This window comes from Triticum urartu, chromosome 5A (assembly GCF_056163025.1).
Source record: "Triticum urartu cultivar PI428250 chromosome 5A, HENAU_Tu73, whole genome shotgun sequence".
Lineage (NCBI taxonomy): Eukaryota > Viridiplantae > Streptophyta > Magnoliopsida > Poales > Poaceae > Triticum > Triticum urartu.
Window position 1 is genome coordinate 259,137,095 of NC_141877.1, and position 144,179 is coordinate 259,281,273.

Here is a 144,179-nt window from a genome sequence, read left to right on the forward strand (position 1 = left end):
ATGGCCCGACTACGGTGCCAAAATAGAAAAGAACCCAACATGCGACAAGGCCTTGAATCAAACCCCAACTAGGCACCACTACTGATCATCAGGAAAAGACACGTAGTAACGCTGAGAGTTCTCGTCGAACTCCCACTTGAGCTCGTACTCGTCACCTGGAGCGGAATCACCTGGACCTGCATCTGGAGTGGTAGTATTTGTGAGCCACAGGGACTCAGCAATCTCGCACCCTCGCGATCAAAACTATTTAAGCGTATAGGAATGGATGAGGCAAATATATGTGGAGCTGCAGCAAGCGACTAGCATATATGGTGGCTATCTTATACGCAAAAGAGAGCGAGAAGAGGAGGCAAAGCGCGAGCGAAAATCTAGAAGGACAACCTGCGCAGGCATAACTCCAACACCGTGTCCACATCCCGGACTCCGCCGAGAAGAGGCCATCACGATAACACACTCAGTTGATTCATTTTAAATAATTAAGGTTTTAAGTTATCTACAACCGGACATTAACAAATTCCCATCTTCCCATAACCGCGGGCACGGCTTTCGAAAGTTCAATCCCTGCAGGGGAGTCCCAACTTAGCCCATGACAAGCTCTCAAGGTCAACAAAGGAATAGACCTCCACCCGAGTCACACCGATCAGACTCGGTAACCCGGTACAACAAGACAATTCGACAGGTTAAAACAAGACCAGCAACATCGCCCGAATGTGCCGACAAATCCCGATAGGAGATGCACATATCTCTTTCTCAGGGCACACTCAGATGAGCCAGACGTCGGGTAAGCCAACCCAGAGTTGCCCCTGGTAGCCTCGGACATCGCTCAGTGGGACCAACACTCAGAGGAGCACTGGCCCGGGGGGGTTAAAATAAGATGACCCTTGAGTCTGCAGAACCCAAGGGAAAGAAAAGGCTAGGTGGAAAATGGTAAGACCAAGGTTGGGCATTGCTGGAAAATCTTTAATCAAGGCGAACTATCAAGGGGTCCCATTATAACCCAACCGCGTAAGGAACGCAAAATGCGGGAACATAACACCGATATGACGGAAACTAGGGCGGCAAGAGTGGAACAAAACACTAAGCGAGAGGCCGAGCCTTCCAACCTTTACCAAGTATATAGATGCATTGAGATAGCATAGCAATATAATTATATCCCAACAAGTAAATAAATGATGTTCCAACAAGGAACGGCCTCCAATCTTCACCTGCAACTAGCAACGCTATAAGAGGGGCTGAGGAAAGCGGTAACATAGCCAATCAACGATTTGCTAGGACAAGGTGGGTGAGAGGTTGACATGGAAATTAGGAGGCTGACAAGAAAAAGGTAGGCATCGTAGCATTGGCATAGCAAGAGCGAGCAAACTAGCATAGCAAAGATAGTAGTGATTTCGAGGGTATGATCATCTTGCCTGCACAGTTGTCAGAGTTGACTGGATCCTCACAAGGAAACTCAACGGGCTCCTCGGTAGCGAACTCGTCTCCCGGCCCTACCCAACAAGACAAACAAGCAACAAGGATACAATCAACCACGTGTAAGACCAAGCAATAAGATGAAATGATGATATGCTATGCGGGATGCGATGCGGGATGCAAAATGCAAGATATGACAGGAAATGCATGAACCTGGCCTCAACATGGAATTCCAAGGGTGCCACTGGATAGAGCGGATGAAATCACTTGAAAACGATATAAAGATCATTGGAATTGGAGTTACGGTTTGGAAATGGCAAGCGTTTTAAGATATGACACCGGTCTGCGATTTACAGCAAGTAGGCAAAAACGCAAATGCAAAACAGATTCCAGACTTGGTGAAATTAACACTAGTCTGAAATTTCAGATCACGAAGCCCTCTTCGGAGCAGCAAAACAACATGATAAATGACCTGAACATGACAAGTAAGAACATGGAATGGAGCTACTCAACAAGCTTAACAAAAGACCCAAAGTGACCTGGGGCCAAAAGGGTTCACAAAATATATTAACGGGCACACGAACATAGCTAAAACACAATCAGTTTTCAGACTTAGTGAAAACTGAGACATGCTGAAATATAACTCACGAAGGCATGTAAATGATCTCGATGCACTCACCATGGTGCAAGTCACAGCAAGGCAAGCATACAACCGTTAAGAAGGCACAAAATACAAGCTAGACATGGCAAGAACAATGGCATAGCATGCACGGATCAACTACAATAACGCCGGCAAAATCGCAAACAAGTTGACGATCTGCCCAGATTCACCATGAAGCAAAAGTAGAGCTCGATTGACACAAGCTATGTTGCTCCATAATTGCAAATAAAGACATGGATGGATAGAGCATAACACTATTAACAAAACTCCTTTAATGATCATCCTCAAAAGAGGCACGGATCACTAGGAAACAAGCTGAACATATGGCATCATGAACTAAAATATCCCAGACTTAGTGAAAACAACAAAGTCCCTGAAAACAGATTTACCGGGTGCCTCCATTTGCAAGCTCGCACAAGTCACCACACACATCCTAAAAATGCATGGGTTGCACTTCTGGAAAGAAGAAAAAATACTTAACAAAACATATGAAGGACTCACAGGCATAGCATGCACACAATAATCATGGAAAAAATGACAAAAGTCTAAGATGAACTAGCAGATCTGACAATTAACTCATGAAGCCTCCTTCTAACAGAATTTTGGGCATCAAGATGAACTCAAATGAAAATGATGCAATGGAATGAAATGATGCACTCGTCGAGGCGAACATTTTGATATATCATATGCCCAAATCGGAGCTACGGATGCAAAGTTACGGGGCCTCAAACAGGAGCATATGAGGTGAAAAATTCCTGGGACTTAGACGAAATTTCAACCTCTCTCTCAGATCTAGGGCTTGCACGGATATCGAGGCGCGGCCGGGCACTGTTCACCGAAGCTTCTCTGGTGAGGAAGCAGGGCTCCGGCGAGGAGGGAGTCGGCGCCGGCGAGGACTGCCGGACGGCGGGGTCGGCGGCGGCCGGAGCAGGGCCCCGCGGCGGTCGGAGCAGGAGCGAGGCGGCGGCTCCCGCGGCGGCTCGAGCAGCGGGCTCCTGCAGCGGCTAGCCGGAGCAAGCGGCGCGCGGCGGCTCAGGCAGCTCGGGCGGCCGGCCGCGAGGAGGAGGGCGGCGGCTGGCGGTAGGCGGCGGCGGGGCGATGCGGGCCGGGGAGGGCCCGCGCCGGGCTTCTCGGGCTGGCGGCGCGGCGGGGAAGTGGGCACGGGCGGCGGCCACTAGGCGGAGGACACGTGGCGGCGGACGGGGAGGCCGGACATGTCCGTCGGTGCAAAAATTTGTCCGGCGGGCGCGGTGCGAGTGGATCTAGGGTTTCGGGGAGAGGGAGAGATCCGAAAACGGAGGGGTGTATATATAGGCATAAGTGGAGCTAGGAGAGTCCAAATGAGGTGCGGTTTTCGGCCACGCGATCATGATCGAACGCTCTAGGACACAGAGCAGAGTTTGGTGGGTTTTGGGCCAAATTGGAGGGGTGTTGGGCCGCAACACACACGAGGCCTTTTCGGTCCCTCGGTTAACCGTTGGAGTATCAAACGAAGTCCAAATGGTACGAAACTTGACAGGCGGTCTACCGGTAGTAAACCAAGGCCGCATGACAAGTCTCGGTCCAATCCGGAAATGTTTAATCCCCACACACGAAAGAAAGCTAGAAATGACCACCGGAGGAGAACGAAGCGCCGGAATGCAAAACGGACAACGGGGAAAATGCTCGGATGCATGAGACGAACACGTATGCAAATGCAATGCACATGATGACATGATATGAGATGCATGAAATCGAAAACAACAAACGGCGACAAAACCCGAACCCGAGGAAATAAATATAACTTAACGCCGGAAACAGCAAGAGTTGGATACAAATTTGGAAAGTCGTATCTGGGGCGTTACAATGGGGGTGCGGGATGGAGCACCGTTGGCGCCGGGAGGTCGAGCTAAGGAGAAGGTGCGATGCGATGAGTGTACAACCTCTTTGGTGGTGCCGAGTAGGCCTCGGCTTCGTCCGAGGAGTCGGTGAGGATGCTGCGGTTCCGGTGGAGCGGGTTAAGGCGGTGCTGTGGGGATGGAGCAGCCGCGATAGACGAGGCGATCATCGGAGCAGCTCCTTGGAGGTGGAGGACGGGGCGGCTGAACCGGCAGGACGACGAGATGGAAGACGGATCCTCATTCGGGGAGGTGGACGAGGGGCGTCGGGCTGTTGCGGTGGACAACGTCGTCGGGGACGAGGCTCCGGCTGGGCAGCGGTGAGGTGGCGGATGGAGGAGGGTGGGGTTTCGCGGCTGGAGCGGAGAGGTTATGGCAGCCTGGGATTTCGAATGGAAAAAAGGAGGCGATCGGAGGGGGTGAACCATGACATAGGGATGCGCTTGTCCAAAATGTAGGGTGTGTTACAAAAGTACCCCCATCGATTTGAACTAGCGGCCCTTTCGGCTCAGGGTTAGAAGGGGGATTTTGCGTGTCAGGATTTGGCAGCTGGAGGGAGTTTTCGGGCATGTTGTAATTTCGGGATAGCAATGCATGGGTTGTGAAGGCGCCAGCTTTGGGAGCACGATATCTGAATTTTCAGGATATAACAAGGCGCGGGTTGAATTTTAGGGACAAGCCTAACATGTAATATTGTACTTGTACGTACCAAATCAATTCACACTTCCCTCAACCAAAAAGAAAATGAAAAAAATAAAAATATTCACACCACACAAAGAGAGAGTCTTGCCCCGTTTTACTATAAAAATGCTATTCAAAGCTACTCCCCCTTCCATCTATATAGGGCCTAATGCGTTTTTTGATGCTAACTTAGACCAAATATTAGAGCAATAATATATGACATGCAACTTACACAAAGCACACCATTAAATTCGTCTGTGAAAGGTTCTTTCAATGATATAATTTTCACATTGTTCTTGTCAAGTACTATTAATCGTGTCAATAGTCAAAGGCGGTCTTAAAAAACGCATTACGCCCTATATAGATGGAAGGAGGGAGTATGAATCCATGTTATGTCCAATTAAATTTTTTTGCTTGCTATATAATGCATGTAACCTACTCATACCAACATTTTAGTGCATTCCAAATGTCTATACTACAGCTGCAATTCAAATTGAATTTGAATTCGTTTCTCTATTTCAATAAGAATCTACAATCATGATTGTTGCCAACTTCAACCATCATTCGTGTATTACCTTAATAACACACCACATGATTACTATAGAGATAGATATGAACTATGTGTACTACATGAACTCGAATTCTATTTTTTGAATACACTTGATGTTGATTCCAAATAATAGTACATCTGATGTACTAACTATATATTCATAATCTAAACCATGTTCCATACGTGTACACCATGTTTATCACACGTAGTATAGTGCCCCGCCCCTACATTATGACAAATATTTAGACCTGAGCTGCAAAAGCCAAACATTTAGCCCAAATTATGATCAATGTTTTATATATTATACGTAGTACTATCAAGATGCCCATGCGTTCCACAGAACATCAACATGATCAAGGGGAGGCCTAATTTGCAAATATGGAGAGGGGTGTGGGTATCTTTCTTCAAAATTGCATAGTTTCCTTCCTATCCGTCAGATATAAATCGGACAGCCTATATTGCAGGATGGCGGGCACACCATCATCAACAACTCCATTTTTTTATAAGAGTAGAGATAAAATATATTATATGCAGTATAACATGTTCATAACCACACCATGTGTATCACCGTTATATATATATTCACACATGCGTCGGTTTAAAACACTATGATAAATTCTTCAAATTTCCGAATTCGCTTTTTATAATGAAGTATGATCTCTATTCGTCTTTTACACCCACACAATCCACTTATCTTTGTAACTAGCTAGCACTAACTTTCTCTCGTGCATGCGCATGCCCGCATCCCTCTCACCCTCCCTCAACATTCTCTAGCTCCATCACGCAAATTCGTCTTTTCACTTTAGGTCGTTCACCCATGGTGTGTGTAGGCCCCCCAGCTCCTTCTTTACGGCACACATCGATCGAAATGCCTCTCTAGCCAGGTGTGCCTAGCACAAAACAGAAGCTTCCCCTCTTTTCTTATCACCGTCTATGCCTTACTCCCACCACTCTTTTCATCGATCTTGTACTCGCACACTCCTCCCCCCTCGATATAGTATGACTCTCGCACCACCTCCTAGATGCCTCATTTGCTTCTAACACACACATGTATGTATACCGATCGATCTCCCAACATATACCTAGGTTGACTTTAACTCTTCCCCTCCAACGATCGACATACCTCACAAGTTATGTCTCTCCTTTCTCTGACAAAGGACGATTGATCTTCCTATGTAGTTATCTCTGCTTACCACAGCCATATCGCCCCCCCCCTCATCATTTGTGCATGCCTCCTGACCCGTCTCTGACATGCACGTGCACAGATAGGCAGTCATCCCCTCTCTTATTGATATTGCAGGCGTGCTCTCCGGTTGTCTAGTAAGCCCGTCCCACCATTTGTTAGAAGCAACTCCACTACCACCCCCTCCAACACTCTAGCTCTGTCTCTCTCCCAACCTTATTCCTCTCCTACACATATGCATGGATGCCCATCGATCTCCCTTAATACATGAGGTAGATAGATCTCCCTTAATACATGAGGTAGGCCTCTCTCCTCCTCCACACATATACCAGCCATTGTACCTCTATAGTTAATTAGGCCTCCCTCCCCCCACCACACACCAATAGTCGAGCACTGTAGGTAGGTATCCATGCCACAGAGACAAACTGCACCTGTCCCCTCTCATGTTCCAGTAGGCCAGCCACTCTATATCTTTGACGTGGGCACACACAAATTCGATGGCACTCTTTATCAATTGCGTGCGCACACACACACATCATCCCTCTCTTCGATTCTATGGACACCTCAAGCCGATGATACCTCCACTCTCTTCTCGTGGATCGCCTCCTCTATATATATGATATATCCAGGACTCTATTTCACACGCATTGCATATGTTACATTTTCTGATTGACCCCACGCCCCCCCCCCAAAAAAAACAACTCTCGCGAACCAACACACTATACTATCTCTCTATGTTTGTATCTCTCTCACACAACACCACGTAGGTGGTGTACATATACAAGAAGAGAATAGGTGCACCGTGCATGTACTCACGCTTCGTGCCTAGCCACACCCGCGCGGATACACGGTGGAGCTCATTTCTGTACGAAATGGAAGCCCACGTGCTAATTTGAACGCGTGTAGCGGTTGTTTACCTACGGAGGTCATGTACCACGCATGCACGAAACAAAGTTTGACTTGATGCGTTGGCGCGTTATTTTTAAATAAAGTTATATCGCTCAATGGCACGTACATAGAATATAAAACGATTTTTATGGAGAAAAAGGTAGTCCGCTCCACTATATATAATGGAGCCTGCCTGCCTGGTTTGTCTCTCTTCAGAGTATCTCACACAAGGCTGCGGTGGCCTCTGTCTCTCTCTCACCGTTGGTCACTGATCCGGCCGCATCTCGTCCACCAACGAAAAGGGAGGATGTGCATCGTTTCTCTATTCGACGGCACCGAGGCAGCACGTCCCGATCTGCGGTACACGTCATTCTCTCTGACCAAGCTCCAGCGTGGTAGGGCCTACGCCACCTGCTCGCTGCCACAGTATGGGAAGATTCCACCCACCGCCACTCACCTAGTTACATCCCGACGACCTCCAGGTATCCCCTCCGGCCTTTCTTCACTGCCCGTCTTCCCACGTCGCTGCATGTGGATCTTCCATAGTTCTTTGCCCAAAACGTAGCTCGTCCGGCGTACTTTCCATATTGCAATCTCATCCTCACACCATTTTAGACAAACACAACCGTGTTGTTATCTTCCCTTAGGACAAGGAATATGCTTCTTTTTTGTCGTCGCATGTGTCATCTACTATTATTGGCCAGTAATTGTTTCCTTTCTACCTCTTTTTTGCAAACAGGGCTATCCATTTCACCTCGTTGCTATTGCGACCTTTTGGTGAACTACACAAAACACTTTTTTCTTAAGAGTGTTTTGTGCAGTTCTACCAAAATGTCACACGGGCAACGTCTCTACATTTCAGTGCGACTGCGCAAAGGGAGATTGGTTTTTCTCTATCATCCTCATCCAACTCCAAGCCTAATCTAATCCAACTAGTTAGTCTTAAGAGAGACTGCAAAGGTGACCGGCTTCTATTTGTGTGTTTATTGTTTCATCACCAGTCTTCTATTATCGTAATCACACTTAATATCTTTGGAACAGGGACGCTCAGCTCTATTTTAGTGGAACTGCACAAAATGATCGAAATTTTGCATGCTCCAGACAGCTACTTTTTTCCCCAACATGCCTTGTTGATTTAGACAGAGCTGGGGACGCTGCTGCCAATCAAAGCATGGATCAATTTTAATTTAACACCTTCTCACAACTTTGTCTTCAGTTGTGATGTAAATATTAGCTCTGATTAGCAAGGAAGTTAGTTTTTTATTGTTTCTGGAAGAGCATCGATGGCAAGACACACGAAACAAAAGCTGAAAGCTCACACCATTGTACAATTTCATGTCGCTGGAAGATTATTTGTATAGTACGTCAATTATGTAAACAAATGCTGGAAGCTAGATAGCATTGCCAGAAGCCTCTTCGGCATCCGGGTCCATGTGCCATGCACAAAATTATACTCCTTCGTTCCTAAATATTTGTCTTTTTACAAATTTCGAATGGGTATATTTTAGAGTGTAGATTCACTCATTTTGCTTCATATGTGTACTCCCTCCATTCCTAAATATTTGTCTTTCTAGAGATTTCAACAGGTGACTACATACGGAGCAAAATGAGTGAATCTACACTCTAAAATATGTCTATATACATCTGTATGTAGTAGTCCATTTGAATCTCTAAAAAGACAAATATTTGAGTAGTCACTCACTGAAATCTCTAGAAAGACAAATACTCCGGAGTATATTTAAGAACCAAGGGGGTAGTGCACGGTCGCATGGGAGACTCAGACCGGTCATTGCGTCGCATTAATAGTGAGTAATGAGCAGTTAAATCATAAGCCCCACCTTTCCCATTGTAAGTTGCTCGGAAGAAGCAACCATCAATACACTCTTCGTTGAATCCGCTCATACTACTCCATCTGTCACTGTTTATAGAGCGTGCATCCGAAAAAGAGAAAATCTCTGGGACCAAGGCGACTAGCGATCGGCCTAAAAAATAGCATTGGTAGTTATAGCACGACGTCTATTACTAGAGGAAATAATGCGTACACACATGCATGCAGTGCTTCCACCCCGGGTACACACATGCATGCACTTACTCCACTCCGAGAAAATTGCGGTTACAACGCCCTAATTAATTGAGCATTAAACCAAACGCGTCTGAAGTCTCTCTGGTGGTGGAAATGCATTGAGAGAAATGCCTTGTAAACTTTGATGGAGGGAGGAGTAGTATGAAGGTGCAAAACCAAGTACGCATTTGGCCAGTCGGTCAATGCACCTCCTCTTGGCATAACACTGACATGTGGGACCGGAGTGTGAGCAAACTGATCTCAATTGACGGCAAAATGGCCAACCCGCCGTTCCTTGAGAGACGAGGAGCGAGAACACATAGACGGGCTCACACGGAGGCCAAGATATGTTCAAGCATGGTTGATCGATATCATCATTACATGTTGGGCTGCCGTTTCCGCCCTTCTCCTGAATAAATGTGTACTTTATCAGAGATTAAAAAAATAAGAGTACATAGGCTCCACCATGCAGTTCTAGTAGTAGTACTACTCGTACTACTAAACCTTGCGCTTGGCTCTTCACCTCTTCGTGAAGTCGAACAGTGATGGTACTCCACATGTTCAGTACTACAGTGTATGCCTCTGGCAATCTGACAACGAATGAACTGATGCATGTCCACCACCTGGGCGAGGGTGCGTTGCGTTAGTCAAAAGGCATAAGCGAGCTTCACCTTGTCCTGCAAGCTTCTCCTCGTTCCACGAGTTGATGGGACACACCAACAAGTAGTGCTAGTCCATACTCCCTCATTTCTGGTTAATATGTCTTAATCTTTTTTGCAGGTAAGTGAGAGAGATTTATTTATATATAAGCATTCTTAGGACGATCAGCCAAGACACTGGTCACTAGGAAGCGAGGTACCCCTCAAAAAAAGAAGTAGGAAACGAGGTGTTTCATCAATCCAGCTCTCGGCCACATTCAAAGTGCAGCAAGCACGATTCGCACAAAGATGCACCGCAAGGTTTGCTGACCTGTTTACATGCTCAATAACAAAAAAGAGGAAATATTACCGAGTGCTCCTATTTGTAGCAGGATATGAGCCAAAATTAAGCGAGAATTGTGGCGAGTGTTCCATGCAATCAACTTCCATTATCACATGCGAGAACCCTCGAAGAGAACCAAATGTGTTGAAGATTGCTTTATCACATTTTAAAAATATAATAAGAGTGCAGACGCTCCTCCATATGGTTCCTAGTACTAGTATAGTACATACATCTATAGACTATAGTAGTAGTACTAGTACAAGTAAACTTTGTGCTTGGTTGTTCGCCTCTTCGGGAGGTGCAACAATAATAGTACTAGTACAGTGTATGCTTCTGGAAATCTGGCACCGAATTAACTGTTACACGTCCACCGCCTAAGCGAAGGAGAGCTTGCATTAGTCAAAAGTTTCTCCTTGTCCTGCGAGCCACCGCGTGCAAGCTTCTACTCGTTCGGCAAGTTGACGGGACACAGCAAAATAATGCTAGTCCATACTACCTCCTCTCCGGTTAATATGGCTTAATTTCAAACGAGATAAATACACTGTCTGTCACTGTATATTTGTAAAAATACGGTTAGTGGACTTCATAATATGCTCATTGCGCTCAATATATACATTTTCCGGTGTTTATACAGTCACTAGCTCACCCTGGCTGAGTATGTGTGTGCATGCATGTTCCGTCGTGTGCTCGGACATGCATGCATTAGGGCGTCGCATGCGTTTTTGCGTCCATGTGTACGTGTAACTTTTGCATACACGTAGGGTGAGTACGTGTAGGGGCCACTAAAGGAGCAGTCAAATCACACAGTAAGTTAGTCGGAAGGCGCAACCATCATTTCACTCTTCAATGACACGTATGCAATATAAAATGGTTGATATGGAGCGAAAAAGAAAAGCACTATATATACACTACCAGGAGCCTAAGCTACAAGCCTGCTTGCTTGGGTTGCTCTCTTCACAAGCATAGAACGACGGTGGCCACACTGCTGGTCACATATCCGGCCTGATCCCGCGACTGGGGGAAGGGAACAATGTTCTGCGTAGACGCGGTCGACATCGGCGAGGGAGAAAATCCAAAGTTGGTGCGTCCCAATCGGGGGTCACCACGGTATGGGCCGATGCCGTGTCCCAACCGCCTTTCTAGCTACAGCCCGACGTCTCGGGTAGTCCATCTTCCTTTTGGAGCCGGCTTGCTCCACTGCCGCAACTCCCCACGTAGCTCCATCTCCATGTCGATCTTTCTCTACTTCTACCAGCTTCTACTTGTTATGAGTTTATGTCTCATGAACTAGTGCCAATACTATTATTCTAATCACACTTCTTCAATATTTTTGCCATCAGGGATGCTCAGCTCGATTTTAGTGGAACTGCACAAAAGCATCATATGATCCGAGGGTGCCAGCCATTTTACCTTCGACAGGTTCTACCTCTCCAGGAAATTAAATCCTGTTTAGGGTTTAGGGTTTAAGTCGTAGTGACCCCATCAGTAGTTTTTCTTTCATACACGCTCTCACAACTTTGGTCTTTAGTTGTGAAGTAAATATTGGCTATGATCTGTGAATCATTGAGATGCATGAGCATGCGTGCTAGTTTTCCTTTGTATTTGATGGAATGTTGTAATGGGGCAACCTTGGAGTACGAATGAAAATGGAGTGGAAAGTTTCCGTTTTTCCAGAGAAAAAATGGAAACGGAGAGAAACCAATGTTTCTTTTCGTTGGATCGCGCCATCGAGCAAAACCAACATTTAAATCATGTCTGTCACGTTCGTGTCTCACCCTCCTCCATGGCTTGACCCCACACGGTCGCTTGGTATGCCACTCACTGCAAACCGAGTATACGATAACTTTCCCGCCACCTTGTCGATGGATCGCGCCATGGAGTACTAGTACTATTGGAAGATATTGACGAGTTGGGGGAGGACAACTAGCTGTAGCATGGAGTCCCAAGAACTTTGTACATGCATGTTGTGGCCGGCTATTGCGACCTTTGAACGCGGAGCAGTCACATGCACCAGGAAGCGGCGCGGGCGACGCTCTTTCGGCCGAGGCGCCGCTTCAATGCCTGCTCCAGTGAGAGGTCAGGTCCGCTCTGGCCGGGCATGAATGCAGCACTGACCGTTTCGGGTGGGAAGCACGCGTGGGTGATGAAGAGGGTTCGGGTTGGTCAGGAGAGGCCGTGGCAGTGGTCCAAACGCCCGCAAACAAGAGATCTTGTATGTTAATATTGCCATGTATATACTTAACAACGTAAATAATGTGCCAGTTGGACAAATATGATTGCAGATGGAGATGGAAATGGAATTTTACGTAAACACGAATATGCATGTCTATGTCTATGTGTGTGTGCGCAACGACTCTCGCGACCTAGAAGTGGGGGCGTGTTTTTGATCGAGTTTTATTTCTTGGTACATTAAAAAATTGTCCGCCAGTTTTTGTTTCTTTTTTCCGGGAACACGCATATTCTATTTTAAAACCACTGCTATGGAGAGATTGTTTTACTCCATTATAGCGTCTTGTTTGATAGAGTTTCTCGCGTCTTGCTCTCTCACCCTCTCCATATCAAAACAAGATGACAGTGTCCACACTATCTCTCTCCTCACCGATGGTCACAGATCCGGCCGAATCCCAACCGCTGTGGGAGGTGAGGAGGTGCAGCGTTAACGTTGTCGCCGTCGGCGATGGAGGAAGCCGATGCGCACCATCCTCTCGGAGCCGGCGCTGGTGCGGACGAAGGTCCTCCGCGCCCTTGTTCACTACCATCGTGTGGGCAGATCTCGCCCGCCCGCCTAAGCGACATCTCGCCCACCCAAGGTATCACTTCTTGTACTGGTCTAGCTCCCCAGATCGCTGCATGCGGGTTTTCTTCTATGTGACTACTCCCCCGCTCCCCATGTATAGTAGCTAGGGTTAGTCGGCTGGTCCAACATCACCTACTATTATAGAGGAAATGCCACTCAAAAAGTTGTCCTGATTTATGCCTCGGTGGAGGTATACATGTTGTTCCGACAAAAAGTACATGGTGGTTGTGCGGTCATTGTCCATATGCTCCTATTGCTGCTGCTAATATAATAATATCACTGGTTAAATGAAGAAATGCTTTTCTTCTCGGGTATCCTGGTTTAGTTCCCATCAAGATAATCATGATGCTTCTGTTTGTTGGTGTACTTTTCATAGTTCTTATTGACAATTGAGATGTCGTTGTTAATCTTGTAAAGCAAAATAACAACACTATATCCCTTTTTATATTTTTGGAAACAGCGATGCGTATCTCCATACCCGGGCATGTCTTCCTCAATTTTAGTGGAACTGCACAAAATTGGATGGCCATTGTTGTTCCGCCTCACTGTCCTCTGCCACGTGGTTCTTCCTTCCTCAAGCTTGACTACTGAGAAGAAACAAACCACAGTGAGGATTTGCCGAACTTCATAGGTGCCTCACCCAAACTTGATGCCAAATGGATGATGCATCACCACGATGACCTATCGATGCTCATGGTTGCACGTCATGGTTGCGTCGGCTGGTGAAGCTGATCGATTTTCAATGAAAAACAAGCTGTCTTCCATTAGTGCTCTTTGCTTGTTACCCACAAAGATGATATCCTTTGTCAGTTCACCTTGGTTGCGTTGGAGACACAGTCGTCTTTCACGTTGGTGCAATTTTATCACATAATTGGCTATGAACCAAATGTTTCCTCGAAGAAGGATCGACGTAGGTACTAAGAGCATAAGTTTTGTATTGATTTCTAAGCCTTCTCACAACTTTGTCTCCAGCTCCCCTGTAATTTTATTTGTCCAGCTATTAACTTTGATTAAAAAAATGGTGTGGACTAAAAACCCGGATTGACGTAGTAGCCCTCCATTTTTATTTACTCCGCATATTAGATTTGGCTGAAGTCAAACTTTGTAAAGTTTGACCAAGTTTAGGCCGAACACAACAAACCATAATTATTAGAGAGGGCAAACTGTACATACTCTCAAACCTTTCCGATAATTGAAATTAAAATTCTTTATTTGTACACACTCTCACATGTTTCCGATAATTTGGCGCATGTGTGGTTGTTCACTTAGAGGGAGGGTAGTGTACCGCATGTGAACGACAAGAAGTGCGACCAGGACGCGTGGACAATAGTTTTCTTCACTCGTACGTTAAATAAAGAGTTTCATTTCGTACTTACACAATTTAAAACGATAGTTATGGAGAGAATAAGAAAACCACTCCACTATATATTAGTCGTATACACGAGTACTATATGGACGCAGCTTCATTGACTTTAGTGCACCTGCCTTTGGGTTTATGACAGGTGGGCCCAAAATGTGGCTGGCCCACCTGTCATACAGCCAAAAGCAGGTGCAATTAAGGCACCGGAGCTCAGTCCGTACTATAGTATATATATAAGCTGGAGCCTCATCACTTGTTCGCTAGGATTTGCACTCTCCACACTCCCGCCACACTATATATATATATATATACACACATGCTGGAGGCTCGGCGTTCCTTTGATAGGGTTTTCTATATTCATTGTCTCTCAGCTTCTTCACCAGATCTAAACAAGATTGCGTTGTGGCCTCTGTCTCTCTCACCCCCCTCAAAGCTGGCGAAGGAGGCGTCTGGATCCCGTCGCACCGGGAAGGGGAGGAGGTGCAGCGTTCACTCTATCGCCTTCGGCAAGGGAGGCAATCCAATGCAGGTTGCGCTTTTCTCTTTCACCCAGCGCCTGTGCGGGAGGGCCACCGACCCCTTCTTCCTCGCTGCCGTACGTAGTGTGGGCAGATCCGACCTCCCACCGCACACCTTTCCACATCCCGACGACCCTAAGATATAAGTTTCTTTGAGACCGTCATTGGTCTAGCTGCATGTTGATCTTTTTTGATTCTGTAGTCAAATCTAGGTCTTGGTTCAAAGAGGAAAGAAGGGTGCGGTGGGGTGGAGCATGAATCTAGGACGTGGTTCAATGAGGAAAGGATGGAGGGAAAGTAGTATAGACTAGCTATACAGCCACTTTGTTGGTCGAAAAGGGAAAAAGGGGGTAACCCAGTACACACATCTGTAAGTAACCAAACTCTTTGTTGAAAAGGGAAAGAAACTGGGGGTCGGGTAGTTTGTGGAGGACCAGATTTCCTGCCCTCACATCGGAAAAAGTTTCAAAGAGAACAAATATGGGACCAACGCAGATATGATGCTTGGCTACATACTCTGCATCACCCATTTATACGTGTGGACGCACATGGTGCTGGCATGTCCCATGTCCCATCCACATGATCGTGCAGTGTGTTTTGAGATGTTGTGCTACTTGTATTGGTACTGTTTTAAATAAATGTTGAATTGAAGCTATTGTATTTTAAGCAATGCCGCTCATAGAATTAACTACTAAATTATTTTAAGAGAATTTCTCTATTAATATGAATCAATGCAACCATTTTAGAAATGCTACTGTCCTATACTTTCTTTTCCATCAAGATAAGGTAGATGCTTCTTTTTGTGGCTGCATGCTTCATCCTCCTTTATTAGCAGTAGTTGTTTCCTTTTTTGCCTCTGTTAAATCCGGGATATCTATTCAAGTTATTGCTATAGCAAACTTAAATGTCACACCGGTGACTTTACTTGATTTCAGAGTAACTACACAAAACGAGATTGGAGTTCCTATTCATGTTGGCAGATTCGCATGTGATCTTGTGTGCGTCATGACAGGTTGGTACTTGCCTTCATCCACATGATCGTATAGTGTGTTTTGAGATGCTGTGCTACTTGTATTGGTATTTTTTTAAATAAATGTTGAATTGAAGCAATTGTATTGCTGTCTTTTCCCATTAAGTAGTGAACAAAAATGGGACCAACCCAGACATTATGCTTGTTGCTTTGTTACAACAAACTCTACATCACCCCCTTTATAAGTAGATGGAAGCACATGTTGTTGTTGCGCCCACTCTCCCCTGGAATTGTTTATGCTTTTTGTTAATTTAATGTCGTTGGTAAAATTAAGCAATGCCACTCTCAGAATTAACTACTGAATCTTATTTCAAAACTACAACACTTGTTAGGGATTGGCGGGATTACCATTTTTGTGGCCGCATATTTCATCCTCCTTTATTGGCCAGTAATTGATTCCTTTTTTGCCATTGTTAAAACAGGGATATATATTCAACTTGTTGCTATTGCGACATTTTGCTTCGCTTAATTTTGGTGGAACTGCACAAAATGAGACCGGGTTTCCATATATGTGTTGAGATCTCTCTCAGGTCTTCCTCACGAGTTGTTTCAAATCTTGGTCTTGAAAGGTCAGTACCAACTTTCCTCATAATTAACTACTGAATCTTAGTTCAAAACCGCAACACTTGTTAGGGATCGGCGAGAGTACCATTTCTGTTAGGGATCGGCCGGAGTACATGTTTAAGAAATGTATTGTTCAGGTAATGTCTCTGTTATTATATACCAGTTACAATGTTTTACAAATGGTACTATCATGCTTTGTAGTTCTTTCTACATGTTTAACCAAGGTATTGTTAAGATAATGTCTCTGTTAAAAAGAATCAGTCGCATTGTTTTAGGAATTATACTTTTCTGCTTTGTAGTTTTTTATACATGTTGAAACAAAGGCATTGTTAAGATAGTGTCTCAGTTAATATGAATGAATCACACTGATTGAGAATTGCTACTCTCATGCTTTGTTTCCCATTAAGATAAGGTAGATCAGTAGGTGTTTTTCTTCTGGGAGTACAAGTCATCAACCTTTATTTCTCAGTAATTGTTTCCCTTATACCTTTTGTTGCTTACAGGGATATCAAAATTAAAGCTCAATTTTATTCCGACTTTGATTTTAGTCGAACTGCACAAAAGGAGCCAATGTGTCTAAGGAAAACTGCTGCATTAGTGGGTCCAGTTGGTCTTACCACTTTGTAGAAAGAAGCAGTCACTGTTTGCGCTACATTACACAAGGAATGGTCGAGATGCTTTACATAGTATTAGTAGACGCTGGTGACATGACTAGTCCACAGAGAGCATAGGAAACTCTACAACACGTGGAGTGCACTGGGAAAAAAGTGCCCAAACAAGTACAGGAAGCCAAGACAGGACTCCAAATCTGTCAATGTCATTCTAAGCAACAATGATGGGGCATCTGGGTATGGTAATCTGTTTACCGTACTTTTAGTTTGTTAGTCACCGGTTGGTGGGTTGACACCGGGGACAATATTCATGTGTGCGCTATTGTGTCTTTGTTTTCTTGTAGCATATAAATATGATATCCACGGGGATGCTCAGCTTGATTTTAGTGGAACTGCACAAAATGTCCAGATGGTTTTTGTACTCCATAATACTTCATCATGCACAATACATCGAATGGTTCTCTAATCATTCGTCGTCACCTTGCGCCGCTGGACTATATGTTTGAATGGTGCTGCCAGCGTCGGCCATTAAGAAGGGTAAGAAGAAAGACAAAAAGAGAGATGGCTATTTTACTTGTGGTTCAGAGGAACACTAGGCGAACAAGTGCCCAAACAAGTACCAAGAAACCAGGAAAGGACTCGAAGTCTCTTAGTGTCACTCTAAGCAACAATGATGGGGCATCTGGGTATGGTAATCTGTTTACCGTACTTTCAGTTTGTTAGTCCACTGATTGGTGGGTTGACACTGGGGCCAATATTCATGTGTGTGCTGATGTGTCTTTGTTTTCTGGCAGCACATAAATACGAAATCCACAGGGATGCTCAGCTTGATTTTAGTGGAACTGCACAAAATATTCAGATGGTTCGTGTCCTCCATAATACTTCACATCATGCACAATACATCGAATGGTTCTCTAATCATTCGTCGTCACCTTGAGCCACCAGACTATCAGATGACAAACTGATGACAAACCCTGCCCGTTCCACAATCATAGGCATTACATATTTTGAATGGGAAAAGCTTGTCAAAGTTGACATTAGTTTAATATATTGGAATTGGAAAACCTTGTCAATTTTTGCTCACTGATGTTAGCCAGAAGACATGCATTTGATATTTTTGAGTGGGATGCCCTTTGCTGTGAGCAACGTTGATTGTTTTTTCCTATTCATGTCCTCAGTTCAGAACTAAATATTTACTCTGCTGAGATGCATAGTCACATGAATGTTGACTTATGTAAGATATTTTAAGAGTCTGTTCTGAATATTGTCTATGTAGTGCCAGGCCTTGTGTTTGATTGCAAAGTTGAGCTTGGAATGTTGTAGCATGCGGCATCACGAGTTGTTCACCGTGCCTCCTAAGAATAATGCTTCGTATTGTTTTGCATGTTCATCTAATGCCAGTGATTTGCTTGTTAGGAAGATCATCCTCTTCTATTGTTTCCGTGCTTAAGAAGTTCATCGTCTTATGTTTCATTCATAGCCTATACGACAAGTCGGGTAGGTTAGACATGAAATCATATGATCTTCCAACCAACTCATCATCTTAGGCCGTGATTAGATCATCGTTTTCCATCCAAAACCGCTTGTAAAAGTGACGCTTGTAAATAAAAGCAGATGGTCTCGGGCGAAGCGCTTGGTTGGCCGATTTCTACTAGTAAAATATACACTGGTCTCTCAAATTACACGCGTAACCCGCCCGTTTTACTTACAGACCTCGGGCCCTCGGTTTCATTACGCCTGTATTTTACGCTTTGTTTCCGGTGACGAGTAAATTACACTTGTATCTTAATACAGGTGTGAAATAAACCAGAGCTCCCAAGTGCGGCCTTACCGTTTCATGCCGTCTTAGTCTCTCAAAAGTGCTCATTGGTGTCCGATGATCCTGGCTTCCTGAATGAGCAGCGGGCGATGTATTAGACCATCCATAGGGCCCGCAGGCCCTCTCCGTCGTCCTTCGAGTTGTTGTGCTCGCCGTCACACCGAGCATTGTTAACATGGTCAAAGAACATGAGGATTCTGGAGATGACTTTATTTTGACTAGATGATAGTTGGGACCCACTAGGGCCATAGCTGTACATACGGAAGTGCCTCCTTATTATGTACAACTATTTTTTTGCTTCCTCCTGGTTTCCTGACATCACGGTCCCACACCATTGTCAACCTATGTAGTCAATATAAACGAGAGAATTGCACAAGGTGCGGCCGATAGCTGGGACCAAGCAGCTCGAGCAGTATTTTGTTTTTGAGGCATGAGCTCTACAGAGCTTTTCTTAGCGATGTTTTCGTTGTTGTTCAGAGGAGAGCAGGGTATTAACTAGCCGGGCTCTGGCCCATCTAGCCCAGGACAGATATCCAGCCCAGATATTAATTTTTTTCAAGATGAAAATGGCTAGCCCAGCTATATGTTTTTTTTTGAGGAATACCCAGGCAAGGTCAACTTGTTATTCTCCGCCCCGCTGGGCTGCAAATCTTTCCTAGGAGGGATGCATTAGGCATAACAGGAAAATGTGCTTTAAAAAATAATAAATGGGATGTAATTATAAAAACTGGGCAGTAACTATAAAAAATGCACCAAGCACGAAATTAGTTTATAAAATATTATTTATGGATTTTGAAAATCTTAATTTTTAATTGTTGCGCGCGCAATGTTTCGTTAGATTTTTGTGTAATACAAATTTATATTTAATCTGACTAGAAATTTTGGGATAAAAATATTTCGGATCCCATCAAAATGTGGGAAATTTTATTGAATTCTCTATTGAACGGTTGGTTGAAATTATTAATCGTTTTCCTAGTTAGAAAATGGGCTGTACTTTTAACAAACTGTAAATGGGCTGTAGTAAATTCCATTAGAATTCAAAAATGGGTTGTACATTCTTACAAATCGCAAATGGGCTATAAGTTCTCTGCCACACACTTGTGGGCCTACTAAGTTGACACGTCCCCTAAAAAAATAAGTTGACGAGTATGCAAGGCTTTGTCAATTTATTATAGTCAACACACAGTTCTAGCAGCAGTGGCCGTTGGATGTCCATCCAACGGATGCTATGCCTCTTCTTCAATCTCAGATATTCTAGCTTCACCCGCCCAAAAAATGATTCATCCCCCTGACATCTGGGGCACACCGTTTCGGAAGCTGACCTGTGGGCCTACTAAGTTGACGCGTACCAAGGGCTTTGTCAACTTAGTCAATATGAACGATTCTAGCTACAGTGACTGTACGATGTCCATCCAACGGCTGTAGTGCTTCTTCAACCTCTGGTCTTCTTGCTCCAGCCGCCCAAAGTACCGCCGGTCGTGCCGCCTGCTCCTGCCTCCAGTAGCCAGCTGTGCTGCCGCGGAGGCCTCACCGCCCCCTACTACTCCCACCGCTGGCCAGGCCATCCCTCCACTCACCCACATCCCCTATTATTCTGCGGCAACGGCAGCCTCACACCACAGCCGAACCAGTGAACCCTCGTACTCCTCTCCGCACGGGCTTCCACTGTCGCGTCTTCCCTGGCTCCGTGTCGTCCCTTTCCTAGGCCTCACCATTCGCTGTCGTCCACCACCCTGGTGCTCTTGGCGCGGCGTTGTCAACGTAGTCAAGGAACAACTTCCATCGGAAGAGTACCGTACGTGGAGAGGCTGACAGCTGAGTCCATGACAGCCGCAAGGAAGTGCCTCCTTATTACGCGGAAAATAATTATTCCTCCACCTAACAGCAGGGACCCACCAGGCAGGCCACCGTATTTGGTAAAAAAATGTTTCCCCCCTGACTGTTGGGACCCACCGGACGGGCCACCGTATTTCACGAAAAAAACGTTCCCCCCGCTGTCAGCCCGGACCCACATGTCGTGGGTTTGTCACGGCAGATGTCCTAGCATAAGGACTTAGTCGTGGAGCCATCGCAACATAGTAGCTTAGAGGTATTAAAGCTGAACAAGGGACGCAAGCAATTATACTGGTTCGGCCCCTTACGGTAAAGGTAAAAGCATACTCCAGTTGTGATGGAATTGCTAGGGTTTCGATGACCAGGGAGCGAATTTGCTTTGCCTGGCTCTCGAGTTGTTGTTTGTTGTCCCTAAACCGCCGCCGGGTCATCCCTTTATATACACAGGTTGATGCCCAGCTGTTTACAGAACCCTGAGGCGGGCTCATAAACGTTCCCGGCTCGGTTTCTACCTTTCCTTGTCTTACAACATAAGTTACATATCATATGGCGGTTTATGTCTACGGGCCCTAATCCGCTTTTGGGCCCTGGGCCTTCATGTTAGATCTCCTCCATAAAGTGCCATACTCCTTGTCTTCATGGTCTTCAAACACGACTAACTCATTGTGGGCATAATCCGGCCCCTCATGGCTGGTTTATACTTAGTAGTAATATCCCCAACATTAGACCCCAGATTGATTTGAACCTGTTCATGTCAATCTTCAACACTTAGAAAATTCCTCCTTCAGCACCTTCACATAAATCTTGTAAACCGCCATGATGTCATCTTCCAGGCTCATAATAAACCACGATGACGTCACATGTTATTAAAAATTGTATATATCTCACCTTCATTAATGAGCCTCCGACAATCGAAGCGACAGCTCTGTCACATATCCAACTTTTGGGCTCCTCGATTTTCGCACCTATCACTTATCCCTTCACCTTATAAATAAGACCGGGGGGTCCTTTTCATTCCCCTCCCCCGTGCCTCCTCGCTTCTTCTTCCTTGCGCCGACCTGACCCTTACACGCAGCCGCCGTCGTCAACATCCACCCTCAACTTCATCTCCATCTGTTGCATCAACCTGAACTTACCAGAGAAACGCGGCGCGCCTTCGCTGTTCCGTCAGCAAGAGTAAGTTTCCCTTTTCCTTGCTCTATATACGCCATTAGGGTTTCGGTGTTCATCAATGCTCGGAGTTGTTCTTCTCTGTTCATCTCCGTAGTGTAATTGGCGATCTCAGATCTGACATTTTCTTGCACATTCGTAGTTATAATTACTTTTTGCATCCTTAGAACATATTCTTCGTATATAAAAACTCATTTGGACCTGATGAACTACTTAAACACCTATATTTTGAGTCTGAATATATTTTGATTTACTAATCCGTTGCAGATCTGAAATTACCATATCGATCTGTGAAACTTGTTTTTCCCTTACTTAGACATTTTACATATGTACCTTCCATACCAATGTAGGCGGTTTAGTAATCCAGCAGGTAGAAAATGATAATCCAGTAGGTACCATTAGTCCCCTCTTAAACCACCGATTCATTTATCTTTGTAACCCCTCCAATGTCAGGCTCTGGTTTAACAATGTTCATCCGCCTCTGTCTTCTCCTTCTGATCTTGCGTCGCTTTATGCTTGTCTGTCATAAACCTTAAACTGGCATTTGATCTTTTTCCAGCTTTTCATTTGAAATGGCCAAACAATTTTATGCTTGTAACTGGGTCTCTTCCCGGGTTACTGAAGAGCAACTAACCGGATGTGTGGCAACCGGCGTTTTAGCAAAGAAAGAAGTCATCCACTAGAGGGCCCCTGGTCCGGAAAATCCTCCTGAGCCCAAGGATGGAGAAGTAGTCGTGTTCGTTGGCCACCTGGGTGGAAGGTTTAGCCCTCCCGGATCAAAAAATTTCCGAGATGTGCTTGCTAGCTTCCAACTCCATCCTCAGGACATCAGACCAAACTCTGTGTCCAATGTTTGCAATTTCCAAGTATTTTGCGAGGCTTATCTTCAAGAAGAGCCCACAGTTGAACTGTTTAGGGATTTCTTCTACTTGAACCGTCATACAGAGTTTACAGACGGACCCAATACTGAACTTGGTGGAATGGCTATTCAAAAGAGGAAGGGTGTTAGTTTCCCTCACGCCAAGCTTCATAGTGACCCCAAGGATTGGAATCAGACTTGGTTTTATTGCCGAGATACGTCTCCCACTTATGAGAATCCTCTGTCGAGTTATCGTCCACACCGTCTTAGCAACACACATCCATTTCCTCAGGGGCTGACTGCAAAGGAACAATCCAACTACGCAGCACAACTCTCAAAGCTCAGAGCCTTTATGGCAAATAGTTTAACAGGAGTTGACTTTGTTCGCTGCTGGATATCCTGGAGCATTCTACCTTTAAGCCGGCGCCCCGGTTTAATGTGTGAGTACACAGGGGACATGAAAGATCCTCAACGCCATATTAACATTCAGCTAAGAGAGTCTGTCAAGAAAATATTGAATGAACCGGAGGCTGTTTGCAGCAAGACAGGGCTAAGTCATTTCTGCACTTCGAATAAACCGCCAACTGTAAGAATCATATAACTTTTGTTTTAGCTTGATCCTTTTAAATATTCTCTCAAAATTTTGTCCATCTATGACAGGGCGATGATCCGTTCTAGAAGAAGAAACCACAGGACAAACCGGCCAAGATGCCTCGCCCCAAGACCAAGGTTACTAAAAGATTTGCCAAGAAAAAAACGCTGAGCCCTCTGAACCGAACGTTGATGTTGACCCGGATAATCCGGACTCAGAGGTAAAACTTGACTGTCTTGGTTCGTTTTTCATACACCTCATTGACAATGACTATTATCGGGATGACGCTGAAGGCAGCCAGCCGATGTCGCAGAGGTAATTATTCTTTCCTCCGGTTTAGATCCTCTGCCAACACAGAAAATCCTTCAAGCAAACCTGAAAGTAAGATTTTCTCACCAGTAATTATTCTCACTTGGACCCAAACTTTCTTTTGAAGAAGCAGCAACACGAAGCTGGCCATACAACCCGGCATAGCGGCCACGCACTTCAGCCGGTTTACCGAACACTCCGGTTCGGAAACGTCAATCTGAGGTCTCACATACTTCTGATACTTCTTATCCCAAGGAAGGCTATTTCCGACAACCTCTTAATCCATCTGATTCAAATTCTCAGGGAATGCCTCATTCATATCTGGCAAATCAACGACCACACAACTCCCTCCTCTTAAGACTGTTCCTGGATAAACACTTTGAACATAATCTTTTGGCGCTTTATACTTGTGTGTTATACTAACCTTTATATCTTTTCCTTTCAGAGCCAAGGCCAGGCCCAACAAAAAGGCAAAATTTAATAAACCATTGGATGATAACCCGACTGATGATAACCCGGCTGATGATAACCCGGCTGAAGATAACCCGGAACAGTTTGAGACGAACACTGATGACATACATGATGATCCACCACCAGAATACCTTGATAGCTTTGCTGAACCGATGGAAGAGGATCCCACCGGCCGTGCTACTGACTCGCCAAGCCCAGCCAAAGCCGCAGATAAACCGCCAGGCCCTGCCAAAGTCACTGAGGAACAATCAGATGACGTCATTGTCACTGGCATCAGCCACACCACCCTGGCAATCCTATCGCTTTATCAAAGCATAGTGCCAAGGAAGAGTTTTCTACTATGGACAAGGGCAAGTGGAAAATGGATTTCTCCAGCTATGCCCACCTAAAAGCTCAAGAGATTCATTCTGGTTTCTTGAACCATCTGTATACCAACCGGGACTATGAAGCCGGTTTAGTAGGCCTGATGAAGGAGTGATACGAGGTAAACACTGTTAACCCTTCAGAACTGTTTCTCTTGTTCCATTTCTACTATCAACTCTAGGAGCCCCCCAAGGGCCGGTTTATGATATCAACATGAACCGGGACTTCATAATACTTCAAGTTTTTTTGCCCGCGTAGCCCCCAAGGGCCGGTTTATTGTTTTATGATGAACCGGGACTTTTAGAGTATGAATCCTGCAATTTTGCTTGTGTAGCCCCTAGGGATCAGTTTATACCTTTAGGATGAATCGGTACCTTCCTGTCATGAAGCTTCCAAAACTCTTGATAACCATCTTTGTAAACCGGTTGATGAAAAAATTCCATAATTCTGTCTTGAGCAAATATACATTAGCCCCCAAGTGCCAAGAATATAACTTGTTATGTGCTTGGGACTTAAAATGTTAGTTGAGAAAAGCCACATGCATTAGCCCCCAAGTGCCAAGTGTATAACTTGTTATGTGCTTGAGACTTCCAACATGCACTACTGATTTATAAAATGTCGCTTGCAAGCTGACCTTAGCCAAAAAGAATCTCAAATCGCGGACCTCCAGGAAAATATTAAGTCTCAGCAAGCTGAAACCTCCAAGGCTAAAGAGGAGCTGACTGGAGCTTTAACTACTATGGAACAACTGAAGGAAAGCTTCGAAAGCGAATGGGCAGGATGGGATACTGAAAAAGCAGCTCTGCTAAAACGGGCGGAGGGCGCTAAAACAGTGCTTAAACCGGTAGCAGAAGAATTGACTGGCTTGAAGCGGCAGATCAATGCCATGACCACTGCTATATTTGGTAAGTACCTTTATGATAAGCTTCAATATGTATTATCTCATAAACTGCCGGTTTATCAATATGTGCAATTATGTAGGATCCCGCATTACCCACCTGGGCTCTGATATGCAGAAGAAGCTGAAGGCTACCTATACTCTGATAGAGCAATTATATTCCGGCGCCCAACGGGCCATTTGCATCGCTGCTCATAACAAACTGCCCCCAACCTTGATCAAGGAAACACTTGAGAAGCTGTCAATGTTGCCTGCTCGGTTGGTCGAGTTAAAAAGATCTGCTGCAAGGTCAGGTGCTCTGACTGCACTAATCCGGGCTATGGCTTGGATACCAGATCTGGACTCAGCAGATATAGGAAGCGGCTATCCGAGCCTAAAGGAAGATAGTTCAAAATTTAACAATGATGATCTTCGAAGGTTGACCAAGGAAATGCGCCCCCTAGCGAGCAAATTTTCTGAACAAACATATCTTTCTCATTATCAACCGGTTTATGATACTGACAACACACGACATCCTGCGCCAACTCATGATGTGGAAGATCTTATCCTGCCAATCCGTAAGCATACCTATGCCCCTGATGTTGACCCCTCCACCCTTATAAGCGACGAAGCTATATTCAAGGCCCTAACTGGAATCGACTGGACAACCATTGACTTCCAGCTGCTGGGTAGAGAGGAGGAGGATGAACTTGCACAGGATGACCCGTAGCCATCAAGTCATCCCGAAGAATCATGATCCGGAGGCCGGTTTAGCCCTCTGCACACTGCAATCCTTTGCTTGAAAAAACAGTTATCCTTTTGGGCATTAAAGCGCCTTATAATAGGCTAGTTTAAACACTTGGTCTCTATGCCATCGTGCATATTCGTTTTTGCCTGATACTATTAATCCACCATAATTTATGTTATGCCTGCTTATGATCAGTAATAGCTTTGTTGAATCTGTTACTGCATATGACAAGTATAAAATATCCTCGCGGTTTATCGCCAGGCGGGTCATAATGCCCAACATATAGCCCAGGTTTATAACCAGGCTGTAAATAATAATAATCAAATATGAAATATATCATACCTGTGACATTGAATCACATTGTTGGCCTACCAACATTTTGTCGGAAGGGTGATAACTCAAATCTTGAATATTGATAACTCCTCCTTACTTTGCTGGCTTATAATAAAACCATGTCAGGTTGTAATAAACACCGGCTTATTCCTATATCATATTGGCGACTTGTAGTCAAAGCCAAACCGGGTAAATCAACACCGGATTATAACTGATCATGTACTGACAACTTATAGTTGAAAGCCAAGTCGGGTCAATAAACGCCGGTTTATCATAAGATATTATAAACCTCATCAAAGGAGAAAGAACTTGGCAAATAAAAACATAAAAAGAACATGCGAGGTTTTTCATGGGCTGCCAGGCCCAAATCGAGGCTTTTCATGGGCTGCCAGGCCACTGAGTTAAACCATTATACAAAGCCTTTTAAGATGGACCTCACATTAACCAATCGTCGTTCTAACATCGACAAGTTTATGGTCTATGAGATTGACTTGTCAAACGTTCGGCGGGTCATACCAGGATTACTTGGACGGAGTGGGTTACTTAAAAAGGTAGGATAACCCGGGGTTTTAGGTAAATACACCTGGCTTCCAAGCCTGGCTTGATAGCCTATTGCAAGGGTGTAGACCCTTTGTTCTTTGAGAAGCAAAGAGCCCCCAAGCAACATTTGAGCTGTGCTCAGTGCGTGCCTATGTTTGAGATGTGCTTTTGCAACACTCTCTTTGGCCCCCACGTCATTTCCTTTTGGCCTTGAGCATCAAATTGACTTAATTCCCGGTGCTTCGCTACCCAACCGTGCACCATACCGTACTAATCCAGAGGAGACGAAGGAGAGTATGCGTCAAGTACAGGAGCTGCTCGACAAAGGTTATATACACGAATCTCTTAGTCCTTGTGTTGTTCCTATTATACTAGTGCCTAAAAAGGATGGTACGTTGCGTATGTGTGTTGATTGTAGAGGCATTAATAATATTACTATTCGTTATCGTCATCCTATTCCTAGGCTTGATGATATGCTTGATGAATTGAGTGGCTCTACAATATTCTCCAAAGTTGATTTGCGTAGTGGATACCATCAAATTCGTATGAAATTGGGAGATGAATGGAAAACAGCATTTGAAACTAAGTTTGGTTTATATGAGTGGTTAGTCATGCCTTTTGGGTTAACTAATGCGCCTACTACTTTTATGAGACTAATGAACGAAGTTTTACATGCTTTCATTGGACGATTTGTGGTAGTCTATTTTGATGATATACTGATTTATAGCAAATCTTTGGAAGAACATTTGGAACATTTATGTGCTGTTTTTATCGCTCTACGTGACGCACGTTTGTTTGGTAACCTTGGGAAGTGCACCTTTTGCACCGACCGAGTATCTTTTCTTGGCTATGTTGTTACTCCACAGGGAATTGAAGTTGATAAAGCCACGATTGAAGCTATTGAGAGTTGGCCGCAGCCCAAAACAGTCACACAAGTGAGGAGTTTCCTTGGCCTCGCTGGTTTCTATAGGCGTTTTGTGAGAGATTTCAGCACCATTGCTGCTCCTCTCAACGAGCTTACAAAGAAGGATGTGCCTTTTGTTTGGGGTACCGCACAGGAAGAAGCCTTCACGGTATTGAAAGATAAGTTGACACATGCTCCTTTACTCCAACTTCCTGATTTTAATAAGACATTTGAGATTGAATGTGATGCTAGTGGAATTGGATTAGGAGGTGTGTTATTACAAGATGGCAAACCTGTTGCACACTTTTCTGAAAAATTGAGTGGGCCTAGTCTGAACTATTCTACTTATGATAAAGAATTATATGCTCTTGTTCGGACTTTAGAAACATGGCAACATTATTTATGGCCCAAAGAATTTGTTATACATTCTGATCATGAATCTTTGAAACACATTAAAAGTCAAGCAAAACTGAACCGTAGACATGCTAAATGGGTTGAATTCATTGAGACTTTCCCTTATGTCATTAAACACAAGAAGGGTAAAGAAAATGTTATTGCTGATGCATTGTCTCGTCGTTATACTATGCTTTCACAACTTGACTTTAAAATATTTGGTTTGGAGACCATCAAAGATCAATATGTGCATGATGCTCAATTTCAAGATGTATTGCAGAATTGTAAAGAAGGCAGAACATGGAACGAGTTCGTTGTTAATAATGGATTTGTGTTTCGTTCTAACAAGCTATGCATTCCAGCTAGCTCCGTTCGTCTTTTGTTGTTGTAGGAGGCGCATGGAGGAGGACTAATGGGACACTTTGGCGTGAAGAAGACGGAGGACGTACTTGCTACACATTTCTTTTGGCCAAAGATGAGACGGGATGTTGAGCGTTTTGTTGCTCGCTGCACTCCATGTCAAAAAGCTATGTCACGACTCAATCCTCATGGTTTATATATGCCTTTGCCTGTACCTAGTGTTCCTTGGGAGGATATATCTATGGACTTTGTTTTAGGTTTACCTCGAACAAAGAAGGGGAGGGATAGCATATTTGTTGTCGTGGATAGATTCTCGAAAATGGCACACTTTATACCATGTCGTAAAAGCGATGATGCTATTAATGTTGCTGATTTGTTCTTTCATGAAATTATTCGCTTGCATGGTGTGCCAAATACTATTGTTTCAGATCATGATACTAAATTTCTTAGCCACTTTTGGAGATGCTTATGGGCTAAGTTGGGGACTAAATTGCTTTTTAGTACTACTTGTCACCCCCAAATTGATGGACAAACTGAAGTAGTCAATAGAACATTGTCTACTCTGCTTACGGCTGTTTTGAAGAATAATAAGAAAATGTGGGAAGAATGCTTGCCTCATATTGAATTTGCTTATAATCGTTCATTGCATTCTACTACTAAGATGTGCCCTTTTGAAATTGTGTATGGTTTCCTACCTTGTGCACCTATTGATTTGTTGCCTCTTCCATCTTCGGAGAAGGTTAATTTTGATGCTAAAGAACGTTTTGAATTGATTTTAAAAATGCATGAGTTAACTAAAGAAAACATTGAGCGTATGAACGCTAAATATAAACTTGCTGGAGGTAAGGGTAGAAAACATGTTGTGTTTGCACCTGGATATCTTGTTTGGTTACATTTGCATAAAGATAGATTTCCTATTTTGCGCAAATCAAAGCTAATGCCACGTGCTGATGGTCCTTTTAAGGTGTTAGAGAAAATAAATGATAATGCATATAAACTTGAGCTACCTGCAGATTTTGGGGTTAGTCCCACTTTTAACATTGCAGATTTGAAGCCTTATTTGGGTGAGGAAGATGAGCTTCCATCGAGGACGACTTCATTTCAAGAAGGGGAGGATGATGAGGACATCAATACCATTGTTACATCCACATCCCCTACTGTTACATATACTGGACCAATTACTAGAGCTCGCGCACGCCAATTAAATTACCAGGTACTTTCGTTTCTTGGTAATGATTCTAATGTTCATGAGAATATGATGCTGCCTAAATTGGATACATTTGTTTTGCTTACAAATGAAGGGCCTAGCTTGGAGAAGGATGAACATTGGAGCAAGAACACGCATGGAGTTGATGGCATGCGCAAGGCGATCAAGAACGGAGTTACAAGTGATGATTTCAGGACTTTGAAGCCACCATAAGGAGTGCATGAAGCCTTGGACGAAATATACAAGATGCCACTTCATAATATTCGTCCATAGGCTATTCTAGGTGCTGCGTCAACTTATTATTGGGCCAGGCCCATGTAATTTTGAAATACTTAAGTATAGGCTATTTTTAGAGTCCGTATGTGTGGGGAAACAAGAGTTAGGGTTGGTTTCGGACCCCACCCTCAAGGGCCACGAAATCCCCCCCCCCCTCTTCCTCCATATATACAGCCCTTAGGGCGTCGTTTAGACTTTGGGTTTTGTTTAGATTAAAAGTTCGCCATAGCTGCAACTTCTCGTACTTCATTTGTGTCCAACGACCAGACCAAGACGTCACAGAACCCCACCTTGATCAATAAAGCTTTCATCCTATATTCGCAATATCCAGATTGCAATCTCAGTTTCTTGCTTGTTCTTTGTTTGCTTGCAGGAAACAGACCCTTGTGGTCAGGTTGATCGTGCTCCGGCGTGGTCAATAACCCCTCGGAAGTTGGTTTAGCGATTGCTAAGGCGCGACGTCTCGCACGTTCGTAGTCATATCCAAGGTCGACTCCCACAGAAACGATACCCACCATCTCATCGAAACATCGGGACACCTTTGCCTCTATCAGCAGTCGGCGGAGGTCGGCGGCGGAGCAGTGTGCCGCGCGGGGTGGAGGTCGGCGGCGAGCTTGGACGGCGGAGGGGCGAAGACGGCGTCCGGCGTGGAGGTGTGGGCGTTCGACGGCGGGGTGCAGCGAGTGAGGCGGCGGGGCGCGCGGGCGGAGCCGGGCGGTGGCTCGGGCCTCGGGGGCCGGCCACGGGCCTGGCAGGCCTACGACGTGCGCGGTGGCCCGAGTGCCACGTGGTGTGTCCCGGTTGGCTGAGGGGGGCGGCGGACGCGTCCGGCCGGCGGCGGACGTGTCCGGCGGCGCGGAGAGGGTGGATCTAGGGTTTGGGGATCTAAATTTTTGGAGGAGTGCACATTTATAGGTAGGAGGAGGTAGGAGTGTCCAAATGGAGTGTAGTTTTCGCCCACATGATCGTGATCCGACGACGGAGGACATGGGAGTGGTTTGGATGGGTTATTGGGCCATTTTGGAGGGGTGTTGGGCTGCAACACACACGAGGCCTTTGCAGTTCCCCGGTTAACCGTTGGATTATCAAATAGACACCAAATGGCACGAAATTTAACAGGCAGTCTACCGGTGGTGTACCAATGCCACTTGGAAAATCTCAGTCCATTTATAAGAACGTTTAACACCCGCTCACGAAAAGAGACAAAGGGGGATGTCGGTGCATGTAGGAGTGTCGGATTGCAAAATGGACAACGGGGAAAAAGCTCGGATGCATGAGACGAACACGTATGCAAATGAGATGCACATGATGACATGATAAGAAACGCATGACATGAACAAAATGCAAAACGAAGACAAACCCAAATAACTTAAAGCCGGAAATGGCACGGTCGGAGTTACAAATATGGAAAGTTACATCCGGGGTGTTACACCATTATCGCCGATTACCCCGGCCTCCTTCCAGCTTCACACGTAAGTAATCCAAAGACTCGTTATCCAAAAAGAGATCTCTCCTTCCTTCTTACCCACCGCACTATCCTGTGCTCAAAAGGGGAAGGGTTCGGCGCGCCGTACCGCTCCAGGGGTATCTCCGAAGAGAGTGTCCCTCACGCCAGGCGAGCCTTCCAAGAGGAAATCAAACGAAGACACGACCGGGCCTTCATCAAAGAGGTATGAATTTGCCAATGTGCTCCTGGGCAGTCACGTCCGACCGTGACCCTCCCATTTTCCATGTGTCAGGAAAGAGGTGTGCCGGACTATATCCAGAGGTTCGAGCGGCCGTACTTCATGCAGCCAGGATTCAAATCCTACCATGAAGACGGGGGCTGATGCGGAGGCGACGACGGACTGTCCTCCAGCCGAGGATTCGGATGATGTATCCGTCACCAACTCGGAAGTGGAGAGTGCCATGAATCATCGGCACTGTCGGGCCATTTTACAAGACCCTGGCTTTTCAGAAGAGTCGTTTAACGCCTTCAGCTCGGCCGATGCATACATCCGAGCTGCTCAAGATGTGCTTAACAGGGCCACAAGGCAGCATTTGAAAGATGTGCAGGTAAATTTGTTTTGTCTGACTATGATAACCACATGCCAGTAGCCCCCGAGACTTAAAGGAGTTGAAACAACTGATTTAAGGATCAATGTACAACCAGGTGCTTACGGAGAAGAACACCCTGCTAGCTCAGGAACTAGAAAAGTGTCAGCGCCAACTGCTTGCTTCCAATGTCGAACTAGAGAAATACAAGGCATCCCCTGGTAATATTTCCCTCTATCGAGAATTCATAATGATACACTGATTGTGTGAATCTGGGTGCTTATCTTTGTGTTGGGTTGTTAGACCAATTACGAGAGCAGCTGGACGCTGCTCGAAGCGAAGAACACGGAGCCAAAAAGCTACTAGCAGCGAGAGAGCGTGTATTGACAAAAGTCGTTCAAGAGAAAAAGAAACTACAGGATTCGAACACCAAACTGGGCGAAGAACTGAAAGATGTGCGAGCTCAGCTAGCAGACTCTGTGAAGGAGAACAAGAAGCTGCGAGGCAGCATATTCAGTACGTGGCCGCTTTTATCTTATAACCGTTTGGAGGTAACAGTAGCTGAGATAGTTGTAATTGCAGGTGTATTGACGAACCTCCCCAAAGAGGAGGTGTCTGGATCATCAAGTGATCTTCTGCAAGGGCTGTCGCAGTTGCACGTGCAAGCTCGGCAGGCGATGCGGAGTGTAGCCAAGGCCTTATGGTCGTCCGACTCCCCTCCAGGAAGTATGGAGAAGCTGGTAGAGCTGTTCAAGGGAGCGCGGCATTGTATCCGACTGTGGAAGATATCAGCCTGCCGAGAGGGTCGCGAGAGGCCTGGGCCATGGTGAAGACATGATATACCAAGCTAGATCCTAATCACATGGCCTGTGTCGGACCGCTAGGGCCAAATGGGGAAGAAATTCCCGTTAGTTTAGTATATGACCAAGTAGAGGTGGCCGCCAAATATTCCCAACAGGATTGTAAATTAGACCGCCTTTTGGACGGTATAGAGGAGGAAGTGTTTGAGTCGTGAGTGACTATGTACTTTCCTTCTAGCTGGATAATAAAGACAATTGTCATCGCTGACCTTTTTGCTTCAACCTCTGGACCCGAAGGTGCGGAGTGTTTCCGAATACCCTAGCGGTAAAATATACCGGGGTATGCGTGGAAACCAGGCATGGTGGTCATAGTTGCTCAAACAGACAATGTGTATCCGGCTAGTTATGTTATATTACATTATGTAAGAAACATCTTCGAGAGAGAATAGTTCCGTTAAGGGTTCCTTTCCCTGGGTGTGCATGCGTTTAATGTGCATGTTCGGACTGTGATTGAAAAAATCATAGGGTAAGTAACATCTGGGGTTCACAATGGAGTGAATGCGGAAACACCTTTAATTCGCTGACCGAATATTCCCTTAAGAACGCTAGCTTTCGGCTTCACCCAGTCCGAGGTACACATTCGGATGACCCGGCAGTAACAATCGCAGAGGTCCTCCCTTTATGCCCTAGCCGAACTAACGACAACGTAGGGCATAAGCACAGGAGCCAGGCAACCCAGCTTGGCCAAAACTTAAGTCATATCGATGCATATAATGGCGAAGAAAAGGTACATATGGAAATAAAAAATGCATATGTGCTGAGCTTGATGCTCGAAGTATAGTCGCAACCTTCTGTAAGAGAAGCCCCCAGGTATAATGAACGTACATATTTAGAGATGTACGCATCAGGTAGGGATAATCTAGCCGTACTAAAGCCGTAGGGCTAAAAAGAAAATGAAAAAAGGTAAAAAAAGTGAAAATAGAGGACAAACAAATGACAGCAATAACAGGAAGGAGGAAACGAACACAGAGTTCGGCGTTAGGCGTAAAATCATCGTAGTCTGGCCGCATTCTAGGGGTTTGGCTCCAGGTGATTATCCGACGCATCACGTAGGCGGTACGCTCCTCCGGTGAGAACTTCGTCAATGATGAAGGGACCCTCCCACTTGGGCTTGAGCTTGTCCTTTTTCTTCTCTGGCAAGCGTAGAACAAGTTCACCGACGTTATACGTCTTGGCCCGCACTTCTCTGCTTTGATACCTGCGAGCCTGCTGTTGATAAAATGCGGAACGGGCTCTTGCGATGTCACGCTCCTCCTCCAAGGCATCTAAGATGTCCTGCCGATCAAGCTCGGCTTCTCTCTCTTCGTACATACGCACTCGAGGTGAATCATTAATAATATCGTAGGGTAACACTGCTTCCGCACCATACACCATGAAGAAGGGTGTATATCCGGTGGTGCGGTTGGGCGTGGTCCGCAGCCCCCAGAGTACGGAGTCAAGTTCCTCCACCTAGTGCTTGTCCGATTCCTTCAAATACCGCACTAGTCTAGGTTTGATGCCGCACATAATAAGACCATTAGCCTGTTCGACTTGACCGTTTGTCTGCGGGTGATAGAAAGAGGCGTAATCAAGCTTAATGCCTAGATTAGCGCACCAGGTTTTCACCTCATCGGCTGTAAAATTGGAGCCATTATCGGTGATTATACTGTGCGGGATGCCGTAACGGTGTACCACGCCGGATATGAAATCTATTACTGGCCCCGCTTCGGCCGTTTTGACTGGTTTGGCCTCTATCCACTTGGTGAATTTATCCACCATGACCAGCAGATACTTTCTCTTATGACTTCCTCCTTTAAGGGGTCCGACCATATCGAGCCCCCAGACCGCAAAAGGCCAAGTGATGGGGATTGTTTGTAAGGCAGTGGGGGCATATGACTTTGGTTGGCAAGGAGTTGGCATCTGACGCAACGTTGGACATGGTCCTGTGCATCTGCCCGGGCCATCGGCCAATAAAACCCTGTACGGAAGGCATTGCTAACAAGGGCCCGAGCTGCGGCATGGTGACCGCCGAGTCCGGTATGAATTTCAGCCAAGAGCTGGCGCCCCTATTCCTCGTATATACATCGTTGACGGACTCCGGTAGCGCTTTTCTTATAGAGCTCTCCATCATGAACCTTGTAGGCCTTTGAACACCGGACAATGCAGCGGGCCTCATTCTGGTCCTCAGGAAGCTCCTTTCTATTAAGGTAGGCCAGGAAGGGTTCGGTCCATGGGGCAATGACTTCCATGATGAGATGCGCCGACGTGTTATTTTGGTAGGCCACCATGATCGAACACTCCTGAAAGTAGTGACGGAGCTTTCGAGATGCCATGAAGTCCACGTATGCTATATTTTGATAATGAGGGTACCGGGATTTGCATGGTGTAAGGACAGTAGATACGTAGTATACTGGCTTCTGAAGCGGGAATTTATGCCCGTCCTGTTCTCATTCAACGACGAGTACGGCACTCAGCACCTGATGTGTCGCCGATATGTATAATAACATCGGCTCGCCAGCGTTTGGTGCGGCAAGGATTGGATAGCTCGCAAGAAGGGCTTTTATTTCCTCTAGTCCGGCTGTTGACGCGTCCGTCCACTCGAAGTGGTCGGTTCACTGTAGAAGGCGATAGAGTGGAAGTGCCTTTTCTCCCAATCGGGAGATAAAGCGGCTTAGAGCTGCTATGCAACCCGTGAGCTTTTGAACTTGTTTAAGGTCTGTTGGCTTAGCCAATTGTGACAAAGCTTGGATTTTGGCTGGGTTTGCCTCAATTCCTGTATTGGAAACGATGAAGCCCGGCAGTTTTCCAGCAGGAACACCGAAAACGCAAATTTCCGGATTGAGCTTAATGTCATACACGCGGAGGTTGTCGAATGTGAGATGTAAATCATCTATTAGTGTTTTGACGTGCCTAGTTTTGATGACGACGTCATCCACATAAGCTTCAACTATTTTGCCGATCTATTTCTCCAAGCATGTTTGAATCATGCGCTGGTATGTGGTGCCAGCGTTCTTGAGCCCGAAGGGCATGGTGTTGAAGCAGAATGGCCCATATGGGGTGATGAATGTTGTTGCAGCTTGATAGGATTACTTCATTTTGATTTGATGGTATCTGGAATATGCATCAAGAAAACATAGTGAGTCGTGTCCTGCAGTGGCGTCAATGATTTGGTCGACGCGGGGGGGGGGGGGGGAAGGGATCCTTGGGGCATGCCTTGTCAAGGTCATTGAAATCGACGCACAGGCGCCAGGATTTCTCCTTCTTTGGTACCATCACCAAGTTTGCTAGCCAGTCCGGATGTTTTATTTCTCTAATGAATCCGGCCTCGATTAACTTGGCTAGCTCTTCCCCCATGGCTTGGCGTTTGGGTTCAGAAAAGCGCCGCAGTGTTTGCTTGACCGGCTTGTGTCCCTTCAATATATTGAGGCTCTGTTCGACCAACTCGCGTGGGATTCCTGGCATATCGGAAGGGTGCCAGGCGAATATATCCCAATTCTCGCGCAGGAACTCTCATAGAGCGGCGTCAACCGTCGGGTCTAGTTGTGCTCCGATGGATGCTGTCTTCTTGGGGTCCGTTGGATGGACCTGGAATTTGACTATTTCTTCTGCCGGTTTGAATGAGGTGGATTTGGGTCGTTTGTCTAGGACCACATCATCTCTGTCTACCATGGAGCGCTGCGCGGTTAACTCTTCGGCCACGAGGGCTTCAGATAATGCCTCAAGGGCCAGGGACGCGGTTTTATTCTCGGCGCGGAGTGCTGTGTCCGGATCACTAACTAGAGTGATTATACCGTTGGGCCCGGGCATCTTAAGCTTCATGTACCCGTAATGGGGTATAGCTTGAAAGTGCGTAAATGCATCTCACCCTAAGAGGGCGTGATATCCGCTGTTGAAGGGGGCCACCTGGAAGGTTATCTGTTCGGACCGATAGTTCTCCGGCGTGCCGCATACCACGTCGTGTGTGATTTTTCCCGCACATCGTGCCTCCCGACTGGGAATAATTCCTTGGAAGGTCGTGCTGCTTTGCTCGATGCGGCTCCTGTCTATTTCCATTTTTCGTATTGTATCCTCATAGATGAGGTTCAGTCCGCTGCCGCCATCCATGAGAACCTTGGTGAGCTGAAAGCCATCCACAATTGGGCTGAGGACCAAGGCGGTTGGTGTTCGGACTATCCTATGTTTTGGTTCGTCGCCAGTGTTAAAGGTTATCGTTGTGTCATTCCAAGGGTTTATTGTTGCGATCTGGCAGACTTCGGCGAGTTTGAGGAGTGCCCTTTTTAGCCTATTGTTTGAAGTGAATGTCTCAAAGACTGTCAGGATTCTGGGTTTGTCATCTTCTAGAGGGTGTTGCTCTAGGGTGTCCTTGGTGAGGATGTCCTCGCCGTTTTTGGCTACCTGCCGAAGTATCTAACATGCTCTAAGGCTATGGGTTGGTATGGTGTTCGGTGTGGTGTGTATTTTGCATGGGCCATCTAGCCATCCCTACAGAATGGTTCCGCGCCGCGTAATGGCTTTGCATTTTTTGGCTATTGGTCAGGGCGTGTTACAGGGGTGTACCCTTTTTGCCTGGATCAGTGGTTGAGTTGGGACCGATAGCTCCCAGACTGTCCGATCTCTCCAGGCGCTCTTCATTACGCTATACTTCTGTACAATAGTTGCCAAGTCGGCGAAGTGTAGTATGCGGCGGCGATTAATGGCGTTGAGGAGTCCTTCGTTCGTGCAATTGTTGCGGAATGCTGATATTGCGTCCTTGTCGCAACAATCTTTGACCTTGTCCTTGACAAGGAGGAATGTGGCCCAAAAGTGGTGGACCATTTCCTGGGGCTGCTGTTGTATGCTCCTGAGAGCGCTTATGTCTGTGTGGGTGGGTGGCATTGGATCTGAACCCTAACCCTATTGATGATCCGGAGTCTGAGGTTTTTTCGGACTAAACAGTCCCGGCTCCGGAGTATCTTCTGATTTTTGAAGCCCGCGGTCCGACTCTAAGTTCAGAGGACGAGGCATGTCTTTCTGTCGGTAGGTGTCCGGTTTCTCGAGGTCGAAGATCCGAACATAATTCGTCCTTAGTATAGAGGAAGGGTTATCTTGCTCCGCGACTACCGCTATCTGGTGGGTTATCGGTGGAGAATTAATCTCTCTCTGGTCGGGTTTAAGCCCAATCTGATCATAGTCCGTGGCGACTCTTAAGGCGGCGATGCGATCTAGGAGTTCGTTCAAAGACGATAACTAGGTTGGATCCATCGGTTTGGCGTATTCAAAATCAACGCAGATACGTTTTTCGATGACTCAGGAGGTCATCCTCGTCGGCTCAGAGGCCGAGCGGGCGATCATGGTAAAGCCGCCCAGCCGGAGGGTTTGGCCCGAGGACAGAGCTCCTCCTGAGGTGATATCTTCCTTGATGATAAGTCGAACCATCAACCTCCGCGACAACGACATAGTGGAACTCTTAATGAAAGCAACAATGTCGGTGTCAAAACCGGCGGATCTTGGGTAGGGGGTCCCAAACTGTGCGTCTAAGGTTGATGGTAACAAGAGACAGGGGACACGATGTTTACCCATGTTCGGGCCCTCTCTATGGAGGTAATACTCTACTTCCTACTTGATTGATCTTGATGAATATGAGTATTACAAGAGTTGATCTACCAGGAGATCGTAATGGCTAAACCCTAGAAGTCTTCGGTCCTCGTATCTTCACAGCCCACCAGTCTGGCCCATAGATAACAGGCCGGATGCCCGAGGACCCCTTAGCCCAAGACTGCCTCAACAGTGTCGAGACGTGCTGAAGCCATGGCTGGTGAAGTGGCATCGTCTTCTTCTCTTACGACTCTCGCAACAACAGTTGCAGCCGAAGATGAGTACTCCGAATCTTCAATTGGTGGAGTCCGACGCCAGCTTGCATTGCGAGGAGGAGTGGAGTCAAATTTGAAACCCCTTAGTGAAGTCATCTTCGCGAAGATCATTTTCAGAGAAGAGAAGTGTGAGACTCTTCCAGGACCTCCCACAGTCTTAATGAGCAACAAATGAGTTCTTGGTGGCCAAGTTTGTGATGTGATTTATGTCCACCAAGATGCTCTGCATCTGACGCTTTAGCCAGTCGTAGTGCCTATCTTGTTTCTGATGCAAGGCCACGAGAAGCTCTCGGTCATTGAGCACACGAAATCGCTTCTGAGGCCTTTGAGCAATGGCGCTTTCAGTGGCTTCAGTAGCTACATGATGAGGTGCACGTGTATTGCCAGCCAGAGGATAGACACGAGTAGTAGCAAGAACTCCTTTAATTGGTTGTGTGAATCTTTGGCGATCAACGTTATGAAGATAAAGGGGATCCTTGGCAGGCTCAGGGTAGATGGCTTCGACAGACATCTCAACCTCAGGCAAGAAGATAAGATGGTTGTGCGCAGAGGGCTGGTAGTTGACAGAAGAGTGAAGCTTGATTAAGCGCATCACCCATGGAGCATAAAACTTCAGTCCAAAGAGATCAATTCCTGATGCAGCAAGTTGTCTGATGAAGAAATCTTGAGCATTGAAGTTGATGCCATTTAGAATATAGAACACCAATGTCTTCATCGCGCCTTCAAGCTTGGCTGCAGGGGAATGTCCTTTAACGGGCCATAGAGTTCGCCTAACAATGTGATAAATGGTCCGTGGCAGATACTCAAGGTCGTCAACAAAGAATTCCTTAGGATATTCAGCATCTTGTGGCAATGGCTTCATCATGCTGAGCATCTGACTCTTGTTTGGCTCAGGCTTCTGAAAGATGCTCTCCAATGCATTCCTATGTAGTTGACAACCAGGTTCATAGTATTCACCTGGAGTGGGAAGGGGAGTAAGCTCAATGATATGTTGAGCTTTGGCTTCATAGTGCACATCACCTATCTTCCACTCAAGGACCCAAGTCTTCGGATCCCTGTTTGTAGCCACGAATGTGAAGATTAGCATAGAACTGCAGCAGAAGCTCTTCGTTCCAATGCTCTTTATCAGTGACAAACTGCAGAAGGCCAACATCTCTGAAACAGTCTAAGGCTTCTTCCAAATAGGGCAGTCTAGCAATGGGTTCACAATCCAAACGCATGTGAGGAAAGATCCGCTCTTGATTGTATAACACTTAGGAGTAATAACTGCGCTGCGGAAAGCTCCAAAAGCGATCAGATGAGATCTTTCGCTTCGAGTATGGGTTCTTGGCACTGTCGAAGAATGTGTTGTGTGCCCTGAAGCTGTTAACACCGAACGAGCCTGGTGATGATGGAGCACCGGGAAACCTTGGCAGTCTGGGCTTTGGCTTCTGGACCGGAGGCCTATGCTCCACATGGTATTCATATTGTGGTCCGGGAGCAGTGGGAGGAACCATGATCGGCCATTTCACAGTGACCAGCTGTCCATGATCAAAGGCATGTTCAATTGTGTGAGGCCTAGGAGATGGAACAGTGGCTTCAGCATCCACATGGGCTTCAGGTTGCACACTAGCTTCGGGTGCAACATCAGCTTCAGGCGCCACATTGTCGTTAGCCACGACAACATCATTGGCTTCAGCAGTGTTGATTGTGGCCTCCTTAATGTTTTCAACCTCCTCTTCAGTAGCAGGAGGGTCGGGCACTGACACGTTCTCCTCGAGAATAGCTTCTTGAGTGACATGGTGTGTGGCAACTCTCTCTTCTTCTTGTCTTGGTTCTTTATTATCTTCGGCTGATGTAGCCGGAATGTCTTCCGCAACTTTGGCTTCAGACTCAGAGACATTCACAGTAGGACTGGCTTCAGGAAACACTTCACATGCGACTGAGCTTTGTTGCACTTCTCCTTCTGGAATGCTCGACATGGTGATCGGAGGCCTAGGGCCTTTGCGAAGCTTGCAGAATGCGGGCGGCGCCTGTGGTGATGGAGTGGTCTGCACCATGTAGTCGTCGTCAAGTACCAGAGGGGTGACTTGAGGGGTTGGAGTTCTATGGGGTTTCATCTTGAATGGGGTGTCTTGTTGGGGGTGATCAGCCCACGATGCATCCTGAGCAATTGGTGTCAAAGGACGACCTATGCTGATGAGTTTGCTATTCATGAGAACAGGCGATGATACCGGTTGGTGCTCGATCTGAGGAAGGACTTCATCATCTTCTACATTGTCTTCGCGAGCAATGTCTTCAGCTATGATGGGGTCAACAGCTGGTACTTCTTCGTCTTCAGGAGCCTCTGCGGTAGCAGGCTTGTGAACTACAAGTTGATGCTCTCGGTTGCAGGAGGTAGGACGTGCAACTGAGATGGGCTCAACAACAAGTGGCTCTGTGGCAGCAGCACGCTCTTTCCACGAATACTTTGTCTTCGGCTACTTGGTTGATGGAGCACCATCAGAGGCATCTTTGTGCTTTCGCTTCCTGACATCAGCTTCAGCTGCCCTGGTTTTCTTCAGCTTTGAAGCTGCTGAGGGGACCTTAGGCTTCGATCCTATCATGCCGGCAGGGAAGACAATGCTACGTGCATCCTGCCTTGGTGCTTCAGTGTGTGTTGCAATAGACTTCTTGTGTATGTCAGCCATCCTTGGATCGATGCCAGGATGCCCCAGTGCATTGCGCTTCTCAGCCTCATTGTGCGCTTGAACACATTTCTCTGTGAAGTATTTCATCCGCTCTCTTGAGCCTTTGGCTTCCTCGTGTTTCTGGTGAAACTGCTCCTTGAGGTTATGTAGCATCTGCTTGAAGTTTTGAACATCAACTACGATGAGCTTTGCCATGTGCTTCTTGAACTAAGGCTTCTCAAAATCAATTTTGTTCTTCAACTCAATGATCTTCTGAGCCAAGGCCAGCTCATTTGCAATGGCTCCATGGAAGGTGACGCTGATGTCCACTGGCAGCTGAAGATCATCGATGCTAATGCTCTGGTCGTTGAACCACTCATCAATGAAGCTATTCAGAATTTCCCACAACAAAAAGGGGTAGATCATTGAAGATCTCTGCCTCTTGCTTGCTCTTGATTAAAAGCTCAAGAGCATCATCACCAAAGTTTTCGTCGCTTCACAGATCAATGGTTTCATCTTCGTTTCTTAGAACGGCAGCTGGAGTCAGTTCATGCCCAGAAATCTTCATGGGCTTCTTCTTGGCTTTCTCCTTCTTCTTGGAGACGCGAGAAAGATCTTCCGACTACACAGTGCGTTCAGGAGGTGCAGTGGCCAATGGCTTCGTATGAAAAACTTTCGGTGCGGCAGAGGGCTTTGAAGCCTTTGATTTCTTCTGCTTCTGCTTCGGTGGGGCTGGTGCATCTTCAGAATCCGCATCGCCAGCTGAGTGGTCCACCGTAGCCCCTTGGACAGCAATATGAGTGATGAGACCTTCGAGGTTGTAGAAGGGGCCGATCTCATTTGGATTGGCATCACGTGTGCCATCAGCCCGTGGAGCAGATGGACCAGGGTTGAAGTCAAGGCCAAACTGCTTCTTGTTCTTCTTGGCAGACTCTTTGTCAAATTGAAAGTTGCGCTTGAAGAGATTGTCGTCGCGACACCATAGCAAACTAGATGGGTCGACATCTTTAGGCTGTAGTCCTCGGACCATGCAAGGATAGAAGCCTTGAGCAATAGCTTCGGGCTTGGACTTGGGCTACAGACCTCTATATATAATATCTCCCCATGGTCGCTTGATGGTGTTCTTTTCTGCATACTCAGCGGTCACAAATCTATACTTGAACCATTCCTCTGCCCAATATCTTCGAATCCATTGGATTCGGGTCTTGCGCTCACCATAGGTTTCTTCGGGATCTGATTTGTACGTTTTAAAGAGATCTGATGGTAGGTCCTTGGCTGTATCCCCACAGCACTGCCTGCCTCTCTTTCTAGCTGATTTCTCAGTGGCAATAGTATTCAAGCTGATAGGCTTCAAAACTGTGAATGGCTTCCGTCTGCTGGTCAAACAGGAACTGGCTTCAGGAGAATTGATGTGTAGCTGTAAGAACTCTGCAAACGAATGCAGACTATGAGAACCAAGGGATTCTCCCACGGACATGTACCTGTGACAGCATTAGAGGTGCGGGGGAAGGGGAAGAGGTCATATGCATTCTTAGAAGATTTTGAAGATAAATCAGTTTGAAGACATTGACTTCATAATGCGAAGACATTCACTTATTTGATGAGAGTTGGTTCCAGATTTGTACGAATCCAAGAATAAGTACAAGTGAGGAATCTAAATAGTAGTGAAGCATAAGTGAACATACTTAGCATGATATGAGATGCAAACAAGATAGATCCAGATTTGCAAACTTAGAAACCACTTCTGGTTGAAGTGGAGGGATCTGATGAATCAAAGGGGCAGTAAATGTGAGATTTAATTACCACAAAAAGAACTGCTAGACGAGGTTGAGATGGAGGTCGAGCAGTTCAATCTCCCGTGCCGTAACATGGCGACGGAAAACACCTACGGCGGCGGCGGAGAGGACGAGTTCCGTGGCCGAAGTTAAGACGCCGTCGAAGATGTTGCGGCAGCTAAGCGCTTCGTCTCCGGCGTTGTCGTGACCTAGCGGAAGTTCTAGGGTTTTGGTGCGAGGAGAGAAGGTGGAAGAAGAGATAATGACCGCGGTGAGGTGTATATTTATAGGGATAGGGACGACACATCATTATTATGCATGTGCCCCTAGCAGTTCATATCTGAAGGACACATGGCATGCATGCAACACATTGGAAGTTGTTCCATGTTCCCACGCATGGCAGGATTGTCGGGTGGTCGTTCTGGCTTCTCCGGGTTTCAGGTAAAAAGGATATAGCATTAAAACATATTCAATTTTGTCTCTGTGTCTTCTGCTTACAAGGACTCAGAGAAGACAATCGACAGATTCAATAGAATGCATATGATTCGGATAGATAGAATCTGAGGTAGAAGCATAGAGGGGGTTAGGGTCCGATCACATTCACTTAGATGAAAAGATTCAAACACGAAGACATACCTATAAGTGAATGCTGTAGAGGACAGAACACAAATGTATATATATCAGTATGAGACCAAATCAATCACTGTGAAGATAATCATGAGATCAAATCATTATAGAAGACAAACCAAATGCGAAGACCATGCAAATCTGACGCCAATAAAAACACTTCAAACAAGAGTTTGGTGGTGGCGTTACCCACCGTATAGGAAGTATTAGACCCAGACACGGTGCACAATTATCGTGGCACTCCGAAGTCAATTTCCGCATTAATGTATTCACACATAGGGTGTATGTCTTCATTATTTGAAGATATACGTTACTTCGTGTGTTCCACATCTAAGTCATCACATGCATAAGCGTTAGGATGTGTGTCCAATTACATGACATTCGAGGATTCTAAGATATTTAGCTCACACCGCAACTTGCAAAACCTTTTCTCATCCAAGGGCTTTGTGAAGATATCTGCCAATTGCTCTTCAATGTTGACATGAATGATATCAATATCTTCCTTCATGACATGATCTCTGATAAAGTGATGACGGATCTGAATGTGCTTTGTCTTCGAATGCTGAACTGGGTTGTTGGAAATCTTGATGGCGCTTTCATTGCCGCAGTAGAGTAGCACATGATTCAGATGGATGCCATAGTCCTTGAGAGTTTGGTTCATCCACAGAAGCTGAGCGCAGCAAGATCCAACACCAATGTATTCAGATTCAGAAGTGGAGAGAGACACACAGTTCTTCTTCTTTGAAGGCCAACTGACAAGAGATCGTCCAAGAAAGTGACATGTGCCTGATGTAGACTTGTGATCAACCTTGTCACCATCATAATCAGCATCTGAGAATCCAACTAGATCAAAATCTAAGGCCTTTGGATACCATAATCCATGTTGGGGTCTAAGCCAAATATCGAAGAATTCGCTTCACACCTAAGTGATGCGACTCCTTTGGGGCCGCTTGGAATCGGGCACACATGCAAATGCTAAGCATGATATCTGGCCTAGATGCACATAAATAGAGTAGAGAATAAATCATGGAGCGGTATACCTTTTGATCAAACTCTTTACCATTGTCGTCGAGGCCCAGATGACTTTTGGTTGGCATTGGCGTCGTGTATCCCTTGCAGTCTTGCGTTCCAAACTTCTTCAGGCAATCTTTGAGGTATTTCTCTTGAGATATGAAGATGTCATTGCTTTGCTGATGGATTTGAAGACCAAGGAAGAACTTTAGCTCACCCATCATGCACATCTGATATTGCTCTTGCATCATGTGTCCAAACTCATCACTGTATCTTTTGTCAGTGCAGCCGAAGATAATGTCATCCACATAGATCTGGCACACAAAGAGTTCACCGTCGTATGTCTTCGTGAAGAGAGTGGGATGCAGGTAACCAGGTTTGAAGCCTTTGCTCTTCAGGAAGTCTTTGAGTGTGTCATACTAAGCACGAGGGGCTTGTTTGAGGCCATACAGTGCCTTGTTGAGCTTGCAAACCCTATCATGATGTTTTGGATCTTCTAAGCCAGGTGGTTGTGCATCATACACTTCTTCTTCAATCTTCCCATTGAGAAAGGCACTCTTCACATCCATTTGATACATAAGGATGTTTGGTGGTTGGCATAGGCTAGCAGAATGCGAATGGCTTCAAGCCTAGCCACTGGAGCAAATGTTTCATCGAAGTCAATCCTTTCAACTTTAGTGTATCCTTGAGCAACGAGACAATCCTTGTTTATGATAACTTGACCATGCTCATCTTGTTTGTTGTGATAGATCCATTTTGTGCCTATGATATTATGCTTGTGAGGATCAGGACGCTTGACAAGTTCCCATACATTGTTCAGCTCGAGCTGTTGAAGCTCTTCTTGCATAGCTTGAATCCATTCAGGTTCCATGAAGGCTTCAGCAACTTTCTTGGGTTCAGATATGGAGACAAATGCAAAGTGCCCACAGAAATTTGCTAGCTGTGCTACTCTTGAATGAGTAAGGGGACCTGGTGCATTGATGCTGTCAATTATCTTCTCAATATGTACTTCATTTTCAACACGAGGATGATCTGGACGAAGATTTTGCCCTTGCTAATCATCGTCTTCATCTTCAACATTGGCTTCAGGCTGAGTAGAGTCTTCAGGTTGATTTGGTGCAGAAATGATAAGTTCCTCTTCAGCCTGTACCTCTGAAGGTATGATTTCTCCAATACCCATAAGCTTGATGGATTCACTCGGTGAGACGTCATCTAGCTCATTTGGCAGGTGCTCTCTTTGTGAGCCGTTAATTTCATCGAACCGCACATCCACAGTTTCAACCACTTTATAGTGAACGAGGTTGAAGACTCTGTAGGAGTGTGAATCCTTTTCGTAACCAAGCAAAAGAACTTCATGTGCTTTCGGTGCAAATTTTGAAGTGTGATGCGGATCTTTGATCCAGCACCTAGCACCAAATACTCTAAAGTAGCTTACGTTTGGCTTCTTACCAGTCAGTAGCTCATATGATGTCTTCTTTAGAAGCTTATGAAGGTAAACACGGTTGATGACATGGCATGCAGTATCAATAGCTTCAGGCCAGAACTTCCTTGGAGTCTTTTACTCATAAAGCATCGTCCGAGCCATCTCAATGGGTGTCCTATTCTTGTGCTCCACGATGCCATTCTGCTGAGGTGTGTATGGAGCAGAGAACTCATGAGTGATGCCCAATGTATCAAGATAGATGACGAGGCCGGTGTTCTTGAACTCTGTGCCGTTGTCACTTCTGATGTGCTTGAACTTGATGCCATAGTTCGTCATGGCACGATTGGCAAATCGTCTGAAGACATCCTGCACTTCAGTCTTGTAGAGAATTATATGCACCTGGGTATATCTAGAGTAATCATCAACAATTACGAACCCATAGAGACAAGAAGTGGAGTAAGTGTGGAGTAATGAGTAGGGCCGAATAGGTCCATGTGAAGCATCTCAAAATGACGTGATGTCGTCATGATTATCTTCGAAGGATACTTGTCCCTAGTCATCTTCCTGGCTTCGCAAGCACCACACAAATGATCCTTTTTGAACTTGACACCCTCGATGCCTACGACATGCTTCTTCTTCGCGAGAGTGTACAAGTTCCTCATGCCAGCATGCCCTAGCCTCTGATGCCAGAGCCATCACTCTGAAGCTTTTGCTAGAAGACATACGGCCAACTCTGGTCCTGCTGAGAAATCTACCATGTACAAATCACCTTTTTAGCACCCTTCAAAGACTAGAGACTTGTCAGATTCCATTAGAACAAGGCAACGATGTTTTACAAATATCATATTAATGTTCAAGTCACAAAGCATTGAGACAGACATTAATTTGAAACCAAGGGATTCAACAAGCATCACTTTATTCATGTGCCAATCCTTAGAGATTGCAACTCTACCTAGACCCAATACCTTGCTTTTACCAGTGTCAGCAAATGTGATGTGACTCTTGTCAGATGGACGTAAGGTTGAGTCCATGAGAAGACTTCGATCGCCAATCATGTCGTTAGTGCATCCACTATCAATAATCCATTCTGAAGCAGTTGGTGTCATACCGTACAGTGCAGTTAGGGGGATAGGCTTCACGAAGGGTATTCTGAAGCATAAACATTTCACGAGCAAGTGGATTATGAAAGCTCGGATCCAGGTTAGGACTGATGGGATGATTGGCAAGCGACTCATGACCAAATACATAGTAAGAACATTTGGGAATTTTATCTTGTGCCCCACAAGATGTTTTACGTCCACAGCAATAGCATCTGACGCCTTTGATTTCCGGCTTGAGACCCTTCCCTGCAAAAGAGAGTTAATTTTTCTTAACCACCCACATCTTCAGGGTTTGCTTCGAAGCAATGAGTCTAAGTGCAGCATCTGAGAACTTTGGCTTTCGAGCCCTAGCAAATAGTCTTGCAGGAGGTGAATAATACTCATAAGAATAAGCAGAGTAGTTCTTGGTCTGATGAACATGGCTGTTTGATGAAACACGCCCATATTCATAGGCCTGAGAATGGTTTCCCTGCAAAACATTTGTGTTAGGGTGACTCTGGTGATTCCTCTATCTGTATGAAGCTTTTTGACCATGTGAAGCCTTTGGTCTGGGGTTTGTCTTCTTCCCAGGTGGTGTCATGATGACATTCACCTGAAGATTTTGAAGACGACTCTTGGGAACCCAGATCTTCTTCAAAGGTGGTTCATTCCTGCAGTTAGTGCCAATATACCTGGCAAACACTTCACCATTCTGATTCTTAAACAGTTAAAGTTTGCATCAAAGGACTCATCAATGATAATCGAGTGAGCACAAGTGAAGCCTGATAAGGTAGATGGATCCACTGAGGGTCCCTTTGCAGCAACCCATGTGGTTTTGGGGTACTGCTCAGGCTTCCAGTAAGAACCATCAACGTTCATTTTCCTTTCGAACCCAAGACCCTCTTTCCTATGGTTTCGCTTCAGAATCTGTTTCTTGAGGACATCACATAGTGTCTGATGCCCTTTGAGACTTTTGTACATTCCTGTCTGAAGCAATGTCTTCAACCTGGCATTCTCATCAGCAATAGTAGTGGTATCCTCAGCAGAGGGGTTAGTTACCACATCAGCAGTTGAAGATATTGCAACAGTAGTAGCAGTAGAACATCCAGCAACAGAAGTAGCGTTATCACACTCAAGGCATTTTAGACATGCTGGTTCAAATCCTTCCTGAGCGGAACTGATCTGTTGAGCGCAAAGTGACTCGTTCTCCTTTTGAAGATCTTCATGAGCCGATCTCAAGTTCTCAAGCTCTTGCTTCCTTTGAAGATAATCATAGGAGTGCTTTTCATGAGTAGTTGAGAGCGTTTCATGACGAATTTCAAGTTCTTCGTACTTAACATGAAGATTTTTAATGTCTTCAATTAAGGACTGAGTTCGAGTCATTTCCGTGTCCAACAGGTCATCGCTTTTGTCTAACAATTTTTGAATATGTTCCATAGCAGTCTGTTGCTGTGATGCAATTTTAGCAAGTGTTTTGTAGCTAGGTTTAGATTCACATTCAGAGTCATCTTCACTTGATGTTTGATATGAGCATCGCGTGAGTTTACCTTGGCACCATGTGCCATGAAGTAGTAGGTGGGTGCAGAGTCATCCTCATCATTAGCATCAGCGTTGGTGAAGAGGCCATCGTCTTCAGTGTTGAAGATGGACTTGGCGGCGTATGCTGAAGCTAAAGCCAGGCTTGCCACGCCTGAATCAAATTCCTCTTCAGACTCCATCTCCACCTCCTCAGATGCAGACTCCACCTCTGAATCCATCTCTTTGCCAACAAACGCATGAGCCTTGCTAGATGATCTCTTCTTGTGTGATGAAGACTTCGACAAAGACTTGGAAGAAGACTTTGAGGATTTCTTCTTCTTGTTGCCATCAGAATCATATTCCTTGCTCTTCTTCTTCTTCTTCTTCTTCTTCTTATTCTTGTTCGCATTGTCCCATTGAGGACATTCAGAGACCAAATTTGCATTGAGACAAGAGAACAGATGTGTGCGATGTATGACATGCGGTTCACCCGGATGACCTATTTGCATTGAGACAAGAGAACAGAAACGGTTCTATATAACAAATACCATAAATATTTCAAGGTTCAAATTCAAAGATTACAACGCCCAAATTCAAACATTGCAAGCTGCGTCATTTCTGAAAAGGGATCAGCCGCTGACAAATCATGTATGGGTTTGACACGATAACTTGGAATTGCTTTGCCATATGCTCTACCAAAATGAAGTTTGGCATTTTTGGAGGCACTTCCATTTCACAGTACCAGCCGGCTCTGATAATCATACCATTTATCTTTCCTAATTAAATGCTTGTTCAACCTCTGTACCCTCAGCACCTTTGCTCTGGCAAGAAGGAACCTGGTGAGTGTAATCTCCGGTGGGGTCCCTCGGTAGGAGTTCAAAGTAATATTTGAGAGATGCATATCCAGGCATTCGAATTGTCGTTATAAACATCATCCACCTCTAGGACTAATATTCACTTCAAAAGAAGAGAACGTGTTAGTGCCGACATGCAGTTTTGAACACTACTACACACCCATTTGGTTTGCAGGATTTGTAAAATGCACCAACGTGCTATCTTCGATCTGGCATGATTAACATGGGCATTTGATTACAATCTACTCCCTCCATCCCATAATGTAGACATTTTTTGACACTACATTAGTGTTAAAAAATGTCTTACATTATGGGATGGAGGGAGTAGAAACATGTAGCCTTCTTCACAAGAGGTTGGATTGGATGAAAAATTCTGTAAGAAAACAAGTACAGATGAATCCAAAGGAGAAATGCTGATAGATGATTGTGATTATGAATGAAGCAACCAATATGGGGTGGGGGTGTATGTCCTAAAATCCTCCAAAATTCCTTCAGAAATCATAGTACATTGTCATTGTAAACTTGGGAAAACATGCAAAAAAAATTACTCCCTTATGGTTAACATTTAACAGGAAAGGAACATCACCTTGATATACAACTTCTTCAGGCACGTAAAGCATCTCAGGCAACTGACAACTTGGTCCAGATTGGGACCGATAGATTCTAGTGCCAAGACCTTCACCGTGCCCAGAGTCTGGGTGAAGCTTCGCTGGATGACAGACGAACATACATCTTCAAAACTAGAAATAACGTTGATATCAAGAAGGAGAGGTATATAAGGCGATTGTTGTACCTGAAAGTTGAAGTATTTGACAGACGAGTAGCCCACCACTTTCAATTTCGGCACAGAAATGACATTGATTCTTGTTGGACCTTGTTGATCAACTAGAAGTAATCTATCAAGTGAAGGTGTGTCCTGGATGACCATATTGTGGTCCACCTTTTGTGATCTCTCGTTGCAGCACCAACAACACACATAAATAGTACGGAGAGTCGTGGAGGTGATGTGCAAGGTACTCGACCAATTCATCGCCTGAAGATGAAGGAACTCGAGTGCAGTACAGTCGCGGAGCAAGAGCTCCATGTCATCCTCTAGGATGCGGACAGTGACAAGCTCGAGGTGCTTCAGTCATGGTAGAAAAAGAGCGGGCGCATCATTAAGGGGGGTGGCAGTTCATGAACTTGGCGAGGCGCAGCGTGGGCGCGAAGGAGAGCGCAGACGTTGGCAGCAAGCGCATATGCCCATCATTATAACTTAGCTTCTCGAGTTGATCTATGGCGCAGGATCAGAACCACTCATCAAGCTTGGCTCGGTCCTTGCCATTGGAACGGAACTTGCCCGTGATAAGGCCTTTGATCGGGCCATCCTGACTGCTGAGGATCTGGGAGAACGCATACAAGATTTGGCGATAGCCACGGCAGAGCTTGTGGGCGTCGAGGAGGTCGACAGGGATGCAGAGCCATAGGGTGTGCCACTGCTACCTCTTGAGCATGCGTTGGTTTTCTCTTGAAGAGGAAAGGGTGATACAACAAAGTAGCGTAAGTATTTCCCTCAGTTTTTGAGAACCAAGGTATCAATCCAGTAGGAGATTACACGAAAGTCCCTCGTACCTGCACAAACAAACAAGAACCTCGCAACCAACATGATAAAAGGGGTTGTCAATCCCTTCACGGTCACTTGCGAAAGTGAGATCTGATAGAGATAATAAGATGAAAATTTTTGGTATTTTTGTATAGATTGGAAAGTAAAGATTGCAAAATAAACGACGACAGAAATGGCTAGTTGTTGGGAGAATAATATAATGGAGAATAGACTCGGGGGCCATAGGTTTCACTAGTGGCTTCTCTCAAGATAGCAAATTCTACGATGGGTGAACAAATTACTATCGAGCAATTGATGGAAAAGCGAATAATTATGAGAATATCTAGGAATGATCATGTATATAGGCATCACGTCCGCGACAAATAGACCCAAGCGATTCTGCATCTACTACTATTACTCCACACATCGACCACTATCCAGCATACATCTAGAGTATTAAGTTCATAAGAACAGAGTAACGCATTAGGCAAGATGACATGATGTAGAGGGATAAACTCAAGCAATATGGTATAAACCCCATCTTTTTATCCTCGATGGCAACAATACAATACGTGCCTTGCTGCCCCTGCTGTCACTGGGAAAGGATACCGCAAGATTGAACCCAAAGCTAAGCACTTCTCCCATTGCAAGAAAGATCAATCTAGTAGGCCAAACCAAACTGATTATTCAAAGGGACTTGCAAAGATATTAAATCATGCATAAAAGATTTCAGAGAATAATCAAATATTTTTCATAGATAATCTTGATCATAAACCCACAATTCATCAAATCTCGACAAACACACCACAAAAAGAATTGCATCGAATAGATCTCCAAGAGAATCGGGGAGAACTTTGTATTGAGATCCAAAAGAGAGAGAAGAAGCCATCTAGCTAATAACTATGGACCCGAAGATCTGCGGTAAACTACTCACACATCATCGGAGAGGCTATGGTGTTGATGTAGAAGCCCTCCGTGATGGATTCCCGCTCCGGCGGAGCGCCGGAAAAGGCCCCAAGATGGGATCTCATGGGTACAGAAGGTTGCGGCAGTTGAAATAGGGTTTCGTGGTGCTCTTAGATATTTTCAGTGTATATGGGTATATATAGGAGGAAGAAGTACGTCGGTGGAGCTGCGAGGGGCCCACGAGGGTGGGGGGCAGGCCCTCCTGCCTCGTGGCCTCCTTGCTTCTTTCTTGACGTCCACTCCAAGTCTACTGGATCACGCTTGTTCCAAAAATAACTCTCCTGAAGGTTTCATTCCGTTTGGATTCTGTTTGATATTTCCTTTCTGCGAAACACTAAAATAGGCAAAAAAAATAGCAATTTGCACTAGGCCTTTGGTTAGTAGGTTAGTCCCAAAAATAATATAGAAAGGTATATGAAAGCCCATTAAACATCCCAAAGAAATAATATAATAGCATGGAACAATCAAAAATTATAGATACATTGGAGACGTATCAAACATCCCCAAGCTTAATTCCCGCTCGTCCTCGAGTAGGTAAATGATAAAAACAGAATTTTTGATGTGGAATGCTACCTAGCATAATTCTCAATGTAATTTTCTTTATTGTGGCATGAATGTTCAGATCCGAAAGATTCAAGACAAAAGTTTAATATTGACATAAAAATAATAATACTTCAAGCATACTAACAAAGCAATTATGTTTTCTCAAAATAACATGGCCAAAGAAAGTTATCCCTACAAAATCATATAGTCTGGCTATGCTCTATCTTCATCGCACAAAGTATTTAAATCATGCACAACCCCGATGACAAGCCAAGCAATTGTTTCATAATTTTGATGTTCTGAAACTTTTTCAATCTTCACGCAATATATGAGCGTGAGCCATGGACATAGCACTATAGGGGGAATAGAATGGTGGTTGTGAAGAAGACAAAAAGGAGAAGAAGGTCTCACATCAACTAGGTGTATCAACGGGCTATGGAGATACCCATCAATAGATATTAATATGAGTGAGTCGGGATTGCCATGCAATGGATGCACTAGAGCTATAAGTGTATGAAAGCTCAACAAAAGAAACTAAGTGAGTGTGCATCCAACTCGCTTGCTCACAAAGACATAGGGAATTTTGAGGAAGCCCATCATTGGAATATACAAGCCAAGTTCTATAATGTAAAATTCCCACTAGTATATGAAAGTGACAACATAAGAGACTCTCTATCATGAAGATCATGGTGCTACTTTGAAGCACAAGTGTGGTAAAAGGATAGTAGCATTGTCCCTTCTCTCTTTTTCTCTCATTTTTTGGGGCCTTTTCTCTTTTTTTTCTTTCTTTTTATGGCCCCCTTTTTTGTACAGAGTCTCATCCCGACTTGTGGGGGAATCATAGTCTCCATTATCCTTTCCTCACTTGGGACAATGCTCTAATAATGATGATCATCACACTTTTATTTCCTTACAACTCAAAAATTACAACTCGATACTAGAAAAAAATATGACTCTATGTGAATGCCTCCGGCGGTGTACCGGGATGTGCAATGAATCAAGAGTGACATGTATGAAAGAATTATAAAGGTGGCTTTGCCACGAATACGATGTCAACTACATGATCATGCAAAGCAATATGACAATGATGAAGCGTGTCATAACAAACGGAACGGTGGTAAGTTGCATGGCTATGTATCTCCACTTAAAAAAGACACATCCATGACATTTTGGGCCGAACGAAATTCTTTTCTGTCATACTTATGACACTTCTATGACGATAATTGTGACAAAACCCGGTATCATCATAGATGTGGTGGGATCCTACTTCTATGACAAAAATCATGACAGAAAATGGGCTTTTCGTCCTAGGCGGGCTGGAGACACAGCTGCATGACATTCTTTGCGCCGTCCATGACGGAAAAAACCGTGGTAGCAGCGAGGGCGAGGAAAATATTGGGGTGTTCCTGATTACGGTGGGTGGTCGAGGCCAAGCGATGCGCGTTTATCTCGTACATGTACGTGCGTGGGTGCGAGGTGTTAGGCTCTAACTAAAACGAAGCGAGGCATTTGGCTCTAACTGAACCCGAGCGATTGCACTGCAGGCTATGCGTTACTGAACCCAAGTGATCGATCGATGGCTGTTAACTGAACCCGATCGAGCAATTCCTTCGCTACTGCTGCTAACTGAAGCCGATGCATGCTTCCTCTGGATGAACAGTGAGCATTCTGGGGGGTTTGGATGAACAGTTCCCGGTGGGGGTGGATGAACAGGACCCCATGGTGTTGCCTTTGGATGAACAGGACCCCGATCGATCGAGCCGGTTGGGGCTAGATAAACAGCACCCCGTGGAGGGTAGGATGAACAGGACCACCCCGTGGAGGGCTGGATGAACAGTAGACACTGGAGGGCTGGATGAACAGTAGCCCGTGGAGGGGTGGTTGAACAGGAGCCCGTGGAGAGGGCTGGTTGAACAGTAGCCGGTGGATTAGCGCATGGTGGAGGCTGGATGAACAGGAGGCCGTGGATGAACAGTCGCAGGTGGAGGCTGGAGGAGGTCGACAGTGGATGAACGGTAGCCCGTGGAGGCTAGAGGGGTCGACGGTGGAGATGAACAATATCCCGTGGAGTCCCATTTTGTGGTACGCCACACCCCTCCCGATGAACAGGACCCCCGTTTCGACCGTAGCGCTCCAACACAAGTCTGTTTCCTCTGTTTTGCGGTACGCCACACCCCTCCCGATCAATAGGACCCCCGTTTCGACCATAGGGGGTTTGTTTCCTCCGTTTTGTGGTACACCAGACCCCTCCCGATGAACAAGATCTCGTTTCGACCGTGGCCGGTCGAACACAAGGCCGTTTCCTCCGTTCTGTGATATGCCAGGCCTCGTTTCCATCAATTGTTCCGTCCATGCCCTCCCGATGAAAACGACGACGCATTCCCTTCCGACCCAGCCGATTGGCTCCCCATGAACATGACGACGACGCTGTTTCTCCGTTCCGACCCAGCCATGTACACGAGCCCTGGCCGTACGTATGCGCGAGTAGGCATTCGAGACCCTGCCCGTATGTATGTACGTGGCCGTATTTTCTTTCTTGCACACTAGCCAATGTATGTATGTGTAGATGCTATGTGCGCGCCTCTACTATCACATGTGCGTGCCTCTACATCGACCAGTATGTACGTACACGTTCGCGACCAGAATGACAACACTACGTACGCTTCAACTAGGTGGGTCCCAGCAGTCAGGGGGTGAATCGTTTTTTTGCCCGGACGCACTTCCTTAAGTGCAAAGATGCAGCTGGTGGGTCCCAGCAGTCAGGGGGAAATGTTTTTTTCATGCAATACAGTGGCCCGTCCGGTGGGTCCCTGCTGTCAGGTGGAGGAATAATTATTTTGCGCGTAATATGGAGGCACTTCCTTGCGGCCGCCGTGGACCTAGTTGTCAGCCTCTCCACGTACATTACTCTTCTGATGGAAGTTGTTCCTTGACCACGTTGACCACGCCGCATCGAGAGCACCAGGGCGGTGGACGACGTCGAGCGGCGAGGCCTAGGAAGGGGACGACGCGGAGCTGGGGAAGACACGGCACTGGAAGCCCGCGCGGAGAGGAGTGTGAGGGTTCACTGGTTCGGCTGCAGTGTGAGGCTGCCATCGCCGCAGGGCCTGGCCAGCGGTGGGAATAGTAGGGGGTGGTGAGGCCTCCGCGGCAGCATAGTCGGCCACAGGAGGCAGGCGCATGCGGCACGACCGGCGCTGCTTTGGGCGGCTGGAGCAAGAAGACCAGAGGTTGAAGAAGCACAACAGCCATTGGATGGACATCGTATGGTCACTGGAGCTAGAATCGTTCACATTGACTAAGTTGACAAAGCACTCCGTCCCTGTCAACTTAGTATGCCCACAAGTCAGCCTCCCACCATGGTGGGTCCCAACTAGCAGGGGGAGTATTCTTTTTTTGTGCGTAATAAGGAGGCACTTCCGGTGGTGGTGGGGATATTACTACTAAGTATAAACCGGCCATGAGGGGCCGGATTATGCCCACAATGAGTTAGTCATATTTGAAGCCCATGAAGACAAGGAGTATGGCGCTTTACGGAGGAAATCTAACATGAAGGCCCAGGGCCCAAAGGCGGATTACGGCCCGTAGACATAAACCGCCATATGATATGTAACTTATGTTGTAAGACAAGGAAAGGTAGAAACCGAGCCGGGCACGTTTATGAGCCCGCCTCGGGATTCTGTAAACCGTCGAGCGTCAACCTGTGTATATAAAGGGACGACCCGGCGGCGGTTTAGGGACAACAAACAACAACTCGAGAGCCAGGTAAAGCGGATTCGCTCCCTGGTCATCGAAACCCTAGCAATTCCATCACAACTGGAGTAGGCTTTTACCTTCACTGTAAGGGGCCGAACCAGTATAATTCCTTGCGTCCCTTGTTCCGCTTTAACCCCTCTAAGCTACTATGTTGCGATGGCTCCACGACTAAGTCCTTACGCTAGGACATCTGCCGTGACAAACCCACGAGAGTTAGCGCTCACCGTGGGGCTATCGCATGATGGTTTCGAGTTCTTAGAGGGTAGCTTCGAAGGACTCAAGGGATACGCTGTGGGCCGGATGACCAAGAGTCGTCACGGCAAGCTCTACATCGACGATGAAGGCTGGGACCCCGAGGCCGGCTCGATTGAGTACGGGTGCCGAGTCCCCTTTGGCGGAATACACATCTTCATTGGCAAGATCGGCGAACCAGGGCCTGAGCCAGACATCTGCACCGCCATCATCGAGACGGCTCAGCATGCAAGACCTACCCAGGTTCAGCCTGCCGTAAGGCATGCCTTCGTGGGAGTCATCCACGGAGCGGAATCTAAGGATAGATCGGTATCTGGTGGCGAAACTGTCGTCTACTCTGATGACGAGTCTTCAACCAGAAAGACCGAGTCGCTGTATCAGCTACATGATGGCCGGATTGGTGGCGGTTCCGATGGCGACAGTATTCCGGACCTCTCTGATCCGCCGAGCTGAGTTGCGATTTTCATGGCCGGTACACAATCGGTGCAACATTCTTCTACCGCAGTAGCAATGATTTCCGATTCAGTCACTGCAATGCCAGCTGGGGCTGGAGGCCCTGCACCAGCGCCGGTTCAGGTTTTGTCCGATTTATTCGACACTTTGGCAACATTGCAGGCAGCTGAGGTTAATCTGGCAGATCAAGATCAGCATAACACAGAAAATTGTAAAGGTGAAGGATCAGATAGCTCAAGCTAAGGTAGGTATGGCAGCAGAGAACACTAGGATGGCCGCCGAGCGGGCCGAGTTAGAGGCACAGGCTTATCGGCTTATGTTGGATCAGAGTACATCAAATGATGTCATGAGGAGAATGTACCGGTCTCACCTGCCTCCGGTTTACGAGGGAAGGAATCTCTTTAACATGCCAGGGGCAGGAACCAGCAACCAGCCAGTGGTAAACCGGGTGGAGGCACCTGGAATGGGGGTACCGGTTCAGCCACGCACGATGGATCTGCCTCGTCAGAACAATGTCCTGTCACAACACGTCTCAATGCCTCCGGGTCATTACTCTAACCCGTTGGATAACATTGTTGTCGCCGCTTCACGATTGGAAGCTCTCCGTATCGAAGGCGAGTCTCCAGTAGCAGTTGAAACATGACAGGCTGGAGAGCTCCTTCAGACACCTTTGACCCAACAGCAGGCTTATTCGTACAGTCACGAGAGGATTCATTCCACCCCCACCCAATTCGGAGCTACAGCATGCATATTGATGACCCGGCTGTATCAAGCAGTGCGCGAAACTGTAAGCAGCCGCGAGGGCATTAACCAGCGGGCGGCGGTGCTAATGCCCAGGATGTGGTGGATCACGGTAGAGCACGTCGAGAAGCCGAGTTAGCAGCGCAATACGCGGCTCATCAGCTTACTCCAGTTCGTCCAACAACTTTGGTGGAACCAAGTGTGGTGTTCAGTTCTTTGGGGGTGCCGTGTCTCACCCCGGCCTTAAGTAACGTGCGGCTGCCCAAGGATTTCAAGGGTCCTCGTAAGGTACCCAATTACACTGCCGATTTACCCCCCGAATCATGGGTCGAGAGTTATGAGATGGCGATGGAGATGCTGGACGTAGATGATGCGGCATGTGCTAAGTACTTCACCATGATGTTGGAAGGAACAACTCGTTCCTGGATGAAAAGTTTACCAGCTAACTCCATTGGGTCATGGGCTGAGTTAAAAAGCCGGTTTATCCAGAATTTCAAAGATAAGTGTAAGCAGCCCATGTCAATTGTGGACCTAGTTGCCTGTGTTCAAGAGGAAGGGGAGTCTACAACCCATTGGGTGAAACGAGTACCAGCTATTCTGCATTCATCAGACCGCATCAATCCTGATACGGCAGTCTTGACATTGGAAGGCAATTGCTGGTTTACGCCTTTGAAGCTGAAGTTGGGAAGACTCAAGTGTCACTGCAATGACATGGCAACGATTATGGCACCTCTGGTTAAGTATGCCGACTCAGATAGTACCAAGGACCCTGAGTCTGATGATGAAAAGCCGGGGAAGGGAAAGAAGAATGGCAGTACCAAGGGGCAGCAGCATAACCCAGCGGGTCATGGGAACAATGGTAAGCGCAAGGCGGATAACAGTTTGGATTTTGTGGCGAACACCAACACCCAGGATAATGGTCAGCACCATGAGGGTAAACCGCCCTAGCGGAGTGGAGGATCAGGTTCCAATCTTGAGCGCCTGTTAAACCAGCCTTGCCCAAAGCACAGGTCGCGAGAAAGGCCAGCTACACACCTTTGGAAGGATTGCTTTATTATGCGGGAATTTAAAAATTCGAATCTTTTCCAATACGACCATGGACCGCCTGGCGGTTCAGGAGGCGGTTCTCATGGGTCGAGTTATGGTGGAGGCAGCTCCGGTTCAGGATTTCAAGGCAATGAAACCGGACATGGCAATCAAGGCAGTCAGGGCAACTAGGGCGGTTATAATCATCAGGGGAGTCAGTAGAAACAATAATCGAGTTATCGGAGTAGTCCGAAGCAGTTGAATAGTGGAAAGTACCATGTCTTCACCACTAGATTATGTAAGCGCAATTAGAAGCTTCATAAAAGGGCAGTAAACTCCGTTGAACCAGCGGTGCCCCGTTATTTGTGCTGGTCTGAACAACCCATTTTGTGGAGTCAAGATGATCATCCATCCCGGGTTGATAATCTGGGTCATCTGACCTTAGTGGTGGCACCTCAGGTTGGGGGGTATAAATTCACCAAGGTACTCATGGATGGAGGGAGCAGTATCAATATCCTTTACTATGAAACCTTCCGTCGCATGGGGTTGACAGATAAAAATCTTAAACCGCCGAACACCGTTTTTCATGGTGTGCTGCCTGGTAAATCGGCATACCCAGTTGGCAAGATAGCTCTAGAGGTTGCTTTCGGATATGATCATGATTCAAGATCAGAAATATTGACTTTTGAAGTGGTGAAAATCAAGAGCCCATATCATGCCCTGTTTGGACGGCCAGCTTATGCTAAGTTCATGGCAAGGCCCTATTATGTTTATCTGCAGCTTAAGATGCTAGGTCATAAGGGGACCATCATAGTGCATGGGTGCCGGAAGATTGCTTTGGAATGTGAAGAAGGTGATGCGACCTATGCTCAGTCGGTTTGTGCAACAGAGGAGTTGAAGTTCTACAAAGACAATGTTGATCTGGCGGGTATGACTTCTCTGAAAAAGCCAACTACAGAGCATGATCCGGCTTTGATGTTTAAATCGGCTGAGGAGACTAAGCTAGTTGACTTTGTTCCTGGTGATTCATCTAGGCAGTTCAGCATCAGCACTAACCTGGATCTGAAATAGGAAAGCACGCTCATCGAGTTCATCCGTGAGAACCGGGATATCTTTACATGGAAACCTTCTGATATGCCAGGTGTACCGAGGGAACTCGCTAAGAACACTCTTAATATAGATCCTAAGTTTAAACCGGTCAGGCAGTTTCTCCGCCGCTTCAATGAAGAAAGGCGCAAGGCTATTGGTGAGGAGGTAGCCCGGCTCTTGGCAGCAAGGTTTATTGTGGAGGTTTTTCACCCTGAGTGGCTAGCTAATCCGGTGCTGGTACTTAAGAAGAACGACACTTGGCGTATGTGTGTGGACTACACAGATTTGAACAAGGCTTGTCCAGCTGATCCCTTTGCTCTCCCTCGTATTGATCAAATCATTGATGCTACAGTGTGTTGTGAGCGTTTGAGTTTTTTGGATGCTTATTCGGGCTATCATCAGATCAAAATGGCAGTGAAGGACCAGGAGAAGACAACTTTTATAACTCCCTTTGGAGCCTTCTGCTATGTATCCATGCCTTTTGGGCTTAAGAGTGCCCAGGTGACTTACCAACGTTGTATGCAGAATTGTCTTCATGACCAGATTGGGTGAAATGTTCATTCTTATGTAGATGATGTTGTGGTAAAGTCTAGAAAGGTGGTGACGTTGATAGCTGACTTGAAGGAAACCTTCGATAATCTTTGGGTCTATAAGATGATGCTTAATCTGGCCAAGTGTGTTTTTGGTGTTCCGGCAGGAAAGCTCTAGGGTTTTCTAGTGTCTAACAGGGGTATTGAAGCTAATCCGGAAAAGATCAAGGCTATTATGTCTCTGGCTAAACCGGCGTGTATCAACGATGTTCAACGTCTGGCAGGCCGCATTGCAGCACAGAGCTGGTTTATCACCCATTTAGAAGAGAAAGCAATCCCTCTATATCAGATGATGAAGAAGACAAACAATTTTGTCTGGAGTGATGCTGCTAATGCAGCGTTTGAGGTTTTGAAGAAGCAGTTAGCCGAGCCACTTGTTCTTGCTGCTCCGGTCGATAAAGAGCCCTTGTTGTTATATGTGGCAGCTAATGCCCGGGCTGTTAGTGTGGCTATTGTGGTGGAGCGCAAGGAGGCAGGAAAGGAGTATCTTGTTCAATGGCCGGTTTATTATATCAGTGAGGTGCTTATTGAGTTCAAGCAGAGGTACCCGCATTGGCAGAAACTGGTGTATGGAGTTTTTATGGCAAGCCGGAAGCTCAAGCAATATTTTCAAGGTCATCCTATCACTGTGGTCAGTTCTGTCCCCTTGGGGGGTATCATCCAAAACATGGAAGCAACTGGCCGGGTTGCCAAATGGACCATTGAGCTTGGACCTCATGGGTTAAAATATATTCCTCGCACAACGATCAAGTCCCAAGCACTTGTGGATTTCATCAATGACTGGACAGGGTTGCAGGCACAGGAGGAAAAGCCAGATAACACTTATTGGACTATTTATTTTGATGGGTCCAGACAATTGGAGGGCTCAAGGGCTGGAGTCGTATTAACTTCCCCACGAGGTGGTAAGTTTTGTTATGATCTCCGTTTAATGTTCCCTTGCACTAACAATGCAACTGAATATGAGGCCTTGCTCCATTGTCTTCGAATGGCTAAGGAGATGAATTTAAGTCGGGTTAAGTCCTTTGGTGACTCGGACCTGGTAGCTCAACAAGTGTCTGGCACTTGGGATTCCAAGGATCCACTCATGGCGGCATATCGACGAGAGGTGGACATGGTGGCTGGTCATTTCAAGGGTTATCAGGTCGACCATGTACACCGGCGAAAGAATGAAGCAGCGGACGCTTTAAGTTGTTTGGGCTCTCAACGTAAACCGGTACCACCTAATGTTTTTCTGGATGTTTTGCATAACCCGTCAGTCAAGCTACCTACAGAGGAGGATTTGGCTGTTCTTGATCCGGAAGCTCAATTGGTGGCGGCTCTTCATGTTATCCCAGATTGGACAGTCTCATATTTGGCGTATATGAACCGGGGCGAGTTACCGGAGGACGAAACTTTGGCCGGGCAGATAATCCGGCGATCCAAGTCAATGACCATTATCAATGGGGAGTTGCATCATTGCAGTGTAACAGGGGTGTTTCAGCATTGTGTGTCTCCTGAAGAAGGCTGTGAGATTTTGCGAGAGATCAATGAAGGAGATTGTGGTCACCACGCCGGGTCAAAATCCTTGGTAGCTAAGGGTTTTCGTCACGACTTCTATTGGTTGACGACTCATGCTGATGCTGAGGATTTGGTAAAGAGGTGTGATGGTTGTCAAAAGTTTGCACGCCGCGCTCATGTTCCGGCTCAAGAATTAAGGATGATTCCAATCACTTGGCCGTTTGCAACTTGGGGGCTGGATATGGTTGGGCCCTTTAAGAGGTCCAAGGACAAGAAGACCCACCTTCTGGTGGCGGTTGATAAATTCACCAAGTGGGTGGAGGCAGAGCCAGTCAGTAAGTGTGATGCAGCTACGGCGGTTCAATTCATCAAAAAGGTGATCTTTCATTTTGGTTTTCCACACAGCATCATAACTGATAATGGTACTAATCTGTCCAAGGGTGTGTTGGGGATCGTAGCAGAAATTTAAAATTATCTACGCATCACCAAGATCAATCTATGGAGTAATCTAGCAATGAGGGGAAGGGGAGTGCATCTACATACCCTTGTAGATCGCTAAGCGGAAGCGTTACAAGAACGCGGTTGGTGGAGTCGTACACGCAGCGATTCATATCACGGTCGATTCCGATCTAAGCGCCGAACAACGGCGCCTCCGCGTTCAACACACGTACAGCCCGGTGACGTCTCCTGCGCCTGGATCTAGCAAGGACAGAGGTAGAGGTTGGGGAAGACTCCATCCAGCAGCAGCACGACGGTGTGGTGGTGGTGGAGGAGCGCGGTACTCCAGCAGGGCTTCGCCAAGCACTACGAGAGACGAGGAGGGAGAGAAGTAGGGCTGCGCCTTGGGAGAGAGAGAGACTCGCGTGTTGTCCAGCCCCAAAACCTCCACTATATATAGGGACAAGGGCAAGGGGAGGCGCCCTAGGGTTTCCCCTTGGGGGGGGGGGCGGCAGCCAGGGCAGATGGGATCTCCCCCTTGGGTGACTTGGCCCCCAAGCCAGGAGGTGGGAACCCTAGATGGGGCGCCCCAAACCCCTTGGTCACGTGGGAATAGGTGAGGGGGGCGCACAACCCCTTAGTCGGCTGGTTTGCCCCCTTCCCTTGGCCCATGAAGCCCCCCAACACTTGCCGGGGCTCCCGAAACACCTTTTGGTCATGCTGGTCATCAGCCGGTACCTCCGGAACACTTCCGGACTCCAAAACCCTTCGTCCAATATATCAATCTTCACCTCCGGACCATTCCGGAACTCCTCGTGACGTCCGGGATCTCATCCGGGACTCCGAACAACATTCGGTAACCGCGTACATACTTTGCCTATAACCCTAGCGTCATCGAACCTTAAGTGTGTAGACCCTACGGGCTCGGGAATCATGCAAACATGACTGAGACATCTCTCTGGTCAATAACCAACAGCGGGATCTGGATACCCGTGTTGGCTCCCACATGTTCCATGATGATCTCATTGGATGAACCATGATGTCAAGGATTCAGTCAATCACGTATACAATTCCCTTTGTCTACCGGTATAGTACTTACCCGAGATTCGATCGTCGGTATCCCGATACCTTGTTCAATCTTGTTACCGGCAAGTCTCTTTACATGTTCCGTAACACATCATCCCGTGATCAACTCCTTGGTCACATTGTGCACATTATGATGATGTCCTACCGAGTGGGCCATAGATACCTCTCCGTTTACACGGAGTGACAAATTCCAGTCTCGATTCGTGCCAACCCAACAGACACTTTCGGAGATACCCGTAGTGCACCTTTATAGCCACCCAGTTACGTTGTGATGTTTGGTACACCCAAAGCATTCCTACGGTATACGGGAGTTGCACAATCTCATGGTCTAAGGAAATGATACTTGACATTAGAAAAGCTTTAGCAGACGAACTATACGATCTTGTGCTAGGCTTAGGATTGGGTCTTGTCCATCACATCATTCTCCTAATGATGTGATCCCGTTATCAATGACATCCAATGTCCATGGTCAGGAAACCATGACCATCTATTGATCAACGAGCTAGTCAACTAGAGGCTTACTAGGGACATGTTGTGGTCTATGTATTCACACATGTATTATGGTTCCCGGTTAATACAATTATAGCATGAACAATAGACAATTATCATGAACAAGGAAATACAATAATAACCATTTTATTATTGCCTCTAGGGCATATTTCCAATAGTCTCCCACTTGCACTAGAGTCAATAATCTAGTTCACATCACTATGTGATTGTAATGAATCCAACACCCATGGGGTTTGTTCATATCTTGCTTGTGAGGGAGGTTTATCAGTCAATGGGTTTGAACCTTTCAGATCCATGTGTGCTTTACAAATCTCTATGTCATCTTGTAGATGCAGCTACCACGCGCTACTTGGAGCTATTCCAAATAACTGGTCTAGTATACGAATCTGGTTTACTCCTCAGAGTCATCCGGATTAGTGTCGAAGTTTGCATCGACGTAACCCTTTACAACGAACTCTTTTACCACCTCCATAATCGAGAAAATTCCTTAGTCCACTAGTTACTAAGGATAAGTTCGACCGTTGTCATGTGATCCATTCCTGGATCACTCTTGTACCCCTTGACTGACTCATGGTAAGGCACACTTCAGGTGCGGTACACAGCATAGCATGCTATAGAGCCTACGTCTAAAGCATAGGGGATGACCTTCGTCCTTTCTCTCTCTTCTGCCATGGTCAGGTCTTGAGTCTTACTCAATACTCACACCTTGTAACACAGCCAAGTACTCCTTCTTTGCTGATCTATTTGAACTCCTTCAAAATCTTGTCATGGTATGTATTCATTTGAAAGTACTATTAAGCATTTTTGATCTATCCTTATAGATCTTGATGCTCAATGCTCAAGTAGCTTAATCCAGGTTTTCCATCAAAAAACACTTTTCAAATAACCCTGCATGCTTTCCAGAAATTCTACATCATTTTTGATCAACAATATGTTAACAACATATACTCATCAAAAATTCTATAGTGCTCCCACTCACTCCTTTGGAAATACAAGTTTCTCATAAACTTTGTATAAACCCAAAATCTTTGATCATCTCATCAAAGCGTATATTCCAATTCCGAGATGCTTACTCCAGTCCATAGAAGGATTGCTGGAGCTTTGCATACTTGTTAGAATCTTTCAGGATTGACAAAACCTTCTGGTTGTATCACATACAACCTTTCCTCAAGAAAAACGTCGAGGAAACAATGTTTTGACATCCTATCTGCAAGATTTCATAAATAATGCAGTTACTGCTAACATAATTCCAACAGACTCTTTGCATCGCTACGAGTGAGAAAGTCTCATCGTAGTCAACTCCTTGAACTTGTCGGGAAACATCTTAACGACAACTCGAGCTTTCTTAATGGTGACACTTACCATCATTGTCTGTCTTCCTTTTAAAATCCATCTGCACCCAACAGCCTTACGACCATCAAGTAGTTCTTTCAAAGTCGATACTTTGTTTTATACATGGATCCTCTCTCGGATTTCATGGCCTCGAGCCATTCGTCGGAATCCGGGCCCACCATCGCTTCTCCATAGCTCGTAGGTTCATTGTTGTCTAACAACATGACTTCCAAGATAGGATTACGTACCTCTCTGAAGTAGTACGCATCTTTATCGACCTATGAGGTTTGGTAGTGACTTGATCCGAAGTTTCATGATCACTATCATAAGCTTCCACTTCAATTGGTGTATGTGCCACAGGAACAACTTCATGTTCCCTGCTACACACTAGTTGATGTGATGGTTCAATAACCTCATCAAGTCTCCACCATCCCCCCACTCAATTCTTTCGAGAGAAACTTTTCCTCGAGAAAGGACCCGTTTCTAGAAAAATCACTTTTGCTTCCGGATCTGAAATAGGAGGTATACCAAACTACTTTGGGTATTCTATGAAGATGCATTTATCCACTTTGGGTTTGAGCTTATCAACCTAAAACTTTTTCACATAAGCGTCACAGCCCCAAACTTTTAAGAAACGACAGCTTAGGTTTTTCTAAACCATAGTTCACACGGTGTCATCTCAACGGAATTGCGTGGTGCCCTATTTAAAGTGAATGCGGTTGTCTCTAATGCCTAACCCATAAACGATAGTGGTAATTCGATAAGAGACATCATGGTATGCACCATATCCAATAGGGTGCAGTTATGATGTTCAGACACACCATCACACTATGGTGGTCCAGGCGGTATTAGTTGTGAAACAATTTCCACAATGTCTTAATTGTGTGCCAAACTCGTAACTCAGATATTCATCTCTATGATCATATCATAGACATTTTATCATCTTGTCACGACGATCTTCAACTTCACTCTGAAATTACTTAAACCTTTCAATAATTCAGACTTGTGTTTCATCAAGTAAATATACTCAGCATCTACTCAAATCATCTGTGAATTAAGAACATAACAATATCCACTGCGTGCCTCAGCACTTATTGGACTGCACACATCAAAATGTATTACTTCCAACAAGTTGCTTTCTTGTTCCATCTTATTGAAAACGAGGCCTTTCAGTCATCTTGCCCATGTGGTATGATTTGCATGTCTCAAGTGATTCAAAATCAAGTGAGTCCAAACGATCCATCTACATGGAGTTTCTTCATACATATCTACCAATAGACATGGTTCGCATGTCTCAATCTTTTCAAAAACGAGTGAGTCCAAAGATCCATCAACATGGAGCTTCTTCATGCGTTTTATACCAACATGACTCAAATGGCAGTGCCAAAAGTATGTGGTACTATCATTACTATCTTATATCTTTTGGCATGAACATGTGTATCACTACGATCGAGATTCAATAACCATTCATTTTAGGTGCATGACCATTGAAGGTATTATTCAAATAAAAGAGTAACCATTATTCTCCTTAAATGAATAACCGTATCCAATCATGTCTATGGTCAACGCAAACACCAAATAACAATTATTTAGGTTTAACACCAATCTCGATGGTAGAGGGAGCATGCGATGCTTGATCACATCAACCTTGGAAACACTTGCAGCACATATCGTCATCTCACCTTCAGCTAGTCGCCCTTTATTCCGTAGCCTTTTATTTCGAGTTACTAACACTTAGCAACTGAACCGGTATTTTAATACCCTGGTGCTACTAGGAGTACTAGTAAAGTACACATTAATATAACGTATATCCAAAATACTTCTGTCGACCTTGCCAGCCTTCTCATCTACCAAGTATCTAGGGTAGTTCTGCTTCAGTGACCGTTCCCCTCATTACAGAAGCACTTAGTCTCGGGTTTGGTTCAACCTTGGGTTTCTTCACTAGAGCAGCAACTGATTTGCCATCTCATGAAGTATCCCTTCTTTCCCTTGCCCTTCTTGAAACTAGTGGTTTAACCATCAACAATTGATGCTCCTACTTGATTTCTACTCTCGCGGTGTCAAACATCGCGAGTTGCTCAAGGATCATCATGTCTATCCCTGATATGTTATAGTTCATCATGAAGCACCAATAGCTTGGTGGCAGTGACTATGGCGAATCATCACTATCTCATCTGGAAGATTAACTCCCACTTGATTCAAGCGATTGTAGTACTCAGACAATCTAAGCACATGCTCAACGATTGAGCTTTTCTCCCTTAGTTTGCAGGCTTAAGAAACTTGTCAGAGGTCTCATACCTCTTGATGTGGGCACTAGTCTGAAATCCCAATTTCAGTCTTTGAAACATCTCATATGTTCTGCAAAGTTTCAAAACGTCTTTGGTGCCATAATTCTAAACCGTTAGCATTACGCACTGAACTATCACGTAGTCATCAAAACGTGTATGTCAGATGTTTCCCAACATCTACAGATGATGCTTGAGGTTCAACACACTGAGCGGTGCATTAAGGACATAACCCTTCTGTGCAGCAATGAGGACAATCCTCAGTTCACGGACCTAGTCCGCATAAATGCTACTGTCAACTCTATTTTCTCTAGGAACATATCCAAAACAGTAGAACAAAAGCGTGAGCTACGACATAATTTGCAAAGACCATTTTGACTATGTCCATGATAATTAAGTTCATCTAATCAAATTATTCAATGAACTCCCACTTAGATAGACATCCCTCTAGTCATCTAAGTGATACATGATCCGAGTCAACTAAGCCGTGTCCGATCATCACGTGAGACGGACTAGTCATCATCGGTGAACATCTTCATGTTGATTGTATCCACTATACAACTCATGTTCGACCTTTCGGTCTTTCGTGTTCCGAGGCCATGTCTGTACATGCTAGGCTCGTCAAGTTAACCTAAGTGTATTGCGTGTGTAAATCTGGCTTACACCCGTTGTATGCGAACGTTAGAACCTATCACACCCGATCATCACTTGGTGCTTCGGAACAACGGACCTTAGCAACGGTGCACAGTTAGGGGGAACACTTTCTTGAAATTTTAGTGAGGGATCATCTTATTTATGCTACTGTTGTTCTAAGCAAATAAGATGTAAACATGACAAACATCACATGCAAATCATAAAGTGACATGATATGGCCAATATCATCTTGCTCCTTTGATCTCCATCTTTGAGGCGCGGCATGAACACCATCGTCACCGGCATGACACCATGATCTCCATCATCATGATTTCCATCATCGTGTCTTCATGAAGTTGCCTCACCAAATATTACTTCTACTACTATGGCTAATGGTTAGCAATAAAGTAAAGTAATTACATGGCATTTTCATTGACACGCAGGTCATAAATAAATTAAGACAACTCCTATGGCTCCTGCCGGTTGTCATACTCATTGACATGCAAGTCGTGATTCCTATTACAAGAACATGATCAATCTCATGCATCACATATATCATTCATCACATCCTTTTGGCCATATCACATCACATAGCAAACCCTGCAAAAACTAGTTAGACGTCCTCTAATTGTTGTTGCATGTTTTACGTGGCTGCTATGGGTTTCTAGAAAGAACGTTTCTTACCTATGCCAAAACCACAACGTGATATGCCAATTTCTATTTGCCCTTCATAAGGACCCTTTTCATCGAATCCTATCCGACTAAAGTGGGAGAGACAGACACCCGCTAGCCACCTTATGCAACTAGTGCATGTCAGTCGGTGGAACCTGTCTCACGTAAGTGTACGTGTAAGGTCGGTCCGGACTGCTTCAACCCACGATGTCGCCGAATCAAGATAAGACTAGTAACGGCAAGTAAATTGACAAAATCGACGCCCACAACAACTTGTGTTCTACTCGTGCATAGAAACTACGCATAGACCTAGCTCATTATGCCACTGTTGGGGATCGTAGCAGAAATTTAAAATTTTCTACGCATCACCAAGATCAATCTATGGAGTAATCTAGCAATGAGGGGAAGGGGAGTGCATCTACATACCCTTGTAGATCGCTAAGCGGAAGCGTTACAAGAACGCGGTTGGTGGAGTCGTACACGCAGCGATTCAGATCGCGGTCGATTCCGATCTAAGCGCCGAACAACGGCGCCTCCGCGTTCAACACACGTACAGCCCAGTGACGTCTCCTGCGCCTGGATCTAGCAAGGAGAGAGGTAGAGGTTGGGGAAGACTCCGTCCAGCAGCAGCACGATGGCGTGGTGGTGGTGGTGGAGGAGCGTGGTACTTTAGCAGGGCTTCGCCAAGCACTACGAGAGACGAGGAGGGAGAGAAGTAGGGCTGCGCCTTGGGAGAGAGAGAGACTCGCGTGTTGTGTAGCCCCAAAACCTCCACTATATATAGGGACAAGGGCAAGGGGAGGCGCCCTAGTGTTTCCCCTAGGGGAGGGCGGCCAGAGTAGATGGGATCTCCCCCTTGGGTGACTTGGCCCCCAAGCCAGGAGGTGGGAACCCTAGATGGGGCGCCCCAAACCCCCTGGTCACGTGGGAATAGGTGAGGGGGGCGCACAGCCCCTTAGCGGGCTGGTTTGCCCCCTTCCCTTGGCCCATGAAGCCCCCCAACACTTGTCGGGGCTCCCGAAACACCTTTCGGTCATGCTGGTCATCACCCGGTACCTCCGGAACACTTCCGGACTCCAAAACCCTTCGTCCAATATATCAATCTTCACCTCCGGACCATTTCGGAACTCCTCGTGATGTCCGGGATCTCATCTGGGACTCCGAACAACATTCGGTAACCGCGTACATACTTTGCCTATAACCCTAGCGTCATCGAACCTTAAGTGTGTAGACCCTATGGGCTCGGGAATCATGCAGACATGACTGAGACATCTCTCTGGTCAATAACCAACAGCGGGATCTGGATACCCGTGTTGGATCCCACATGTTCCACGATGATCTCATTGGATGAACCATGATGTCAAGGATTCAGTCAATCCCGTATACAATTCCCTTTGTCTACCGGTATAGTACTTGCCCGAGATTCGATCGTCGGTATCCCGATACCTTGTTCAATCTTGTTACCGGCAAGTCTCTTTACTTGTTCCATAACACATCATCCCGTGATCAACTCCTTGGTCACATTGTGCACATTATGATGATGTCCTACTGAGTAGGCCCAGAGATACCTCTCCGTTTACACGAAGTGACAAATCCCAGTCTCGATTCGTGCCAACCCAACAGACACTTTCGGAGATACCCGTAGTGCACCTTTATAGCCACCCAGTTATGTTGTGATGTTTGGTACACCCAAAGCATTCCTACGGTATCCGGGAGTTGCACAATCTCATGGTCTAAGGAAATGATACTTGACATTAGAAAAGCTTTAGCAGACGAACTATACGATCTTGTGCTAGGCTTAGGATTGGGTCTTGTCCATCACATCATTCTCCTAATGATGTGATCCCGTTATCAATGACATCCAATGTCCATGGTCAGGAAACCATGACCATCTATTGATCAACGAGCTAGTCAACTAGAGACTTACTAGGGACATGTTGTGGTCTATGTATTCACACATGAACAAGGAAATACAATAATAACCATTTTATTATTGCCTCTATGGCATATTTCCAACAGGGTGCTATGGAAGAATTTTGTCAACATGAGCACATCCGGCTTGACGTGTCATCAGTGGCTCACCCCCAATCTAATTGTCAAGCAGAGAGAGAGCCAATCAAGAGATTTTGAGAGGCATCAAGCACCGTGTGGCGGTTCTCCCTAGTGACATCCGTCATGACTCTCCCTAGTGACATCCGTCATGACTCGCCCCGTGTGGCGGCTTATGTTGAAGCTGATAATGAGAAAGCACATCAGGATTCACTTGACCTGTTAGATGAGGAGCGTGATATTGCAGCGGCTCGTTCGGCGATTTACCAGCAAGACCTGCATCGTTATCACATCCTCCGGGTTAAAACCAAAACTTTTCAAGAAGGAGATATGGTTCTCCGGCTCATCCAGGATCATACTGATATTCATAAGTTGTCCCCACCTTGGGAAGGACCTTTTGTGGTCAGCAAAAATCTGCACAACGGATCATACTGCCTTATCGTTGTTTGAGAGCACAAAGACTCACGTAAATCAGAGGAGGAGACCCAACAGGCCATGGAATATAGCTCATCTTTGGCCTTACTATATTTGAGCCATAGGCTCTTCTTACGTACATAGTTATGACAATGTATATATTATGATCAATATAATAAACCGGAGCCTCAGCTAAAGCGGGGTCTCTGTTGTTTTTCTTACATCATGAGTGGTTACATGGGGGCTTCTGTTTATAAAGCGAAGTTCTGTTTACCATTGGTCCGGCTTATAAAGCCATACATATATAAAAAATCGCTTGGGGGCTTGGTCGTATTCGAACCATAGCTACACCTCTTGATCGGCATAAGGCCACCAAGGAAATCACTTTGGGGCTTGGTTGTATTTGAACCATAGCTACACCTCGTGGTCGGCTTAATCCCTCGAATAGGTGGTAATCCCGGTGGCACGTCTTGTGGAAAGACGTTAGCGAACTCCTGCAAAATGTTAGTGACAGATGGGGGCAAAGAGGAAGGCATGTCCTCGAATGAAAATAATGCCTCTTTGCACACAAAAGCATAGCAAACAGATTTTCTAAAATCTAGCTCATCAATATCAGATTTGGTGGCAAGTAAACATGCACTTTTCAATTTAATTTCAGAAACAAGAGTAGATGGTTTATTATTAGGCTTCATTTGGTGCTCAAATTCTTTTGCCACAATCTGATTTTCACTCTTATTTGTCTCCTGTTTTGCTTTATTAACTCTATTAATATCATCTTTCAAAATGGAATCAGGAGTCATAGGAAGCAAAGTAATATTTTTATTGTTATGAACAAGAGTATACTGATTGTTTCTACCATGGTGTACAGAATTTTTATCAAATTGCCATGGTCTACCAAGTAATAAGGGACATGCTTGCATAGGTACCACATCACAATCAACATAATCAGCATATGTAGAGATACTAAAATGCACACGAACAGTACGTGTTACCTTAACCTTGCCGCTGTTGTTGAACCATTGGATGTAGTAAGGATGTGGATGTGGTCTTGTGGTGAGAGATAGCTTCTCCACAATCTCCATGCTAGACAAGTTGTTTCAACTCCCTCCATCTATGATCACGCGAACAGAACGTTCCTTCACAACTCCCTTGGTATGGAACAAATTATGCCTCTGATTTTGCTCAGCTTGTGTAACCTGCACACTCAAAACACTTTGAGCAACTAAACATTCATACCTATCAGCATCTTCAGGAGCCATGTATTGCGTCTCATGATTAGAATCGTCTCCATCGTGTTCGTCACGTGTAATAAGAGCCACAGTCTCCTCATCATAGTCACTAGCGGACTCATACCCACCATCCTCAGTAACAATCATCACACGCTTAGATGGGCATTCTCTCGCATAATGACCTCCACCCTTGCAACGTCGACAAATAATATCATGTGTTTGCCCTGTTGATGCCATGGATGAAGAAGAGCTCTTTGCAGGCCCAGAAGGTGTGCTCTTGGCAGATAGTGGTGATTGTGCCTACTTTATTGTATCATGGTTGGAGGTGGCAGCCGACGGAGGTGCCGGTGTAGCAGAACGTGTGGAAGTAGATGATGCACATGGTGTCCAGGATGAAGCTCGACCAGTAGAAAAGTTAGTACGCGCCAATGCCTATCGATCCTGCACTTCACGTTCAGCTTTACAAGCAAGATGGAATAAACGAGTGATATTAGTAGACTCCTTATACTCTAGAATGGTCTGAATATCTCTATTTAATCCACCCATAAAACGTGCAAGCATAGCTTCATTCTCCTCAACAATACCACATCTAATCATGCCAGTTTGCAATTCCTGATAATATTCTTCTACAGAATTTTTTCCTTGTCTTAATCGCTGCAATTTTTGAAGTAATTCACGTTGATAATATGGTGGAACCCAACGAGTACGCATAGCAGTTTTCAAAGCAGCCCAAGTAGCTGGAATAGGATATAATCTACAATGCTCGGACCACCAAACACATGCAAAACTAGTGAATGCACAAACAGCAGCAGGAACACGTCTCTCCTTGGGATATTGTAAACATGTAAATCGTTGTTCAGTTTCTAACTCCCAAGTAAGATATATATCAGGAACATATCTACCCTCAAATGGTTGAATATTCAATTTTAGTTTAGGGAGATGGTCATGATCTCGTACCTGAGGGTGAGCCCTACCATTGCCATTATTTGCATGTGGACGACCTGGTGGTTGCTGTGCTGGTGGTGGCACGTAGTTTTGATTTTGATCAACCTCATCCTCGTAATCTCCCACATAATCACACTCCTCCACATCAGCAGTAGGAGCCACAGAAGTATCAATAGCAGCACCAGCAGTTTGGCCCGGCTGGAGAGGGACACGGCTCGCTCGGCGGAGGGCTGTTTCCCGACGTGGAGGTAGTCGATGTTGTTGCTGTTGTTGCAGAGGTGCAGCAGGAGCAGCCGGTGGTGGTGGTGGAAAACGCGAAAGCAATTCAGGAAACTTGTTATCGAGCTTTGTTTCAAACGTCTTCTCCATGCCATCTATCTTCTCCATGGCCTCTTCAAATCTGTTTAGCACATCTTGCACCTGTCCACTCATCATTTGCTGAAACTTATCATGAAGCTCCTTGTTCGTCAAGTTCTCCCAGTCAGTCTCGTCGGCTTGTGATCCTGGCATGGTTAGCAGCAATAGAAACACACAAGAATATGATCCTACAGACTACTAACAAGTAGTGGTGGTGGCGGGTGTCACAAATCCGTCAAGCAAATCTCAAATTCTTACCAGTTCTTACCCAGCAGCAGGCGGTGATCGGCAACCGTTGTAGTCAAAACTCTCAAAAGCTTGGATAGAGCGATTGCCAGGGAGAGTCAAACGCACGACGTACATGTATGTGGAGCTGGGAAGGCTTATAGTATGGTAGCAAAAAGGGTCAGCAATAATCAATTCAGAGATGCAAAGTTGAATAAACGCTCAACGACGGTACTGTGCTGGTCATAGGCTAGACCGTGCTAGAGACGCGAGCCTAGAACACTAACAAAATCACGGCGCTGCACGTAAACAAGGGAAAAGCACACTCTGGAAAAACAATTTCGCTCTTTTTTTTGGCGCTCCTTTTTTTGTGCTCCTCTTTTTTTTCGAAAAATCACTATAATGGAGAGTGTCTCAAAACTCTTCCCTCGTCAAACTGATAGGATGGGCACGAAATTTTTTTCGACTTTTTTTTTCCGGAAATCAGGGCAGCGACGACGAAAAAGTGCGACAAAAAATCACTATGATGGTACGTGGCTCAAAAGACTCAGAAAAGCCTAAAAATAGGATAGGGAAAAATATTTTTGGTCGCCGAAATTTTGGCCTAAAAACTGGCCGGGGGTCTCCAGACTCTTTTTTTTTCGAGACCTACGTAGGCAAGGAAACACGAATCAGAATTTAGATTGATCTCAAAACAAACCTAATATGAGAAGAACTCGGATTGGTGGTGGATATATGGTTGTGGTATATGGCAGCGGTGGTGGTATATGGTAGCAGTGGTGGTATATGGATACAGATTGGTGGTGGTATATGGATACGGATTGGTGGTGGTATATGGATACGGATTCAGAGCGGTGGCGGATAAGCAATGGTGGTAGATGGCAAGGCGATGATGATGGTGCGGCGGCGGCGTGACAACTTATGACCAGAACTCGAAACTCTAAAAGACTAGACTCTAAGACCAGCAACTTGACACGACGATGCAACCGCAAATTCAACAAAGCAAAAACCCTAAAAAGATTATGCAAAGGCTCAGATTGGTTCGGATATGATGAACTAACCCTAATTTTCTTGTGGGTTTTTCGTGGACTGTAGGTATGAAGAACAGACTCGATCTAATCTACGAAAAACATTAAAATCTCACCGAGCAACCTGGAAATCTGATACCACTTGATAGAGGCAATGGTGTCCCGATGTTTCGATGAGATGGTGGCTATCGTTTCTGTGGTAGTCGACCTTGACGATCCGACTACGAACGTGCGAGACGTCGCGCCTTAGAAATCGCTAAACCAACTTCCAAGGGGTTATTGACCACGCCGGAGCACGATCAACCTGACCACGAGGGTCTGTTTCCTGCAAGCAAACGAAGAACAAGCAAGAAACTGAGATTGCAATCTGGATATTGCGAATATAGGATGAAAGTTTTATTGATCAAGGTGGGGTTCTGTGACGTCTTGGTCTGGTCGTTGGACACAAACGAAGTACGAGAAGTTGCAACTATGGTGAACTTTTAATCTAAACAAAACCCAAAGTCTAAACGACGCCCTAAGGGATGTATATATGGAGGAAGAGCGGGGAAATTTCGTGGCCCTTGAGGGTGGGGTCCGAAACCAACCCTAACTCTTGTTTCCCCACACATACGGACTCTAAAAATAGCCTATACTTAAGTATTTCGAAATTACATGGGCCTGGCCCAATAATAAGGTGACGCAGTACCTAGAATAGCCTATGGACGAATATTATGAAGTGGCATCTTGTATATTTCGTTCAAGGCTTCATGCACTCCTTATGGTGTCTTCAATGTCCTGAAATCATCACTTGTAACTCCGTTCTTGATCCCCTTGCGCATGACATTAACTCCATGCGTGTTCTTGCTCCAATGTTCATCCTTCTCCAAGCTAGGCCCTTCATTTGTAAGCAAAACAAATGTATCCAATTTAGGCAGCATCATATTTTCATGAACATTAGAATCATTACCAAGAAACGAAAGTACCTGGTAATTTAATTGGCGTACGCGAGCTCTAGTAATTGGTCCAGTATATGTAATAGTAGGGGATGTGGATGTAACAATGGTATTGATGTGCTCATCAACCGCGCACCGCGCCGGATCCGCGCGCCCCGCCCTGGATCCGCCTCCTCCCTCCATCTCCGGTCCACTCCGTCACTCCGGCCGCTGCCCCTGCCTTCTCCGGCGAGAATTCCGGCCGTCCTTGGTTCCCGTGCGCAAACCCTAGATCTCGGAGGGTATTTTTTTGCCCAAGTCTTTTCTGTGTTATATTTCTTGCCCCTGTTCATCACGCCATAACTGCATGACCGTAGCTCCGTTTCATGCGCATGATATATCAAAAATGTTCATTGCGAGATGCTCTTCTTTAATTTAAATTGTGGCATTCTTGTTTGAGTCCATCTTGATGCCCAAACCATTGATGCAAGAGTGCTATAAAATGTTTACTGCTGCTACTTATCAGTTTAGGATGATTTGTCATTTTTGTCACAGTTGATGTGTGCATCATATGGGCATGTGCTCTACATGTGTTTTGATATATGCCATGCTATCTTTAAAGGGGTGATTGCCATGTATTTGTGTGATCTTTGTGGTGACTAGCACAAGCATGCAAAGTAGCCTTCGTGATATTGCTAAGTCCCTGTTCTGCTGTTATTTTTAAGCCATGTAAACTTGATACTACAGTGATATCCATGCTTGTTTTGTGTATCTTCAACAAGAATATTTTGGACATATGGTTATTCTCAATCCATCCATGGCCCTCTATGAAATTATGGAGTGCCCTAGCATGTCTTAATCTTGCTCTAATTTTTCTATAAAATGTTACTGGCAGATTGTTTACATGTTAATCAATTTTGCCATGGTTGTTGTTAGTGATCCATGCATGCTATGAACTTTCTCTTCCCATGGTTAGCTTCATGAACATGTCTTCTTGCTGTTAGTATGCTTGTCTTGTCATGCAAGTCTTTGTGATGAGTGATTTGAGCTCGCAAAGATGCCTTCATAATTCTGTTTATGTCATGCTCTATTTTCTGCTAAGTCCGAAACTGTTAACAAAACTTGCTATGTTTACATGGGTTCCATCATATCTTCTATGCCTTTTTGGATCATAATCAGTAAGGGACTTTTGTTCTATGCATTTAGTAGTTTCATGCCATGCCTTTGTTTGATATGATATGTTCCTGTAGCATGTTGTCTGCTTGCTCTAAACATGGGTTCCTGATGTTATTTCTGGCATGTTAGTATTTTCACTAAGTCTGTGATGCTCATATCTTTTGCACTTTTGTCATGCTTGTTGGAACCTGCTCTTTTGTGATTTAGCCGTATCTTAGTGTTCATGTTTTGTCAAGCATCTTGAGTACATCACTGCCATATGATTTGTTGCTATGGTGGAGTGCAGTAGCTTAATTACTTGTTGCGTTCTAGATGGCATCGTGCTGTTAATCACAGAATTGTGCCATTCTTGTTTTGCTTGCCATCTGCAAACCGTGCATCCGATTTCGGCGATCTTTATATTGATTTCAACCGAAATCATCTCATCTTTCCCGCGGAACACTTGGTTTGCCAAGATGATGCCCTGATCATTCTTTTCCTTTCGGAGCACGCATATGCATTGCATATCACATCTCGCATATCATGCCATGTTTTGCATCATGTTGCTTGTGCATTGCACCATGATTGATTGTTGTTCCTTTGCTTGCGTTCTTGCTTTGGGTAGAGCCGGGAGACGAGTACATGATCGAGGAACCTGTTGAGTACGCTAACGAGGATCAAGCTTTTGTCAACTCTGAGAACTTTGTAGGCAAGATGACCATACCCTCAAAATCACTTCTATCTTTGCTTGCTAGTTGTTCGCTCTTTTGCTATGCCGCGATACCTAACACTTGCTATATCATGCCTCCCATATTTCCATGTCAAGCCTCTAACCCACCTTTCCTAGCAAACCATTGTTTGGCTATGTTACTGCTTTTGCTCAGCCCCTCTTATAGCGTTGCTAGTTGCAGGTGAATTTGAAGTTTGTTCCATGTTGGAACATGGATATTGTTGGTATATCATTATTATCTCTTATTTACTTTAATGCATCTATATAGTTGGTAAAGGTTGGAAATCTCGGCTTTATGCCTGGTGTTTTGTTCCACTCTTGCCGCCCTAGTTTCCGTCATACCGGTGCTATGTTCCTTGATTTTGTGTTCCTTACGCGGTTGGGTGTTATGGGAACCCCTTGACAGTTCGCCTTGAATAAAACTCCTCCAGCAAGGCCCAACCTTGGTTTTACCATTTGCCACCTAAGCCTTTTTCCCTTGGGTTCCGCAGACTCAAGGGTCATCTCTATTTTAAACCCCCGGGCCAGTGCTCCTCTGAGTGTTGGTTCAAACTAGGCGATGTCCGGCGCCCCCTGGGCAAACATGGTCTATGCCAACCCGACATCTTGCCCGTCCGGTGTGCCCTGAGAATGAGATATGTGTGACTCCTATTGGGATTTGTCGGCACATCGGGTGGCTTTTCTGGTCTTATTTTACCATTGTCGAAATGTCTTGTAACCGGGATTCCGAGTCTGATCGGGTCTTCCTTGGAGAAGGAATATCCTTCGTTGACCGTGAGAGCTTGTGATGGGCTAAGTTGGGACACCCCTGCAGGGTTTGAACTTTCAAAAGTCATGCCCGTGGTTATGGGCAGATGTGAATTTGTTAATATCCGGTTGTAGAGAACTTGATACTTAACTTAATTAAAATGAAACAACCGCGTGTGTAGCCGTGATGGTCTCTTTTCGGCGGAGTCTAGGAAGAGAACACAGTCTCGTGTTATGCTTGAACGTAATTAGCTTTAGGATCACTTCTTGGTCACTATTAGCTTCTCGACCGTGCTTTGCTTCTCTTCTCGCTCTCTTTTGCGTAAGTTAGCTACCATATATGCTTAGTGCTTTGCTGCAGCTCCACTCACTACCCTTTCCTACCCTCAAGCTTAAATAGTCTTGATTTCGTAGGTGTGAGATTGCTGAGTCCCCGTGACTCACAGATACTCCCAAACAGATGTAGGTGCCGATGATGCTAGTGCAGGGGACACTACTGAACTAAAGTGGGAGTTCGACGAGGATTCGGGTCGTTACTATGTTTCTTTTCCAGATGATCAGTAGAGGATCCCAGTTGGGACGATCGGGGATCTAGCATTTGGGGTTGTCTTTCTTTATTTTGGTTCCGTAGTCGGACCTTTGATTGTACCTTGGATGATGTATGATATATTTACGTATCGTGTGAAGTGGCGATTGTAAGCCGACTCTTTATCCATTTCTTATTAAGTACATGGGATGTGTAAAGATTACCCCTCTTGCGACATGCCTACCATGCGGCCATGCCTCTAAGTCGTGCCCCGATACGTGGGAGATATAGCCGCATTGTGGGTGTTACAAGTTGGTAATCAGATCCTTCCCCGACTTAGGAGCCCCCTGCTTGATCGAATCGTTGACCTTGTCGAGTCTAGAAAAAAATGTTTTGAGTCTTAAGATTATATATTGGAGAGTAGGATTCTTTTTACTCCTCCGTCCCTTCGTCGCTCTGGTGAGGCCTCCTGACGTAGAGTTTTGACTCTTCTCTCCTCAAATTTCATGATTATTTTTAAGGATAACGGGGGTATCTTGGAATCGTTCTGATGGTTTTGTGACAAGAACATTGTTCTTGGTGCCTCCTGACATTTAGGGGTTGTGGCAGTGTCCCGGGGAGTTGAGCTCCGAGGTGTTGTCCTCACAATTTTATCGTTACAATTCTGGAATACCTGAGTTCGCCGACATTGAAAATCTCTTTTATGAATTTGTTGGTGAGATAACCATGACGCCACCCAGTACTGGGTGGGAGTTCGGGAGTATTTCCATAACTCGTATAATGGATGCTTTTCGAAGGTTGAGGTAAATGATTTCCGAAGGTGTCTTGGTTATGTGTTGAAGGATGGATACAACTGGATGTAGGATTTGCTAGTTTTGGGTGAGATATTATGCTTCCCCTGTATCCCCAATACCTGATTGCATAACCAGAAAGTTTCGGGAGTTTATCGGTGGGAATTCAAGTAGCTCTAGTATTTCTTCCCGCAGATATTTGGGTTGTGATTGGGTAATCCTTACCACTTATGTGTTCATATCCATACCTTGTTGCTTTATTCATCTATCTCTATCTAAGTGGCTTCTCAACTTATGGAAGTGTGATGATTTACGTTGGAATTCATTCATTCATTCTTGTTCGAATGTTGAGGCTGTATGTTGCAATTTCGATTCATTGGTTCAGCTTGAATATATGTCTTTCAAGATGCTAACGGATGTCAACCTCTTCAGGATGGCTCCAACGCGTTGGAATCCGAACCCTCCGCCACCACCTCCACCTCCGGAGGCATGGCAAGCTGTCATGGTAGCCAGCAACGCCAACACTCGGAAGCTTTTGCAACTCTTGCAACAGTGCAACCAAGGGCAAGGCAACCAAGGAAATCAAGGCCATGGCAACAATCAACCTCAGTTTGCTACCTCAATCAGTTCCTCGCAAACTAGCCGAAGTCCTTCAGCAACTGTGTCGAGGCCACAGACGCTGATGACTGGCTCGTGGATATCTGCAAACATTTTGAGTGTAGCAATGTCAGGCCTGAGGACTTTGTCAAGTTTGCTTTGGTTCAACTCAAAGACCAAGCCGCTGAGTGGTATCAACAATACAAAGATTCCAGAGGAGGTTGTGTGATTACCTGGGATGATTTCCGCTGAGACTTCAAAGCTAACCACATTCCACAAAATGTTGCTGAGAGTAAGCGTGAGGAGTTCCGCAATCTCAAGCAAGGCATCATGTATGTGTATCAATACAATATCCAGTTTCAGAAACTCGCTCGCTTTGCTAAACAAGACGTCGTTGATGAAAAGAGCATGATTTATCAATTCAGAGGTGGCCTCAGAGAAGATCTGCAATTAGCTCTCGTGCTTCTTGAGCTGACTAAGTATGATGAATTGTATGACATGGAACTAAAGCATGAGGCTGCTCAGCTCAAGTGTGATGCATCTAAGAAGAGAGTCAGGGATGCAGTTCAATCTTCTTCTTCAACTCAAGTGGCAGCTAAGCAACAAAAGTTTTGGTTGCCTCCTCCTCCTCCGTTTCGTCAGTCTTATCAGCAGAAGAGCAAAGGTGGCAGTGGATCTTCCCACCCACCCAACCCAGGCTATCAGAACAAAGCTCAGTCTCATACTGCAAGGTCAAGTGATCCTTATCACAGTCTGCTCTCAGAGGTTACTTGCAACAAGTGTCAGCAGAAAGGGAACTATGCAAACAAATGCTTCAACCAAAGGCACCTTCCACCTCCTCCTCCTGTGAGATCTGCCAGCAATGCAGTGGTCAAGCACAATCCAAAGCATCCTAAGGTCAACATGAAGTATGCAGCTCAGGCAGAGGATTCTTCAGAAGTGATCATGGGTAATGATACGTCTCCAACGTATCTACTTTTCCAAACACTTTTCCCTTGTTTTGATCTCTAACTTGTATGATTTGAATGGAACTAACAAGGACTGACGATGTTTTCTGCAGAATTTCCATGATGTTGTTTTATGTGCAGAAAACAAAACTACTCGGAATGACCTGAAACTCCACGGGATATCTTACAATAAATAATAAAAAATCCTCGCCAAAGATGAAGACCAGGGGGCCCACACCCTTCTCACGAGGGTGGGGGCGCCCCCCTTAGGACGCTCCCCCTACCTCGTGGACCCCCTGGAGACCCCACGACTCCAACTCCATCTCTATATAACGGCTTTCGGGGAAAAAATAAGAGAGAAGAAATCATCGGGTTTTACGATACGGAGCCGCCGCCAAGCCCTAAAACCTCTCGGGAGGGATGATCTGGAGTCCGTTCGGGGCTCTGGAGAGGGGGATTCGTCACCGTCGTCATCATCAACCATCCCCCATCACCAATTTCATGATGCTCACCGCCGTGCGTGAGTAATTCCATCGTAGGCTTGTTGGACGGTGATGGGTTGGATGAGATTCACCATGTAATCGAGTTAGTTTTGTTAGGGTTTGATCCCTAGTATCCACTATGTTCTAAGATTGATGTTGCTATGACTTTGCTATGCTTAATGCTTGTCACTAGGGCCCGAGAGCCATGATTTCAGATCTAAACCTATTATGTTTTCATCAATATATGAGAGTTCTAGATCCTATCTTGCAAGTCTACAGTCACATATTATGTGTTATGATCCGTTAACCCTGAAGTGACAATAATCAGGATACTTACCGGTGATGACCGTATTTTGAGGAGTTCACGTATTCACTATGTGCTAATGCTTTGTTCCGGTTCTCTATTAAAAGGAGGCCTTAATATCCCTTAGTTTCCATTAGGACCCCACTGCCACGGGAGGGTAGGATAAAAGATGTCATGCAAGTTCTTTTCCATAAGCACGTATGACTATATTCGGAATACATGCCTACATTACATTGACGAATTGGAGCGAGTTCTGTGTCACCCTGTGTTATGACTGTTACATGATGAACCGCATCCGGCATAATTATCCGTCATTGATCCGATGCCTACGAGCTTTCCATATACTGGTTTACGCTTATTTAGTTTCCCGTTGCTATTGTTACAATCACTACAAAACACCAAAAACATTACTTTGCTTTCATTACTCTTTTGTTACCGTTACCATCACTATCATATTACTTTGCTACTAAACACTTTGCTGCAGATACTAAGTTTCCTGGTGTGGTTGAATTGACAACTCAGCTGCTAATACTTGAGAATATTTTTTGGCTCCCCTTGTGTCGAATAAATAAATTTGGGTTGAATACTCTACCCTCGAAAGCTGTTGCGATCCCCTATAGTTGTGGGTTATCAAGACTAATTTCTGGCGCCGTTGCCGGGGAGCATACCTCTATTCTTTGAGTCACTTGGGATTTATATCTGCTGGACACTATGAAGAACTTGAGAGATCCAAAAGCCAAGATCTATCCCTCAACTACAAGGGAAGGTAAGGAATTGCCATCTAGCTCTGCACTTGATTAACCTTCTGTTATGAATAAGCTTGCGACACCTACACCTGCTTCTGCTATTCGTTCTGATATGTCGCATGTTATTAATGATGCTACTTCTGCTATGCATGATACTTATGATGGAACTACCTCTATGCCTGATACTACCATTCCACTTAGTGATTTTCTAGAGGAACGACTTGCTAGGGCTAGAGAGATTGTAAATATTGAATCTGATTATGAAGATGAAAGTGATGATGAAGAATCACTTGTTATTCCTAAGGGTTATTTATTTGATCAAGATGCTTCTTTAGCTATTTTAGCCTGCAAACATAGATATGAACTCAAAAGGATATTAGCTAAATGGAATAAGCAATCTCCAAATGCTAGGATGAGACCTGACCCTGCTTTTGCTACTTCACCTATATGTGTTGCTGATAAGGATTATGAATTCTCTGTTGATCCTGATATAATTACTTTGGTTGAATCTGATCCTTTTCATGGCTATGAATCTGAAACTATTGTAGCACATCTTACTAAATTAAATGATATAGCCACCCTGTTCACTAATGATGAGAGATCTCGCTACTTTTATATCCTTAAAATATTTCCATTCTCATTAAAGGGTGATGCTAAGATATGGTTTAATTCTCTCGATCCAGGTTGTGTGCGTAGTCCCCAGGATATGATTTATTACTTCTCTGCTAAATATTTCCCTGCTCATAAGAAACAAGCTGCTTTAAAGGAAATATACAACTTTGTGCAAATTAAAGAAGAGAGTCTCCCACAAGCTTGGGGGAGGCTTCTCAAGTTACTTAATGCTTTGCCTGATCATCCTCTTAAGAAAAATGAAATACCTGGATAGTTGTGCTGGTTCTCTTTTTAGGGAAAGAACACCGGATGAAGCTGAAATCTTATTGAATAATATGTTGAAAAATGAAAATAATTGGGCACCTCCTGAGCCAGCTCCTGCTCCAATTAACGATCCTATTCCTAAACCAACTCCGAAGAAGAGAGATATTCTATTTCTTAGTCCCGAAGATATGCAAGAGGCAAAGAAATCTATGAATGAAAAAGGTATTAAAGATCAAGATGTTAAGAATTTACCTCTTATTGAAGAAATACATGGTCTCAATTTACCGCCTGATGAAGAAATATATGATCTCAATCCTTTATTTATTGAAGAACCTCCTGTCGTGGTTCTAAGTCTGACAGTGAAGTAGGGGGGTAAGTATGGAGAGGCAAGATCTTAGCTATGGAGAAGTTGTAAGAACGCAAGGTTTACGAGTTCAGGCCCTTCTCGGAGGAAGTAATAGCCCTACGTATCGGAGCCCGGAGGCGGTCGACTGGATTATGAGAGTATGAATTACAGGCGTGCGAACCCTTGTCTCAGAGGAGGGGGGTGGCTTATATAGAGTGCGCCAGGACCCCGGCCAGCCCATGTTACAAAGGGTTCAATGTACATTAAGGCAGGGCGTTACTGGTAACGCTAGTAATAAAGTGCTATGATGACCATAAAAGCTACTTAATGACTGACCGTTAGCGTGCGGAATGACTTTAGGTCTCCTGGCCGTCGAGTGGTTGGATCTTGGTCGAGTGATTGCTTCTTGGTCGAGTGTCTTCGAGTCTGTCGAGTGGAACACCTCCAAGTCGATTGAAAGGTGATTTCTTCTAGAGATGTCCTTGGGTAGGGCAGTTAGGACAGGTCCATGACCCTACCCTAGGTACATACCTTCATCATTAGCCCCCGAATGGATCGAGGTTTGAGTGGGGAAGGAGTTGAGAACTTCTCCGACTCGTTTTTCATGCCGTGAGCATATCTTGTTTCGGATCAACGGACCTGAGTGATGACATCAACTTCCTTTTCAGTCGCCTTGATCCATTTTTAATTCTTTGTCGAGTGAGTTTCTTTACTTGTAAGGCTCCGAGTGACGGTGCGGAGGAGATCTTTGGTCTGACAAGTTGTTTGCTGCCCGCAGATTTCGTGGGATCCAAATTTTGGGAAGCGCACGGGATGGGGGAGGCCGCAGTAATTGGATGGGATAGAGCGGAGCTGCCTCGATCCCCGCGCCGCCTTTTTCGCCACGTATCGCGCGCGCGATCGTTACGGGATTTGACAGAGCCACCTGGGCCTACCCGTCAGCCACTCGGAAGCGGCCTCATATAAGGCATTGGACCGGAGTCTCCCGAACAGTGCATTCCCATTTCCTCTTCTCCTCTTCACGCCCCTCCGCTGCGCTCGTTCTCGCCCCAGCATCACCGCTCCGTACGCGTCTCACCGGCGACAATTGGGAAGGAGAAGACGGCGGCTCTGGAGCAGGCAAAGAAGGCGACGACGAGGTCGAAGGGGAAGGCGACCAGCCGGGGCGGATCTTCCTCGCGGACCGGCCTGCCGAAGGGCTGGATCCAGGGCGATTGGATCCACTCAAGGATCACCCAAGAAGACCTCGACAACCTGGCCGAAGGGGGGCTGATCCCCTATGTCTCGGCGTGGCTTCCGGGGAAGGAATCTGATCCGCAACCTCGGGAGGGTGAGCGTGTTCTTCTTGCCACCCACGTCGACCGTGGATTTTCCTTGCCTCCTCACCCTTTCTTTCGAGGGTTTCTGAACTTCTTTGGGGCACAACTCCACCATTTTACCCCCAACTCAATCGTTTATCTCGCCGCTTTCATTGCTTTGTGTGAGAATTTCCTGGGTTGCCGGCCTCACTGGGGTCTTTTCAAGCATATTTTCACTTGTCGCTCCCAGACAGTGAAAAAGGCTAATCCGAGTGACGAGAGGACCCAAGTGATCCAGATGTGTGGGGGTCTTGGCATCCAGACGAGAGGGAAAAGCTCCTTTCCGGCCATGATTCTTCCTGACTCAGTTCGCGGATGGCAGTCGACCTGGTTTTACTGTAAAGACCAGTCGACGCCAGGGCAATTGACTGGCCTCCCTCCCTTTACCATGGACCGAGTGGAGAAACCCTCCCCTTTGAAGATGCTCCCAGAGGAGAAGGCGCACGTGAAGGTGTTGGTCGATCGAGTCGTCCAGCTTATTCGTGACGGGGTCACTGGTATGGATCTTTTGGAGGTCTTCCTTCAGCGGTGCATCCAGCCTCTTCAAGCTCGAGACCATCCGATGTGGATGTATTCGGGTCTTGAAGACTCCAATCGGATCCATCCGGAGGAGGTCGACGACGACACACTGGAGAAGTGGCTGTCGGGCATTATCGGGAACAAGGACAATCCCAGGGGAGCCAGGAGAGTTCCCCCAATCGACCAGTCTCATGCACCAGAGCAGGTCTGATTCTGAGTTTTTGCTTGTAATCTGAATTCACTCACGCAGCTGCCTATATTGCGTCGACTGACTTTGTTCTCCCTGCTTTCTTTTAGGCCATTATTGAAATGTATTCAATGCCCAACGGGGAGCAAGAGCAAGCTCTAGAAGGCGAGGCGAGTGGCGGCGACAGTGGCGAGTGGACTTCCGATGGTGAAGGGGATGGAGGAAGCGACGACTCAAGTGATGGAGAAGAAGTCGAGTCGCCCCCTCGCAGGGAGAGGCGATCCAAGCTTGACCAAGAACGACCGAGTGCCCGCGACAAGGAAACTACTCAGGCTGGTCAGTCTTCGAAGCGTCCTCGGATCTCTTCACCAACCCCTACTGAGAAGGCGCCAAAGCACCCCAAAGTTGCAGAGCCGAGGACTCGGAAGGCGTTGACGAAGATCAAGATTGATATCCCCGTCGCCTCCGCATGAGTGTCTCTCTTTGTATTCACTCGATGCTCCGCGTTGTTTGTTTTTCTTGTTTTGACTGGACGAACTTTGGAATTGAGAGCGCTGCCACTTCCGGGACCTCAGCTTACAGGGATGATGATGAGGTGATGGAGGATGCGGTCACTTCTAATCCGGGTATGATTTCTGCCATACTACCTTTATTCGGTCGATTCAACTGCAATGTGCATCATTGGGTGACGTGATTTTGGCAATTGAACTTTGCACAGCTCCCAACATTATTGACCTCCCTGATGATGATGAAGAGCCCGAGAGGCCTTTGACGAGGAAGAATAGGCGAGCTCCTGTAAGTGAGGCGCTATAGTCGACACCGAGGGCAGAACCAGTCGTTCAGGACAATGGCGACATCAATCGGGGTTCTGTTACCTTTGCCGAGCCACTGTCAAGTGCCTTGCCTTCTTCGTCGACTGCTCGGGCCCCTGTCGACCCACCTTCAGTTTTTGCGACCCATCATGTCCCGGAGGACGAGGTGAATGCTGCTAGGGAAGCCATATGCCAGGCGGGCATTATGATGGAGAAGATGAAGACGGTGCGGGACGCCAGCCAAGCCGCCTATGATGCCAGCTCGACTCTCCAGAGCAACGTTCAGGTTAGTTGGTCACCGCTTGTTCTATTAGGATATGCTACTTGAAGATTCTTTCCGAAAATCTTTGCATCTGTACACCTATTGGGTGCACCGATTGAATTTTTGGACTAGTGGGGGCACGCTAAGTGCACCCACTGGGTGTAGTCCCCGAGACTACGGTGTACTGCTGGCAGTCGACTGTAGTCTTTGTATTTTGCCGAATGTATCAACCAAACTGGTAGTTTGTCTCTTCCACTCGGTCTGGTTGAGTGGGATCAGAACCGGTGGGGGCACGCAAAGTGCACCCACTGGGTGTAGTCCCCGAGACTACGGTGGACTGCTGGCAGTCGACTGTAGTCTGAGTTCTGCTCTCTCTCTTTCTGCCCTTTTTTTTGGACTCGACTTCGGCAGGCCGGTCGAGTGTTATCAGAACCGGTGGGGGCACGCAAAGTGCACCGACTGGGTGTAGTCCCCGAGACTATGGTGGACTGCGGGCAGTCGACCATAGTCTTAGTATTTATTTCCTTTGTTGTTTTTTGCTGTAAAAATAACTTCTCTCCTTTGATTTCAGAAATCTTTTGATCTTGGAGCTCGCTTTGCTGACTTGGAGAAGCAGCAGATTCAACTGAACCTTGACTTGGAGCTGGCCAGGACAGAGCTGCAAAAGGTCAGAGACGGCGCTGCTGGTAAGACGAGTTTGTCGACTGGTCAGTTTTAGGCTTGAGTACCCTTCTGCTATTTCTGAATCAATCGGCATTTCTTTGCAGAAAAACTGAGAGAAGCTCTGGCGAAGAAGGATCAGGATTTGGCTGCTGCTCTTAAGGAGGCTGACGACAGGACCGCTCTGGCCGAACAGAACCTGGCTTCAGTCGGCCGGTTGGAAGAAGAGAATACTAGGCTGAAGACCGCTCTGAATGACTCCAACAAGGAGTGCTCGTGCTGGAAGAAGGCGAATCTCGTCCATGGTGAGAAAATGGAAGGCATTGCTCGCAGGAGGGATGATCTGGAGAGCTATCTGAGAAGTCTTGCCAAGAAGTTGTTCATCAAGCTTGAAGGTGCACATTCTGTTCCGACTGATTTTTTTTGTGTCGACTCAATGTATGAAAATTGACTTATCCTTGTATCGTGAATGCAGAGTTTTGCCAGAACTTTGAAGAGGAGACTGGGCGGATCGAACCAGGTTTGGACCCAATCTACTCTCCCGTGAAAGATGAAACTGCCATGAATCTGCTCCGTCTGGAATCTCGCATCGACAGTGCCGTGGACTACTTGGCTCGACTAAAGGTCGCCATGTCACGGATTGACCCGGCACTTTGGCCAGAGGCTGGGCTCCAAAATGATCTTGAGTCCCTGATGACTCGACTAAATGAAATACCAGACCGAGTGTAGGAGTGGAAGAAGTCTGCTGCTCGGTGTGGCGCTGACATGGCTCTGTCTTTGGTTCGTCTCCACTGCAAGGAGGTGCGACAAGACAAACTGGCAGCAATCAAGGTCGCCAACACCCATTAACATGACTTCCGAACATTTATGGAGACTTTCATCGCTGCAGCCACTCGGATAGCTGACGGTGTCGACCTGGATGAGTTCGCCGAGCCTGCCAGCCCTCCTCCCACGGAGTGAACAAACTCTTATGTCCCACGTTAAATTTGCCTCGGAATGCCGAGTGGTTTTTGTAACCGTTTAAACTTTTTCGGGTTGCATGCCCGAGTACTTCGATCTGTGATCCGGGACCTTTAGAATTTATCTGAACTTGGTTTACCGTTGAATATCTTTATGAATCTCCTGCTGAGTGAACCCATTCTCCATTCGAGACAACTTTTGTATTCGCAGCGCAGCTCCGAAGGATAGGGAAGCAGTCGACTCATGTCTTGTCGCCCTTGCGGGTCGGCGATGGAGTGCGCATCGTATTTGTGGCGAAGCTCTACAGGGGAAGGTGGCGGTCGACCCACACCTTGTTATTGCAGAGCGGGACGGAGCGCACATTGTATTTGTGGCGAAGCTCCCAGGAGAAGGTGGCATTCGACCTACCCCTCGTCGTCCTTGAGGATTGAGATGTGTTTCGTACTTAGGCGAGTTCTGGACTGCAGCTAAGCCCCCGAGTGGGAGGATTGCTCTCCACTCGGTAGGATTTTTTCAAACTTAGGCGAGTGTTGGACTGCAGCTAAGTCTCTAAGTGAGAGAACTTAGGCGAGTAGTGGACTGCAGCTAAGCCCCCGAGTGGGAGGATTGCTCTCCACTCGGTAGGATTTTTTTTCAAACTTAGGCGAGTGCCGGACTGCAGCTAAGTCTCCATGTGGGAGAACTTAGGCGAGTACTGGACTGTAGCTAAGCCCCCGAGTGGGAGGATTGCTCTCCACTCGGTAGGATTTTTTCAAACTTAGGCGAGTGCCGGACTGCAGCTAAGTCTCCAAGTGAGAGAACTTAGGCGGGTACTGGACTGCAGCTAAGCCCCCGAGTGGGAGGATTGCTCTCCACTCGGTAGGATTTTTTCAAACTTAGGCGAGTGCCGGACTGCATCTAAGTCTCCTAAGTGAGAGAACTTAGGCGAGTACTGGACTGCAGCTAAGCCCCCGAGTGGGAGGATTGCTCTCCGCTCGGTAGAATTTTTTCAAACTTAGGCGAGTGCCGGACTGCAGCTAAGTCTCCTAAGTGAGAGAACTTAGGGGAGTACTGGACTGCAGCTAAGCCCCCAACTGGGAGGATTGCTCTCCACTCGGTAGGATTTTTTCAAACTTAGGCGAGTGCCGTACTGCAGCTAAGTCTCCTAAGTGAGAGAACTTAGGCGAGTACTGGACTGCAGCTAAGCCCCCGAGTGGGAGGATTGCTCTCCGCTCGGTAGGATTTTTTTCAAACTTAGGCGAGTGCCGGACTGCAGCTAAGTCTCCTAAGTGAGAGAACTTAGGCGAGTACTGGACTGCAGCTAAGCCCCCATGTGGGAGGATTGCACTCCGCTCGGTAGGATTTTTTCAAACTTAGGCGAGTGCCGGACTGCAGCTAAGTCTCCAAGTGAGAGAACTTAGGCGAGTACTGGACTGCAGCTAAGCCTCCGAGTGGGAGGATTGCTCTCCACTCGGTAGGATTTTTTAAATACTTAGGCGAAACGGATTCGCAACTAAGACCCCGAGTGGGAGGCTGGCTCGCCACTCGATAGGAAACTGTTCTTACAAACTTAGGCGAAACGGATTCGCAGCTAAGCCCCCGAGTGGGAGGCTGGCTCGCCACTCGGTGGGAAACTGTTTTTACAAACTTAGGCGAAGCGGATTCACAGCTAAGCCACCCACTGGGGGGTTTCTTACGCAAAAAAAAACAATAATAATCACTGGGAAAATTATAACGCTCTTGTCTTTGATAAATAAACTACATGAGTTTTTCTTATTACATCTCATCCGAGTGAGAATTCAAGTATAAAAGGGGCGGAGTAGCTCCGCATTCCAGGCACATGGCTTATCAATCTGGCGATCGACATTGTAGAGGTGGTATGCTCCGTTGTGGAGGACTCTTGTGACTATGAAGGGGCCTTCCCAAGTAGGAGCGAGCTTGTGTGGTTTCTGCTGATCCACTCGGAGGACTAAGTCTCCTTCTTGGAAGACTCGGCTCTTCACGTTTCTGGCATGGAATCAACACAAGTCTTGCTGATAGATGGTCGATCGAATCAAGGCCATTTCTCTTTCTTCTTCTAGGAGGTCGACTGCGTCCTGCCGGGCTTGTTCTGCTTCATCTTCAGAGTAGAGCTTGACTCGGGGAGCATTGTGAAGCAGTTCACTCGGTAAGACAGCCTCGACTCCGTAGACCAGAAAGAATGGGGTTCTTCCGATCGATCGATTCGGGGTTGTTCTTAATCCCCAGAGGACTGATGAAAGCTCGTCGACCCATGCACCTGTTGCGTGCTTGAGATCGCGCATCAATCGGGGTTTCAGTCCTTTGAGAATCAGGCCGTTCGCCCTTTCTGCTTGCCCATTCGACTAGGGGTGAGCGACCGAAGCATAGTCGACTCGAGTGCCCTGAGAGGCGCAAAAGGCCCTGAATTTGTCGGAATCGAAGTTTGACCCGTTGTTGGTGATGATGTTGTGTGGAACTCCATATCTGAATATCAACTCTCTGATGAAACTGATAGCGGTGCAAGCATCGAGATTCTTGATAGGCTTGGCTTCAATCCATTTGGTGAACTTGTCGACTGCTACCAGCACATGAGTGAAGCCGCTCCTGCCTGTTCTCAGTGGTCCAACCATGTCCAGCCCCCAAACAGCGAAGGGCCAGATGAGTGGAATGGTTTTCAGGGCTGACGCGGGCTTGTGCGGCATATTGGAGTAATACTGACATCCTTCACATTTGTCGACTCTCTCTTTTGCCATCTCATTGGCTCTTGGCCAGTAGAACCCCGCTCGGTATGCTTTAGCCACAATGGTCCGAGAGGACGCATGATGACCACAGGTCCCCGAGTGGATATCGTTAAGGATCATCTGACCTTCTTCTGGTGTAATACACTTCTGGCCGACCCCAGTCGCGCTTTCTCTATATAACTGTCCCTTTATGACTGTAAAGGCCTTGGATCGACGGACGATCTGTCGAGCCTCTTCTTTGTCTTCTGGGAGTTATTTCCTTAAGATGTACGCGATGTACGGTTCTGTCCAGACGGGAGTGATAACCAAGACTTCCATGATCAGGTCGACCACAGCTGGAACTTCAACTTCAGTCGGATCCGTGGCGCTTTTTGGCTGCGGGGCCTCTTCAGTGAAGGGATCCTCCTTGACCGATGGTGTGTGGATGTGTTCCAAAAACACATTGCTGGGAATGGCTTCTCTTTTGGAACCTATTTTTGCCAGATCATCAGTTGCTTGATTTTTCAGTCGGGGTATGTGATGAAGCTCTAACCCCTCGAATTTCTTCTCCAGCTTTCTCACTGCATTGCAATAACCAGTCATGGATGGACTTCTGACGTCCCATTCCTTCATCACTTGATTAACCACCAAATCTGAGTCGCCATAGACCATGAGGCGACGGACGCCGAGTGAAATGGCCATGCGCAACCCATATAAAAGTGCTTCGTATTCTGCCTCATTGTTAGAGGAATCAAAATGGATTTGAAGAACATATCTGAGTTTATCTCCTCCGGGGGAGACCAACACCACTCCGGTGCCAGAACCATTTAGCATCTTGGAACCGTCGAAGAACATGGTCCAATGATCTGAGTGAACCTGAGTCGGTAGTTGCTATTCAATCCACTCGGCGACGAAATCCGCAATTGCCTGGGACTTGATAGCTTTCTTTGCCTCAAACTTGATATCTAGAGGAAGGAGTTCAATCTCCCATTTTGCCACTCGACCAGTTGCGTCTCTGTTATGCAAGATCTCTGACAACGGAGCGTCACTGACGACTGTAATGGAATGATCAGAGAAGGAGTGGGCAACTTTCTTTGTGGTCATATAAATCCCATATACGAGCTTCTGATAATGAGGATATCTTTGCTTCGATGGGGTCAAGACTTCAGAAATATAATACACTGGGCGCTGAACTTTGAAGATTTTCCCTTCTTCTTCCCACTCGACCGTAAGTACCATACTGATGACTTGTCCTGTGGCTGCAATGTAAAGCAGCAAAGGCTCCTTGCTAATTGGGGAAGCAAGCACCGGCTGGGTGGAGAGCAGAGCTTTGAGCTCTGCGAACGCTGTGTCAGCTTTAGGAGTCCACTCGAACTTGTCAGACTTCTTCATCAATCGGTAAAGAGGCAATGCCTTTTCACCGAGACGAGATATGACTCGACTTAGGGCGGCCAAGCAACCAGTAAGCTTCTGAACATCGTGCACTCGCACAGGACTTTTCATTCGGAGTATAGTACTGACTTTTTCTGGATTGGCGTCGATTCCCTGTTCGGAAACGAGAAAACCGAGTAACTTTCCGCCAGGAACCCCGAATGTGCATTTTGATGGGTTAAGCTTGATATCAAACCTTCTGAGGTTGGCAAAGGTTTTAGCAAGGTCAGTCAGTAGGTCGGAACCCTTCCGTGACTTGACCACAATATCATCCATGTACGCCTCCACATTTCGACTGATTTGGGTGAGCAAACACTTCTGAATCATCCTCATGAATGTGGCTCCGGCATTCTTGAGGCCGAATGGCATGGTAACATAACAGAAGCACCCGAATGGAGTGATGAAAGCTGTTTTGATCTCGTCAGGCCCATACAGACGGATTTGATGATACCCGGAATAGGTGTCTAAAAAAGACAGTCGCTCACATCCCGCAGTTGAGTCGACTATCTGGTCGATGCGGGGGAGAGGAAAATGATCTTTCGGGCAGGCCCGATTGATATGTTTAAAGTCAATGCACATGCGAAGTGACTTGTCCTTCTTGGGGACCATGACAACATTAGCGAGCCACTCGGAGTGGTAGATTTCTCGGATGAACTCCGCCGCTAAGAGCCGAGCCACCTCTTCGCCAATGGCCTTTCTCTTCTGGACGGCGGACCGTCGGAGATGTTCCTTGACAGGTTTTACTTTTGAGTCGACTCTTAGGCGGTGCTCAGCCAGCTCCCTGGGAACACCCGGCATGTCAGAGGGCTTCCATGCGAAAATGTCCCAGTTCTCACGGAGGAACTGGATGAGCGCTTCTTCCTATTTGGAGTCGAGTGTTGTCGAGATATGAGTTGGAGCAGCGCTAGGGTCAGTCGGGTGGATGTGAGCTGTCTTCGTATCGCCAGTCGACTGAAAAGCTGACTCTGTAGCGGGCTTCTTGGCTCGCAACAAATCAGTCGGGTCTGCAGTCTTCTGGTATTCCTGCAACTCCACCACTGCCATCTGAGCACGGCGATCTTCGAACCTTTCTGAAAACATTCTTTCGCTTTCTTCCGATTGCCCGTAATAGTGATCACACCTTTGGCGCCAGGCATCTTCAATTTGAGATACACATAAAACGGTCGGGCCATGAAGCGTGGTAGGCACTCTGGAAGTCTACAACTTCAAATGTCAACTTCTCTTTGCGGTAATTCTTGGAATCACCGAAAACCACATCAAGAGCAATCTGGCCGAGTGATTCAGCCTTCTTGCCAGGAATGACCCCATGGAAACTCATGTTGCTGGCACTGAGTCTGGACATCGGAATGCCCATCCCTTTCAACGTCTCAGGATACAATATGTTCAAACCACTGCCACCATCCATCAGGACTTTGGTCAGTCGAGTGCCTTCAACAACTGGGTCGACCACCAAAGCTTGCCTCCCAGGGGTGGCAATGTGCGTTGGGTGGTCGGACTGGTCGAATGTTATGGCAGTCTGAGACCATTTCAGGTGACTAGGTGTCCCCGGAGCGACCATATTCACCTCTCGGTTAATAACTTTCAGTCGACTTTTGCTTTCAACATCGGCAAAAATCATCAGAGTGGAATTGACCTGAGGGTATCCGTCGTCACTGTCTTCTTTGTCCTCGACCTTGTCCGACTCCTTTTCCTTACCTTTGGGCTGCTTGCCCTGGAACTGCTGGATCAAGAGTCGACACTGTCGAGTGGTATGTTTCGGGTAAATGAAATTACCCTCTTCATCTTTCTTTGTGTGGACGAGACATGGTATGTCCAACACATCATTTCCGTCCTGGTCTTTAACCTTTCTGGGGTTCCAAGGTCCTTTAGGTTTCCCTTTAAACTTTCCTTGGGTTAAATCCAAGGCTTCCCCGGGAGCCGCTGGCTCGGCTTTCCGCTTCTGTTTTCGATTGGAATTTCCTCTGGTTTCTTGGGCGACTGACTTGAGCTTGCCACTCTTGAGTCGATCCTCATCTTCACCATTAGCGTACTTGGTGGCAATCTCCATCATCCGATTCAGGGACATATCTCCGGTTCAACCGAATTTCAAATTCAGTTCTCTGTACTTGACGCCTTCCTTGAAGGCACAAACTGCTTGGTGGTCAGGCACATTCTCCACCGAGTGATGTAACGTGATCCACCTCTGGATGTAATCCCTCAAAGTTTCATTCGGCTTCTGCACGCAAGACCGCAGTTCCGTCAGCCCTGCTGGTCGCTTGCATGTGCCTTCAAATGTGGTGACGAACACTCGGGAGAGATCTTCCCAAGTGTAAATGCTTCTAGGTGCTAATTGGTTTAGCCACGCTCTGGCCGAGCCCTCCAACATGAGAGGTAGGTGCTTCATGGCCACTTCATCATTGCTGCCGCCAATCTAGACGGCCACTCGGTAGTCCTCAAGCCAAGTATCGGGCTTGGAATCGCCAGTGAACTTACTGACTCCAATCGCCAACCTGAAGTTGGGAGGAATCACAGCGGCCCTGATGGCTCCACTAAAGCACTCTGGCCCCGAAACATGTACTCTGCTGCTGGTAGGTGCATCTCTGTCGTGACCTTCCCGGTGAGCCCTGTTCCTGTCGACCAAACCCTAGACGAGAATGGATCTCGCGTCAAAGCCTGCCCCTCTGGGGTCGACTGGAATCCTTCGCCCACCACTATGAGGGCGCCTGTCATCCTGCTGGCGAGGCACATACGACCCGCTCCTCGGGGGAGGCGTGGGCACTCGACATCGACCGTCACGATTGACTCGGTGATCATACTGCTCATGGTTCCCATACTGGTCACGCCGGTCTCCACGTCCCTCACGCCTCGGGGGCGATCTCGGGCTGTGAGCCGACCGGACTGTGTTCGCGGCAACGGATCTGCTGTGAATCCTGTTCCGCGACTGAGAAATAGCGGAATTCTGATCTCCTGCTGCCTGTAGTAACGCTCTGATCTACAGCAAGCCTCTGCCAGCCTCCAACTGGGAAGGCTGAATCGACTCCGCTATACGGGCCGCAGCTGCTAAATTCTGAATCAGAGTTCGATATACCTGCGGGGGCGGGAAGAGCTGACGTCGACTAGATTCGAGAACCCGTTGTCGCGCACGCTCGTCGAGTGCTCGCTGGAGGTTCTCCAGTCGAGTGTGCTCGGCCAAGTTTGCCAGGCGCGCGTCCTCCAAGGCGCGAGCCTCGGGGGTTTCTCCAATGATAGGAGTGTGCAGTGCATCCACGTTCCGGTGGCGAAGTTCTTCTCTCTGCAGTGACATGAGAGGCTCGAGAAGATACTCCTCATGGAGACGCGACGGGTCGCCTCCACCCGCGCCTCCGTCGGTGCGGGGAAAACCGGGAGGACTGGGCGGTCCATCGACCATCAGAACCTCCGCCGCCGGATCGCTGCTGTCGCACTCGGATGCGGTCTCTGCGGAGCCAGTCGACAGGTCGAACAGGCCGTAGAGGGATTCGTCGGGCTCGATCGCCGCGACTTGAGGGGTGGCCGACTGACGTGCCACCGCGTGTCTCACCCACCGCTGAAGTCTCGACCGACTGGAGCGCTTGCGTCGGCGGGAAACGGGGAGGGAGGACAACATAGGAGCCGATCGGTAGGGGGTCGACGGTTGCCGCAGGAGAACGCCGTGGACGCACGCGCTAAAGTGCGTTGCCCCGCGAACAGGGAGTGCGTCCACGTCGAGCGGAGCCTCCTGGAGCCAAGCAGAGTCGTCGACGATGAACGTGAGCACACCGAGACGAATCTCGCGGCCTTCCACCGAAACTCTACCAAAAACCATGATGATTCGGGTCAGAAAAGGTCGCAACTCCTCCAACAAACGCTAAAACACCTGCCCCATGGTGGGCGCGAACTGTCGTGGTTCTAAGTCTGACAGTGAAGTAGGGGGGTAAGTATGGAGAGGCAAGATCTTAGCTATGGAGAAGTTGTAAGAACGCAAGGTTTACGAGTTCAGGCCCTTCTCGGAGGAAGTAATAGCCCTACGTCTCGGAGCCCGGAGGCGGTCGACTGGATTATGAGAGTATGAATTACAGGCGTGCGAACCCTTGTCTCGGAGGAGGGGGGTGGATTATATAGAGTGCGCCAGGACCCCGGCCAGCCCACGTTACAAAGGGTTCAATGTACATTAAGGCAGGGCGTTACTGGTAACGCTAATAATAAAGTGCTATGATGACCATAAAAGCTACTTAATGACCGACCGTTAGCGTGCGGAGTGACTTTAGGTCTCCTGGACGTCGAGTGGTTGGATCTTGGTCGAGTGATTGCTTCATGGTTGAGTGTCTTCGAGTCTGTCGAGTGGAACACCTCCAAGTCGATTGAAAGGTGATTTCTTCTAGAGATGTCCTTGGGTAGGGCAGTTAGGACAGGTCCATGACCCTACCCTAGGTACATAGCTTCATCACCTCCAGACCTCGATAACCCGACACAGGTAGTAAAGGTAAATTCTCTCTATAGATATCATAAAGCTGAAATCCCTCCTACTAAAATTGCTAGTCAATGCTTGGATGAGTTTGATAATTTTATATTTAAGCAAGAAGACTTCAATGCTTATTTGGGTAGAAAATTAAAACAAGATGCTGATATGATTAAATACTTGGGTGATTATATGGCTAATATTAGAGGTGAACTTAAACTTGTTAGCAAACATGCCTCTATGGTTACCACTCAAGTAGAACAAGTACTTAAAGCTCAAAAAGAATTGCTCAATGAGATGAATAGTAAGAAAAATGATTATGTTGTTAAAGTGGCTACTAGAACTGGTAGAATGACTCAGGAACCTTTGTATCCTAAAGGCCACCCTAAGAGAATTGAGCAAGATTCTCAAAGAAATAAAATTGATGCACCTAGTTCTTCTAAAAAGAAAAAAAGAAAAATGATAGAACTGTGCAAACTTCTAGTGAACCTATTGCTGAACCACCTGATAATCCAAATGATATATCTATGTCTGATGCTGAAAATCAATCTGGTAATGAACATGAACCTAATGAAAATGTTAATGATAATTTTCATAATAATGCTCAACCTAGTAATGATAATGATGTAGAAATTGAACCTGCTGTTGGTCTTGATAACCCACAATCAAAGAATCAATGTTATGATAAGAAAGACTTTGTTGCTAGGAAGCATGGTAAAGAAAGAGAACCTTGGGTTCAGAAACCCATGCCTTTTCCTCCCAAACCATCCAGGAAAAAGGATGATGAGGATTTTGAGCGCTTTGTTGAAATGATTAGACCTATCTTTTTACGTATGTGATTAACTGATATACTCAAAACAAATCCTTATGCTAAGTACATGAAAGATATTATTACAAATAAGAGAAAGATACCGGAAGTTGAAATTTCCACCATGCTTGCTAATTATACTTTTAAGGGTGGAATACCAAAGAAACTTGGAGATCTAGGAGTACCTACTATACCATGCTCCATTAAAAGATACTATGTTAAAACTGCTTTATGTGATCTTGGAGTCGGTGTTAGTGTTATGCCTCTCTCTTTATATCGTAGACTTGACTTGAATAAGTTGACACCTACTGAAATATCTTTGCAAATGGCTGATAAATCAACTGCTATACTTGTCGGCATTTGTGAGGACGTGCCTGTTGTGGTTGCAAACGTTACTATTTTAACGGACTTTGTTATTCTTGATATTCCCGAGGACGATAGTATGTCTATTATTCTTGGAAGACCTTTTCTTAATACTGCAGGGTCTGTTATTGATTGCAACAAAGGCAATGTCACTTTTCATGTTAATGGTAATGAGCACACGGTACACTTTCCGAGGAAACAACCTCAACTTCATAGTATCAATTCTATCGGAAAAATTCCATCGATTATATTTGGAGGTTTTGAATTTCCTCTTCCTACTGTCAAGAAGAAATATGATATACTTATTATTGGGGATGTGCATATCCCCGTTGAGGTAACCTTGTATTATTTGAAATTTCTCCAGTTTCATGTTAATCGGGAATGAGTTTGTTAACAAGACTTGACCAACCTTGTCAGTGGATTCCTTTTGACGAGCATGAGATGGATGAAACTAGAAGCACAACCTTCTGTACCCTCTCTATACTTTCTGTTATTTAGTTGAAATAAAGTAAAAATAAATAATTTTCTATCTGTTATCTGATTATCCGTGCAATATAAAAATATCTCGAAAATAAAAGTTCTCCAAATTCCCTGAAAATTAAATATGATTTTTATAGAATATTTGAGGATTTATGGAACAAAGAACAAACCCGGGGGGCCAACCACCTTGCCACGAGGGTGGAGGGCGCGCCCAGCCCCCTAGGGCGCGCCCCCTACCTCGGGGGCCCACGGTGGCCCTCCTCCACTTATTCTTTCAGCCACACACTTCATGTTCCTCCCCTAAACACGAAAAACCAACTCAAACCCGAGTCCAAGCTCGTTTTGCTGCCATTTTTGATCTCCTTGCTCAAAGCACCTCTCACAAAACTGCTTGGGGAGATTGTTCCTTGGTATGTGACTCCTCCATTGGTCCAATTAGTTTTTGTTCTAGTGCATTATTCATTGCAAATTTGTGTTGCTTAGGTAACCCTGTTTGTGAGATTGCATGTCAAATTTATATGGTCAAAAGTAGTTTTGATGCATGATATAGGCCCTAGGCACTTGTAGGAGTAGTTGCTATCAATATTATTGAGTTTGGTTTACTTTTATTTTGAAGTTACTAAAAAAATTCAGAATTTTTCAGAGGAAGAAATATGCTTAGGAAAATGTTCCAAGGTGGTTCTTCAAAGAAGCAAGGACCCAGGATTACAATGCGTGATGCTGATGAAGAGCCACCAAGAGATGCTCCAGTGCGTCCTTGTGAGTGGCCTTCTGATAATTTTATGGATCGAGCTGGAATTAAAGAAGAATTTAACGCATATTTGCGTAATGCCGATCTTGAGGACTTTGAGGCAGACAAATGCCCCCAGTATCATTACCTCACAAGCTCTTTTGTGAGGAGATTTGAGTATTCATCTTTGCATAATTCTCCTTCAGTCATGTTTGATCTTTATGATAAATCTTATACCATGGACCTAGAGGATTTCACTTTTGCTTGCAAACTTCCACAATGGGGTAGTGTTAGGGATCCCCCTAAATCTGAATTTAGAAACTTTCTTGCTAGTATAACTGTAGGGGAATCTAGAGACATAACGCAAGCTACCATAGGGAGCATTCACTTTCCTGCTATACACTATTTTGCTGTCTTCATAGGTAGGTGCATAAATTCTAAGGATGAAGCGTGTCACATGTGTGTCCCTGACCTTATCATTCTCCGGAGTGCTGTGTCAGGAGACCAATCTTATCATATGGGAGCCATTGTAGCTCGTAGGTTGCATCATAATAGACATAATGGAGATTTCTTTGGAGGAATTTATGCAACCCGCTTAGCTAAATCTCTTGAGATAGACGTTCGTGAAGGAGACATGGAGTTGCCTCCTGCTTATTTAGATTTTGATTCTATGGTTTCTCACCATTTTGTCGAGAGGAACGAATCGCCTCTCCAGTACCGACTAATCTTTGACAGGCGCCGTGATGTCCATATTACTCTCGCTGCTCCTGCTTTCTTTGATTATCAGGCAAGAGGAGGATATACTAATACCAGAGAGGAGGCAGATGAGTATGAGAGGAGAGCGGCGGCCGCTCGTCGCCACACTGCAGCTCAGGAGGCGATAGCCGCTGCATCACAATACGACCCCAACAACTATTATTATGGATATCAGCCAGGCCAGCCGTGGCCATATACCAACTTAGGCCAAAAGCCTAGGCTTGGGGCAGTACGTATTTCTCACCGACATTACATTTATGTTCACACACACCCATTGCCAGATGTTCGTGCTCATACTTTTTCATTGTATCATCCATGCTAGTTTATTTTCTTTTATGCTTTCTTCTTGTGTGTTTAATAAACCTTAAGAAAAACCAAAAAAATTAGTTGTAGCTTTTAATTAATTTACTTTCCAAGCTTGTAGTAGTAATTAAAAAGAAAACCCAAAAATATTTCATGTTCTTCTTTTGCTTGTTGGGAGCTTTCCCGTGTAAATAGTTTTATTTGTTTTCTTTTCTTTCGGGGTCAGTAGGAGAAGACCATGATTAAATTGTTGAAGTGGCTCTTATATGCATTATTGTTTATCTAACAAAAGAGCCCATATTGCCTTGTCTTCTCCTGTTTATTGAATGCCTGCAGATTCCAGCTTAGTCCAATGCACGTGCACTCTTATTATTATTCACATTGTTCAGTCGTGCAAGTGAAAGGCAATTATGATGATATATGATGGACTGACTGAGATGAGAAAAGCTGGTATGAACTCGACCTGTTTTGTTTTTGTAAATATGATGAGTTCATCATTCTTGATTCAGCTTGTTATGAATAAACATGTTTGCAATGACAATTAGAGATCATAGTTGCTTGTGCCATGCTTGATTAGCTATGAGTTATAATGGTTTACCTTGCGTGCCAACATACTATTAAAATGGTTATGATGTGGTATGATAGGGTGGTATCCTCCTCTGAATGATTTAAGTGACTTGACTTGGCACATGTTCACTCATGTAGTTGAAACAAATCAGCATAGCCTTCACGATCTTTATGTTCATGGTGGATTATATCGTACTCATGCTTGCATCCAATGTTCATTAATTTTAATGCATGTACATGGCTGTTGTCGCTCTCTAGTTGGTCGCTTCCCAGTCTTTTGCTAGCCTTCACCTATACTAAGAGGGAATACTGCTTGTGCATCCAAACTCCTTAAACCCCAAAGTTATTCCACATGAGTCCACTATAGCTTCCTATATGCGGTATCTACCTGTCGTTCCAAGTAAATTTGTATGTGCCAAACTCTAAACCTTCAAATAATCATCCTGTTTTGTATGCTCGAATAGCTCATGTATCAACTAGGGCTATCTGTATCTTCCATGTTAGGCGGGTTATTCTCAAGAGGAGTGGACTCCGCTCCTCACTCACGAGATAAAGGGATGGTCACCGGGATGCCCAGTCCCATGCTTTATGCAAACTAAATCAAAATAATTGCAAACAAAAATCCCCCTGGGACCTGATGTAGGTTGGAGGCACTCGTTGTTTCGAGCAAGCCATGGATTGATGTTTCGTGGTGGAGGGGGAGTATAAACTTTACCATTCTATTTGGGAACCGCCTATAATGTGTGTAGCATGGAAGATATCGCCATCTCTTGGTTGTTATGTTGACAATGAAAGTATACCGCTCAAAATATTATTCACCTCTATTTCAAAACCAACCTCTAGCACCTCTACAAAACCCTGCTTCCCTATGCGAAGGGCCTATCTATTTACTTTGATGTTGAGTCATCACCCTCTTATTAAAAAGCACCAGTTGGAGAGCACCGCTGTCATTTGCATTCATTACTGTTAATTTATATTGGGTGTGACTATGATTGGATCTCTTTTACCATGAATTACAATGTCTAGTCAGTCCTTGATCTTTAAAGGTGCTCTGCATTTATGTTTTGCGGTCTCAGAAAGGGCTAGCGAGATACCATCTTGTTATATCATATTATGATTGTTTTGAGAAAGCGTTGTCATCCGAGATTTATTATTATGGCTTGCTAGTTGATTATGTTATTGATATGAGTAATCATGAGACCTGAGAATTAATGCAAATGTGGTTAGTTATAATCTTTGCTGAAAACTTGAATGATAGCTTGATAATTTACAACAACAAGAGCAAACAGAGTTTGTAAAAGTTTTTCTTTATTTCTTTCAGTTTGTCAACTAAATTTCTTGAGGACAAGCAAGGGTTTAAGCTTGGGGGAGTTGATACGTCTCCAATGTATCTACTTTTCCAAACACTTTTGCCCTTGTTTTGGACTCTAACTTGTATGATTTGAATGGAACTAACCCGGAATGACGCTGTTTTCAGCAGAATTGCCATGATGTTGTTTTATGTGCAGAAAACAAAAGTTCTCGAAATGACCTGAAACTCCACGGGATATCTTACAATAAATAATAATAAAAATCCTCGCCAAAGATGAAGACCAGGGGGCCCACACCCTTCTCACGAGGGTGGGGGCGCCCCCCTAGGGCGCGCCCCCTACCTCGTGTGCCCCCTGGAGACCCCCCGACTCCAACTCCAACTCTATATAACTACTTTCGGGGAGAAAAAAATAAGAGAGATTGGATGAGATTGACCATGTAATCGAGTTAGTTTTGTTAGGGTTTGATCCCTAGTATCCACTATGTTCTGAGATTGATGTTGCTATGACTTTGCTATGCTTAATGCTTGTCACTAGGGCCCGAGTGCCATGATTTGAGATCTGGACCTATTATGTTTTCATCAATATATGAGAGTTCTAGATCCTATCTTGCAAGTCTATAGTCACCTATTATGTGTTATGATCCGTTAACCCCGAAGTGACAATAATCGGGATACTTACCGGTGATGACCGTACTTTGAGGAGTTCATGTATTCACTATGTGCTAATGCTTTATCCCGGTTCTCTATTAAAAGGAGGCCTTAATATCCCTTAGTTTCCATTAGGACCCTGCTGCCACAGGAGGGTAGGACAAAAGATGTCATGCAAGTTCTTTTCCATAAGCACGTATGACTATATTCGGAATACATGCCTACATTACATTGACGAATTGGAGCTAGTTCTGTGTCAACGTGTGTTATGACTATTACATGATGAACCGCATCCGGCATAATTATCCATCATTGATCCGATGCCTACGAGCTTTCCATATACTGGTTACGCTTATTTACTTTCCCGTTGCTATTGTTACAATCACTACAAAACACCAAAAACATTACTTTGCTTTCATTACTCTTTTGTTACCGTTAGCATCACTATCATATTACTTTGCTACTAAACACTTTGCTGTAGATACTAAGTTTCCAGGTGTGGTTGAATTGACAACTCAGCTGCTAATACTTGAGAATATTCTTTGGCTCCCCTTGTGTCGAATCAATAAATTTGGGTTGAATACTCTACCCTCGAAAGCTGTTGCGATCCCTTATACTTGTGGGTTATCAGGTAACCTTACTGTTAATGATATTCCCGCATAAGTCTTATTTGATACTGGTGCATCACATTTTTTCATTTCAAGAACTTTTGTGGCTATGCATTATTTGGTTACTCAAGTATTGCCGAGACCTTTGTCTATTGTTTCTCTAGCCCAACAAATGACTTCTCGAGTATTCGTTCCTGATTCCGTTATCAACATGGGAGACTATAAGTTTCTGTCTTATCCTATTGTTCTTGGTGACTTGGATATTGATCTAATTCTCGGCATGGACTAGCTTTCTAAGAACAAGGCTCAGGTTGATTGTGCTCCCAGGCAAATTCAATTGACACACTCTTCTGAGGATGTGATCATCTATGCCGTTCGTGATGATACCATTCAACTATTTTCTCTCAATCAGAAGGGTGAGTTGAATGCCATCTCTCAGATTCTAGTCGTTTGTGAATATCAAGACGTCTTTCTAGAAGAGCTTCCGGGAATGCCTCCTCACTGGCCAGTTGAATTCGTTATCGATCTTGAACCTGGCATGGAACCTGTTTGCAAGCGTCCTTACAAGCTTGGACCAGAAGAGTTGAAGGAGTTGAAGAAACAACTTGATGAACAAGAGAGTATGGGTCTGATCAGACCGAGTTCATCTCCATGGGGTTGTGGAGTTCTTTTTGTCAAGAAGAAGGATGGAACGGAACGACTCTGCGTCGACTACCGTCCATTGAACAAGAAGACAATAAAGAACAAGTACCCACTTCCCAACATCAATGAGCTTTTCAAGCAACTTAAGGGTGCTCAAGTATTCTCCAAGCTTGAACTTCGTATGGGTTATCATCAGATTCGCATTCGTGAGCAAGATATGCCCAAGACAGCATTCTGAACAAGTTATGGTTCCTATGAATATACTGTCATTTCTTTCGGCCTTGTCATTGCTCCTCCAACGTTCTCTCGCGTGATGAACTTCATCTCCAACCCTTACACAAATGTTTTCGTCTTGGTGTATCTCGATGATATTTTGGTCTTTTCCAAGAATAAGGAGGATCATGCCAAGCATTTGAGATTGGTACTCGACAAACTCAGACAGCATCAATTCTATGCGAAGTTTTCCAAGTGTGAGTTCTGGCTTGACGAGGTTCTATACCTTGGGCATATCATCTTAGCCAAGGCATCGCTATTAATCCTGAGAAGGTGTCTGCAATTGTGAATTTGGAACCACCTCAGAATGTCAAGCAGCTCCGCGGTTTTCTTGGGCTTGCAAGCTATTGTCGAAGTTTCGTTGAGAATTTCTCTAAGATTGCAAAGCCTCTTTCCAACCTCCTCCAGAAGCATGTTAAGTATGTCTGGACACCTGAATGTGACTTTTCTTTCAACACCCTCAAGGAGAAGTTAGTCACAGCTCCTGTCTTGACTCCTCCTGATGAATCCAAACCATTCGAAGTTTTCTGTGATGCCTCCCTGCAAGGTCACGGTGTTGTGTTAATGCAAGAGAAGAAAGTTGTGGCCTATACCTCTCACCAGTTGAAGCCCAACGAAAAGAACTACCCCACTCACGACCTCGAGTTGGCGGCAGTTGTCCATGCATTATTAACATGGAGACATCTCTTGTTGGGAAGGAAAGTGGACATCTTCACAGATCATAAGAGCCTCAAGTACATCTTCACTCAACCCAGCCTCAACCTTAGACAGACTCGTTTGGTCGAAATGATTCAAGAATACAATCCGAGTATTGAATATACTCTAGGCAAGGCCAATGTCATTGCAGATGCTTTGAGTAGAAAGGCTAACTGCAACAGCCTAATTCTCAAGCCCTTCCAACCGGACCTTTGTGAAGCTTTCCGCAAACTGAATCTCCAAGTCGTTCCTCAAGGCCTTCTTGCCAACCTCCAAGTCTCTCCTACTTTGGAAGATCAAATTCGTGAGGCACAACTTCTTGATGCCATGGTGAAGAAGGTGAAAAATGGGATTGCCAAGAGTCAACCCAAATACAAGTGCTATCGTATTGATGACAAAGACACTCTATTCTTCGAGGATCGAATTGTGGTTCCTAAAGGCAATCTAAGGAAAATCATTATGAACGAGGCACACAATTCCCTTCTATCCATTCATCCTGGAAGTACAAAGATGTACCATGACCTCAAGCAGTCGTATTGGTGGACTCGGATGAAGTGAGAAATTGCTCAATTCGTGAACGAATGTGATGTCTGCAGAAGAATGAAAGCAGAACACCAACAGCCAGCTAGTCTCCTCCAACCTCTTGCTATTCTAGAATGGAAGTTTGACCATATTGAGATGGACTTCGTGATGGATTTTCCAAGTCCAAGAACGGAAATGATGCTATCTTTGTTGTCATCGACAAGCTTACTAAAGTGGCTCATTTCCTGCCAATCAAAGAATCTATCACAGCAGCTCAGCTGGCAGAGCTATACACCTCCAGGATTGTCTCTTTGCACGGCATTTCACAATTGATATCTTTCAGATCATGGAAGCATCTTCACTTCTAAGTTCTGGGACTCCTTTCAGAAGGCCATGGGCACCAACATTCGCTTCAGCACAGCCTTCCATCCTCAAACTAGTGGCCAAGTCGAGCGAGTCAATCAAATCCTTGAAGACATGCTCAGGGCTTGTGTCATTTCCTTCGGTATGAAGTGGGAAGATTGTCTTCCATATGCCGTGTTCTCCTACAACAACAGTTTCCAAGCGAGTTCGGGCAAGGCCCCATTCGAAATTCTCTATGGCAGAAAGTGTCATACTCCTCTTAATTGGTCAGAGACTGGTGAACGCCAACTTCTTGGCAATGAATTAATCACAGAGTCTGAAGAAATGTGCAAAGTCATCCGTGAAAATCTCAAAGCCGCGCAATCGCGCCAGAAGAGTTACTATGATAGCATGCACCGTGACTTGGCTTTCGAGATCGGAGACCATGTCTACCTCCGCGTCTCTCCAATGAAAGGCACTCATCGCTTTGGTATCAAAGGGAAGCTTGCCCCTAGATACTTGGGTCCTTTCAAGATCATTGGCAAAAGAGGCGACCTCGCCTATCAACTTGAGCTTCCGTCCAACTTCGCAAACGTGCACGACGTGTTTCACGTGTCACAGCTTCGCAAGTGCTTCAAGACTCCTGAGCGCACCATCAACTTTGAAGAGATTGATCTCCAAGAAGATTTGTATTATCATGAGCATCCCGTCGCTATTCTTGAAGAAACCGAGCGCAAGACTCGCAACAAGTCTATCAAATTCCTGAAAGTGAAGTGGTCACACCATTCCGACCGAGAAGCCAACTGGGATCGCGAGGACCACGTCCGTTCCGAATATCCAGAGTTCTTTCAGTCCTAGATCTCAGGACGAGATCCTCTCGTAGTGGTGGAGTGTTGTAACACCCCGGATGTAACTTGCCATATTTGTAACTCCGACTTTGCCATTTCCGGCTTTAAGTTATGAGATTCCCTTCGTGTTTGGGATTGTCTTTGTTTTGCATTTTGTTCATGTCATGCGTTTCATATCATGTCATCATGTGCATGATGTAGGGTAGGGACCCTATTCACCCGATCTTTCACGAAAGGAGCGGAATCCCGCGAAGAACACGAAGAAGACAAAGGGGAAAACGGGAGAAAACACTCAAACCAACTTGAATAGGTCATACATGTGCTAGATCCTCGGATACATGGAACGATACATGATACACGATCAACTAGGGATGATACACGGTAACCGATCTTCTCTGTGAGGAGGTCTTGAACCCACGGGGGGGTCTTCCCTTACAAAGGGGGCTTGAATCCAAAGGGATCTTCTCCGAAGAGGCCGTGGTCTCTCGCAAGGAGGAGATCCGACATGGATGAGCGTAGCTCTATCTCTCAAATGAGCTATCACAACGCCAACCCTAGAAAGTTGGACGAGGTGGAGTATATATAGTCTTAGTGCAGAAGAGGGGGGCAAATGGGTACATGGGCTGCGGCCCAACACGTTTCAGCGCACAGGCGTCGGACGTCCGGGGGTCACCGGTCGTCCGGAGGCTCTCAAGAGTCCGGACGTTCGGTGCCTGTCGGACGTCCGTAATTTCGGCTCGAGTGGTCTTCGTTCGGACGTCCGGTCGGGGTCGGTCGTCCGATGGTTTTCGGTCATCCGGGTGGTGTCGGACGTCCGTGGGTTTTGTCTCGGGTGTGTAGACGCCGGTCGTCCTCAGGGGGCCGGACGTCCGATGCCTGGGGGTCGTCGGACGTCTGGTCCAGGCCGGTCGTCCGGAGCGTGTAGCTTCTCCTGCATCTTCTCCTGCATCTCTTCTTCTTCTCCGTGTTGACGTCCACCTTCCTATTCTTCTTCTCCTTGCTCCTTAGCTTCTCCATGATACCTGTGTATGCACAATGTATCGATATGAGGTAGTAGCCATGTCTCATGTGCATCGAAGTTGAAATCTGAGAGGAGTGATGTCACCTCCGTTTCGAGAGCTCTTGCTCATGCTCATGTCATGGGTCCAAGAGGTGTCGTTGGAGATGTAGTTGGGTCCATGGGGATGGTCTTGGGATGCTTCACATCATCTCCCCTCCCTTGGGGAAGATCCGTCCTCGGATCAAATTCTTCATCACCATGGAACGGAGAGAGATCTTTGACATTGAAGATGTCGCTCACGTTGTACTTGCCACGCGGAATGTCGATCTTCTATGGTTTGTTTTTGTAGCGTGCAAGCACCTTGAAGGGTCCATCCGCGCATGGTCGAAGTTTGGACTTGCGTTCTTGGGGAAAGCGGTCCTTGCAAAGGAGTAGCCACACGAGATCTCCAATGTTGAATATCATAGGGGGCTTGTTGACGTTGAGCTTGGTCGCAAGGCGTTGTACTTGGCGATCGATGGTGTTTCTTGTATCTTCATGCACCTTCTTGAGATGTGTCGCGCATGCACTTGCGTCCAAATTGATGCGGTCTTGAAGTGGTAGAGGGAGAATGTCCAATGGTGACAAAGGATTGAAGCCATAGACGACCTCGAAGGGGGAGTTGCCGGTTGTTGAATGTCTTGATCGATTGTAGGCAAACTCGGCGATAGGTAGGTACTCCTCCTACTCCCTTGATGTTATTCTTGATGAGTACCCAAAGTAGAGCGGAGAGTGTGCGGTTCGTAACTTGCATTTGGCCGTCGGTTTGTGAATGATATGCCGTAGAGAAGAGTAGCTTGATTCCTAGCTTGGCACATAGGGTCTTGCAAAAGTAGCTAAGGACCTTGACGTCGTGGTCCGAGACGATAGTCTTTGGCACTCCATGTAGATGCAATATTTCCCTACAAAAGAGATTAGCAACATGTGAAGCATCCTCTATCTTGTTGCAAGGAATAAAATGTGCCATTTTTGAGAAACGGTCCACAACAACAAATATCGAATCTTTCCCATTTCGAGTCCTAGGAAAACCAAGTACAAACTCCATGCTAATGTCTTCCCATGGCTGGTATGGAATTGGTAGAGGCATATAAAGGCCATGAGATTGAGCTTTGGACTTAGCTTTGCGACATGTAGAGCAACGGTTGGTGAAGCGATTGACATCGCGAAACATCTTTGGCCAAAAGTAGTTCTTCGAGAGCGTGGCAAACATCTTGTCGCATCTGAAATGTCCCATTAAGCCTCCTCCATGAGATTCCTGTAAAAGCAACAAACGAAGAGAAGACTCGGGGATGCAAAGTTTGTTAGCTCTCATAAGATATCCATCTTTGATGTAATAGCGTTCCCAAGAGGTGTACGACAAACAAATGGCATAAGGAGTAGCAAAAGTTGCATCATGCTCATACAAGTCTTTCATATGCTCAAAACCAATGACATCCAATTCAAGTTGAGTAACAAGCATGCATATGTGAGAAAGTGCATCCGCTACAATGTTTTCCTTACCTTTGATGTACTTGATGAGATAAGGAAAAGACTCAATAAATTCACTCCATTTAGCATGACGCTTGCTCAACATGGTTTGACCCTTAAGATACTTGAGAGTCTCATGATCGGTATGAATGATAAACTCATGTGGGTGAAGATAGTGTTCCCATTCATGCAAAACGCGGACTAAAGCATATAGCTCTTTGTCATAGATGGGGTAATGGAGTTGCGCCCCGAAAAGTTTCTCACTAAACTAAGCTATGGGGCGCTTCTCTTGTATTAACACAGCTCCTATGCCATTACCACTAGCATCACAATGAATCTCAAAAGGCTTGTCGAAGTTGGGTAAAGAAAGCACGGGAGCATGAGTAAGCAAATTCTTAAGCTCATTGAATGTGGTATCTTGGGATGGTCCCCAAACAAAAGGCGCATTCTTCTTGCTCAAAGCATGCAAAGGCAAAGCAGTGGTGCTAAAATCCTTCACAAAGCGACAATAGAAACCCGCAAGGCCAGGAAAACTACGCACTTGATGCAAATTGGTTGGTTGTGGCAAAGTCTTAATAGCATTGATCTTGGACTCATCAACATGAACACCCTTAGAGGAAACAACAAAACCCAAGGAAACGAGCTTGTCAATGCCAAAAAGGCATTTCTCCATATTAGCATAGAGTTGCTCTTTTTGAAGAGTTTGCAAAATGGTTCGAACATGGGTGACATGATCTCTAAGAGATTTGCTATAAACAAGGATATCATCAAAGTAGACCACAACAAATATACCAATGTAAGGGCGAAAGACATGATTCATAAGACGCATAAAAGTACCTGGTGCTTCCGATAGGCCCATAGGCATAACTAACCACTCATACAACCCAAACTTGGTTTTGAAAGCGGTTTTCCATTCATCACCCTCTTGTATGCGGATTTGATAGTAGCCACTTTTAAGATCAGTTTTGGATAATATAGTGGTACCACTAAGTTCATCAAGCTTATCATCAAGGCATGGAATGGGATACCTATAGCGAACGGTGATAGAATTGATAGGTCTACAATCGGAGCACATGCGAAAGCTACCATCACGTTTTGGCACAAGAATGACCAGGATGGCACAAGGGCTCAAACTTTCATGCACATGTCCATGGACTATGAGATGCTTTACTTGCCTTTGTATTTCTTTGGTTTCTTCGGGGTAGATGCGGTAGGGAGCTTTGTTCAGAAGAGGTGCTCCGGGGATGATGTCGATTCGGTGCTCAATGCCTCGTAGTGTAGGTAGTCCTGGAGGTAGCTCATCGGGGAAAACGTCGTGAAATTCCTGCAAAAGAGAAGACAACACTAGAGGAAGAGTGTGAGAAGTGTTAGTTTGTTGTGCATTGTCCTTGCACACAAGGACGTAGTGTAGGACACTAGATGGGTTCTCACACACTCCTCTTATCTCACTTTTGGTGGCAAATAGGACCAAGTTCTTCTTTTCGCTCATCGTGGAGGTGTTCGATTTGGGCTTGTGGCGCTCACTCTCTTTTTGGTGGCTCGCTCTCTCACTATTATCTCCATGATGGGTAGCTTGTTTGTCGGTGATCACGTGACTTGGAGACATTGGACGAAGTACATACTCCTTGCCCTTCATCTTGAATATGTAGTGGTTCATTCGGCCGTTGTGGATGACTCCTCTATCGAATTGCCATGGGCGTCCAAGGAGAAGATGTCAAACGGTCATTGGAACGACGTCGCACTCTAAGGTGTCTTCGTAGGCGCCAATTTTGAAGGAGACTTGTACTCGGTGCTCGATTTGGATGGTGCCAGAGTCGCTAAGCCATTGCACTTTGTATGGATGTGGATGCTTCGTCTTGGGCAATTGGAGCTTGGAGCAAAGTTCTTCACTTGCGAGATTATGACAACTTCCTCCATCGATGATGACCATGATAGATCGTCCATTGATGTCGGCCTTGGTGTGGAATTTTTGGCATCATTGGTCTTCTTCTTGGTGATGTTAGAGAGTCAAGACCTTAGAGACAACAAGGGCGGGACTTGAATCTTCATCGCAAAAGACTTGTTCCTCTTCATAGTTCACTTGTCAGTGCATGGCGACTTGCTCGATGGCGTCCATTTCTTCTTCACTCATTGAGTCGTAAGTGCCGTCGTCGTTGAAGATCATGGTCCTCTTGTTGGTGCACTAGTAGGACTTGTGGCTTCAGCCTCCGCAAGTGAAACACTTGAAGGAACTCGTCTTGACGGTCTCAGCGGTTGGAGTTGTTGATGATGAAGCTCTCGGCTTGAAGTTGCTCGTAGTAGAAGGATGACTTGGAGTGGACGAAGCTTTCTTGGAACTCGACTTATCGATGTTGTTAGTAGAAGGCTTGGTAGTCGGTGTTGGATTCGTTGAAGCTTGGTTGTTGGAGAAACCGTAGAACTTGGATGAGAACTTGGCATACTTGAAATCATCTTGCACTTGGCGTTCCTCTTTGGTAGCTTGGTGCACTAGCTCGATGAGGTTCGAGTATGGTTGGAAGTCGGCGATCTTCTTGATGGGATGATTGAGTCCATTCAAGAAACGTGACATTGTTTGCTAATCATCTTCCGTGACATTGGTTCGTATCATGGCAATCTCCATCTCCTTGTATTACTCTTCAACGCTCTTTGTTCCTTTCTCGAGTAGTTGTAGTTTCTTGAAGAGGTCGCGGTTGTAGTAGGTGGGCACGAAGAGTGCTCTCATGACATCCTTCATTTGTGCCCAAGTGGTGATGGGTGGTTCACCTCTTGTCTCTCGGCGCTCTATGACTTGTTCCCACCAAATGAGGACATAGTCTTGGAACTCAATGGATACCATCGCGATCTTCTTCTCTTCTTCATAGTTGTGCAGACGGAAAATCTTGTCAACCTTCAATGCCCATGAAATGTACTCTTCGGGATCGTTGCTTCCATTGAACTTGGGCATGGTGAACTTCAGCTTGCCATAGTGTTGTTCTTCATTGTGTTGGGGTCGTGGATGATGACGTCATGTTGTTGATGATTGTTCAACTCGTGGTGCTCTTGGCGCGGAGGGTAGTCATCCTCATGTTGCTCATGTCGTGGATGATCTCCATTGTCTTCATGCTCGTGATGAACTTGTTGTTCTTGGCGAGCTTGTGGAGGGGCTTGTCGAGCTTGACGTTGCACGCGAGCTTGATGTCGTCGTTCATGAATTTCTTCGCGAAGTGCTTCCTCTTATTCACGTGTTTGTCGGCCTCGGTCGGCTACGGCTCGACTTGAATCTCGTTGGGCTTGTTGCGCCTCAAGTGCTTGAGCGTCATGGAGTTGTTGTTCTTGGCATTTTGCCTCGGCATCTTGTGCATTTTGTTGAAGACGCGTTCGATCTTCCTCTTCATGTTGGCGTTGTCGTTGCCATTTTGGTGCTAGCGCAAAGGCCTCTTGAGTTTGACGTCATCGGTGCTCTTGCGAGTCGGTGTCATATAGAGGATTGAGGCTTGCTTGATGCTCGTTCCACGCGGCACGGCGAAGAGTGTTCGATGTCGGTGTACTTGAGCCGGAGAGGGTGAAGTCAGAGTTGCGACTTGAGCGTCTCCTTCTTGAAGTGGAAGAAGAGCGGTTGAGCAACAAAGAGCGAATCTCGTCCATCCTTGCGTCATTCTCTTTCTTGTGATCATCGAGTTTGTGGTCTAAGTAGTCCCTTGTACGTTGCTCGGAGATTCACAAGTCGGTGGCGAGGTTGTCGATGCGGTCACTCATGACTTGTTGGTCTTGATGCAAAGCACGTTGTGCACCAAAGAGGTGACTCTTGGTGACGAAGGAGTTCATATTGTCATCTTGCTCCATGAAGAGTGGGTTGGTAGAAGTACTAGGCCTATCCATCATTCCAAGACAAATGTGATTGGTAGAAAGAGAAGAACGAATACCAAATGTACCTTGACCGAAGTTGAAAGTGGATCGATGATCACTCCAATGTAGGACAAGGAAATAGCACAATTGGTACCAATTCTTGTCGGTTTATCACATCTACACAAGTAAAAGCTTATGGTGGAGCTTGGTTAGGATGGTGGCACAAAATTTGATGCAATTGTAAGTGAGCTTCAATAATGTTGGAAAAGATTCGCAAGATGCAATGTAACAAGTAGACCAAGCATATAAGGTACACGGAAACACACACGCAAAAAGATAAGTGGGGTTGGGCAACCAAGGATGAGCCAAAATGTGGAATCCACAAAAATGCTCTTGTTGCACAACACTAGAGAGACGCTAGCACGATTGCACAATAGGAGGATACAAGAACTTGTGCACAACCTACTTAGCAAAAATGCAACGACTTCTATCCCAAGTATGCTCTATGCAAGGTGTTGCTATGATATGATCCAAGATGATCGAGTATGACAATCTTAATGTTGTATGATGCCATGGTTCTTGCTTAAAAGCTCTTTGCTTATCTTTCCTCTTTGCTTAAAAGCTTCTTTGGATCTTTGATGTTGGAGCTCTTTTCTTATGCGATGCTTGACGAACCAAGATAGCAATTGTGTATGCAATGACAACTTTGTGACACAAGAGATGATACCAATATATGCAACAATGATGTATGTATGCTATGGGAAGTATGATCACTAATGTGCACAAGTCTCGGTGCCGGCAATACTCAATGGCTAGTCTCGATGGGTAAGAAACGCAAAGGAGTAAGGCTATGATGGCTATCAATGTAATGGCAGGAGTGATATGTCCAATACCAAGACGAGGTTATCGGTCTTGCTTCTGGTATGGTGTCAAAATGGTGGCACGAATACCAAGGTGTAGTCGAGGTGGTTGTTGTTGATGACGATGTAGGATGCGCCCATGGCAAAGATGAGCGGCGGTGATGTCGATGTCGAACTGTACCTAGATAGCCGAAACACAAAAGGATACAGCACCGTAACTCAAATTCTCAAACCTCGAAGTGGAAACACGTGTCGGAGTGCGAAACGGTCCAAAATGGTGGTGGTATGCGGAAGTGGTGAGGGTGTATAGAGGTAGGAGTGCGTATGCGGAAATGTGGGTCGGTGGTGGTGACTAACTGAAAAAAATTCAGTTTCATCAGGGTCGGTCGGACGTCCGGGCTGGGTCGGACGTTCGGTTTCTGGGAGAAATCGGGGCACAGGATGAACAGCTAGGGTTCTTGATGGAGAGGTGGAAAATCGTCGAATCCTGGTGGATTTGTGGATGGGAAGGGTGGGGAAAGGGGGCAAAAGCTAGATCCACTCAACACAAAGCAAATCCACGGATCCAAACAAACGAAATCTCAACACACTAACAAATCACAAAAAAATTGGGACTATTTTTATGGGGAATTTTAGGATTAGGACGAAAAACAACAAAAACAAGGCTAGAAACACAACGGGGAGGCTCCAAAATCGTGATCAACGTGGCTCATGATACCAAGATGATGTAGGGTAGGGACCCTATTCCATCGATCTTCCACGAAAGGAGCGGAATCCCGCGAAGAACACGAAGAACACAAAGGGGAAACGAGAGAAAACACTCAAACCAACTTGAATAGGCCACACATGTGCTAGATCCTCGGATACATGGAATGATACAAGGTACACGATCAACTAGGGATGATACACGGTAACCGGTCTTCTCCGTGAGGAGGTCTTGAATCCACCGGGGGATCTTCGCTTAGAAAGGGGGCTTGAATCCAAAGGGATCTTCTCCGAATAGGTCGCGGTCTCTCATAGGGAGGAGATCCGATATGGATGAGCGTAGCTCTATCTCTCAAATGAGCTACCACAACGCTAACCCTAGAAAGTTGGACGAGGTGGAGTATATATAGTCTTAGTGCAAAACAGGGGGGGATGGGTACATGGGCTGCGGCCCAACACGATTCAGCGCACAGGCGTCGGACATCCGGGGGTCACCGGTCGTCCGGAGGCTCTCAAGAGTCCGGACGTCCGGTGCCTGTCGGACGTCCGTAATTTCGGCTCGAGTGGTCTTCGTTCGGACGTCCGGTCGGGGTCGTTCGTCCTATGGTTGTCGGTCATCCGGGTGGCGTCGGACGTCCGTGGGTTTTGTCTCGGGTGTGTAGACGGCGGTCGTCCTGAGGGGGCCGGACGTCCGATGCCCGGGGGTCGTCGGACGTCCGGTCCAGGCCGGTCGTCCGGAGCCTGTAGCTTCTCCTGCATCTTCTCCTGCATCTCTTCTTCTTCTCCGTCTTGACGTCCACCTTCCTATTCTTCTTCTCCTTGCTCCTTAGCTTCTCCATGATACCTGTGTATGCACAATGTATCGATATGAGGTAGTAGCCATGTCTCATGTGCATCGAAGTTGAAATCTGAGAGGAGTGATGTCACCTCCGTTTCGAGAGCTCTTGCTCATGCTCATGTCATGGGTCCAAGAGGTGTCGTTGGAGATGTAGTTGGGTCCATGGGGATGGTCTTGGGATGCTTCACATCATCTCCCTCCCTTGGGGAAGATCCGTCCTCGGATCAAATTCTTCATCACCATGGAACGGAGAGAGATCTTTGACATTGAAGATGTCGCTCACGTTGTACTTGCCACGTGGAATGTCGATCTTCTATGGTTTGTTTTTGTAGCGTGCAAGCACCTTGAAGGGTCCATCCGCGCATGGTCGAAGTTTGGACTTGCGTTCTTGGGGAAAGCGGTCCTTGCGAAGGAGTAGCCACACGAGATCTCCAATGTTGAATATCATAGGGGGCTTGTTGACGTTGAGCTTGGTCGCAAGGCGTTGTACTTGGCGCTCGATGGTGTTTCTTGTATCTTCATGCACCTTCTTGAGATGTGTCGCGCATGCACTTGCGTCCAAATTGATGCGGTCTTGAAGTGGTAGAGGGAGAATGTCCAATGGTGACAAAGGATTGAAGCCATAGACGACCTCGAAGGGGGAGTTGCCGGTTGTTGAATGTCTTGCTCGATTATAGGCAAACTCGGCGATAGGTAGGTACTCCTCCTACTCCCTTGATGTTCTTCTTGATGAGTACCCAAAGTAGAGTGGAGAGTGTGCGGTTCGTAACTTCCATTTGGCCGTCGGTTTGTGGATGATATGCCGTAGAGAAGAGTAGCTTGATTCCTAGCTTGGCACATAGGGTCTTGCAAAAGTAGCTAAGGACCTTGACGTCGTGGTCCGAGACGATAGTCTTTGGCACTCCATGTAGATGCAATATTTCCCTACAAAAGAGATTAGCAACATGTGAAGCATCCTCTATCTTGTTGCAAGGAATAAAATGTGCCATTTTTGAGAAACGGTCCACAACAACAAATATCGAATCTTTCCCATTTCGAGTCCTAGGCAAACCAAGTACAAACTCCATGCTAATGTCTTCCCATGGATGGTATGGAATTGGTAGAGGCATATAAAGGCCATGAGATTGAGCTTTGGACTTAGCTTTGCGACATGTAGAGCAACGGTTGGTGAAGCGATTGACGTCGCGAAACATCTTTGGCCAAAAGTAGTTCTTCGAGAGTGTGGCAAACGTCTTGTCGCATCTGAAATGTCCCATTAAGCCTCCTCCATGAGATTCCTGTAAAAGCAACAAACGAAGAGAAGACTCAGGGATGCAAAGTTTGTTAGCTCTCATAAGATATCCATCTTTGATGTAATAGCGTTCCCAAGAGGTGTACGACAAACAAATGGCATAAGGAGTAGCAAAAGTTGCATCATGCTCATACAAGTCTTTCATATGCTCAAAACCAATGACATCCAATTCAAGTTGAGTAACAAGCATGCATATGTGAGAAAGTGCATCCGCTACAATGTTTTCCTTACCTTTGATGTACTTGATGAGATAAGGAAAAGACTCAATAAATTCACTCCATTTAGCATGACGCTTGCTCAACATGGTTTGACCCTTAAGATACTTGAGAGTCTCATGATCGGTATGAATGATAAACTCATGTGGGTGAAGATAGTGTTCCCATTCATGCAAAACGCGGACTAAAGCATATAGCTCTTTATCATAGATGGGGTAATGGAGTTGCGCCCCGAAAAGTTTCTCACTAAACTAAGCTATGGGGTGCTTCTCTTGTATTAACACAGCTCCTATGCCATTACCACTAGCATCACAATGAATCTCAAAAGGCTTGTCGAAGTTGGGTAAAGAAAGCACGGGAGCATGAGTAAGCAAATTCTTAAGCTCATTGAATGTGGTATCTTGGGATGGTCCCCAAACAAAAGTCTTAGTGCAGAAGAGGGGGGCAAATGGGTACATGGGCTGCGGCCCAACACGTTTCAGCGCACATGCGTCGGACGTCCGGGGGTCACCGGTCGTCTTGAGGCTCGCGAGGGTCCGGACGTCCGGTGCCTGTCGGACGTCCGTACTTTCGGCTCGGATGGTCTTAGGTTGGACGTCCGGTCGGGGTCGGTCGTCCGATGGTCGTCGATTGTCCGGGTGGCGTCGGACGTCCATGGGTTTTGTCTCGGGTGTGTATACGCCGGTCGTCCGGAGGGGCCGGACGTCCGATACCTGGGGGTCGTCGGACGTCTGGTCCAGGCCGGTCATCCAGAGCCTCTAGCTTCTCTTGCATCTCTTCTTCTTCTCCGTCTTCACGTCCACCTTCCTCTTCTTCTTCTCCTTGCTCCTTAGCTTCTCCATTATACCTGAGTATGCACAATGTATCCATATGAGGTAGTAGCCATGTCTCATGTGCATCGAAGTTCAATTCTGAGAGGAGCGATGTCACCTCGGTTTCGAGAGCTCTTGCCCTAGCTCGCGTCATGGGTCCAAGAGGTGTCGTAGGAGATGTAGTTGGGTCCATGGGGATGGTCTTGGGATGCTCCGCATCAGGGCATCTCATTTGCATACGTGTTCGTCTCATGCATCCGAGCTTTTTCCTCGTTGTCCGTTTTGCAATCCGACACTCCTACATGCACCGACGTCCCCTTTTGTCTCTTTTCGTGAGCGGGTGTTAAACATTCTCGGAATGGACCAAGATTTGCCAAGTGGCCTTTGTACACAACCGGTAGACCGCCTGTCAAATTTCGTGCCATTTGGGGTCCGTTTGATACTCCAACGGTTAATGGGGGAACCACGAAGGCCTCGTGTGTGTTGCAGCCCAACACCCCTCCAAACCACTCCCATGTCCTCCGCTGTCGGATCACGATCATGTGGGCGAAAACTACACTCCATTTGGACACTCCTACCTCCTCCTACCTATAAATATGTGCACTCCTCCGAAAATTCGGGTCCCCAAACCCTAGATCCACCCTTTCCGCGCTGCCGGACACGTCCAACGCCGGCCGAACGCGTCCGCTGCCCCCCTCAGCCAACCAGGACGCGACACGTGGCACCCCGGCCACTGCGCGCGCCGCCGGCCCGCCAGGCCCGCGATCGGCCCCCGGAGCCCGAGCCGCCGACCGGCTCCGCCCGCGTGCCCCGCCGCCTCGCTCACGGCACCCCACCGCCGAACGCCCGCACCTCCACGCCGGACGCTGGCTTCGCCCCGCCGCCGTCCAAGCTCACCGCTGCCCTTCCGCCACCTCGCTCGCCGCACTGCACCGCCGACCTCCGCCAATCGCACACTGCGCCGGATCCGCGCGCCCTGGATCCGCCTGCTCCCTCCACCTTCGGTCCACTCCGTCACTCTGGCCGCTGCCCCTGCCTTCTCCGGCGAGAATTCCGGCCGTCCTCGGTTCCCGTGCGCAAACCCTAGATCTCGGATGGTATTTTTTTGCCTAAGTCTTTTCTGTGTTATATTTCTTGCCCCTGTTCATCATGCCATAACTCCATGACCATTGCTCCATTTTATGCGCATGATATATCGAAATGTTTATTGCGAGATGCTCTTCTTTTCATTCCATTGTGGCATGCTTGTTTGAGTCCATCTTGATGCCCAAATCATTGATGCAAGAGTGCTATAAAATGTTTACTGCTGCTACTTATCAGTTTAGGGTGATTTGTCATTTCTGTCACATTTGATGTGTGCATGATATGGGCATGTGCTCTACATGTGTTTTGATCTATGCCATGCTATGTTTACAGGGGTGCTTGCCATGAATTTTTTTATCTTTGTGGTGACTAGCACAAGCATGCAAAATAGCCTTCGTGATATTGCTGATTTCAGGGACTTCGGATTTTGCTAAGTCCCTGTTCTGCTGTTATTTTTATGCCATGTAAACTTGATGCTACAGTGAGATCCATGCTTGTTTTGAGTATCTTCAGTAAGGATGTTTTGGACATATGGTTGTGCTCTATCCATCCATGGCCCTTTATGCAATTATTGAGTGCCCTATCATGTCTTAATCTTGCTGTACTTTTGTTATATAAAATGTTCCTAGCAGATTGTTTACATGTTAATCAATTTTGCCATGGTTGTTGTTAGTGATCCATGCATGCTATGAACTTGCTATTGCCATGGTTAGCTTCATGAACATGTCTTCTTTCTTTTAGTATGCTTGTCTTGTCATGCAAGGCTTTGTGATGAGTGATTTGAGCTCGCAAAGATGCCTTCATAATTCTGTTTATGCCATGCTCTGTTTTCTGCTAAGTCTGAAACTGTTAATAAAACATGCTATGTTTACATGGGTGCCATAATATCTTGTGTGCCCTTTTGGCTCATGATCAGTAAGGGACTTTTGTTCTATGCATTTAGTAGTTTCATACCATGCCTTTCTTTGCTATGCTATGTTCCTGTAGCATGTTGTTTGCTTGCTCTAAACATGGCTTGCTCTAAACTTTTGGCATGTTATTTTCACCAAGTCGGTGATGCTGATATCTTTTGCACTTTTGCCATGCTTGTTTGAACCTGCTCTTGTGTTATTTAGCCATAGCTCAGTGTTCATGTTTTGTCAAGCGTCTTGAGTACATCACTGCCATATGCTTTGTTGCTATGTTGGAGTGCAATAGCTTAATTTCTTGTTGCATTCTAGATGGCATCGTGCTGTTAATCGTAGAATTGTGCCATTCTTGTTTTGCTTGCCATTTGCAAACCGTGCATCCGATTCCGGCGATCTTTATATCGATTTCGACCGAAATCATCTCATCTTTCCAGCGACACACTTGGCTTGCCAAGATGATGCCTTGATCATTCTTTTCCTTCCGGAGCACGCATATGCATTGCATATCACATCTCGCATATCATGCCATGTTTTGCATCATGTTGCTTGTGCATTGCACCGTGATTGATTGTTGTTCCTTTGCTTGTGTTCTTGCTTTGGGTAGAGCCGGGAGACGAGTACATGATCGAGGAACCTGTTGAGTACGCTAACGAGGATCAAGCTTTCGTCAACTCTGTGAACTTTGCAGGCAAGATGACCATACCCTCGAAATCACTTCTTTCTTTGCTTTCTAGTTGTTCGTTCTTTTGCTATGCCACGATACCTAACACTTGCTATATCATGCCTCCCATATTGCCATGTCAATCCTCTAACCCACCTTTCCTAGCAAACCGTTGTTTGGCTATGTTACCGCTTTTGCTCAGCCCCTCTTATAGCGTTGCTAGTTGCAGGTGAATTTGAAGTTTGTTCCATGTTGGAACATGGATATTGTTGGGATATCATTATTATCTCTTATTTACTTTAATGCATCTATATACTTGGTAAAGGGTGGAAGGCTCGGCCTTATGCCTAGTGTTTTGTTCCACTCTTGCCGCCCTAGTTTCCGTCATACCGGTGTTATGTTCCTTGATTTTGCATTCCTTACGCGGTTGGGTGTTATGGGAACCCCTTGACAGTTCGCCTTGAATAAAACTCCTCGAGCAAGGCCCAACCTTGGTTTTACCATTTGCCACCTAAGCATTTTCCCTTGGGTTTCACGGACTCAAGGGTCATCTTTATTTTAAACCCCCGGGCCAGTGCTCCTCTAAGTGTTGGTCCAAACTAGGCGATGTCCGGCGCCCCCTAGGCAACCAGGGTCTATGCCAACCCAACGTCTTGCCCATCCGGTGTGCCCTGAGAACGAGATACATGCGACTCCTATCGGGATTTGTCGGCACATCGGGTGGCTTTGCTGGTCTTGTTTTACCATTGTCGAAATGTCTTGTAACCGGGATTCCGAGTCTGATCGGGTCTTCCTGGGAGAAGGAATATCCTTCGTTGACCGTGAGATCTTGTGATGGACTAAGTTGGGACACCCCTACAGGGTTTGAACATTCGAAAGCCGTGCCCGCGGTTATGGGCAGATGGGAATTTGTTAATATCCGGTTGTAGAGAACTTGATACTTAACTTAATTAAAATGAAACAACCGCGTGTGTAGCCGTGATGGTCTCTTTTCGGCGGAGTCCGGGAAGAGAACACGGTCTCGTGTTATGCTGGAACGTAAGTAGCTTCAGGATCACTTCTTGATCACTATTAGCCTCTCGACCGTGCTTTGCTTCTCTTCTCGCTCTCTTTTGCGTAAGTGAGCCACCATATATGCTTAGTGCTTTGCTGCAGCTCCACCTCACTACCCTTTCCTACACTTAAGCTTAAATAGTCTTGATTTCGCGGGTGTGAGATTGCTGAGTCCCCGTGACTCACAAATACTTCCAAACAGATGCAGGTGCTGATGATGCCAGTGCAGGGGACGCTACCGAACTCAAGTGGGAGTTCGACGAGGATTCGGGTCGTTACAATGTTTATTTTTCAGATGATCAGTAGAGGAGCCTAGTTGGGACGATCGGGGATCTAGCATTTGGGGTTGTCTTTCTTTATTTTGGTTCCATAGTTGGACCTTTGATTGTACCTTGGATGATGTATGATATATTTATGTATTGTGTGAAGTGGCGATTGTAAGCCGACTCTTTATCCCTTTCTTATTCAGTACATGGGATGTGTAAAGATTACCCCTCTTGCGACATGCTTACCATGCGGCTATGCCTCTAAGTCATGCCCCGATACGTGGGAGATATAGCCACATTGTGGGTGTTACAAATGGGTACATATGTACCGTCGTAGCTCATCTGATAGAATGTTCCCTCCTCAAGCTCCACAAATATGTCCGGATCTTCTTCATAGCCGGGGTCAAGATCCCGGTTACAATTCTCCGGCTAAGGGGCAGGGTCATGGATCCCCTCGACAGCCTTTCGCCATTCCTGTTAGGAGCGGATAAGATGCTGCCTGTCAACGAATGACCCAGGGACAAGATAAAATGAGTGGAGCTGAACCTTACCCAGCTAGGAGGATTGTACATAGAAAGTCCGTCTCGATATTGGAGATGGCTGAACTCCTCCTTCTCCCCTTTATACAACTCGGCCAGAATCTTGGCTAGAGCGGCAGGGGTCTTCGGGCCCTTTCGGCCGTAACATGAGGCGTCGTCTTCTCCGTTATAATGCCACATGGGCAGTCCTCGGTATTGGAGTGGCTGGACCCCCCGCGTTATAGAAATCGCCATCACCTCGACTATTGACAATCCGGACTGGGCAAGCGTTTTAATATTGCCCAGTAGCAAGCTGATCTCCACGCTATCCTCTTCCTCGAGGCTCCGAGGACACCAACTATGGAGCTTCTTCAGCGGAGCATTTGAAAACTCGGGGAGGCTTATGCGGACGGGGCCGGGTAGAGCAACGTCGTCGATGTAGAACCATTCGTAAGGCCACTCTTCATGAGCTTTCTATGGCGTGCCGGACAGGTATCCGGTCCCGGCGATACGCCACACTTCGGCTCCTCCCACTTCAAAAATTCATCCACCTTGAATGTGAGGGACGAGGCTGAACAGTCTTCTCCATAAATCAAAATGGGCCTCGAAACCCAGGAATAGTTCGCATAGGGTGACATAACCCGCAATGTGGAGGATGGAGCCGCGGGTAAAATTGTGCAGCTGGAGGCCATAGTACTCCAGCAGATAGGGGACGAGGCACACCCGTTGTAGCACCCTCAATGCGACTATATCTCCCACATGTCGAGGCATGACTTAGAGGCATAATCGCATTGAAGGCATATGTCGCAAGTTAGGCAATCTTCACAACATCCCATGTTATATAGACAATAAAAGGGGAGATAACATAGTTGGCTTACACTCGCCACATCAATCAAGTACATAAATAACATTACATCATCCAAACACTCATGGCCCGACTACGGCACCAAAATAAAAGATAACCCAACATGCGACACGGTCCCGATCACCCCCAACTGGGCACCACTACTGATCATCAGGGAAAGAAACATAGTATCGTTGAGAGTCCTCGTCGAACTCCCACTTGAGCTCAAGCGCGTCACCTGGAGCGGAAACATCAGGCCCTGCATCTGTTGTAATAGTAATCTGTGAGTCACAGGGACTCAGCAATCTCGCACCCTCGCGATCAAGACTATTTAAGCTTAATAGGTATGGCAAGGTAAATATGTGGAGCTGCAGCAAGCGACTAGCATATATGGTGGCTATCCTGTTCGCAAAAGAGAGCGAGAAGAGAAGGTGAAGCGCGAGCGAGAAACTAGAGGACAACCTGCGCAAACATTACTCCAACACCGTGTCCACTTCCCGGACTCCGCCGAGAAGAGGCCATCACGGTAACTCACACTGTTGATTCCTTTTAATTAAGTTAAGGTTCAAGTTATCTACAACCGGACATTAACAAATTCGCATCTGCCCATAACCGCGGGCACGGCTTTCAAAAGATCAAATCCCTGCAGGGGAGTCCCAACTTAGCCCATGACAAGCTCTCACGGTCAACGAAGGAATAGACGTCCTCCCGAGACGTTCCGATCAGACTCGGTATCTCGGTTCTTCAAGACACTTCGACAGGTTAAAACAAGACCAGCAACACCGCCCGAATGTGCCGACAAATCCCGATAGGAGCTGCACATATCTCATTCTCAGGGCACACTCAGATGAGACATCCTACGAGTAAAACCAACCCTCAAGTTGCCCCGAGGTGGCCCCGCAGTCTACTCGGTCGGACCAACACTCAGAGGAGCACTGGCCCGGGGGGGGTTAAATAAGATGACCCTCGGGCTCCGGAAGCCCAAGGGAAAAAGAGGCTAGGTGGCAAATGGTAAAACCAAGGTTGGGCATTGCTGGAAATTCTTTAATCAAGGCGAACTATCAAGGGGTTCCCATTATAACCCAACCGCGTAAGGAACGCAAAATCCGGGAACATAACACCGATATGACAGAAACTAGGGCGGCAAGAGTGGAACAAAACACTAGGAGAGAGGCCGAGCCTTCCACCCTTTACCAAGTGTATAGATGCATTAAGATAACATGGCAATATAATGATATCCCAACAAGTAAATAAATGTTCCAACAAGGAACAGTCTCTAATCTTCACCTTCAACTAGCAACGCTATAAGAGGGGGCTGAGCAAAGCGGTAACATAGCCAATCAACGGTTTGCTAGGACATTGTGGGTTAGAGGTTTGACATGGCAATTTGGGAGGCTTGAAAGCAAGTGGTAGGCATGGTAGCATTGGCATAGCAAAAGAGCGAGCATCTAGCAAAGCAAAGATAGTAGTGATTTCGAGGGTATGATCATCTTGCCTGCAAAGTTGTCAGAGTTGACTGGATCCTCTAAGGAAAACTCAACGGGCTCCTCATTAGCGAACTCGTCTCCCGGCTCTACCCAAACAAGACAAACAAGCAACAACGACACAATCAACCACGTGCAAGGATCAAACAATAGGATGCAAGGATGGTATGCTATGCGGGATGCGATGCGGGATGCATATGCAAGATTTGAAAAGGGATGCATGAACCTGGCCTCAACTTGGGAATCCAAGCGTGCCACTGAAAAGATGAGATGAAATCGCTTGAAAATGATATAAAGAACGCCGGAATCGGAGTTACGGTTTGGAAATGGCAAGCAATTCAAATATGACACCGGTCTGCGATTTACAGCAAGTAGCCATCTAAATGCAACAAGATGAACATGCTACAGCACCCAAACATGACAACAAAATAAATGGCAGGGATGCATTAAAGATGCTTAACAAAAGTCTAGCACTGAGCTACGGCCAATTCATCCATTAACAGGTTCAAACAAGCATGGCAAAAATGCATATGGTAACAGATCTCAAACTTGGTGAAATTAACACTTGACTGGAATTTCAGATCAGATATCACTCTTTGGAGCAACAAAACTACATGCTACATGACCTGAACATGGCAAAGTAAAGCATTGCGTGGATCTACTAAAAGAGCTTAACAAAAGTCCCTTAGTGACCTTGAGCCAAAAGGGATCAGAAAATACAATTGCAAGCATGTGAACATGGCAAAAACATAATCAGATCACAGACTTAGTGAAAACTGGAGCATGCTGAAAACAAATATCAAGTAGGCATGTTTACGAGCTCGATGCACTCACTACAGACCAAGTAATTATAACCTAAGCATACACCCATCAAGAATACACAAAATACAAGCTAGACATGGCAAGAACAATAACATAGCATGCACGGATCAACTACAACATCCTCGTCAAAATCGCTAACAAGTAGACAATCTGCCCAGATTCACGAAGTAGCAAAAGTAGAGCTCGATTGACTCAAGCTATGGTGCTCCATAATTGAAAACAAAGACATGGATGGATAGAGCACTACAAGATTAACAAAACATCCTTACTGATCATCCTCAAAAGAGGCACGGATCACTAGGAAACAACATGAACATATGGCCATATGAGATAAACAGCTCAAGGACTTAGTGGAAATGCTAAGTCCCTGAAATCAGCGTTACCAAGTGCCTCACTTTGCAAGCTCGTGCTAGTCACCACACACATCACAAAAATACATGGGTTGCACCTCTGGAAAGATGGAAAAACCCTTAACAAAACATATGTAGAGCTCATGGGCATATCATGCACACAATAATCATGGAAAAAATGACAAATAACTAAATAGAGCAGCAGATCTGACAATTATCTCAAGTAGCCCTCTTGTAACAGTATTTCGGGCATCAAGATGAACTCAAATGAAAATGATGCAATGGGATGAAATGATGTACTCTCTGAGACGAACATTTTGATATGCTATATGCCCAAAACGGAGCTATGGATGCAAAGTTATAACATGATGAAATATGCAAATTATTAGGGTTTCGGGGATAAAAGTCAACCCGCGAGGAAACTGGATCTGGATCTCAGATCGACCGGCACTGTAGCAGCGCGCTTCGCGAAGCTCGCCGGCCGAAGTTTTAGTCGACGGCGACCGGAGTTGGCGTGGAGGAGGCCGGCGACGAGGGGAGGAGGAGGTCGGCGGGGCTGGACGTCGAGGAGGCGGCGGGCGACGGTGGGCGACGCACGGCGGCCGGGCGGTGAGGCGCGCGGGCGGGCGGCGCGCCGGAGCAGTGGTGCGGCGGCTCGCGCTCGCCGGCGCTGAGCAAGGCGGCGGCGGGAGGTAGGAGAAGGGCGGCGGGGCGCGGGGGCCAGCTGCGGGTCGGGCAGGCTGCGGCGATGGGAGGAGGCGGCCGGCCACGTGGCGCCTCCTGATTGGCGCCGGCAGCGGCGGCGACTTCATCCGGCGAAGGCTGGACGTGTCCGGTGGCGGCGGGGCGATTTTTAGGCTTTGGACGGGGGAGAGATCCGGATTTTCGGAGGAGGACCTATTTATAGGCCTAGAGGGAGCTAGGAGTGTCCAAATGAGGTGCGGTTTTCGGCCACGCGATCGTGATCGAACGATCTAGATGATGGAGAAGGTTTAGGTGGGTTTTGGGCCAAATTGAAGGGGTGTTGGGCTGCAACACACACGAGGCCTTTTCGGTCCCTCCGTTAACCGTTGGAGTATCAAACGAAGTCCAAATGATACGAAACTTGACAGGCGGTCTACCGGTAGTAAACCAAGGCCGCTTGGCAAGTCTCGGTCCAATCCGGAAATGTTTAAACCCCACACACGAAAGAAGGCTAGAAATGACCATCGGAGGAGAACGAAGCGCCGGAATGCAAAACGGGGAAAATGCTCAAATGCATGAGATGAACACGTATGCAACTGCAATGCACATGATGACATGATATGAGATGCATGGCAACGACAACAACACACGGAGACAAAAACCCGAACCCGAGAAAATAAAATAACTTAAAGCCGGAAACGGCAATAGTTGGAATACATATTGGAAAGTCATATCCGGGGTGTTACAACACTCCACCACTACGAAAGGATCTCGTCCCGAGATCTAGGACTGAAAGAACGCCGGGTACTCAGAACGGAGGTGATCCTCGCATTCCCAGGTAGCTTCACGGTCGGAATGGTGTGACCACTTGACTTTGAGGAATTTGATTGACTTGTTGCGAGTCTTGCATTCAGTCTCTTCAAGAATAGCAATGGGGTGCTCACGATAGGATAGATCCTCTTGGAGCTCAATGTCCTCGAAATTGACAGTGCGGTCAGGAGTCTTGAAGCACTTTCGAAGCTGAGAGACATGGAACACATCATGAACATTTGCAAAGTTTGAAGGAAGCTCGAGTTGATAGACGAGATTGCCTCTCTTGCTGACAATCTTGAAAGGTCCCACGTATCTGGGGGCAAGCTTCCCTTTGATACCGAAGCGACGAGTACCTTTCATAGGAGAGACGCGAAGGTAAACATGATCTCCGATCTCGAAAGCCAAATCACGGTGCTTACTGTCATAGTAGCTCTTCTGGCGGGATTGGGCTTCTTTGAGGTTATCTCGAATGACTTTGCACATTTCCTCTGCTTCTGTGATTAAATCATTTCCGAGAAGCTGACGTTCACCGGTTTCGGACCAGCTGAGAGGGGTACGGCACTTCCTGCCATACAGAATTTCAAATGGGGCTTTGCCCGAGCTTGCTTGAAAACTGTTGTTGTAGGAGAATTCAGCATAAGGAAGACAATCCTCCCACTTCATGCCGAAGGAGATCACACAAGCCCTGAGCATATCTTCAAGAATCTGGTTCACACGCTCGACTTGACCGCTAGTTTGAGGATGGAAAGCTGTGCTGAAACGGATGTTGGTGCCCATGGCCTTCTGAAAACAATCCCAAAACTTGGAGGTAAAAATGCTGCCACGGTCTGAAGAGATCACTTGTGGAATACCGTGCAGAGAGACAATTCGAGAGGTATAGAGCTCCACCAATTGAGCTGCAGTGATCGACTCTTTGATAGGCAGAAAGTGAGCCACTTTAGTGAGTTTGTCGACGACAACGAATATAGCATCATTGCCACGCTTGGACTTTGGAAACCCAGTCACGAAGTCCATCTCAATGTGGTCAAACTTCCATTCTAGAATGGCAAGAGGATGGAGGAGACCAGCTGGCCTTTGGTGTTCTGCCTTCACTCTTCTGCAGACATCACACTCATTCACGAATTGAGCAATCTCGTGCTTCATTCGAGACCACCAATAAGCCTGCTTGAGGTCCTGATACATCTTCGTGCTCCCAAGGTGGATGGAGAGGAGAGAATTGTGAGCCTCGTTCATGATCACTTTACGGAGGTCACCTTTGGGTACAACAATATGATCCTCGAAGAAGAGAGTATCCTTGTCATCAAGGCGGTAGCACTTGTCCTTGGGTTGACTCTTGGCAATCCCAATCTTCACCTTTTTCACCATAGCATCAAGAAGCTGGGCTTGGTGAATCTGGTCTTCCAAGGTGGGAGAGACTTGAAGGTTGGTGAGGAAACCTTGAGGAACAACTTGCAGATTAAGTTTGCGGAAAGCTTCACAAAGCTCGGGTTGATAAGGCTTGAGAATCAGACTGTTGCAGTAAGCCTTTCTGCTCAATGCGTCAGCAATCACATTGGCCTTGCCTGGAGTATACTCGATACTCGGATTATACTCTTGAATCATTTCGACCCATCGAGTTTGCCTGAGGTTGAGATTAGGCTGAGTGAAGATGTACTTGAGACTCTTGTGGTCAGTGAAGATGTCCACTTTTCTTCCCAATAAGAGATGTCTCCAAGTCAAAAGAGCATGCACAACTGTCGCCAACTCGAGATCATGAGTGGGATAGTTCTTCTCATTGGGCTTCAACTGGCGAGAGGTATAAGCAACAACTTTCTTCTCTTGCATCAACACTGCGCCAAGACCTTGGAGAGAGGCATCACAAAATACCTCGTACGGCTTGGATTCATCAGGCGGAGTCAGAACTGGAGCAGTGATCAATTTGTCTTTCAAAGTATTGAAAGCAATGTCACACTCCGGAGACCAAACGTACTTGACGTGCTTCTGGAGAAGATTTGAGAGAGGCTTCGCGATATTAGAAAAGTTTTCAACGAATCTTCGACAGTAGCTTGCGAGACCGAGGAAGCTGCGGAGTTGCTTCACGTTCTGAGGAGGTTCCCAATTCACAATTGCAGACACCTTCTCAAGATTCACCGCAATGCCCTTGGCAGAGATGATATGACCAAGATAAAGAAACTCATCGAGCCAAAATTCGCACTTGGAGAACTTTCCGTAGAACTGGTGTTCCCTCAGCTTATCGAGTACCAAATGCAAGTGCTTGGCATGATCTTCCTTGTTCTTAGAGAAAACCAGAATGTCGTCGAGATAGACCAAAACGAAGTCATTGGTGTAGGCGTTGAAGATGAAGTTCATCATGCGAGAGAACGTCGGAGGAGAGTTGACGAGGCCAAAAGACATGACAGTGTATTCATATGAACCATAGCTTGTCCTGAAAGCTGTCTTGGGAATATCTTGCTCACGGATTCGAATCTGATGATAACCCATACGGAGATCAAGCTTGGAGAATACTTGGGCACCCTTGAGTTGTTCGAACAGCTCGTTGATGTTGGGAAGTGGGTATTTGTTCTTATGGTCTTCTTGTTCAATGGACGGTAATCAACACAGAGTCGGTCCGTTCCATCCTTCTTCTTCACAAAAAGAACACCACAACCCCACAGAGAAGAACTTGGCCGGATGAGACCCATTCTCTCTTGAATATCGAGTTGCTTCTTCAGCTCCTTCAACTCTTCAGGTCCGAGCTTGTAAGGACGCTTGCACACTGGTTCCGTGCCAGGCTCAAGATCAATAACGAATTCAACTAGCCGGTGCAGAGGCATTCCTGGAAGCTCTTCTGGAAAGACGTCTTGATATTCAAACACGACTGGAATCTGCGAGATAGCATCCAGTTCACCCTTTTCATTGAGAGAAAACAGATGGATGGTATCATCACGAGCGGCAAAGACAATTACATCCTCAGACGAATGAGTCAATTGAATCTGCCTGGCAGCACAATCAAGATGCGCCTTGTGCTTAGAAAGCCAATCCATTCCGAGAATAAGATCAATATCCGAGTTACCAAGAACCACCAGAGAAGAAAGAAACTTGTAATCGCCCAACGTGATAGAGATATCGGAAGCAACCAAACTAGAAGTCAAAAGCTTGCCGGGAGAAACAACTTGCATGACTTTGGGCATGATCTCAGTATCAACATTGTGCTTCGATGCAAAAGGGCATGACAAGAAAGAATGCGATGCACCAGTGTCAAAAAGAACTCTTGCGGGAATACCGTTAACAGGAAGGTTAGCCATGATGACATCTGACGAGTCCTCTGCCTGAGCTGCATTCATCAAATTGACCTTGGCGTGCTTGGGGTTATGCTTGACCACAGCTGTACTTGCCGATCTGACAGGAGGAGGAGGAGGAGGAAGACGCCTCTGGTTGAAACACTTGTTGGCATAGTGACCCTTCTGTTGGCACTTGTTTCACGTGACCTCTGAAAGCGGACGGTGATACGGAGCACTCGATCTTGGAGGTTGAGACGAAGTCTTGTTCTAAAAGTCAGGGTTGGGTGGGTGGGAAGATCCACTGCCACCTTTGCTCTTCTGCCGATACGACTGACGGAACGGAGGAGGAGGAAGCCAATACTTCTGTTGCTTGGCCACTTGAGTAGAGGAAGAAGGAGTAGCCTCTCTGACTCGCTTCTTGGAAGCATCACACCTCAATTGAGCAGCCTCTTGCTTCAATGCCATGTTGTAGAACTCATCGTACCTCAAGGGCTCAAAGAGGACAAGAGCGAGCTGGATTTCTTCTCTGAGACCACCCCTGAACTGGTATATCATGCTCTTCTCATCAGGGACGTCCTGCTTGGCAAAACGGGCGAGCTTCTGAAACAACTTGTTGTAGTCATAGACAGACAAAGAGCCTTGCTTCAGGTTGCGGAATTCCTCACGCTTGCTTTCAACCACGCTCTTAGGGATATGGTGAGCTCTAAAATCTTGACGGAATTCATCCCAGGTAATTACACGTCCACCTCTGAAATCCTTGTACTTCTGGAACCATTCTGCAGCTTGATCTTTGAGTTGGAAGGAAGCGAACTTGACGAAGTCCTCAGGCCTGACGTTACTGCACTCGAAATGATTGCACAGATCCACAAGCCAATCGTCAGCATCGGTTGCCTCAACACAATTGCTGAAAGTCTTTGGCCCGTTAGCAAGGAACTGGTTGAGTGTAGCAAAGTGATTCTGATTGTTGCCTTGGTTCCCTTGGTTGCCTTGATTGCGCTCTTGAAGAATTTGCATGATCAACTGTGTGTTTGCATTGGTTGCAGCCATCACAGCTTGCCATGCCTCCGGAGGAGGTGGAGGTGGTGGCGGATCAGGATTCGGAGTTGTGCGCGTTGGAGGAGCCATCCTGAAGAGGTTGACATCCATTAGCACATTGATAGATAAATATTGAAGCTGAATCTAATGGAATGAAAATTGCAACATATAGTCTTCACATCCGAACAAAATAAACGAATGCATTCCTCTTGAAATGGTCACATATCCATAAATTGAGAAGCCACGTAGAATTTAGGTAGAGAAATAAATCAACAAGGTACGGATCAAGAACGAATAATCGGTAAGAAATCCCAATCTCAAACCAACTATCCGTGGAAGAAGAACTAGAGCTACAAGAATCCCCACCTATGAAACTCCCGAACCTTTCCGGTTATGCAATCAGGTGTTGGGGATACAGGGGAAGCATAATATCTCACCCAAATCTAACAAATCCTACATCCAGATGTATCCATCCTTCAACACATAACCGAGAAAAAAACTTCGGAAACCATCTACCTTAACCTTCGAAAAGCATCCGTTATACAAGTTATGGCGATACTCCCGAACTCCCGCCCCAGTACTGGGTGGCGTCGTGGTTATCTCACCAACGAACTGCATAAAAGAGATTTTCGATGTCGGTGTACTAAACTCAGGTATTCCAGAACTACAACGATAAAATTATGACGACAACACCTCAGAGCTCAACTCCCCAGGACACTTCCACAAAACCCCTGACAGGAGGCACCAAGACAATGTTCTCGTCATAAAACCATCGGAACGATTCCAAGATACCCGCGTGATCCTAAAAAATTTTTAGTGAAATTTGAGAAGAGAAGAGTCAAAACTCTATGTCAGGATGCCTTACCAGAGCGATGAGGAGACTGGGAAGTAAAAAGAATTCCTAAACTCTCCGATATATAATTCCTAAATGACTCAAAACATTTTTCTAGACACAACTCGGCCGCTAATAACGATCAAGCAATGGGGCTCCTAAGGTCGGGGCTGGCTCTGATTACCAACTTGTAACACCCTCGATGCGACCATATCTCCCACGTGCCGAGGCATGACTTAGAGGCATAATCTCATTGAAGGCATATGTCGCAAGTTAGGCAATCTTCACAACATCCCATGTTATATAGACAATAAAAGGGGAGATAACATAGTTGGCTTACACTCGCCACGTCAATCAAGTACATAAATAACATTACATCATCCAAACACTCATGGCCCGACTACGGCACCAAAATAAAAGATAACCCAACATGCGACACGGTCCCGATCACCCCCAACTGGGCACCACTACTGATCATCAGGGAAAGAAACATAGTATCATTGAGAGTCCTTGTCGAACTCCCACTTGAGCTCAAGCGCGTCACCTGGAGCGGAAACATCAGGCCCTGCATCTAGTGTAATAGTAATCTGTGAGTCACAGGGACTCAGCAATATCGCACCCTCGCGATCAAGACTATTTAAGCTTAATAGGTATGGCAAGGTAAATATGTGGAGCTGCAGCAAGCGACTAGCATATATGGTGGCTATCCTGTTCGCAAAAGAGAGCGAGAAGAGAAGGCAAAGCGCGAGCGAGAAACTAGAGGAAAACCTGCGCAAACATTACCCCCACACCGTGTCCACTTCCCGGACTCCGCCGAGAAGAGGCCATCACCGTAACTCACACTGTTGATTCATTTTAATTAAGTTAAGGTTCAAGTTATCTACAACCGGACATTAACAAATTCCCATCTGCCCATAACCGCGGGAACGGCTTTCGAAAGATCAAATCCCTGCAGGGGAGTCGCAACTTAGCCCATGACAAGCTCTCACGGTCAACGAAGGAATAGACCTCCTCCCGAGACGTTCCGATCAGACTCGGTATCTCGGTTCTTCAAGACACTTCGACAGGTTAAAACAAGACAAGCAACACTGCCCGAATGTGCCGACAAATCCCGATAGGAGCTGCACATATCTCATTCTCAGGGCACACTCAGATGAGGCATCCTACGAGTAAAACCAACCCTCAAGTTTCCCCGAGGTGGCCCCGCAGTCTACTCGGTCGGACCAACACTCAGAGGAGCACTGGCCCGGGGGGGTTTAAATAAGATGACCCTCGGGCTCCGGAAGCCCAAGGGAAAAAGTGGCTAGGTGGAAAATGGTAAAACCAAGGTTGGGCATTGCTGGAAAAGCTTTAATCAAGGCGAACTATCAAGGGGTTCCCATTATAACCCAACCGCGTAAGGAACGCAAAATCCGGGAATATAACACCGATATGACAGAAACTAGGGCGGCAAGAGTGGAACAAAACACTAGGAGAGAGGCCGAGCCTTCCACCCTTTACCAAGTGTATAGATGCATTAAGATAACATGGCAATATAATGATATCCCAACAAGTAAATAAATGTTCCAGCAAGGAACAGTCTCCAATCTTCACCTGCAACTAGCAACGCTATAAGAGGGGCTGAGCAAAGCGGTAACATAGCCAATCAACGGTTTGCTAGGACATGGTGGGTTAGAGGTTTGACATGGCAATTTGGGAGGCTTGAAAGCAAGTGGTAGGCATGGTAGCATTGGCATAGCAAAAGAGCGAGCATCTAGCAAAGCAAAGATAGTAGTGATTTCGAGGGTATGATCATCTTGCCTGCAAAGTTGTCAGAGTTGACTGGATCCTCTAAAGAAAACTCAACGGGCTCCTCATTAGCGAACTCGTCTCCCGGCTCTACCCAAACAAGACAAACAAGCAACAACGACACAATCGACCACGTGCAAGGATCAAACAATAGGATGCAAGGATGGTATGCTATGCGGGATGCGATGCGGGATGCATATGCAAGATTTGAAAAGGGATGCATGAACCTGGCCTCAACTTGGGAATCCAAGCGTGCCACTGAAAAGATGAGATGAAATCGCTTGAAAACCATATAAAGAACGCTGGAATCGGAGTTACGGTTTGGAAATGGCAAGCAATTCAAATATGACACCGGTCTGCGATTTACAGCAAGTAGCCATCTAAATGCAACAAGATGAACATGCTACAGCACCCAAACATGACAAAAAAATAAATGGCAGGGATGCATTAAATATGCTTAACAAAAGTCTAGCACTGAGCTACGGCCAATTCATCCATTAACAGGTTCAAACAAGCATGGCAAAAATGCATATGGTAACAGATCTCAGACTTGGTGAAATTAACACTTGACTGGAATTTCAGATCAGATATCACTCTTTGGAGCAATAAAACTACATGCTACATGACCTGAACATGGCAAAGTAAAGCATGGCATGGATCTACTAAAAGAGCTTAACAAAAGTCCCTTAGTGACCTTGAGCCAAAAGGGATCATAAAATACAATTGCAAGCATGTGAACATGGCAAAAACATAATCAGATCACAGACTTAGTGAAAACTGGAGCATGCTGAAAACAGATATCAAGTAGGCATGTTTACGAGCTCGATGCACTCACTACAGAGCAAGTCATTATAACCTAAGCATACACCCATCAAGAATACACAAAATACAAGCTAGACATGGCAAGAACAATAACATAGCATGCACGGATCAACTACAACATCCTCGGCAAAATCGCTAACAACTAGACAATCTGCCCAGATTCACGAAGTAGCAAAAGTAGAGCTCGATTGACTCAAGCTAGGGTGCTCCATAATTGCAAACAAAGACATGAATGGATAGAGCACTACAAGATTAACAAAACATCCTTACTGATCATCCTCAAAAGAGGCACGGATCACTAGGAAACAACATGAACATATGGCCATATGAGATAAACAGCTCAAGGACTTAGTGGAAATGCTAAGTCCCTGAAATCAGTGTTACCAAGTGCCTCACTTTGCAAGCTCGTGCTAGTCACCACACACATCACAAAAATACATGGGTTGCACCTCTGGAAAGATGGCAAAACCCTTAACAAAACATATGTAGAGCTCATGGGCATATCATGCACACAATAATCATGGCAAAAATGACAAATAACTAAATAGAGCAGCAGATCTGACAATTATCTCAAGTAGCCCTCTTCTAACAGCATTTCGGGCATCAAGATGAACTCAAATGAAAATGATGCAATGGAATGAAATGATGTACTCTCCGAGACAAACATTTTGATATGCTATATGCAAATTATTAGGGTTTCGGGGATAAAAGTCAACTCGAGAGGAAACTGGATCTGGATCTCAGATCGACCGGCACTATTGCGGCTCGCTCCCCGAAGCTCGCCGGCCGGAGTTGTAGTCGACGGCGGCTGGAGTTGGCGTGGAGGAGGTCGGCGACGAGGGGAGGAGGAGGTCGGCGGGGCCGGACGTCAAGGAGGCGGCGGGCGACGGTGGGTGGCGCACGGCGGCCGGGCGGCGAGGCACGCCGGAGCGGTGGTGCGGTGGCTCACGCTCTCCGGCGCTGAGCAAGGCGGCGGCGGGAGGTAGGAGAAGGGCGGCGGGGCGCGGGCGCCGGTTCGGGCCCTCGGGGGCCGGCTGCGGGCCGGGCGGGCCGCGGCGGTGGGAGGAGGCGGCCAGCCACGTGGCGCCTCCTGATTGGCGCGGGCGGCGGCGGCGACTTCGTCCGGCGGCGGCCGGACGTGTCCGGTGGCGGCGGGGCGATTTTTAGGCTTTGGACGGGGGAGAGATCCGGATTTTCGGAGGAGGACCTATTTATAGGCCTAGAGGGAGCTAGGAGTGTCCAAATGAGGTGCGGTTTTCGGCCACGCGATCGTGATCGAATGATCTAGATGATGGAGAAGGTTTAGGTGGGTTTTGGGCCAAATTGGAGGGGTGTTGGGCTGCAACACACACGAGGCCTTTTCGGTCCCTCGGTTAACCGTTGGAGTATCAAACGAAGTCCAAATGATACGAAACTTGATAGGCGGTCTACCGGTAGTAAACCAAGGCCGCTTGGCAAGTCTCGGTCCAATCCAGAAATGTTTAAACCCCACACACGAAAGAAGGCTAGAAATGACCACCGGAGGAGAACGGAGCGCTGGAATGCAAAACGGACAACGGGGAAAATGCTCAAATCATGAGATGAACACGTATGCAAATGCAATGCACATGATGACATGATATGAGATGCATGGCAATGACAAGAACACACGGAGGCAAAAACCCGAACCCGAGAAAATAAAATAACTTAAAGCCGGAAACGGCAAGAGTTGGAATACATATTGGAAAGTCATATCCGGGGTGTTACACCCGTTCTCCCACAGACAGATTGGGAAAATCCTTTGCCTGGGTTTTGCCGTTGAAGGAGGCCAACCCTGCTCGAATAGGGACCAGATCTGCTGGAGGGAGAAATCCCTGTGTTTGCAGCTTCGCCAATCCGCTATGGGACACAGAGCACCTCTCCCACTCGCCTCTCTTTAGGTTGGAACGGGAAGAGGAGCTGGGATTGTTGGCCATGTTGGAATGGTCTTGCCTGGCGGTCTCTGAGGATTTTCTCCGCTTGGTGCCGAAAGTATCTGAGATCCCATCTCTTTAAATAGATGCTCTTCCTTGCAGGATTGGGGTGTTATTTGCAAAAAATACCCTGACTATCCGCATTCGCTCGACACGTGGAAAAAGAGGACATTAAGCGTGCAGAAGCCGTGGGGAGACATCGAATCTACGGCCGAATACAGTACTTGGAAATCATTAAAGGAGGAACCCCCCTTGCAATACGTAAGACAATCTGTGTGCCGAACACCTTGCTATTGAAGATTGGTTCGGGGGCTACTGAGGGAGTCCTGGGCTAAGGGGTCCTCGGGTGTCCGACCTATTATCTATGGGCCGGATTGATGGGTTGTGAAGATACAAAGACCGAAGACTACACCCTGTCCCGATAAGACTCTCCTTGGCGTGGAAGGAAAGCTTGGTGAACAACTATGAAGATTCCATCTTATGTAACCGACTCTAGGTAACCCTAGATCCCCCCGGTGTCTATATAAACCGGAGGCTGTAGTCTGGAAAGGATATAATCAATACCATAGTCATACATGCTAGACTTCTAGGGTTTAGCCATTACGATCTCGTGGTAGATCAACTCCTGTAATACTCATATTCATCAAGATCAATCAAGCAGGAAGTAGGGTATTACCTCCATAGAGAGGGCCCGAACCTGGGTAAAGATCGTGTCCCTTGTCTCCTGTTACCATCAACCTTAGACGCACAGTTCGAGACCCCCTACCCGAGACCCGCCGGTTTTGACACCGACAACTGCACCAGGACGCTCTGCAGCACCGAACGTCAATGTCGACCCTGCACCTTCATCTACTTCTGATGGGAACGAGTAGACGCTCTATGTCTTCAAACCTTTTTGGTCCTTACTGACAAAAGGGGGAGAAGCATATGAGTTGATAGTCTTCAAGTGGGTCCATATGGGTGGTTGCTATTTTTTTGCTAAGTGGTTACAACTCTCGTTTTTGATACATTTGGTTCTTTGGGTTGTAACACTTAAAACATGATGGTCGTCTGTCACTTTGTGATGCGATGATAAATTCCGCATGAAGTCATTCCGCAGACGTCCATTTCTCATTATGAATGTCATTATCTTTGTTATATATTTATTTGCATAATGAATTGTCTTCATAAAGTGAAGAGGATCTCCGCAATTAAAACCTGCCATGTGCATTTGCATTCAAGAGCAAACTACTTATATGCACATCTTCAGGGGGGTCCTTTTTGCTACTTATGAAGACAATGCCTTTACCCCTACAATTTCACATACTTTTATCCCCGTTGAGAACTTCAACCAGTTTGTCATCAATCATGAAAAAGGGGGAGATTGTAAGTGCATCTAGTACCACCCCTAGTTGGTTTTGGAGTATTGACGACAAACTTGGTTGAGGGACTAATGTGTTTGTGAGAATTGCAGGATAACACAGGTAGTAGTCCCTCATTGATTCGGTTTACCTACCAGAGATGACCCCTAAAAATGTGTGAAGACATTGAAGACAATGGTGGTCTGTGAAGTGATTCACATTGAATACTATGACATAAGAAAACATCGTATGAAGACTATGGAGTGCGAAGACATAGTTGTTTCGTAGTTTCCTTTTCTTGTTTGTTGAGTCATAGGAACCACCGTATTGTTAAGTGGGGTCCATGTGAACAAAGTCAAAGTGACTAAAGTGATGCTCAACCAAATCCTAAGTCTTCGAGCAAAGACAATGAGAGCAAATCTTATCCAGAGCTAGATAAGTCAGCTTTACTTGTAGCCCAAGTCAAGCTGCCACGTGCGTTTGAAATCTGACCATTGGACACGTGTCAGTTCCTTAGTGACCCAGGGTCATTTCAGACAAATGAGGTCGGGTTGCCTCCTGGCTATAAATAGCCCACCCCCTACACCATAAATTGGTGGCTGCTCAGAGTTAGTGCACGGCTTTTGTCGTTTGAGAGCAACCCACCTCTGAAGCGTTTGAGAGAGAAATCCTTGTGAGGACAAAGCCCTAAACACCCAAAGCCAAAGAGTGTTAGGCATCACTGAAGTCTTTCTGTCGGCGTGATCTGAAGACTTGTTACACATGAGGACTATGAATCCTCCAGCCGGTTAGGCGTCGCATTCTGAGCATCCCAGAGTCATTGTGGATCGCGGTGAACAAAGTCTGTGAAGGTTTGGAAGTCTACCTTGAAGACTTACCAGAGTGATTGGGCGAGGACTATGTGTCCTTGGCTCAAGGGGAATAAGGTGAAGACGCGGTCTTCTGAGTTGAATCTCAGCCTCCCTAACTAGACGTACAGCTGTCACAGCAACTGGAACTGGTCCAACAAGTCCTTGTCCTCACCAAGCAACTGGTTCTATCCTTTACCTCTCTTTACTTACAGTTTGTCTTCGTGAAATCATTGCCTTCTTGCATGATCTGATTGACTTCATTGTGTGAAGACTATTGTTGTTTGGCTTCATACTATCTTCCATCCTGATCCATAGTACCTAGCTGCTAATAGTCTTCGTGCTCTCACTTCATTGCTTACTTGACTATGGCTTGTCTTGTGTAGTCTACCTTCCGTTGCATATCAATTGGTTCATTTCTACTGTTTGTCTTCAAAGCCCCCGTGTTTTGAAGACTTTTAAAAAAATCGCCTATTCACCCCCCTCTTGTCGATAACTAGAACTTTCAGTAACAAAAGTGCAGCAAGGTAGCCCAATCCTTTTGAGGCAAAGGACAGGCAAAAATGGTCTCTAATGATAAGCAAAGTGTTCTTGAGGGTACACGGGAATTTATCTAGTCACTTTCATCTTGTCGGCTTAATTCATGTTCGGTACTTTGATAATCTGACATGTGGGTGGACCGGTGCTTAGGTGCTATTCTTACTTGAACAAACCTCCTACTTATGATTAACCCTCCCACAAGCATCCGCAACTACCAGAAAAGTATTAAGAATAAATTCTAACCATAGCATTAAACTTTTGGATCCAATCGGTCCCTTATGGAATAGCACATAAACTGGGGTTTAAGCTCCGATCACTCTCGCAACCCATCATCTAATTGCTACTCCACAATGCAATCCCTTAGGCCCAAATATGGTAAAGTGTAATGTAGTCGACGTTCACATGACACCACTAAGGGAATCACAACATACATACTATCAAAATATCGAATACATAGCAAGTTCACATGATTACTCACAACATGAGTTCTCATGTGACCTCAAAAACAAAAGTAACTACTCACAAATGGTACACATGCTCATGAGCAGAGGGGGTATTAAATAGCATATTGGATCTGAACATATAATCTTCCACCAAATAAATCATATAGTAATCAACTACAAGATGTAATCAACACTACTAGTCACCCACAAGCACCAATCGATAGTTCCAGTAACAAGATTGAACACAAGAGATGAACTAGGGTTTGAGATGAGATGGTGTTGTTGAAGATGTTTATGGAGATTGCCCTCCCCAAGATGGGAGAGTTGGTGGTGATGATGATGATTTCCCTCTCCGGGAGGGAAGTTCCCCTCGCGGAATCGCTCCGCCGGAGGGCAAAAGTGCTCCTACCAAAGTTCCGCCTCGAGACGGCGGTGCTCGGTCCCGAAAGTCCTCTCCTTATTATTTCTAGGTCAAAATGACTTATATACAGAAGATGGGCACCGAAGGTGGGCCAGGGTGAGCATAACCCACCAGGGCACGCCTGGGCTCCCTGGCGTGCCCAGGTGGGTTGTGCCCACCTGGTCGGCCCCCTCTGGTAGTTATTTGCTCAAATATTCCTCAAACATTCCATAAAAAATCTCCAGGAAGTTTTAGCTTGTTTGGAGTTGTGCAGAATAGGTAGCCTGACGTAGCTTTTCCAAGTTCAGATTTCCAACTGCCAGAATTCTCCCTCTTTGTGTATACCTTGCATATTATGAGAGAAAAGGCATTAGAATTACTCCAAAAAGCATTATTAGTGATAAAAGAAAACATGATGCAAAATTGCCATATCATGGGACGACAAGATCGACGACGGATCCTCATCTGGGGCGGTGGATGAGGGACGTAGAGCTGTTGTGGTGGATGACATCGTCAGGGAAGAAGCTCCAGCTGGGCAACGGTGGGGTGGCGAACGGAGGAGGGTGGGGTTTCGCGGCTGGTGCAGAGAGGTTATGGCGGCCTGGGATTTTGAATGGCTAAAAGGAGGTGATGGGAGGGGGAACCATGACTTAGGGACGAGTTGTCCAAAATGTAGGGTGTGGTACAAAAGTACCCCCACCAATTTGAACTAGCGGTCCTTTTGGCTCAGGGTTAGAAGGGGGATTTCGCGTGTCGGGATTTGGCAGGTGGAGGGAGTTTTCGCGCGCGTTGTAATTTCGGGATAGCAAGGCGTAGGTTGTGAAGGCGCGAGTTTTGGGAGCACGATATCTGAATTTTTGGGATAACAAGGCGCGGGTTGAATTTTAGGGACAAGCCTAACATGTAATATTGTACATACCAAATCAATTTGTAGTTACCTCAATGAAAAAAAGGAAAAAAAATAAAACTATTCGCACCACACAAGAGATAGTCTTGTCCCGTTTTACTGTACAAATGCTATTCAAAGCTATGAATCCATGTTATGTCTAATTAAATTTTTTCGCTGGCTATATAATGCATGTAATCTACTCATACCAACATTTTAGTGCACTCCAAATGTCTATACTAGCACTGCAATTCGAACTAAATTTGAATTTGTTTCTCTACTAGAATAGGAATCTATAATCATGATAGTTGCCAACTTAAACCTTCATTCGTATATTATCTTAACAACACACCACATGATTACTATAGAGGTAGATACTCCCTCCGTCTGGAAATACTTGTCATCAAAATGGATAAAAGGGGACGTATCTAGACGTATTTTAGTTCTAGATACATCTCTTTTTATCCATTTTGATGACAAGTATTTTCGGACGGAGGGAGTATGAACTATGTGTACTATGTGAAATCGAATTCAAAATTTTGAATACACTTGATGTTGATTCCAAATAATAGTACATTTGATGTACTAACTAGATCTTCATAATCTAAACCACATTTCATACATACACCATGTTTATCACATAAAGTATAGTGCCCCGCCCCCTACATTATGACAAGTATTTAGCCCTGAGCTGCAAGAGCCACACATTATATATATTATATGTAGTATAACATGTTCATAACCACACCATGCGTATCACCATTATATATATTCATGCATGCGCAGGTTAAATACACTACGATATCTTCTTCAAATATCCGAATCCACATTTTTATAATGAATTATGATCTTTCTTCGTCTTTTACACTCACACAACCCTCTTCTCTTTGTAGCTAGGGCTAACTTTCTATCGTGCATGCAGACGCCCGCCCCCCTCTCACCCTCCCTCAGTGTCCCCTACATCATGCACATTCATTATTTCTCTTTAGGTCGTTCACCCATAGTGTGTGTAGGGCCCCCGGCTCCTTCTTTCCGGCACACACCGATCGATATACCTCTCTAGCCAAGTGTGCCGACCACAAACACACACTTTCCCTCTTCTCTTCTCACCGTCATGCCCCCTATGTCCAATACGGTTCCACGCAGGTGCACACTCCCGCCCCTCTTTTCATCGATCTCATACTCGCACACTCCTCTCCTCTCGATATAGTAGGCCTCTCGCACCACCTCCTAGTCACACCCCTCTCCCCCTGTCCGTCTCTCCGGACCTTATTTGCTTCTAACACATGCATGCATGTACACCTACCGATCTCCCTACATATAGCTAGGTCGACTATAAGTCTTTTTCCCCACGCACCGATCAATGTACCTCACTAGTTATGTCTCTCCCTTTCTCTAACACACAACGATTGATCTTCCTATGTAGTAACGTCTGCTTACCACAACCATATCGTCCCCCCTCATCATCCTTTGATACCTCCCGACCCGTCTGTCACACGCACGTGCATAGATAGGCAGACATCCCCTCCCT